The sequence below is a fragment of the Acomys russatus genome, chromosome 2, assembly GCF_903995435.1.
Source record: "Acomys russatus chromosome 2, mAcoRus1.1, whole genome shotgun sequence".
NCBI classification, from domain to species: Eukaryota; Metazoa; Chordata; class Mammalia; order Rodentia; family Muridae; genus Acomys; species Acomys russatus.
The window spans coordinates 69,580,326-69,724,504 of record NC_067138.1 but is presented as its reverse complement, the minus strand read 5'-3'; the positions used below and the strand labels follow the sequence as shown (position 1 = coordinate 69,724,504).

The 144,179-nt window shown below is 41.2% G+C and overlaps 1 protein-coding gene, 1 non-coding gene and 1 pseudogene across 4 annotated transcripts; 2 read left to right on the top strand and 1 right to left on the bottom strand.

The window, feature by feature from the left end:
* The window catches only part of LOC127203865 (40S ribosomal protein S27-like), a 317-nt pseudogene extending 51 nt beyond the window's left edge, over positions 1-266 (top strand).
* A 32,942-nt stretch (positions 267-33,208) lies between these two features.
* Positions 33,209-116,269, top strand: Ptbp3 (polypyrimidine tract binding protein 3). 3 transcript variants are annotated; one of them, XM_051162647.1, is made up of 15 exons: positions 33,209-33,386; positions 37,173-37,206; positions 64,356-64,440; positions 77,044-77,213; positions 86,522-86,668; positions 94,453-94,617; positions 97,932-98,042; positions 99,414-99,588; positions 103,886-103,963; positions 106,622-106,761; positions 106,961-106,994; positions 111,061-111,153; positions 112,084-112,300; positions 115,738-115,815; positions 115,956-116,269. In XM_051162647.1, the coding sequence occupies exons 1-15, from the start codon at positions 33,379-33,381 to the stop codon at positions 116,086-116,088; spliced, it is 1,668 nt and encodes a 555-aa protein (XP_051018604.1). In that variant the 5' UTR covers positions 33,209-33,378; the 3' UTR covers positions 116,089-116,269. The 3 variants fall into 3 exon arrangements, with proteins under 3 accessions (XP_051018604.1, XP_051018596.1, XP_051018588.1); XM_051162639.1 differs by lacking the exons at positions 37,173-37,206; positions 115,738-115,815; positions 115,956-116,269 and having other exon boundaries at positions 64,356-64,431; positions 112,084-112,395; XM_051162631.1 differs by lacking the exons at positions 37,173-37,206; positions 115,738-115,815; positions 115,956-116,269 and having other exon boundaries at positions 112,084-112,395.
* LOC127207591 (small nucleolar RNA SNORA61) lies at positions 38,478-38,605 on the bottom strand. The gene has a single exon (XR_007832938.1). It is a non-coding gene; the product is annotated as a small nucleolar RNA SNORA61 (small nucleolar RNA).
* Positions 116,270-144,179: the final 27,910 nt, after the last annotated feature.

The following is a 144,179-nucleotide window of genomic DNA, read 5'->3' as shown; positions in this document are numbered from 1 at the left end:
AGAAGAGGAGAAGAGGAAACACAAGAAAAAGCACCTGGTGCAGAGCCCCAACTCCTACTTTATGGATGTCTAGTGCCCAGGCTGCTATAAAATCACCACAGTCTTTAGCCATGCACAAACAGTAGTCTTGTGTGTTGGCTGCTCCACTGTTCTCTGTCAGCCTACAGGAGGAAAAGCAAGGCTGACAGAAGGATGCTCCTTCAGGAGGAAGCAGCACTGAAAGTACCTAATTCAAGATGAGGGGGAAACCACCCCAATAACACATTTTGGATCAAAAAACAAAAACGAACAAACAAAACAAAACAAAAAACAACAACAACAAAACAGTAATAAATGAAAGTGACACAGTTGAAATTAAAAATGAAATGGATCAAAAAATAGAACTAACTTGGGAAATAGAAGAAAAATTAAAACCTAAAGATATATTATCTAACCGGGTGCGTTGGTGCACTCCTTTAATCCTAGCACTTGGGAGGCAGAGGCAGGCAGAGATCCGTGAGTTCGAGGCCAGCCTGGTGTACAGAGCTCTAGTGTCTCCCTCTGTGATGAAGTTGACTGTTTTCCTCCTCCTTGTGCTGGCTTTGCCCCCTACAACCAGCTCCAATTTCCTCCTAAGCCCTGTGCCGCAAGTGCAGTTCCTGATAGCATGGAAACTTGTTCATTGCTTCACTTCCTCTCTTACTGAAGTTGTTAGGGAGGTTTCTCGTCTCCTTCAAGAGAATTAACTCCTTTTAAGTCACAGTACAGGTCCCACAGGCAAGAGACTTTGTATGGAGCCTGAGATAGGAAGAATGTTCTCTTTCACGTGAGTGAAGTGCCCAAGCCTGATAACCACAGGCCAATGAGTTAAAAGCTATATACCCATTTCATTTAACCACTGTTGTTTTTCTTTTTTTTTTTTTTTAAGATTTATTATTATGTATGCAGTGTACTGCCTGCATGTACACCTGTAGGCCAGAAGGCATCAGGTCACATTACAGTTGGTTGTGAGCCACCATGTGGTTCCTGGGAATTGAACTCAGGACTTTTGGAAGAGCAGGTGGCGCTCTTAACCACTGAACCATCTCTCCAGGCCCTGTTGCTGTTTTTCAAAACAAGGTTTCTTCGTATAATCCTGGCTGTCTTGGAAGTAGCTCTGTTGACCAGGCTGTCCTTGAACTCAGAGATCTGCCAGTCTCTGTCTCCTAAGTACTGAGATTAAAGGTGTGCGCCATTTCATTTAAGACTCTCAAGGTTCTTGTTTGTTTGTCTGTTTCTCTGTGTAGCCTTGGCTACAAAGGACTCCCTTTGTAGACCAGGCTGGCCTCAAACTCACAATGATCTGCCTGCCTCTGCCTCCCAAGTGCTGGGATTAAAGGCGTGCGCCACCACTGCCCGGGCCTCATTAAGGTTCTTACGTAGGCTTGTGCTCAGTATAAACCAACTGCTCCTTTTACAGTGTCTCCCCTTGATTCTACTTCTGGGGATGCTTTTGTTCCTTCTGACTGGAGGGTCTTAGCAAAGCTCATCTTACTGAGGGTGAATATTTACTGTGGAAGACTGATCATTCAGGACTATGTCAGGACCAAGCTACTAAAAATCAACAAAATAATGTGCCCATCATTTTTGAAATGTTAGTTGGATGAGGCATGTATAGTGATGCTCAACGACAGATTGCACATCCTCCTGAGGCTTGTGGACACAACTGTTGGCATAAGTTATCAGATTCTAGAAGAAAGACAGAGGAACTTCTCATGATCAGACAGGGGCCTGAGGAGCCATAGGGAGATTGTGTGCCTTGTCTTTGCAGGCGGTCAGTTGCCTGATGGTTGATGGGGAGGCAGGGAAGATGCTTGTTAAACAACTAGCATGTGAGGATGCTAATGGTGCACGGCACACTGCCATCCATCCTGTTTTAAAGAAAGGAGATAGTAATGATTACAGCTGCCCCTGTGCTGTTCCTGGGCTTTCAGATACCCAAGAGTTAACTCTGGCTACAGCCCTCCAAAGGCAGACAGCTCCTCAACTATTGGCAGTCATTCAACAAGAGATAAAAGGAATAAACAGAGGCAAATAGCTCAACTTTATGTCAAATATATGTTATCGCTTTGAAGAGAGCTGGAAAGTTGTTCCTCTTGCTCTCATTACACATTATATGGATGGCATTCTGCTTTCCGATGGAAAGAATAGAATTCTGGAAGATAATATTTGCTGAAATAAAAATTGGATTAGCCCATTATGGATTGGTTATAGCCCCTGAGAAAATTCAAAGTACTACTCCAATCTTATATTTAAGGAAATTGATAGAGTCTTCAGCAATCAGTCCTCCAAGAGTAAAGATTAGAAAAGACACCTTAAGAACTCTTGAGTGGCCAGGCATGGTGGCACACGCCTGCAATCCCAGCACTCAGGAGGCAGAGGCAGGTGGATCGCTGTGAGTTTGAGGCCAGCCTGGTCTACAACTTGAGTAAAGGACAGCCAAGGCTATGCAGAGAAACCTTGTCTCCGAAAAATAAATAAATAAATAAATAAATAAATAAATAAATAAAACATTTTTAAAAAACTCTTGAGTGGGAGTTGAAGAGATGGATCACTGGTTAAGAGCACTGTCTGCTCTTCCAAAGGTCCCAGGTTCAATTCTCAGGACCCACATGGCGGCTCACAACTGTCTGTAACTTCAATTCCAAGGGATCTGACACCACTGTACATAAAATAAAAATTAAATAAATTATATATTAAAAAAAAGAACTCTGAGTGATTTGCAAACACTGCTAAGGGACTTAAATTGAGTCAGACCTATGTTGAAATTTTCCACACTACAACTTCAACCTTTATTTTATGTTTTTTTTTTCCAGACAGGGTTTTCTCTGTGTGGCCTTGGCTGTCCTGGAACTCACTGTGTAGACCAGGCTGGCCTTGAACTCAGAAATCTGCCTGCTTCTGCCTCCCAAGTGCTGAGGTTAATGGCGTGCACCACCACTGCCTGGCTATTTTATGTTCTTAAGGGAAATCCTGGTCCTTCATCTCTTAAGGAACGGGCTGAACCTGCACATGTAGTGTTACAAAAGGTGAGAAGTGCAGGTTGGAATGCTCGGCTTCAGCGCATCTCAAGTCCCTATGCTGTTCCTGCATCGTTAGCTGTCCCTTCTCCCAGCATCCCTACGGGAGTGCTCTAGCATGGGGACCAGTAGAACGGATACATCTTTCAGTCCAAAAGTGGTGATCATGCTGTTGTGACAGCGTGATCTGGAGCTTTGTATTTGATTGTTAATTATTTTGCTCCCCAAGGTCTGGCTGCTGCACATTCTCACATACACCTGTCCTTGTTGTGTAAACCTTAACCTAACTTAGAGTTGATTGGTTAATTAAAAAAAAAAAAAATGCTGAAGTCTGGGCGGGGCAGATGTAAGGGGAGGAGCTAGGGTTCAAGGGCTATGGGGACGGATGGATGGTGGGAGAGCAGAGACAGGTAGAGGAGAGAGAAGGAAGCAGAGTAGCCAGGGGATGGGAAAAGAAACAGGTGGCCATGAGTTATCCCTGAGGCTCAGTGTGGAGAGAAGCAGCCCGGATGGAAAGCACAAGCAAGTATTTATGGAATTAAGGATGGAAGTAGCCCAGATAAAAATTAACAGAGTGATTGACATGAGGTGTGGGGCTGGGAGGTAAAAAGCAGTTTAAGGGTTAGTATCTGCCCAGCCCCAGGTTAAATAAGGCTTATTTAAAATACAACAGGTGTCTGTGTCTTTTATTGATTTGATAGTGGGTTAACTAAAACCGCCATAATAGTTATAGGTTTCTTAATAGTAAACATTAGCCATTTTTATTTACTACGACACTATATTGGTTTATGACTGTTGAAATGATGATTCTAGCTAGACAGATCTCAAAACAATTATTTGAACAAAAGCTAACAAAAATTTGTATTATGATAAAAAAAATCAGAAGTTTTAATAACTACTTCAGATGACTTGTCACTGTCTTTGTTGAATAGCCCTTTCAAATTGATAATCATTTTCTTTCCAGTAAACTTACTATGCTAGGACAGTGGTGACCCACGCCTTTAATCCCAGCATTTGGGAGGCAGAGGCAGGCAGATCTCTGAGACCAACGCCAGCCTGGTCTACAGAGTGAGTTCCAGAATAGTCAGGGCTACACAAAGAACCCCTGTGCTGTAAAAAAAAAAAAAAAAAAAGGCATGCTAGTCTGTGTCTTAAATGTACTAGGTTTCAGAGCCGGGCGTGGTGGTGCACGCCTTTAATCCAGCACTTGGAAGGCAGAGGCCGGTGGATCACTGTGAGTTCGAGGCCAGCTTGGTCTACAAAGTGAGTCTAGTACAGTCAAGGCTACACAGAGAAACCCTGTCGCAAAAAACAAAAACAAAACAAAACAAAAGTACTAGGTTTCATCTGAGACCCTGTGCACAAGTAAAAGGTGGTGAGAGTGCCCTGGCGCCTACAGATGCCTCCCTGATGTGTGCTTACCCAGGTACAACAGATGGAAACACACAGGATTCACATTCCTTCCCCTCCAAATGTGTATTCCGATTCACAGCACACAGTCCTGGCAGTGCCGGTGTGGGTCACCTCATCAGGCACCCCACTCATGATTGATTACAATTAATTCAACAGGAATTGCAGACACGAAAGAATATATTACATCCCATTCTAATCTTTCAGGACCCTGTCTGAGGGAAAGTCAAAGGCAGATTCCCCTTTAACACTATGTCTCTCTTACTAGGAGCTAACCACCTCCAGGGAGCAGGAGAATCTCGTGCACGCTCTTCTCAAAAAAAATGCTTCAGCATTGAAAAAACAAACAAAAACAAAACAAAACGTTTTCCCTGACTAACGAGCAGGCTCCCTTGATAGCTAAGGAATGCCCTTTACGTGGAGGAGGACCATCTGTGTGCCAACTATGATTTGGCAACAATCCTCAGAGTCATGGCATTACCACAGTTGGCACACGGATGGTGGGGGCAGCATGGCTATTCCTCACAATATTTCACGTCCCTAGTTTTGGGAGCTGAAATATGTTCATGTCACTGGGCACTTTTTCATTGCTCATTTTCACTCATTGCTCATTTTCACTGTTCCCCTATCAGGAGAAACAGCTAAGGATGCTATCACCTCTTTACTTAGAGCTTTTGATGTTTTAGGGCCCTGAGAGATATTAAAAACTGACAGTGCCCCTGCATACACTGCCAAGCTTACTCAGGAAGTTTGCAGCCTTGTGCAGTCACCCATATCCCAGGCATCCCATAGAACCCTCAGGGTCAAGCTTTTGTGGAAAGGGCTAATTGGCAATTTAAAGGTTTAAAAACAAAGGAGGAGGGTGGCATGGAGGAGGAGGAGTGCATGGAGGGGGGTCATGGAGGAGGAGGAGGGCATGGAGAAGGAGCGGGGCATGGAGAAGGAGCGGGGCATGGAGGAGGAGGAGGGCATGGAGGAGGAGGGGGGCATGGAGGAGCGAGGGCATGGAGGAGGAGGGGGCATGGAGGAGGAGGGGCATGGAGGAGGAGGGCATGGAGGAAGGAGGGAGGTATGGAGAGGATGGGGGCATGGAGGAGGAGGGGGCATGGAGGAGGAGGGGGGCAGGGAGGAGGAGGGCACAGGGAGGAGGAGGGGGGGCATGGAGGAGGAGGGGGCATGGAGGAGGAGGGGGGCATGGAGAGGAGGGGGGCATGGAGGAGGAGGGGGCAGCATGGCTATTCCTCACAATATTTCATCTTCTAGTTTATATACTTCAAATTTGGGCAAGGATGGCCTTGCTGCTGCAGAATGTTCTGGGACCCCTCCAAAACAACTCAGGGTCACAGTTATGTTCGGCCAATTGAACAGCCCGGGTCCAGCAATTCACTGGAGCCAATGCTGTATTTGTGATGTTTTTTCTTGGCCTGCTGAAGTCGATGTAGGTACCTGAAAGACTGACTCAACTTTTGAAAGCAGTTGGATGGATGAGGAGATTCTAAGGCATCCACAGAGGCTACACCCGAAACAAACAAACAAACAAAACCAAAAAATAAAAAAGAGAAGAGACTGGGGCAGCAGTCAGCAAGCCATGAAGAACAGAGTCTGCCTAGCAACAATGACTCAAGTGAAGAAATTAGTGACTGAGGGAGAAGAAGTGGTGATATCTCAGGGGAAGAGTGTGCGTGCTGGAGTGCTGTTCCTTGCTGTGTTGTCCCTGTTGACGGCATCTGTTACTTCTGGGACATACAGAGCTTATGAACTAAAGTAGTCTCAATGGAGGGGCTAAAGACTTTGAGCAGGTTACAACAGTACCCTGTACAGCTTGCAAACACCATTGTACCCTGGCAAGTACAACTGTATTGATCCTGGCAATTGCCACTATATTCTGTTTCTGCCAAGAGTATGCAACGTCTGTTTGCAATAAGCTTGTCACAGCCTCAGTCTTGCTGTGGCTCCTTTAACCCAAGCCTGGTTTAATGTCTCGCTGGCCATATCAGGTAACGTTGGCTTGGTAAGTAAGCATGGGTGTTCACAACTCTTGGCTGTGTCAATTTTAAACAGCAAGGACACACTAACACATGCTGCAACATGGATGAACCTTGAAAACATTAAGTTAAATAAGTCCCACCATAAAGAACAGAGGCTATGTAACTACACTTATATGAGGCATGTAAAGTAGTTAAATTCAGAAGTAAAGGGCTGGAGAGATGGCTCAGAGGTTAAGAGCAGTGGCTGCTCTTCCTAAAGGTATTGAGTTCAATTCCCAGACACCACAGGATGGCTCTCAACCATCTGTAGTGAGCTCTGGTGCCCTCTTCTGGCTTGTAAGTGTACATGCAAGGACAACGCTGCATAATAAATCTTTTTTAAAATTTCACACATAAAATAGAAGGTGGTGTTTGCCCAGCATTGGTAGGAGAGGATATGAGAAATTATTATTTAAATGGGAACAGAATTTGAGTTTTGGAGTTTTTTGTTTGGTTGGTTTTTGGTTTTTGGCTTTTGGTTTTTTGAAACGGGGTTTCTCTGTGTAGCCTTGGCTGTTCTAGACTAGCTTTGTAGACCAGGCTGGCCTTGCACTCACAGTGATCCACCTGCCTCTGCCTCCTGAGTGCTTGGATTAAAGGCGTGTGCCACCACGACCGGTGTTGGAGTTGGTTTTTTTTTTTTAATACTATAAATAGATAGCTAATGTACTTACTATCATTGAGCTATAGAGTTGATAATGGTCAAGATAGGGCTCTGAGCATAAGCTCAGAGTTAGAGCCCTTCTAGGGTGCCTAACACCATAAACTTAATTCCCAGCACTGGAATAAAAGTTGTTTGTTGTTGTTTTGTTTGGTTTGGTTTTTTTGAGACAGGGTTTCTCTGTGTAATAGGTCTGGCTGCCCGGGAGCTTGGAATTCACAGAGATCAGCCTGCTTCTGCCTCCCAAGTGCTGGTTTTAAAGGCATGCATGACCACCACCTGGCTATTTTTCTTAAATTTAATATGTTTTGTCACTACTGAAAGAATAAAGCAAATTTTAAAATATATATTTATTTTTATGTGTATGAGTACTCTACCTGCATGTACAACTGCATACCAGAAGAGGGCATCAGATCACTTTATAGGTTGTTGTGAGCCACCATGTAGTTGCTGGGATTTGAACTCAGGACCTCTGGAAGAGCAGATAGTGCTTTTAACCACTGCACCATCTCTCCAGCCCCTGAATAAAGCAATTTTTAAATTTTATTTTTACTATATGTGCACCAGTGTTTTGCTTGCTTGTATGTTAGTACATTCCATGCGTGCACTTCCTTGGAGGCCCAAAGAATATGTCAGGTTCCCCCAACTAGAATTAGAGAGAGTTGTGAGCCACTATGTGGTTGCTGGGAATTGAACCCTGGTCCTCCGTAAGAGCAGTCAGTGCTCTTGACCACTGAGCCAGCTCTCCAGCCTCTCCAAAACAACAACAACGCAATCTAGCCATGATGACATATCTATAGTTCCAGCTTCTTGGAAGGCTAAAGGAAGAGTTACAAGACCAAAGCCCACCCAGGCTACCTAGGGAGTTCAAGGGCAACACTGGGCAACTGAGTAGGACTCTATCTAAGAGCTCCATAGAGTGACTCTGTCCCAAAACATACCAAAACCATGATTGTACAGCACAACACATGAACAGGAAGGTAAACGTGGACTTGGCAGAAACATGCCAGTGTTGGTCCATTGACTGTATCAACTCTTAACACACCAGTTTGGGGTGTTAATGATAAAGAGGGGTACATAGGCAAGTGACTAATCTTCATCGTCAACTTGGCTGAATTTACACTCACCATGGAAACACGTCTCTGGATGTGCCCATGGGGTGTTTATAGCACAGTGTAACTGAGGACGGGGTGGGGGTGGGGCTCACACTGGGTGACCTGGTTCCATGGGCTGGACCCTAAGGCTGAATAAAAAGAAGGGCATGATCTGAACACCACCATTCATCTGTCTTCTTCCTGGCATCAGATGCAGTGTAACCAGCTGCTTCCCTGCCAGGATGGACAGTACTCTCGAGCTGTGGGCCAAAATAGACTCTTCTTAAGTTGTTTTTGTCAGGTAGTTGGTCATGGTATAAGGACCAGACAAAAATCTATTTTGAAAACAGAAACTCCATTTTGTGTTAAACCTGCCAAGATCTGAACCAACCCAGATCCCAGGAAAACCACAAAGTAGTCTAAACAGAAAAATATTCCCTAGCAACACAATCAGCTCACTTTGGGAAAGCCCAATTATACTCTCTGCTGGTCAAGCTGACCAGCAGGTGGTCTGGCACATGGAAACAAGCAATTAGGAGAAGCCAGACCAAAGTTCCTAATGCCCCACATGACTCAACAATCTTTTTTTTTTTTTTTTTTTTTTTTGAGACAGGGTTTCTCTGTGTAGCCTTGGCTGTCCTGGACTTGCTTCGTAGACCAGGCTGGCTTCGAACTCACAGCGATCCACCTGCTTCTGCCTCCCCAGTGCTGGGATTAAAGTAGCTGCACTCCTACACCCAGCTAACCAATCTTTTCTATAGGTCAACTTACCCCTACACCTATTACCCAACCATGAAATGCCAAGGCTTCTAACTCCCTGCTTGCAGCTTTTCTGCCCAAATGCCATTCAATCATATACTGTAAAACTTGTTTCTTTGTTTAAAACCTATAAAAACCCCCTCTCAATTGAAACTCTGGGCCACTTCCTTGTATCTGCTGTGTCAGTGCATAGGAGCTGTGGCTCGGGTTTGAATCTGCAATAAAGACTTCCTTGCGATTGCATTTGGACTTGGATCTTGGGTGGTCTGTTTGGAGAGGCTCTCAAAATTTGGGCATAACAATAGCAACAACTAAAGTAGTAATGCAAGTGGAAATAGGAACTTTCGGCTCAGTTTTTTTGTTTTTATTTTTGTTTTGTTTTTTGTTTTTTGAAACATGGTTTCTCTAGAAAAACAATGCACATGAGAAAGAAAAGAAAAACTGAAAGGATGATGTATAGAGTAGCGAACCAGATTTATAAATCTTCTAATAAAGAACAAGTATCAGCCGGGCATGGTGGCGCACGCCTTTGATCCCAGCTCTCAGGAGGCAGAGGCAGGTGGATCGCTGTGAGTTCGAGGCCAGCCTGGTCTACAAAGTGAGTCTAGGACAGCCAAGGCTACACAGAGAGACCCTGTCTCGGAAAAAAAAAAAAAAGAAAAGAAAAGAAAGAAAAAGAATAAGTATTTTGCATATATGAAAAAGTTGCAACATATCAAGAAAGATAAAAAGCCCAAGTTTAAAACGGACAAAGAGGGCCACTGAGATGGCTCTGTGGGTAAAAGTGCTTGCGGCCAAGCCTTACGATCTGAGTTCAAATGCACATGGTGGGAGGAGAGAACCAACTTCTGCAAATTATAGCCACTGTGGCACACGGATACACACATGTAGTTTGAAAAAGTGATCAGAAGCTGGAGACATGGCTCCTTGGTTAAGAGCACTGGTTGCTCTTCCAGAGGACTCAGGTTCAATTCCCAGCAACCACATGCCAGCTCACAACTGTCTATAACGCCCGTTCCAGGGGACCCAGTGTCTTCTGGCTCTGTGGACACTGCATTTGTGCACAGACATACATGCAAGCAAATTACCCTTACCCTTATATATGTGTGTGTGTATATATATATGTATTATACATATTTATATGTATAAAAGCGGGGCATGGTGGTGCACGCCTTTAATCTGAGCACTCAGGAGGCAGAGGCAGGTGGATCCCTGTGAGTTCCAGGCCAGCCTGGTCTACAAAGTGAGTTTTTGACAGCCAGGGACATACACACAGAAACCCTGTCTCAAAAAACCAAAAGAAAAAAATTAATAAACTTCCTTATTTTTTAAAGACAGGTTTCTCTGGGTAGCCCTGGCTGTCCTGACTCCCTTTGTAGACCAGGCTGGTCTCGAACTCACAGAGATTCTCCTGCCTCTGCCTTCCAAGTGCTGGGTGTAAAGGCATGTACCATCACTCCGCGGAAAAACTTAACTTTTAAGTTAGAAAAATACCAGGTGGATGGCTGTGAGTTCGAGGCCAGCTTGGTCTACAAGGGGAGTCCAGGACAGCCAAGGCTACACAGAGAAACACTGTCTCGAAAAAACAAAAAACAACAAACAAACAAACAAACCAACAACAACAACAAACCAAAAAAAGGTTGTTTGAGACCAGAAGTATGCAGACAACACAGGAGCACCCCATCTCCAAAAACAAATGCAAAACCCCCCATAGGATCCTAATAAAAAGCCGTACAAACAGCAAACAAGCGTGGTCAGAGTTGCGGGGGTGGGGTAGAACGGGGGGGGGGGAGGCCCCCCCGCGGGGGGCGGGTGCAGTGTTAGCTACAAGGGAAATGCAGCTAAATACCACGAGATTAGGTCACTTTGCATCCACTAGGATGGCTAAAATCAAAAGGACAGAAAATAACCAGTGCTTCGGGTATGGAGAAACTGGAACCTTCAGACATTGCCGCCCAGTTAGTGCAAGAAGCCTTAGCAGTTTCACAATCTCTCAAACAATGGTTTACCAGCTGCCGCCCATATACACTCACACACAACACACACACCATGCGCGCCCAAAAGAAATACAGGCTAGCAGTCAAAGCTACCATCAGGTGGCGCTGTTACCTTAAAATTCAAATTTTATCATCCAGGAAAATGTTACCATTATAATAGACAACTAGAGTTAAGGAAAACTGTGAGGCTTTGTATAGGACTTCCATCAAAAAGTAAGAATACATATAAGTTTGAAAAAACCTTTAAAGAAAACTTGAGAAAACAAAAAGGTTATATAAAATGTATTAATTTTTTTTGGTTTTTGAGACAGGGTTTCTCTGTGTAGCCTTGACTGTCCTGAACTCTTTTTTTGTTTGTTTGTTTGTTTGTTTTGTTTTTTTGTTTTGTTTTGTTTTGTTTTGTTTTGTTTTGTAGACCAGGCTGGCTTCCAACTCACAGAGATCTGCCTGCCTCTGCTTCCAGGGGTGCTGAGATTACAGGCTTGTGCCGCTGTGCCCAGCTAAAATTTAAATCTCAAAAATTAGAAATGTTCTACTTCTGCCTCTCAAGAACTAAAATTTCAGATACAGAACCCAGAAAAACAGTATTAAACTGTCCTACATCCGGTGGCCAATAACCACCTGTAACTCCAGATCCAGGTGATGTAAAGGCCTCTTTTTCTGGCCTCCATGAGTACCCTCATGTGCACAAACACATACAGATAAGTAAGGGTACACATACACACACACACACACACTTGTGACTTTTCCTTCTTTGTTTTTAATTTTAATTTGTAATAAAGGAGGTATTGAGAGCTGGGAGTCAGAATTCAAGACAATGGGGAAAGAGAAATTAAATCAAATCAACAAGTGGAGGCGTTGGGGAGAGCCCACCTTTAAACACCAAACCAAGCCGGGCATGGTGGCACACGCCTTTAATCTCAGTACTTGGGAGGCAGAGGCAGGTGGATCTCTGTGAGTTCGAGGACAGCCTGGTCTACAAAGGGAGGACAGGACAGCCAAGGCTACATAGAGAAACCCTGTCTCGAAAACCAAAACCAACCAACCAAACAACCCCAACTCCAAACCAAGAAATCTGGGAGAAAGCAAAGGATTGGAGAGAGGAGAGCTGTCCTCCTCCAGGGCAGGGAGTGACTTGTGCTACAGGGCCAGCGGGGCAGAGCCACAGATACTCCCATCTTAAGCAGACTGGTGACTCCTCCCCACACCCTCGTGAAGGAGGCCTGGGCAAACACAGAGGGGTCATGGAAGTGAGGGAGAGGTCCAAAAGCAAAGAAGGGCCAACAGAGACCCCTAGTACTGGTTCTCCTCCAGCTAGAGGTGGGCAGGAAGGAGACACAGCTCAAATACCAAGCAGCCAGAAAAAGAAGAAGATGGCGAGAAACCGGAAGAGGAAAAATTGGCAGCTGGAGACCAAGTGGCCCTGTCCCAGATCCACACCATCAGAAAGGCTCTTGGGCGTTGAATACAGAGGTGAAAAGTCTGTCTGGCTCCCTTGCTCATAAAGAGGGCCACCCTTCTCCCGGTTCTACACACCAAGCACTCTTGCCGGTCTGGCTGTGTTTCCAGCCAGGTGGTCTCAAACGCTCACCACAGCTTCGCAAACCAAGCGGTCTCCAGGCATAAATTATAATCTAGGTTGCGTCCTCCCTGTTCCGCTCCGGGTTTGGCCCTTGTGTGTAGGGGGGGGGGGGGGGGGGGGGGGCGTGGGGGGGGTCCCCTTCCTCCACTGCTGACAAAGCCAGTTCTGCTTCGCAGCTATGTATTCCTCAGTACACCCTGACACATACACATATACACTCGCACACAACACACACGCGCGCGAGCGCACTTATGCCCCAACTTTTTGTGGCTTTTCAAGACAGGGTTTCTCTGTGTAGCCCTGGCTGTCCAGGAACTTACTCTGTAGACCAGGCTGGCCTCAAACTCAAGAGATCTGCCTGCCTCTGCCTCCAGTACCCCCTGACCTAAGATAAATCTTTTTTTGTTTGGTTGGTTTTTGTTTTTTGTTTTTCGAGACAGGGTCTCTCTGTGTAGCCTTGGCTGTCCTGGACTCACTTTGTAGACCAGGCTGTGCTCGAACTCACAGTGATCCACCTGCCTCTGCCTCCCAGTGCTGGGAATAAAGCTGTGTGCCACCACGCCCGGCTCTAAGATAAATAAATCTTTTAAAAGAAAGAAATTAACTGTATGTTATAACCAAGAGCAGCTATTTTCAGTGACTTTAGGAGAGTTTCTTGAAAATGTTCATTTTTTTTTTTTTTTCTCACACGAGACAGGTCACTTTGCCCTAGAGTCGCCTTCTGAGAAACCCCCGGGTTTTCTTAGAGTGTAGCAATTGCTTCTGACACGGCACCAAACCTTCCACATAGAATTCCTGTGTCTCTTCTTGCTTGCTTCATTACTGCCAGCGGTTATACAATAATTGTGGGTTGGCTTCACCATTGTACTTTCATTTGTACTTTTTCTGGTGATGTGTAATTTCAGAGAAGGGGGAGGGGAGAGAGACTTCTAACACTAGCCTCTGTGTTACCATTACATTTCCATCTCTTTTAAGACTGAAATATGTTTATAGTAATTCTGATTGACTTTTAAGGCAGAGGAAAGATTTTTATATCTACTACACTGTCTTATGTTTATTTGTTTGTTTGGTTAGTTTTTTTCAAGACAGGATTTCTCTGTGTAGCCCTGGTTCCCCTAGACTCACTTTGTAGACCAGGCTGGCCTCGAACTCACATTTCTCCATTTCAGCCTTCCAAGTTTTAGGGTTACAGGCATGTAACAGCATGCCCACTTCTGGGTTTGTTTTGGTGAGTGTATCACAGATCTCTTTCCATGGTTATGTCAAAAAAGGACCTCCCCCCTTTCTCTCTCTCTCTCTCTCTCTCTCTCTCTCTCTCTCTCTCTCTCTCTCTTCTCTCTCTCTCTCTCTCTCTCTCTCTCTCTCTCTCTCTCTCTCGCTCTCGCTGTGTGTGGGTCCTCTCTCCTCTCTCTCTTCTTCTCTCTCTCTCTCTTCTCTCTCTCTGTCTCCTCTCTGTGTCCTCTGTTCTCCCTCCCGTCTCCTCTCTCTCCTCGCTCCTCTCCTCTCCAACGCCTCTCTCTCTCTCTCCTCTCCCGCCTCTCTCTCTCTCCAACTCCTCTCTCTCCTCCTCCGCCTCTCCTCTCTCGCTCTCGCCTCTCTCTCTCTCTCTCTCTCTGTTTATATGTGATGTATACTTGATCATGAATGTATATACTGTGGGTGGGCGTGTGAAAGTCAGAGGACAGTCTTGGGGAGTTAGTTCTCTGCTTCAACCTTTAAGGGAGTTCCAAGGTTAGAATTCAGGTTGTCAGGCTTTTGTGACAAGCACCTTTGCCTGCTGAGCCATCTTGCTGCCTCCCTACCTTAACTTTTAAAAAGTGGTTTACAGAGCTGGGTGAGGTGGCACACACCTTTAATCCCAGCACTTGGGAGGCAGAGGCAGGCAGATCTCTGTGAGTTCAGGGCCAGCCTGGTCTACAAAAACAAGTCCAGGACTGTCAAGGCTACATAGAGAAACCCTGTCTTGGGAAAAGAAAAGAAAAAGAAAAAGAATGTACTCCAAATTAAAATAACCCTTTGTATCTGTAGTGAAATGTGAATTTAAGACATTTCAACATTTCAAACCTCTCTATGATAAAGCATTACCATAAAACATTTGGGCATGCATGGATACCTTGCTCAGAACTCACATTTCTCTAGAATATATTTCTGGAAGTAAAGCTGTTTGCTCAAAGGATAGTCACATGTGCACCTTTCAGCACGATGCTGCAATAGCTAACGCTAAGATTTCCCAACCTTGGTATGGTTGGCCTTTGTGCTTAGAGAACCCATTGTTGTAGAAGGCGGTCATGTGCATTATGATAAGATCAATAACCTTCCTGGCCTGTACTCTGTAGATGCCAATAGCACCCCTTGTCAGTGTTTTCAATTACGACAGTAAAATATACCTAACATAAAAATCTATCACTTTAACCATATTTTAGGAGTAAAGCTAACTCAGTGGCATTAGATACATCATACAGAGATGTAACACCGCCCCGTCCATTGCAGGCTCTGAGTTTGGACAACCAAAAACGTCCCTCAAAAATTCCTAAAATTGAGCCAGGCGTGGTGGTGCACGCCTTTAATCCCAGGCAGAGGCAGGCGGATCGCTATGAGTTCGAGGCCAGCCTGGTCTACAAAGTGATGGCCAAGGCTACACAGAGAAACTCTGTCTCAAAAAAACCACAAAAAAAAAAAATTGCTAAAATTCCCCAGAGGGCAAATTGCTGTGATGGTTTGCAATATCACAAAGATGACTGAAGAGTCTAGAATGCAAATGCCATGGACAACAGTATCAACAGAAGACAAAACAAAGGCTGAGGAGGTTAAGGAAGAAAGAAACTAACTATGTGCTATCCAAGACTCAAGTCTCATTCCTGTAGAGAAAAAGGCAAGGCTATAGAGAACACACTGGAAGTGGATTGTGGTGCTCCCTGCCTGTAAGCCACCAGCTGGGAGTCTGGGGCAAGAAGGTAGTGAGTTCCAGGCAAGCCCTGGGCTATGTAGTAAGATTCTGTCTCATAAAACAAGCAAAAAGAAGGTTGGTTCTAAGTTTATGGTGCTTTTTCTTAGGTCTTGTTCTTGAGGACAAGTCTTATTTTGGGGGTCCAGGTCAGCCTCAAGTTGATGGCAATCCTTCAGCTTCTAAACACTGGAACTGCAGATGCGAACCACTTCCTGGCTTGCAATACGTGTGAGTACAGATATATCAAACACATACATTGATCTTAAGTAGTTTGGATTTTAAGTGGATTGCTGAATCATATAGCACTTCAAGTTCTAGCTATCTGAAAAACTTCAATGATGTTACCCATAATACTAGCAATCTTAGTTTATATTCTCACCAACAACGTGTGAGTCTCTCTCCTCATCTTCACCAGTTCTTTGATATATTTCTTTCTTTCTTTCTTTCTTCTTTTTATTTTTCTCAGACAAGGTTTCTCTGTGTAGCCTTGGCTGTCCTGGAACTCACTCTGTAGAACAGGCTAGCCTTGAACTCACAGAGATCTGCATGCTCCTGCCTCTCAAATTCTGGGATTAAAGGTATGTGCCACCTCTGCCCAGCTGTTATTTGATATTTTAAAATATATAAATTATTTGATCTCTCTCTCTCTCTCTCTCTCTCTCTCTCTCTCTCTCTCTCTGTGTGTGTGTGTGTGTGTGTGTGTGTGTGTGTATGCTGTCTCTGTGCCCACAGAGGCTAAAAGAGGGAACCAGATCCCTCGGAGCCAATGTCACAGACAGTTTGTGAGACATTGGTGCTTGACAAGCAAATTCTGAGAGAGCGGCTTCGCTCTTACCCCAAAGGCTTAGACTGAGCCTGCGCCATCTCCTTCCCACCTCACCCCAGTTGGTTTGTGTGTGTTTGAGTGGTGCTCATTCTAACTGGGATGCGATGATACCTAAGTGTGGCTTTGATTTGCATCTCCTTGATGACTAGAGATACTGACGAGGTTTCAGACACTTTTAGGCCATCTGTATACTCTCTTTTGAGAACCGTCTATCCAGGTAATTCGTTTCTTTTATGATTAGATTTTCTTTCTCTGTTGAGATCGGTATATATTCTGGGAATTACTGCTTGCCAGACGAAGTCTGCAGGGCTTTCCTGCAGTTCTGTCTGCAGGTTGCCCTTTGCTCTGCCCATCGCTTCCTTCTTGCATTGATGTAATCCAATTGGCCAATTATTGCTTCTGCTTCCTGTGTGTTGAGGAGCATGCCCAAGATCTTTGTCAATATTGTCATCTCGAGTGTTTCTCCTCTATTTACTCCCAGTGGTCGCACAGTTTGGGGTCTTAAAGTTAAGTCATTCATACCTCTTGGAGCTCACTAGCTAGACTAGTTGGGCTGGCTGGCCAGGCAGCCCCGGGGATCCCAGCTGTCTCTGCCACCCAGCAAGCCACCACTGAGGGAACAAACTTAGGTCCTTATGTTTTCAAGGCAAGCATTTTGCCACCTGGGCAGTCTTCCCAGCCCCAGAAATTGTTTTTCCAGTCCTTTCACATTATGTACTTATTCTTTTTGTAATTTCTTTCTTTATCTGAAGTTCCGGTTTGTTCTTATCTTTCTAGTTCTTGTGATGCATGCGTTGTTTGGTTGGGCGTTGAAATCTTTCCGCTTTGTTGCTACCAGCGTTGTTCTTGCAGACTTCCTCTGTGTGCTGCTTACCCCCACCCCCCGAATCCTGGAAGTTTCAGTATGCCGTGTTTTCATTTTCATTCCTCTCGAGACGGTTTAAACTTCCTTTTTCATTCTTCAGTGGCTCGTTCATCCAAGAGAATGTTGCCTAATTTACACATATTTGTACAATTTCTAAAGCTTCTCTTGCTCACTCTTTTCTCACAGAAGATAATGCCAGGAGTTAAGTTGTATTGACTTTGCTGAGACTCAGATTATAGCCTGGCCTATCGTCTATGCTGGAGGATGGCTCACTGGCTGATGAGAAGAAAGCACACACCCTGCAGCTTACCCTGCATGTAGCCTGCCGGAGGACACGCTGTGTCGTTGGTCTGGTAGACCTGTTTGACTTGTATAGATTTAATGTTCCTTTGTATTTCAGATTGGATAACTACATATTAATAGGAGCAGGGTATTAAATGTGTCTGAATATATTCTATTATAATTTGTCTCTCCTTTTATACATAATGGTGTATATATTCAATAACTGAGTGCCAGCTGGGCGTGGTGGCTCACGCCTTTAATCCCAGCATTAGGGAGGCAGAAGCAGTTTGAGGCCAACCTGGTCTACAAAGGGACTCCAGGACAGCCAAGGCTGTATAGAGAAACCCTGTCTCAAAAAATCAAAACCAAACAACCCCTCCCAAAAAAAAAAAAACCAAAAAACAAACCCAAAAGTAACTGAGTGCCACTGTATTCATTGTGCTTATGAATTTAGAATAGCTATTTCATGCTTTCTTTTATCATTTTATCCATTCATCTATGCAGAGCCAGCTTCATTGACTGTTTTTAAAGATATGGTCTCATGAATCCCAGGTTGGCTTTAAACTCAATATGTAGCTAGGGATGACACTGAAAGGCTTTGTTGTTATTGTTGTTGTTGTTGTTGTTTTCCCCCTAGATAGGGTTTCTCTGTGTAGCCCTGGCTGTCCTGGAACTGGTTCTGTAGACCAGGCTGGCCTCGAATTCACAGAGATCCATCTGCCTCTGCCTCCTGAGTGCTGGGATTAAAGGTTCTGCCAACACCACCCCACCTCACTGAACTTCTGACCTTTGGCCTCTACCTCCTTCATGCTAAGATTACAGACACATGTAGTTTATTCAACTTTTTTTTTCTTAAGATAAGGGTCTCACTATGTACCTCTGACTGCCTTAGAACTCGATAGGTAGACTAAGCTGGCCTCAAAATCATAGAGATCCACCTGCCTCAGCGGTTGCCTCTGCTGGGATTAAAGGTGTTTACCACCACTCCCAGCTCGTTAACATTTGGAGTCTAATTTTTAATTTAACACAAAGTATTAATTAAATTTGGTACAATTATAGTGGCTCCTGTTCCCTTCTGATTGTTTGTGAGGCGATTTTTTCTGCCCCTTCCTTTTTTATCTATGTGTGTCTTTTTTTAGTGAAGACAGCTCCCTGTAGACCCATATAATTGTGTCTGCATTTTTAGAAAATCCATCCAGTAAGTCTATGTCTTTCATTGAGTAAATAATCTATTTTATTCAAGATTATTGTTGACAAGTAAAGACAAACTGTACTAATTTCCCCCCCCCCCGCCCCCGCCCCGGGGTTCTATATATACTTGTTTCTTTCTTGTTCATCCCCACGGTTTGGTGGTTTTCTGAATGCTGAGCTTTGATGTTCTTTCTCCCAGTGATGTGCCCTACTGTGAGCCTTCACACTTGCTCACACGCTGCCGCTGCCGGAGTGGGTAGCACCCTCTCACTGCTGGAGTAGGACACCTTTGACTGTTTCTACGGGGTCAGTCTGGCGGCAAACAAGCCCCTTTGTTTCTGCCTGTTTGAGAATTTGGGATGTCCTGATTTCTACTTCATTTCTAAAGGATAGCATTCCGGAGCACACCCCTCCCCAGTGTGTCCTGCCTCCGCCCCCCCACCCCATCTGACCGAGGAGTTTCAAGACAATAGACTTTAAACTCAGAAGCTGCTCGCTTTTCTTTTCCCTCCTGGTTAATGCTGCTTTCTCTCCCTCCATGACAGATGGGGTCTCATTGTGTAGCTCTAGCTGTCCAGGAATTTACGATGTAGACCAGGCTGGCCTCGACCGCACAAGAGGCCTCTGCCTCCTGAGTGCTGGGATTAAAGGCATGCACCACGGCAATGCCTGACCTACTAGGTAGTTCTGAACCTTGGTTGCAGATTGAAATAACTTGGGAGAACTACAAACATTCAAAGTCTGGGCCTTATATAAAGAGCGTCTCATGAGATCAGTAGAGGGGTGGACTGGTTCATCCAACCAATAAATACCTAAAGCAGTTATCGAGAGCTTTGGCGCTTCAGGTCCATGATCCGTTAGCAGAAATGCTTTAGTCCTGTGTGAAAAAGCACATCAGGAGAGAACCATGTGGCAGAGCGTCATGCTTCCTGAGTAAGCTTACCCATGGCCAGGAAGCAAATCCACAGAGGAAGGGGTGGGTCTCACAGTCCCCTGGGAAGAAAAGCTCCCAGCACCCAATGCCATCCCCTGCTAGACCCATCATTTTCTACCACTTCCCAATAGTGTCAAACTGGGGGCAAAGCCTCTAGGGGGCTTTTCCAAACCCAAATTATAGCGCAGATTCACACAGGAAACTGTACACTATAAAAGCCTTCGGCTAGTTTTAATGTGCAGCCAAGGCTGAGAGTCACTGATCCTGGCTCATATAATTTTTATCCCTTTGTCGATGTCTTTTTTTTTTTTTTTTTTTTGGTTTTTCGAGACAGGGTTTCTCTGTTTCTCTGTGTAGCCTTGGCCATCCTGGACTCACTCTGTAGACCAGTCTGGCCTCGAACTCACAGCGATCCGCCTGCCTCTGCCTCCCGAGTGCTGGGATTAAAGGCGTGCGCCACCACGCCTGGCTCTCTTTGTCGATGTGTCGTTTAGAAGTTTATGATGGGGTTTGAGCCAATCTGGGCAGACCTCCTGGGGAAAGCATCCTGACTTTAGGAAAGCAATCGCGGGATAGATAGTATTCCTAGGAAGATGTCGCTCCAGGGTCTTCATGGATTGTATGTAGAAGAATGGCAGGCCAGAGAGCCCTTTTTGCAGCCAACAGTTCCTCAGATGACATCAGCTTGAAGCAGTTGGTATATTAACCCCGCCTAGTTTGGGGTAGTGTGCCCTGACTTCCTTCACGTGGATGGAGATAATGCTCTCCTTTCCATCTTGTGTTTTGCTGCTTTGCTCAGGGTACCACTGACACAGCTGCGTCATCAGGTTACCATCTCTTCCTCTCTCCAAGAATGGAGGCACCAGACAACTAAAGAACAATTGAGAAGGACTTGTATTTGCAATGCAGGATTAACAATTTAAACAGGAAAACCGTGACTAAGAACCCAAACAGGAAGAGAAGGCAACGGCTCAGTAGTAGGGTACCACCCCACAGGTTGCAGGCTCTTAACTGGCCTGTGGGAGCAACTGAGAGCAGTCCTCTGAAGAACAAGTGTGTGGAGAGCAGGCTGCTGAAGTGGCAGGCCTCAGACGGACGAGTCTGTCTCTGGAAGTTCTCCAAAGCAGGAGTGGTCTTCCTTCTCCAAAGTGAACCTGACTTTGAAGCCTGTAGTCTTTCCCTGAAGACTGGGAGCTGACCTCATCCTCGCCGCAAAATAGGCTGACAAAACTCCTCCATTTATAGGGCCTCAGGCAGGCCTTGATTGGCTTGGGGTGTCTGTGTGTGTGTGTGTGTGTGTGTGTGTGTGTGTGTGTGTGCGCGCGCGCGCGCGCGCCTGTTTCCTCTGTCAGATAAAGAATTAACGACAGGAAAGAGTTCAGAGTGACACAAAAGAAAATGTATTTGTAGGTGCCACAGACTCTCTGAATAGAGAGGAGTCCCCGGAATGGATGCCTCTCAGGACAAGGGGGTTTGGCTTTTCGTTTGAATTCACAGTGTTTTGCCTGGTGATTTCCCTCCCTTACTTCGTATATTTGTCTAAAGGTGTTGAGGGAGGGGAGTTCACCAGGCAGAACATTGTAAATTCAGTGATTGGTTCCCTGTCTTTGTCCCCAAACCCAGAAATAGGAGCCCCTGTCCTGGTATAGATTAGTTACTTCTCTCTTGCTGTGATTTAAAAAAAAAGAAAAGAAAAGAAAGGGCTGGAGAGATGGCTCAGAGGTTAAGAGCACTGGCTGGTCTTCTGAAGGTCCTGAGTTCAATTCCCAGGACCCACATGGTGGCTCACAGCCATTTATAATGAAATCTGGTGCTGTCTTCTGGTGGGCAGGCCCACATGCAGGCAGAGCATTGTATACATAATAAATAAATAAAAATGTTTAAAAAATCATCAAAAGCAAATCTTAGAAGAAAGAGTTTATTTAGACTTACGGTTCCCAAGGGAGAGTACACAGTAGTAAGGAAGGCATGGCAGCAGGCAGCAGGAACAGGAAGTTGGCTGGTCACAGTCCCTCACATAGGAAGGCATGAGAGCAATCTGGAAATGGAGTGAGGCTATACACTCAAGCCTGCCCTCAAAGATGTAGTTCCTCTAAGGAGGATCCTGGTCCTTAAAGGTCCATCACCTCCCAAACCTCCCAGCAAAAGAGGAGCAAGTGTTCAAGCACATGAGCCCATGGGGGACATTTCTCATTCAAACCACCCACTGCAGGAGCATGGGAACAGCAGCAAAGGTGCCCGTGCCTTGGTGCACGAGTACACTAACAGTATTGGTAGCTGGGGCTGGCAGCTGGCCCCCAACCCTCTCTTTCCTTTGTGGTGTGACATGGACAGAGAGAGTCATTGCAGGTAAGGGGAAGTGACCTACTTTTTGGGGAAATGGAAACTTATTGCTGGGAACAAAAGCCACATAAGAAAAGCTCATTACGTTAACTCAAAAATGTAGTTATTATATTGCCATGTTCTCGTCATAGAAAGCTACGGCCTTGTGTGAATATCAGATTAGGACCAATCCAGGTTGGCGAGATGGCTCAGTGGGTAAACGTGGGTATTGCTCTAACTCACTTCCCAGCGTCCATGCTGGAGGTAGGGAGGCTCATAACTCCAGCTCCAGGGGATTTGACACCCTCTGGGCCTTCTGAGGTCACCCGCACTCATGTGTACATGTCACACACATCCACATAATTAAAACTTACACAATTTTTGTTTTTTTTTCTTTCTTTTCTTTTTCTTTTGGTTTTTTTGAAACAAGGTTTCTCTGTGTAGCCCTGGCTGTCCTGGAACTCACTCTATAGACCAGGCTGGCCTCGAACTCACAGAGATTCGCCTGTCTCTGCCTCCTGAGTGCTGGAATTACAGGCATGTGACCTCCAAAGGGATTCCCAAACAAATGTGGTGGCTCCAGTTTCTCTTTCTGTCTCCAGAGGTTGTAAGGAGGAACCCGAGTTGTAAGAAGAGCGTAACTGGACAGCCTGCACCCAGGAGCTTGAGCTTGTTTCTGGCTGCCAGCAATCTTTGCAGAGCCCACGACTCATCAGTTGCTAACTGGGGGCCATCAAAGGCAGCCCTTTCAGTCTCTGTGCTCCTGAGGTTTGTGAGATGGGGTTTCTCTGTGTAACTTTGGCTGTCCTGGACTCGCTTTGTACACCAGGCTGGCATTGAATTCATAGAGATCTACCTGTCTCTGCCTCCCCAGTGCTGGGATTAAAGGCGTGCACCACTACACCCAGCCGAATCTCCAAATCTTGCTGAGTCTCCTTCCTGTCTGATACCTCATCACTACATAAGGATAAGAAAAACAGTTTCGCTTTATATGACAGCAACTTTATCAGAGATTGCTAGTGACCTACCTATTTTTCTTGTCCATTTCTTACCAACAATCTTTATTATTAGCACTAGAAATATGTTCAGCAAAAACACTGTTTCCAGTCTCTTTTGCAACTAAGCATAGCCATGTGACCAAATTATGGCTGAGATATAAATTGAAAATATTTGGGAAGAGTCTAGGAAAGCTTTGTTTTTCATGTCTTTTTAAAATGTGTTGAGAGAGAGAGAGAGAGAGAGAGAGAGAGAGAGAGAGAGAGAGAGAGAGAGGTATGAGCATGTGTGTAGGCTCCTGTGTAGGGAGGCCTGAGGCTGACACTAGGGCTCTTCCCCCATCTTTCTCCACTGTTTTCTTTGAGGCAGGGTCAGTAGAACCCAGAGGATGCTGCTGTGGGTAGTCCAGCTAAGGACCTTGCTCTGGGGATCCTGTCTTTGTCTCCCTATTGCAAGCTTATGGTTGGGCTGCCACACCTACCTTGCACTTACCTGGGTGCTGGGGATCTGAACTCAGGATCTCATGCTTGTGCAGGAAGCACCCTACCCACTGAGCCATCTCTCCAGTCTCATGACAAGCTTTTTAGAAGACCTTTCAGCCGTTGACCATACCAAAGGCGAGAGTCATATATATGCTCACATGATGAAACAAGCCAAAAGGAGACAGGGTTTGTAATGAACTCCAAATACCAAGCCAGCCCCGAACCCATAACTTTGAACGTCTTTTGGTTGAGTACAAGTTTTAAAAATAAAATAAAAACATTTTCCAGTTACTTTGAGCTTTCTGTTAAATTTGGGGGGACCTACTTCTTAATGGATATCTTATTTCAAGACAAAAGGATCAGAAGGATAGATCTATTACAAGGCTCTTAGGTACACTCACATGCTTAATGTTTTCCCTCTCTGAGAACATCTTTGTTCGAATGTCCTTTACAATTTCCTTTCCAAGCTGGGTGTGGTGGCGCATGCCTTTAATCCCTGCACCTGGGAGGCAGAGGTAGGAGGACCTCTGTGAGTTCGAGGCCAGCCTGGTCTACAAAGCGAGTCCAGGACAGCGAAGGATACACAGAGAAACCCTGTCTTGAAAAACAAAAACAAACAAACAAACAATTTCCTTTCCTGGGAAGGGAGCATGAAGGAGGGACTAGGAGGTGGGGGCTGGCTCCAAGCTGTAAAGTGAAATAAATAAATAAAATTTTCTTTTCCTATCTTCATCTCCTGCTGCTCTCACACCAGGACCCAGCCTCCTTTCCCAAGTCAAACATTTTCTTGTCTGAATTATTCATTTTGTTTAGAAAATAACTTTAGCAAGAAAGTACAGGGTGAGTGTGTGTATTCCAATTTCCACTGGAGGTATTTCCACCTAACTCTTCCTGGTGTCCTGTAGGTAAATATTATGTCAAATGTATCTGCATTTCCTAAAGATAGACAGGAATTTTAAGAGGCAGAATTACTGCATTTACGTGTTGAGAAAGAGAAACATCTGACATTCCCTTGATCGACATAAGCTCCTCCCTCCTTATGACAAAGGTAGGATTGTTGTTAGTTACGGCTGGCTTTCGAATTGCTCCTGGTATTTGAGATTAGTTTAGGAATCCTGCCCCTTAGCTCTTTGTGTATCTCTTAACGGCCTGTGGTTTGCTGCGCAAAGGTCAAACCCTGTGTTTCTACTCCTCCCCAAACTACATTCCTCATAGGTGCCGTCCTCCTGTCTCCACAAAATTAAATTTTTGATTAAGGTCTCATCCTCCCTGTGCTTTGGAAGACAGGCGACATGAAGACCTAAGGCCCTAGTGCAAGTAACCCTCTACCGCAGGCATGGGAGTGAGGCAGGGAGGTTCGATTTTCCAGTTACATAAATAATACATTCACAGGGAGAAACTTTCCAGTCAGGGTCTCCCACCTCTCCCCGCATCCGTGTGTGTGTGTGTGTGTGTGTGTGTGTGTGTGTGTGTGTGTGTGTGTGTTTGTATTCTTTGTTAGACTGACCTTTTGCTTATTTCACACACTTAGGGGTTCTGTTTTCATGTGTGTACGTTTCTTCTTTTTTAGACCGACCTTTCGCTTATTTGCTCCTCAGGGTTGAACATTTGCCTGGTGTCCTGCGGCATCAGCAGCAGTTAAATGTTCTTCAGAGCAGTACAGGGAAGGGAGAACAGCTCCCTCCAGTTCTCTGACATTCCAGGAACTTTTCCACTGACCATAGACCATGGCCTGCTTTTTGCATAAGGCTATTATTTCAACAAAAGGTAAGTCTGGGAAAAAAAAAAAAAGCTATATGCTAACCAGCCCACTTGGCTCTTTGTTAAAGACTTCTGTCAAAGAATACTGTGGACAAGTTTGAATTAGTGACCAGAGTGAAGACTTTGTTCTAGTTGTAAAATAACATTTATATTTCCTGCTGGGTGTGGTGGCCCAAGACATTAATCCCAGCAGTTAGGAGGTAGAAGCAGGCAGATCTCTGGAAGTTTGAGGTCAGCCTGGTCTACTCCATGTAGCAAGTTCCAAGCCAGTCAGGGCTACATAGTGATCTGTGCCCCACCCCCACCCTCACCCCCAAAAGACTTATATTTCCTGCTCATTATGTGATCTCAGATACCCAAAAGGAAACATATCTTTTCCCCCATAGAACAGTAATAACAGTAACACTATTATGGACATCTATAATATTTATCAACTTCATATTTCATCAGACAAAAGGAATGTGGAGTCAGATATATGTACACACACACACACACACACACACACACACACACACACACACACACACGCCCCACACAGGCTGAAGGGAAAGCAATTTTCTACTACCTTAGAGCAGTTTTTTCTACCTTCTATAAAAAATTAGGACCAGGCAATAGTTTCTTTTTTCTTTTTGTTTTTTCAAGACAGGGTTTCTCTGTGTAGCCTTGGCTGTCCTGGACTCACTTTGTAGACCAGGCTGGCCTTGAACTCACAGGGATCCACCTGCCTTTGCCTCTGAGTGCCGGGACTAAAGGCGTGTGCCCTGGGCATAGCTTAGGCAGCAGTTTCTTAGTTAGATCTACATGCTGAGGGCTGGTGGGTCGCTGGATGAGAAGAGTCAAAATACTTTCATGAAAGTCATTGAGTGCTAGAACTTCCAAGAGTGATGGTGTCCTGGAGACAGAGTGAAAATAACCAGAAAAGAAATGTCAACAGTAATGACACTTGGGCACTGATGGAACCTATGCCACTGGTTATGAAGGATACTTTGCATTGTGTTCCCAAATCAGGGAAAACTGGAGTCTGACAGGAATCCTCTCCAAATGGTAGCTCAGTGCCATCTTTAGCAAGTGAGATATTCTTGAAGGTTCCATAGCATCCTGTAACTCAAAAGAGTAAAGACTAAGGCTAAAGTATTCCGTCTATAAATTTAGAACAGCCCTGGGGGCCATCCCCACAAGAGAGGGAGACTTGTCTGAGCGGTGGTGGCACACGCCTTTAATCTCAGCGCTCTGGAGTAGAGGCAGAGGCAGAAGCCAGCCTGGTCTACAAAATGAGTCCAGGACAGCCAGGACTATCAAATACAAGGACCTGAGTTTGATCCCTAAACTCTGGGCCGGCACACCTTCAATCCCAGTACTTGGGAAGCAGAGGCAGGTGAATCGCTCTGAGTTCAAGGCCAGCCTGGTCTATGAAGTCAGTCCAGGACAGCCAGTGCTATCACACAAAGAAACCCTGTCTCAAAAACAAACAAACAAACAACAAGACAAAAAAAAAAAGGAAGAAAAAAAAAAAAAAAAAAAAAAAAAGAATAAAAGCTGGGTGTGATGATGCATGCTTGTAATTCCAGAGCTCCTAGGGAGGCAGAAACTCCAGGTGGATCCTCCAGGCTTACTAGCCAGCCAGTCTACCTAACTCAGTGAATTCTAGGCCAGCAGGAAAACCCGTCTTTAAGAAGAAAAGTGGATAATGCCTAGGGTTATCTTCTGGTCTACACACACATGCCCACTCATGCACATATACCTGCACACACACACACACACACACACACACACACACACACACACACACACATTACAGGCTAGATCTTTGGAAATTCTCATGTTAAAAAAACTTTAGAAGCAATGAGCACACTTAGTACCTAGATCTTGTTTTTCCTTTTTTTTTTTTTCTTTAACAAATGACTGATTCTCGCACAGGGTCAGAAAATAAACAAGATGACTCTGGAACATCTTGTAATACCATAAAAGTCAAGACGTGTTCAATAAAAAATAGTTGGGTACAGTGGTTTGTGCCCATGGCCCCAGGACTCAGGAGGCCAAGACAGAGGATCCCTTGTATCCAGGAGTTTGAAACCAACCTTGGAAATATGGAGAGACCGAGCAAAAGCATATAAACACTCCCCAGCACCCATGGGAACACGTTATGAAGAGCAAAGGCTAGAACAATGTGGATATTAAGATAAAATGACACTGGCTTATAATCAGAGTATAAAATAAATATCCAGGAGTCTGTAATAAAAAAATGAAATGATTATATGTACAAATTCATGGGGGAATGACAAAGCAAATCTCAAATAATTGGATGAATGCTGTTCCTTCAAGGAAGTAGAGGGTGACAGTCTATTCCTTAAGCATGAACTGCATAAGATAACGTCTTCAGCCGGGTGTGGTGGCGCACACCTTTAATCCCAGCACTTGGGAGGCAGAGGCAGGTGGATCACTGTGAGTTCCAGGCCAGCCTGGTCCACAAAGTTAGTCCAGGACAGCCAGGGCTACACAGAGAAACCCTGTCTCAAAAAAACTGGAAAAAAAAAGTTTTGTTGTAAGCTGGGCAGTGGTGGCACACACCTTTAATCCTAGCACTTGGAGACAGAGGCAGGTGGATCTCTGTGAGTCTGAGGCCAGCCTGGTCTACAAAGTTAGTCCAGGACAGCCGGGGCTACACAGAAAGACTTTGTTTTGAAAAACAAAAGCAAACAAGCAAGCAAACAAAGAGTTTTGTTGTAGTTGGTTTTTTGAGTGCTGGAGATGTAGGTATAATTCCTTCCTTCCCTTCCTCCTCCTCCTGCTTCTCCTCTTTCTCTTCCTTCCTCCTCCTCATTATTATTATTTTGGTTTGGTTTTTTGAGACAGAGTTTCTCTGCGTAACAAAGCCCTGGCTGTCCTGGAACTTTTTGTAGACTAGGATGGCCTCGAACTCACAGAGATCTACCTGCGGAGACTAAAGGTGTACACCACTCTACCCAGCTAGGGGGACCAGTTTGAAGGACAGGAGGTCTTTGTTTAAGGAGAATTATTTTTAAAACATTAGTGTTTATCACTTGGACAATCCTCTGGTCTAAACCCTAAAGATTTTCCTCTGAATAAAAATAGAAAGGTCAATTACATTTAAACCCTGGGGCAAAACCGGGAGCCTTGTGGCACAGGGTGACCAAAAGAGTGAGAATCTCTAACCTCTTTGCAAAGTGCTTCATGGAGAGGCTAGGACTGTCCAGAGCAAGTCTGGCAAGGCCGGGACACTTAACTATAGGGACAGGAGACAACAGTGCCTTCAGTGTAGACAAAAGAGGCCTCTGCACCAGGTACTGTCCACGTGCAGGTGATTGCACTGGGGCAGTCACAAGATGAGGAAAGCAGGCATCATTCATGGCAGTTTCAGGGGGAGGAATTTCTTAAGCAAGCCAGAATAAAAACAGAATGAAAATAAAATTATAAACTATGTAGAACCGTCTTTCAGAGTATACACAGTAAGCTGCAGTGAGCACATAGGAAACAATTCGGTGCCACCTCCTCTGGTGGTGGGGAAAGTCTGAAGAAGGGTTAACCCAGCACAATAGGCAGAGTCTGTCTGATTCTGTGGATGTCAGTGATCACAACCTCATTGGACACTCACAGTAAGATCAACTGAAAATGAATACACTAAAATGTTTTTTGCTTAAACCTTTGAAGGTGGTACTATATCAGTACTGAATAACAAATACTAAAGGAACAATCAGATAGCATTGATCTCTTAAAACTATTGTTTTATTTTGAAATAATTAAAAAAATTTTTTTTTCGAGACAGGGTTTCTCTGTGTAGCCTTGGCTGTCCTGAACTCACTTTGTAGACCAGGCTGGCCTAGAACTCACAGCAATTCACCTGCCTCTGCCTCCCGAGTGCTGGGATTAAAAGCATGCACCACCATGCCCGGTCTTTTTTTTTTTAAACAAGTACTTTTTAAAAAAAGATTTATTTATTTATTATTATATATACAGTGCTCTGCTTGCATATCCACCCGCAGGCCAGAAGAGGGCATCAGATCACATTACAGATGGTTGTGAACCACTATGAGGTCACTGGGAATTGAATTCACAACCTCTGGAAGAGCAGTCGATTCTCTTAACCACTGGGTCATCTCTCCAGTGCCTATTTTGAAATAATAATTTTAATGCACAGAAATGTAAAAGATACTTCAGGGTATCCCTCACACAGTTGTTACCATCTGTAGTGTTACCATCTAGCCAGAGCATACCATCACCAGGAAATTGATACTGGTGTATCATATACTTGTCACTTTCACATGGGTGGATATCTGAAGTTCTATGCTGCTTCATTGCCACAAATATCCCCTTTGCATGCTACTTCATAATCATGGGGATCTACTCTCTGTACCCTGCTCCTAATCTCTTTCAAATGTCAATCTGTTTTCCTTCCATACAATTTTAAAGGAATAGATGTGGGCTGGGCGTGGTGGCGCACGTCTTTAATCCCAGCACTCGGGTGGCAGAGGCAGGTAGATCTCTGTGAATTCAAGGCCAGCCTGGTCTACAAAATGAGTTCAGGACAGCCAAGGCTACACAGAGAAACCCTGTCTTGAAAAACAAAAACAAAAACAAAACAAAAAAACAAAAAAACCAACCAACCAACCAAAAAACAAACAAACAACAACAACAACAAAAACAAACCAAACAAACAAATCCACCACCACCAACAACAACAACAAAATAAAGGAATAGGTGTTAATGGTTATGATTTTGGAATCGTCATGAGATAAAATGTTCAAGTAATAATCTTCTGAGACTCACTTGATGACTAGTATTATTTTTTGAACTATACTGATATCTTTTCTGATTGCTTTTTGTCTTAAGAAGTCTTACCTGTAAACATGAATCTGGGTTAAATGTTAACTAACCCCTGCATAGTGGAATAGCTGAGGGCAACTGTTCAAAGGTTACTTTTTGTGTAAACATAATAATGAAGGGGTGTGCCTCTTATCAGATAGGCAAGTATCAGGGGGAATTTCTTAAGCAAACCAGAACAAAAACACAGGGCAAAAATTATAAGCTAAATTATTCAGAACTATCTTTTCAAAGTATACAGTACTCTGCAGAGATGATCCTCTTTGGCATTAACAAGACAGGACATTATATACAAAGTACTTACACCAAACTCACGTGCATAAAATAGTTTTCAAAACTCAGGACCTTCTGTTGAAGCTACGAAAGACCAAGTCTTCTCCATGTTATATAGACTATGGGGATACCTAAAATCCTGAACATAGGCTTTAAGAAGCAAACTCCATTCTACCCTCTGGTATTTGTTGTTGTGTGGGTGAAACACACCTGCAGAGGCCAGAGGCCAGTATTAGTTGTTTCCTCAATAGCCTTCCACCTTAGTTTGTATATAATTTTACTATATATTAAATATTACATGTTATTATATATATTACATATATATTAGGTTTATTTTTTTACTTTTTATTTTTCAAGTCAGAGTTTCTCTGTATAATCCTAGAACTTGCTCTGTGGACCAGGCTGGCTTGGGACTTAAGAGATCTGTCTGTCTCCCGAGTGCTGGGATTAAAGATGTGTGCCGCCTTGCCAGGCTGATAGGTTTATTTATTTTTATGAATGCTTTATTTGAACGTCTGTCTGTATACCATGTGTGTGCCTGGTGCCCTTGAAGGTCAGAAGAGGGCACTGAGTTCCCTAGACTTGGAATTATTCATGGTTGTGAACCACTGTGTGGGTGCTGGGCATTGTCCTCAGGAGTGGCATGTGCTCTTAACCTCTGGGCCATCCCTCTAGCCCTCCTCCTCTTTGTTTTTGAGACAAGGTGTCAGACTGAGCCTGGAGCATTCTGATTTGGTTTGACCAGGCCACCATGACTGCACAACAACCATCTGAGTCATCCCCCCAGGCCCTGTCTGTCTTTTGAATCTATGTGACACTCAGGCTCCTAGAGCTCAGACTGCAAGTTCTTTGAATTTAGGACAAAGGTGCATAGAAAAGAATAGTTTCACCTTGTTTTCTGTTATAAACTGTTTCCACTTATCTAGGCCTCTGTTATAAAGCTAGACTCGTTTAGAGAATAAGGTACAGTTTTGTTAATTTGATTAAGGGATACAGCCTTTAAATTATAGACTTTTAAAAATGACTTTAGTTGATATAGAGTCTCAGGTATATTTCATTTGTTTTAAATAGTGACAACTGGGGCTAGAGAGATAGCCTAGTGCTTAAAAACACATACTAGCTAGGCCTGGTGGCACACGCCTTTAAACCCAGCGCTCAGAAGACTGTCATGCAAATCTCTGAGTCTGATGCCAGCCTGGAATAGAGAAAGTTCCAGGACTATACAGAGAAACCACGACTTGAAAAAACAAGCAAAAAACAAAGACAAAACCCCATCACCATTATATGCACATGTGTAACTAAAGGCATGTCTGAAAAACCAACCAACCAACCAAGCAAATGAAACCAAAAAACAAAGAAACAAAAACCTTATCACAAAATATACTCCAAATACAGCCCCAGAAATAGTCTGCTGCTTCTCTGTCTCTTTTTTTTATTTGTTTGTTTTGATACAGAATTTTTCTCTGTAGCCTTGGCTGTCCTGGAACTAACTCACTTTGTACATCAGGCTGGTTCCAACTCAAGGAAATCCACCAGCCTGAGTGCTAGGATTAAAGGCAAGTGCCCTAATGGCTGCTTCTCTTATTATTTTTCTTTTTTCCTCCTGATCTAGGCTGGCTCGGAATTTCCCACGCAGCTCAAGGTGGCCTCAAACTCAGGTAGGATCAACACATGCAGCCATCTAGCGGACTCTACACCAACTTTGCTATTTTAAAATCTCATGTAGCAATGTAGAGTGGAAATGTTTCCAAACATAATGTTTAGATTTAACATACAAAACATTTTTGACATCTTCAAAAGCAGAACTGAAATTACTTTAAACATGACTTTCCTGAATTACAAATCGGTTATACTTTTTTTTTTTCTTTCCTTTTAGAAGTGTCTGCTCATTTTAAAGTAGGAAATCAGGAAGGCTAGATTGAAGTCGTTACTGCCTTTGAAATGGATGTAGGCAGCCCTATCTTTCGGTTCGGATTTTGAAGACACGGCTTAAATGGCTCAAATTTCAATGATCTGTGAATTGAAAAAGCAGTTTCCAAACTAGGTATGCTATAAAAGGAAGAAAAGTCGTGTTCTCATTAGTTATACACACTCTACACTAAATATTTACGTTTTTACGTTTTACCTATCAGCTGGTTTTGCTCAAACTAGAGGAAAGGGCTTTGGTGAAAAAAAAATTTTTTTTTCTGGCTGTGAATTTTCGGAGATCTCTTGTACATTTTGATACGGAAAAACATCGATCCTTTCCCCCCTCAACCCAGCCCCACGGAGTCATGAATGAGTATAAACTTAGAAAACACTGGCACTATGATGGCCATCCACAGCTGTGCAATAAAAGTTTCATGTATATTTAGTATTAGGCTGCTGGGTAGAAAATTATTTTTACACAGATTAAAACTGTAAAAATGAACATGCACTTGAGTCTCCCGTACTCAATTCCTTTCCCAACCACACCTATCCGGCTAGCGCAGGTCTCCGAGGCTGGCCAGGGCCTGGCGGTCGGACAGGTCCCGGAAGACCAGTGCCTACGCCTGCCGTCGCGAGGGTCCCCTGCCGTGCCGCCCGCCTGCTCGCCCTCAGTAATTCTGCCCCGCTTCAAAAGTCCCGTGGGGGCCCGAGGCTTTTCTCCCCAGTAGCGGGAAGCGTTCAGGCCCCGGAGCCTGAGTCCGAGAAGCCGGAAGGCCCACGGGCTCGCAGGAGGGCGAGCCGCGAAGCGGGAAGCACAAGGCGCGCGTTCCCGCGAACGCAGGCGCGACGCGGGGGGCGCGCGCACGCGGGCGGGGGGGGAGGGGCGGAGGGGCGAAGGCGGGAAGAGGGCGCCCTGGAGTCCGGCCGAGCTCAGGGAGGGCGTCGACGCCGAGGGGGCGGGGCCAGGCGAGGCGGGGACGCGCTCGCGGGCTGGGAAGGCGGGGGCGCGGCGCCGGCGAGAGCGTGCCCGGTCCCCGCCCCTGTTTCCCACTCTTCCTTCCACCTCTGACCGGCCGGAGCTGCGGAGCGGCTCGGCTCGCAGGTCCTCGGAGCCGCCGCCCGCTTCCTCCGCCCGCGGCGAGCCCGTCAATCCCCCCAGCACTACGCGCTCCTCCATCTGGGCCATGGATGGGTAAGTGCCGGGTGGCAGCTCGGGGGCTGCGCTGGCCTCGTTTCCTCTCGGCGATGCGTCCCGCCGAGGCCGGGGAGCAGGGCGCGGCGCCGGCTAGCGGAGGAGCGGCCCCGGGCCAAGCCCGACGGCAGGGATCTGGGGAGCGCGGGGGTCTGTCCGCCGCGGTCTCCGCTTCCTGCGCGCGGCGCCCCCGTCACGTCCGCCCCCTCGCAGCCTCGGGGCGCGTTCGGGAAGAGGAGACGAACCGGGGCCGGGGTGCCGGGCAGGACTCCCCACACTTCCTCTCAGAAAATGGTGCGCGGCGCTGGCGGGGGCGGAGGCTGAGGCGGCCGCGGCGCTCGGGGAGTTGCTGTTTACCGGCGGGGTGGGGCGCGCGGCGGAGCTTTCCCCGGCGGCGGGCCCCGGCGAGCGGCGACAGCCGTCTGGGGCGGCGACGGGGTCTCGAACCGGGGCCTCGAACCGCGGTCTCGCGCGGGTCTCGGCACCGGCGAGGTCTCCTGACTAACGCTGTGAGATACGTTAAACATTTCTAAATACCGAGCGTTTGCACTTTGTCACCAGGGACGCTTCCTCCTCGTCCCCCCCCACCCCCGCCCAAGAAACTTCGTGAATTCGCCTCGGGCGATGTCAGATATTGTGTAAGTGAGTTTTCCGGGTGCTTTCAACTGCTCAGTTTAAATGGGGTTCGTCACTAAAAGAGAGAGAGAGAAAAAAAGATTTACAGTCACCTTTTCCGAGTTGATGGGGCAGGACCTGTTGTATATTATTAAAAGCGTTAATTGAAGGATTTTAATAAGTTAGGGTCATTTAATAGTATCGTTCATCAAGGAAAAAAAAAAACCACACAAAACCCTCCAAGTTTATTAGAGATTCCACCTTAACCCTTTGGCGTTTGAGTTACTCCTTTACCTCTTCCCTTCGCCAACTTTAGTTGGCAAGATTTCCATAAACTGTTGGGTGGTGGAGCATATAACTTATTTGAAAAGAAAAGCCATTTAACAAGTTGCCGCGTAGTTGATTGTTGCTTGCTACGTACTTAGTTAGGGGAGGACACTAGAATCTTAGAACAATTTTTGCCCTCGTTAGGTTTCGTTTATCTTAGTTTCACCACGTCGTGGCAGGAGTTATCTCATTTGAATGCAGATTGCACACTGCTGCAGATACCAAAGTGCAACTTTAGATTTGATTTACGGTTGTGATGGTCTTTAAAGTATTTTTCTCCAATGGAAGTTTTGTGAAAGTGTCTCCTTGAGCATTGACTTCCCTTTACCTGACTCTGGTGCATTTTACTTGTGAAATCATTTTCAGTGATTTCAGTGATTAGGCCACACATGCCATTATGCACTCTTCAGGGAGGGCCGTGAAATTATTTTCAGAAGGTTCGACTTCGGGTTTGGGGAAAGGAGTTGTTAGCTTTTTGCGTCTTGAGACTTAAGTAAAGGGCTTGACTTTTGCTTCTTCACTGTGAAGTGCAAACTCCTCCCCAGCTGCGTGCAGGTGGCGCGGTGGGTGGGGTGGGGTGGGATAGTCGGTGGGGTGGGGTAGCGGGTGGGGCGGGGTAGGCGGTGGGGTGGGGTGGGGTAGGGGGGTGGGGTGAGGTAGGGGGTGGGGCGGAGGGCATAGGAATAGTCACCCTTATTCAGCATCGTTCTTATCTGATCCAAAACATTCATTGCATAGGCTTTTAGTGATCATTTGCTATTTACTATGTCTTGTTAAAAATTACCTTTTTAATTGGCATACAAAGTAATAGATTTCCCTGTATTTCACATGCACACACAGCACCGCAGTTCGCTCATATTTACTCCTATGCTCTTGCCTTCTCAAACTTAACTTTGTTGATAGAACTTTGCCTCATTTGTGGCATTAAAGCTAAGAAGGCAGTGATGCAGATAGAGGAGGAGGTCAAATAGGAAAGATGCTTGTTTTCCCATCAGGACCAATAAAGATAGCATTACACACTTTGTCTGTCTTTCTTTCTGTCTGTCTTTCTTTCTTTCTTTCTTTCTTTCTTTCTTTCTCTTTCAAGACAGTGTTTCTCTGTGTAGTCCTGGCTGTCCTGGACTCTAGTATAGAGTCAAAGCTGGCCTTAAACTCACAGAGGTCTGCCTGCCTCTGCCACCACATGTCCACTGTATTACACACTTTTAAAAAAAGTATAGTTTATCTGTTATTTTTCATGTTTACATTTCAGAAAAATGAATACAAATTTCAGAACTCTATAAGGGGAAATGTATGGTTATTATTTAAAACAGTGAAATTAGCTGGGCGTGGTAGTGCATGCCTTTAATCCCAGCATTCAGGAGACAGAGGCAGGCAGATTGCTGTGAGTTGGAGGCCAGCCTGGTCTACAAAGCTACTCCAGGATAGCCAAGGCTAACACAGACCCTGTCTCGAAAACCAAAACAAAACAAAAAAATCAATGAAATTTATACCGCTTGCTGCATAGACATATTGCATACCTTTAGGAATTTATGTTGACCTTATTGATTAGTAACATAATACAGAACTTATTTGTAGCTTTCTTTTAGGAAATACAGAGATAAACTGTTAACTGAAGATATAAAAGAGATCAATTTTTGTATAGAATAACTGTACTCCTTGTCCTAGAGAGTGTGGTTTTTAATATAGTGAACTATGCTGTAGGCAAGCTTATTGAATTTCAGTTTCCCACAGCTTGCAAAAAGCCCATTTCCTTTATTCTGAGTAGTTAAAGAAAAGCAAACAACAACAAAAAAATCCCACTAGCCAACATATTTTAGTTCCTCCTAGAATCCCAGCGCGCACCCCCTCTCTCGTGCTAGCGCGTGTACGCGCGCTCTCTCTCTCTCTCCCCCTCCCTCTCTCTCGTGTGTGTGTGTGTGTGTGTGTGTGTGTGTGTGTGTGTATGTGTGTGTGTTCATTTCTACCTAGGAGGAGTACTTTGTACTTAAAACATAGTATTGTTTTATACAAAGTATAACTTTTTTTTTCCCCTTTGAGACAAGGTTTCTTTGTATAGCCTTGGCTGTCCTGGACTTTGTAGACCAGACTGGCCTCAAACTCACAGCAATTCTCCTGCCTCTGCTTCCCAGAATGCTGGGATTACAGGCCTGCGTCACCTCGCCTGGCTGTATAACAGTTTTTAAAAGCAAATTTTACAATATAATCTGGCATGTGAAAATTTTTTTTCTTTTCTTTTCTATTTTTTTCTTTTTTTCCTGAGACAGGGTTTCTCTGTGTAGCCTTGACTGTCCTGGACTTGCTTTGTCGACCAGGCTGGCCTTGAACTCACAGTGATCCACCTGCCTCTCTGGCGTGTGAAATTTGATGCTTGTATTTATTCTAGCTCTGGGAGACAGTCATAACAGTATTTTGGTAATTTTTGGGGGGTGATAAAATGCAGATTTACAAGAAGCTTTTCATGAATCCAAGCCAGGGTTTTGTTTCATCTGAAGCTTTAGGGTGTGATCACTCCTATCAGTGACTTAAAAGAAGGAGCTTTGGTGGTTTTAGTTTTGGTTTGGATTTGTCAAAGTGAGATGAGCACATGTTTATTGTATTGAAGCACAGCTGTACTTTCCTACACACTGGAGAGTCATTTGTTTCTTGCATTGATGTTGAGGCTTTGCCTTTGAACTCTGCTGTTGCTACACTGTCCATTGTTTTTTCTTTATTAACATTTCACAGTTCATTTTTTTATTATTTGTTATTGCGGTGCTTTTTCTTTTTCTTTAATCTTATCTGTCTTTTAAACTTGTTCTCTAACTTTGTTTTCCATTTTCTCTTTTTACTTTTTCCATACAGTGTTGTTACAGATCTTATAGCAGTCGGTTTAAAGGTAGGAATCTTTTACTATCCTTTCATAATCATCTTTATATTTTAATTTTGACATTTTCCTCCAGTGATGAAATCATTTCACCTGTTCACAAAATTGTTTTTTTCCGTGTGATGATAATTTTGTACTTTAAACGTTCAAATAAGTAGGCCTGTAGCTGACTTTGGATTTTATATACCTTTCAGGAGTATTATATATGCTAAAAAAAAAAACACCCAATGTTTTACTTAACCATCAGGATTTGGGGTGGGGGGTGGTTTTGTTTTGTAGTGAAAATAATCCTAGGCTCTAATTTATTTTCCTGATGAGTCCTTTTCTTCTTTAAATCATTTTTTTGTGGTGCACTTGTAAGTAATAAAATAACAATAGCTGATTTTTAAAAATGCCAGTTATGTGCTATGTGCTCTGCATGTATTCTCACTAATCATTATAACATTCCGTCAAGATAGGTAATTACTATTCTTATTTTAGAGATGAAAAAGCAGGTTGAGGAAGTTTGTCCAAGGTGTTCAAATGCTTGTATTCCTTTCCTGTTTTCAAAGTCTTACCTTTTTTCCATTATACCTTGTTGCTAGCAGTGAAGTCTCTATCTAAAAGGTGAACATCTATCAAACTCAATATTTTGTAGTAATGATTTTTCTAAGTTTCCAGTCTTTAGTTACACTATAGTCTTCTCAGTATTGGATTAAAAAATACAAATCAAGTAAGCAGTGCTCCTCAATATGAGGCTTTTAAAAATATAATTAAATGTCTTGGGGCTGGAGAGATGGCTCAGCTGTTGGTAGTACTTACTGCTCTTGAAGATGACCTGAGTTCTGTTCCCAGCATATTACATACATGGTGACTCACAGCTACTACATGTACCTTCAGTTTCAGGAGGCTTGGATGCATTTTTCTGACCTCTGAGTGCACATACTTTCCCAGGCCCATGCACATACACACAAAGTGTAATGATAAATAAATAAAATAATAAAAGATAATTGTCATAAAGTTTTCTTTGGTATTTTGATATTTAATATTGAGTTGAGAATCTAGTTCAGTAGGCCATACAGTTAAGATTACTTTAGGAAGTAGAACAGAATATTTTATATTTGCACATATACACACACACACACACACACACACACACACATATATACACATACACACATATATGTATACACATACACACATATATACATATACACACATATACATATATGTATATTTGCAGTTCTACAACTGCCCAGAGGCATCTTTAATTATCAAATTATCCCATTTTAGAAAGAGCCCAGGCAAGCTTGAATCTGGCTGATGCTCATTACCAGAGTACAGTGCTGTGAGGCCAGCTTCAGTGTACTCTTCCTCTTTTACGACCACCAAGACCTGGGCTAAGATCTGATGGGAAGGGGAACCAGAGGGCATATTTACATATATTTTATTTTATTTTTAAGATTTATTTATTTATTATGTACACAATGTTCTGTCTGCCAGAAGAGGGCACCAAATCTCATTATAGATGGTTGTGAGCCTCCATGTGGTTGCTGGTAATTCAACTCAGGACCTTTGGAAGAACAGCACCAGTGCTCTTAACCTCTGAGCCATCTCTCCAACCCCCTTTACATATATTTTAAATAAGCTAGGTTCATTTCTAGTCTGTCAGAGTTAGCACACATCCCACCACATCTCCCTATTTCTATACGTTTTGCTAGCCAGTTCCATGTTTTTGTTTCTTTACACTTACTGGATCTGATGGGGTTACTTAGAGTCTCTTTTTCTTTCCTTCCTTCCTTCCTTCCTTCTTTTCCTTTCCTTCCTTCTTTCCTTTCTATCTTGTGTTTTGAGATAAGGTGTCTCTGGGTAGCCCTGGCTGTCCTGGAACTTGCTCTGTAGACCAGGCCTCTAACTGAACTCACAGAGATCTGTCTGCCTCTGCCTCCCAAGTGCTAGGAATAAAGGCGTATGCCACTATTGCCCAGCCCCTTCCTTCCTTCCTCCCTTCTTTTTTTTGTTCTTGTTTTTTTGAGACAAGATTTCTCTGTGTAACAGCTTTGGCAGTCCTGGAACTATATATTGAAATATTGGAATCATGCTAGAAAATCATTCATTATATGTACTTTCTGGCAAAATTGTTCTTTCTTTCATCTCACTAAGGAAGTTTAGTTATTACCAAATAATGAGCCATTAAGACTTGCATTTCATCTAGAATATATGAAAGATAAACCAACATTTGTTTTCTCTATTTGCTGTCTAACTCCAACAACACGATTAATGGCTTCATTTAGTAACAAGAATGGAATTCAGATTGTGTTCTTTACATTTACTTTCCTGGATTAAAAAAGTTATTTAAACTTTGTTTTATGCATATGAGTGTTTCCCCTGCATATATGTTATACGCATGTCACCTGTGTGTCTTGTCATGTCATGTGTGGCCGTGGAGGTCAGAAGAGAGCGATCTGGAACTGGAGTTAGGGATGGCTGTGAACTACTGTGTGGGCACTGGGATCCCAACCTGAGTCATTTGCAAGAACAGTAAGTGCTTTCTCCAGCCCCCAAAAGGTTATTTAGATTTTAGAGAAGGGCCAGGCTGTGGTGGCCCACACCTTTAATCCCAGCACTCAGGAGGCAGAGGCAGGTGAGTTCAAGGCCAGCCTGGTCTACAAAGTGAGTCCAAGACAGCCAAAGCTTAACACAGAGAGACCCTATCTCGAAAAACAAACAAACAAACAAACAAAGAGTATGTCCTGAAGGAAAACATTCCTCATGTGTTTGTTACTATTGTTTCCAGTGTCTGGTGTATTATAATCTCAAAAAATGTTTGATGATGAATGAATGAATGAATGCCAAATTGTAACATTCTTAGTCATGTGACACACATAGTAAAACCCAAGCTTTCTGATTCTGCTAGTATTTCTTCTAATTGGCGTGCACTTAGTGAGAAGGAATTCCTTATTCTTTAAATTGGAACTGTATTGGAGACATGCATACATTTTCAGGTGTGTTAGGATTCATATCATGATCTGTACCTTCAATGTTTTTTGTGGGTTATTAATTTTTTAACCTTGCCCAAATTAAAAGGCTAGCTTTTGGAATTCATCATGAAACATTTTTCATGTTTGCCTTGTTGAGACAGTCTTGCTAGGTTAACAAAGCTGGATTTGAACCTGCTTTGGTCTCCAGGTGTCTGTGGTCACGGGCATGCACTGCCATGACTGGCTATTGTATATGTATATTCCCCCTACACACACACACACACACACACACACACACACACACACACAATATATATATATATATATGCATATATTATAATATATACATTATTCTATGTGTACATTATTATATATTATATACAGTATATGTCATATAATATACATTATATAATATATAATTGACTCATTGCTTCTCAATATGTGTTAATATATAAATACTAATATATTACACATTATACACACATACTATTATTTTTATATGTGGTATATTACTATAAATATATCATTGTATATTGATATAATAAATATATACCTAATGTATGATATATATGTGTGTGTGTGTATATATCTTTGACTCATTGAGAAACAATGAGCAGTGCGTTCTCTTAAATGAAGGCACAATCTGGTGATGAAGAGTGATATGGCACACATTTTAAGGATTTTATTATCCTACATAAATCAGTGTCAGTATTGTAGGGAATGGGCTTTTCTGCATGCCAAGTATATTTTAAACTTCCAGCTTACCCTTTCATTAGTATTAGCTGGCAAGTACTCAAAATGACCAAAACCACATTTTCCATATTCCTGGTTATTTGGTTTTCTGTATTAACTGTTGCCGTCTTTTCTAGGTACTCACCTACTTTTAGTGGGTAGTTGAGTATAGAAAGACGCATGTGTAGAGTGGAATGTAATTGCCTTCCAGTAACTGTCACGCCTGCCATGTAGAAAAGAACAATACAGCATACTGACATGCACCCTGAGGGCCCATTTTCTCCGTGTAGCAGCCATGGCACATCTGCTTGCCACCTGTTTCTGTAAGCACAGTTTTATTGGAGCACAGCATGCTCATTTGCTTCCATATTGTCTGTGGGTGCTTTCACAGTATAGCAGCAGCGCTGAGTAGTGGTTGCAGTCTGTAAAGCACATCACAGTCACCTCTGGCCCTTACAGAAAAAGTTGGCTTGCTGTTGTGCTTCACTATTGGAAGTATGGAAGGCTTTGGCTTCAAATTCTTTTAAAATGAGATGCCCTTTATCTAGAGTACAATCCAATAAAGCTTGATACATTCTAACACTCTAATCAAAACGGTAGAATGATACTCTAAAGATCCCTACTATCTCTTGCCAGACACATAGATTGGTTTTACTTGTTTTTGCACTATGAATGGAATCATAGAGCATAGGCTATCTGGTGTATGGCAGTTTCTATTTAGCAAAATGATGTTTAGACTTTTCCTATGTTGTTTTGTAGTAGGAGTTCCTCCTCTCTTATCTCAGTATTTTATTGTGTCTTAAAATCTATTATCATATTGATGGCATTTGAGTTCTTTCCAGTTTGGGACTATTACAAATAAAGATTCTGGGAGGGAGGGAGGGAGAGAGAGAGAAGAAGAAGGAGGAGGAAGAGGAGGAGAGGAGGAGGAGGGGAGGGGAGAAGAGAGAAAAGAGAGTGAGTCAGTCTGTCTGTAGTATTTCATTGTATATCTATCCTCTAAGCTCAGGAGTTGAAGTGCAGGGTGATAGGCCATGTGTATTTATTTATTGTCGGGATCTTGGATATCCCCCAAAGGTCTATATATTAAAGGCTCACTCTGCAAGGGAATTTTGGGGAGTTAATAGAACCTTTTAGGAGGTTTAGTCTTTAGGGAAGGTTTTAGGTTTACATGAGATTGTGGGGTGTTGGCACTTCCTCCTTTTCTCTTTGCCTTCTGGACTTGAGGTGAACTACATGCCTGTCATTCACACACTGCCGTTTCTGCCTGGCCTTCTTAAAGTGCTACATCTGCTTGATCTTAGACTGGAGCCTCTAGAACCATGAGCCGAACAAACTTTTCTCTTATAAGTTGGTTATCCCAAGTAATTTCATTATAGTGATGGAAGAGCCCATTCATTGGGCCATTTTCTAAACTGTATGAACTTGACACAGCTTGCTCTATGTGAGAGGTCACGTCTATAGCCAGCCATGTTACCTTGAATGTGCCCGAGCCTCAGGCTCATCTAGATCAGAGCTCTGCTTGTCTTTCATCCTTAGCAACTCTTGGTACTGCAAGTTTTTACTTTTAGGTGCTCCTGAGGGTATAGTCTAATGCTAGTATCAGTGATATTTTATTTTAGTTGCAATTTTCTGTTTTTTTTTTTTTTGGGGGGGGGGTGCCTGTGTAGTCTGTCTTTCTTCTTATTTATTTATTTAGGTATTTCAAGACAGGGTTTCTCTGTAGCCTTGGCTGTCCTGAACTTGCTTTGTAGACCAGGCTGGCCTTGAATTCACAGAGATCTGCCTGCCTCTGCCTCCTGAGTGCTGGGATTAAAGGCATGTGCCACCAGTTTTTGTTGTTTGTTTGTTTTTTGAGACAGGGTTTCTCTTAACAGCTTTTGCTGTCCTAGACTTGCTTTGTAGACCAGGCTGGCCATGAACTCATAAGAGATCCTCCTGCCTCTGCCTCCCAAGTGCTGGGATTAAAGGCATGTGTCACCATGCCTGGCTAATTCTGTGACCCTTTAATACACTTCTACATGTTGCAGTGACCTTCAACCATAAAATTATTTTCCTTGCTTTGACATTAACTGTAATTTGGCTGTTGTGTGGATGGTAAAGTAAATATGTTTTTTTTTTCCCCCGATGGCCTTAGCCAACCCCTGTGAAGGGTAATTTGACCTCCAAAGGGGTTATGGCTCACAGGTTGAGAACCACTGCCCTAGAACTAGAGTTGCAGACAGTTGTGAGCCACCATGTAGGTATTGGGAATTGAACCTAGAGCAACAACTGGATGGCTCAACCCCTGAGCCATCTTTCCAGGCCATCTGTTAAATCTTTAAGTGTTTTTTCTCCCCCGTCTTTCCTTCCTTCCTTCCTTCCTTCCTTCCTTCCTTCCTTCCTTTCTTCCTTGAGACAGGGTTTCCCTGTGTAGCCCTAGTTGTTTTGGAATTAGCTCTGTGGACTAGGTTGGCTTCCACTTGCCTCTGCCTCCTGAGTGTTGTGATTAAAGGTATGTGCCACCAACATCCAGCTCTTCAGTGTTTCTTTAAAGCAAAATATAGCTTAAAATCACATTTATTTATGCACTTATGTAATTGTGCATATGCCACAGCATATGAGTAGGGGTATGAAGCATCTTGCTGGAATTGATCTTACGTTCTACTCTGTGATTCCAGAAGACCAAGCTCAGATGGTCCAGCTTGGTGACAAGAACCTTTCCCACTGAGCCATTTTATCAGTCTCCAAATACAGCTGGTTTTTGTTTTTGTTTTTTCCTATTTTGTTAGGTTTTTTTTGTTGTTTGTTTTGTTTTGTTTTGTTTTTTGTTTTTGGACAGGGACTCATTTTATCACTGTATAGTCCTGGCATCCTGGAACTCTGTCTAGATCTAGACCAAGCTGCCCTCAAATTTAGAGGTCTGCTTGCTTCTGTTTCTAGAGTGTTGGAGTTAATGATACGACCTTCACACCCCACAGATTCTGATCATCTTTTAATTAATGTAAGTAGACAAATTCTTCACATTAGTGTAGTCGAATAAATATATTAAAGTTCTTACTTTTCTTGTTACTGTGACCAACTCACTTAAGGAAGAGGGAAAACTTCCTTTTGGTCCATGGTTTGAGGGTACAGCCCAACATGGTGCTAAAAGGCATGGGGGGCAGGAGCTTGAGGGCAGGTCACAGAGTCAGGAAGTAGAAGCTGGCGCCCAGTTTCTTTTTCTTTTTCCTTCAGTCTGGGATTCCAGTACCTGGGATGGTTCTGTTCATAATGAGAGTATTTTTTCACCTCAGTTAAACTTCTGGACACACCCTCCTACACATGCTAAAAATGTGTATTCTAGGTGATTTCAAACTGTCAGTGAACATTAACTATCATGTCAAAACTTTGTGCTCATGCATTTAATCTTTGTTTCTTCTGATTTTAGTTTCTTTTTTTGCTATGCTTTGGAATGAAGTCTTATCAGCTGTTCAGGCAGGCCTCCAACTTTGAATCTTCCCACATTAGCCTTCAGCGCAGCTGGAGTTACAGACATTCATCGCTACGTTTAGACCCTTCTCCTGTGTTAATTGAACATATATTTGATTCAGTTTCTCTTACTCAGCATATTAATTATACATTATATAAACATTCTTTGTAGCTGCCTTGTAGTTAGTACATTTATAACTCCCATAAGTACAGCATCCAAAATCACTGTATTGCTTTATGGTACTGTAGGTACAATAAAACAACATTATCATCCTATACACTGCTGCTGTCATTACATTATGTAGATAAATTATAGCACAATTATATTTTGAGAATATTTTACATGTGTATGTCTGAGTATGAGTTTGTGCACCGTGTATGAGCAAGAGCTTGTGGAGATCAGAAGATGGAACTGGGATTATAGGCAGTTGTGAGTTCCCATGTGTGTACTGGGAACAGAACCCAGGTTCTCTGCAAGAGTAGTAAATATTCCTAGTCACCGAGCCATCTTTCCACCACTGATAGCTCAATTAAATTTAAAGATTTTGTTTTACTTTCATTTATTGATTTCCCTTATGTAGATCCAAATTTCTGTTTAGTAATCAGAATGAACTTCTGCTTTCCCAGATAACGTCTGTTAACTTTTCAGCCCACAGGGCAGCGTACTAATGGTGGAGTCTCTTAGTTTTGGTGCATCAAATCATACTGGGTTGTGTGGAGGCAGTGGGGGTAGTGTTGGGGACTGACCTTAGAGGGCATTAGACATTCTATAGATGGGCTACGGACACCTCCAGCCCCTGACATCTTTAGTTCCTTTACTATGAAGGGTACTTTTTTTTAAACTAATAATTTGGCATTGGGGGGGCTGGAGAGATGGCTCAGTGCTTAAGGGCACTGACCGTTTTTCCAAAGGACCCTGGTTCAAATCCCAGCACCCACATGGCAGCTCACAACTGTCTGTAACTCTAAAGATCTGACACTCACACAGATATATACATGCAGGCAAAAAAAAACCAGTGCACATAAAATAAAGGTAATTCAATAATAAAAAAAGAATTTGGCATTCGATCTTTCCTTTCTTTAACACTTTATTTCAATCTTTTTATTACAGTTTCTGATGAAAGCTTGTAATTGTTTTTCTTAATCCTCTGTATACATAGAACTCTTACTCTTATTTCCCCTTCCTCAAAGGTTCTCTTTGTCTAGTTTTCTATAGTTTGAACAATATGTTTAATTTTGGTATTTATCTACCTTGGTAATTTTTGAGCTTCCTGGAGCTGTAATTTATACTTTCATATATATCACATTGTGGAAAATTGCAAGTCTTTGTGCATCTTTTCCTTTCCATTGTGTGTGTGTGTGTGTGTGTGTGTTCTCCAGTTTTGTTATGTTATATAGGATGGTCTCAAAATGACTCTCCTTCTACTTTAGTTTTCCAAGTAGCTGGGTGTACAGACCCCTGTTACCTTCTCTCTCTCTCTCTCTCTCTCTCTCTCTTTTCTTTCTTTCTTTCTTTTTTTTTTTTTTTCTTTTTTTTTTTTTTTTTTTTTTTTTGAGACAGGGTTTCTCTGTGTAGCCTGGCTGTCCTGGACTACTTTGTAGACCAGGCTGGCCTCGAACTCACAGCAGTCTGCCCGTCTCTGCTTCCCGAGTGCTGGGATTAAAGGCATGTGCCACCACGCCCGGCTGCTTAGTGATTTCTTTGTTCAGTAATATCTAGTCTATTTATGAGCCCATCACCGATCCCATTTTTTGCTACTTTTGTGTCTGTGCATATACACTGTGGCACACATACGTGGGAGTCAGGACAGTTTGTGAGAGTCCATTTTTTTCCTCCACCATGTGAGACCCAGGGATGCACTCAAGTGTTTTTATTCCTGAGCCATCTTACTAGCCCAAGATTCATTTTTAATACTGTGTCCATCCGTCTTTACTTTCTTCTGGTAGGGACTTAGAATATAGCCCTGGAATTCTGTGTATACCAGGCTAGCCTTGATCTCACATAAATTCATTTAATTCTGTCTGCTAAGTGTTGGAATTGAAGGCATGAACCACTACACCTGGCCAGTATTTACTTCTAATATTTTATTTTTCCTTTAGAGTTTATATCTCTCTGCTTAAATTGTCTTTATTATATGTTTCTACTTATTTTTAGTAGAGACCTTATATATAACATATTGGTTATAGCTATTTGAAACCTTGTCATGTAGTTTTTAAATGATTTTTGTTTGAGCTGGACATAGGGGTGTGTGTCTTCAATCCCAGCACTGAAGAGGCAAGAGGCTGGTAAGAAACCATGTCTCTAAAGAACAAAACAGGTGGGCCGTGGTGGCGCACACCTTTAATCCCAGCACTCGGGAGGCAGAGGCAGGCAGATTGCTGTGAGTTTGAGGCCAGCCTGGTCTACAAAGTGAGTCTAGGACAGCCAAGGCTACACAGAGAAACCCTGTCTTGGAGGGGGAAAGGTAACAAACAAACAAAATCAAAAGACTTTGTTTGGCTTGCTTCTATTCTATAGCTTAATGCCTGTCGGCACCATTGTTTAAAATCAATTTACCACCTGTAAGTCTCTTACATAATTATCACATATGCTCCTAATAATAGCAAATATGTAATATATCCTGAAATTGTGAGGTGTAATTCCTCTAAATGGTTATTTATCAAAACTGCTTCAGCTGTTCTAGGGCATTTAAATCTTATTTTCACGTTTATGTTGAGCTTATTTTCTACAGATGGTATCAGATGAGCTGGGTAACCATATGGAAACAGATGCATCTGAACTACTTCCAGGAAAATTTGAGGCTCATGTTAGCTATAAAACTAATGTATGATACATACATATGTGTATACACACATGCGTGTGCACACGCACACCAGACAAACATATACTCACCAAACATAGGCATGTACTAATATTAATTTCATTTATTTATTTTTTATTATAAATTTAAGGGAAAATCTCAAGAAATAGTACCAATAGTACCATTTACCCATTTTGTTAACTTAAAATAATTTATTACTGTTTATAGGGTGTGTATGTAGAGGTCAGAGGAGAGCTTTGGTGAGTCAGTTCTCCTGCCTTTATGAGGGCTCCTGGGTTAACTCAGTTGTCAGGCTTGCATCGTTGGGTGTACTCGTCTTTACTTGTTGAGCCCTCCCACCAATCCCCTTTTAGTGAACTTTTTTTCCTGTTTGTTTTTTCATTCCCCTATTCTGTGAACATGAAACATGTCTGTTTCTCTCTTAAGGAGATTGCTAGTCTTTTGAACAGTAAAGCCACGTAATTTTTCTTTTATAGTCAGTAGTTTTTACAGAGATTCTTTATAGTTTATTCTCCCCAGCTTTCCTAACTAGGCGCTGAGCCAGGGTTTCCCAAGTGCTACTTACTACAAATCTAAGCCCTGAGTGCTCTTTCTTTCTCTCTTTTTTTATAATTTATTTTGAGACAAGCTCTCTAAATTTCTGACAGTGGTTTTCAGTTTCACATTTTTTACTTTTTTATTTTATTTTGGTTTTTTGAGACAAGGTTTCTCTGTGTAGCCATGGCTATCCTGAACTTGCTTTATAGACCAGGCTGGCCTCAGCCTCTGCCTCCGGCTGCTGGGATTAAAGGCGTGTGCCGCTATGCCCTGCTTTTTATCAATATTTTCTAAGTGACTTACAGTTTCCTTTTTTTCCCTAACTTTCTTTTGAATCCATGGATGATTTAATACTTAAAAATTTTTAATTTCTAAATGCAATCTATTCTTTTGTTACTATTTCTAGTTTATTTCTTCCCTTTCTCTTTTTCCCTTTTTTCCCTTCTTCTCTTGTCTTTCTTTCTTTCCAGTAGCCCCAGTACCCTGGATACAATCCTCTTGTCTCATCTTCCTGAGTTCAGGCCCTGTAGCACTGTGGCCTACTTATTATTTGGTCACCGAAAAATAAGTCTCAGTAGATTCCTTTGGGCAAAATTGAGACTTCAATAGTGAACAGATACAGGAATTGGTGAGCCAGGGCTAAAGAGCTAAATACAGCTCACCATCATCTGTTTTGTATATCTTGCAAGCTCAAATAGTTTTTATACATGCAAGTGTTGAAAAAATAAGGTTAATATTTCCTGACAGGTGAAAAGCGGATGTGAAAAATCTTAGTAAGTGTTGCTGGCCTAACAGCTGGGTGTGGTGGTGCATGCCTTTAATCCCAGCACTTGGGAGGCAGAGCAGGCGGATCACTATGAGTCTGAGGCCGTCTACAAAGTGAGTCCAGGACAGCCAAAGCTACACAGAGAGACCCTGTCTCGGAAGAAAAAGAAAAAAGAAAAGTGCTGCTCGTCTGGAGTGGCTCCTCTGTGCTGTGCGTGGTTACCTTTTGTTCACACAGCAGTGGCGCTGAATAGTCAGGACTCTTTCCTGGCCCTGACAGATAAGCTTACCAGCCGGATACTGTATCTGTGCTATGATGCCCTCTTGGTACATGTGAGATAAGTGCGCCACCACTTTGTTATAACTGAAGCCCTAACTATCCACTCCTGTTAATGTTTATTCCTAGCTGGTTCTACATGCAGTATATCTGGTAGCAAAGTTGTTGACCGTATCACTTGTTTCCTCTTGTCATATTTTGTATGTTCAGTTTGTTAACTAAGTCTCCAGAAAGGATTTACTAGGATGAAATTGTACTATTGATTTTTCACCTTCTTTTTTTCATTGACATTGTTTTCTTTGGGTTGTAACTTTATTTTTTTGATGGTAAGTGACTCACGAAGATACCTGTAGATTTTTGTGTGGGGGTGAATATGAATATGTATGTGCTTATGTATGAGAGCTTCTGTCTTCATCAATTCCTTGATCTTGTATGTATGTGATATGTATGTGTGTATACCTACGTGCATGAATTTGTGTTGAGGTTAGAGATTAATATCTGGCTTTCCCCCAACTTCTTTTTTTTTAATTTATTATTATTATTATATTTTTGGTGTTTCGAGACAGGGTTTCTCTCTGTTATCTTGGCTGTCCTGGACTCACTTTGTAGACCAGGCTGGCTTCAAACTCACAGCAATCCACCTGCCTCTGCCTCCTGAGTGCTGGGATTAAAGGCATGTGCCACCACTGTCCAGCTTCCCCTAACTTCTTTCTGCCTTATTTTTAAATTTCTATTTATTGTGTGTCATGTGTTGTGCATGTGTGCCCATGCACTCACACATGTAGAGGTTAAAGGATAACTTCATGGAATTGTTTTTCATTTCTTACCTTTATGTGGGTCCTGGGGCTAGAATGCCAAGTTGCCAAGCTTGTGAGGCTCACACCTTTACCAGCCAAACCACTTGCCTCCACCTTGGCAGGGTCTTTCATTGAACCTCGGATTCACTGGCTGTGCTGTTGTGCTAGACTGTCTAGCCAGGAAGCCCCAGGGATCCTTCTGGTTTTTTGTTGTTGTTGTTTTGTTTTTGAGTTTTTCGAGACAGGGTTTCTCTTGTAGACCAGGCTGGCCTCGAACTCACAGCGATGCGGCTTCCTCTGCCTTTCTCTGCCTCCCGAGTGCTGGCATTAAAGGCGTGTGGCACTCTGCTTGGCTGGATCCTTCTGTTTATACCTCCTCAGCAGTGGTGTTACAAGTACTCTACCAGGCCTTTTCTATTCATACTGGGGATTCAAACTCAGATTTTTATGACTGTACCATACACACCTTACCAATTGAACTATCTCCCTACTGCCTCATTTTTCTTTTTAAAGAAGTTATTATTTTACATGTGTGTTTTGATTACATGTGTCTATGTGCAGTATTTGGATGCTCATGGAGGCTAGACCCTCTAGAACTGGAGTTACACAGGGTTATGAACTACTGTGTGGGTGCTGGGACTCAAACCCAGGTCCTTTGAAAGAGCAGCCAGGGTTCTCAACTGTGGAGCCATGTCTTCAGCCCCTATTTCTGTCTTTGATGAGTCACCTATTGGCTTTGTTTTTCTTTTTTGACTTGAATGACTTTTCCCAAAAAGTTAGTGTGTGCTTGTATGGCAGGTTTTCTAAGGCTTTGTATATTTGAGGGCATTTTTAAGCAAGAATAATTTATTTTTTCCTTCAAATATCTTTTTGCTGAGACTTTCGGCTCTTTAACTCAGTCTGTAGCCATTTGTCTATGTCACCTTCACACACACATGCACACACATGCACACACGCGCGCGCGCGCGCGCACACACACACACACACACACACACACACACACACTGCTTCCTTAGGGTGTTCTCTTTCAATATCTTTTTGTTTTGGTTTTTGAGATAGGGCTTCTCTGTTTTAGTTCTGCCTGTCCTGGAACTCACACTGTGGACTAGGCTGGTCTCAAACTCATAGAGATCCGGCTGCCTTTGCCTCCCAAGTGCTAGGTGTGTGCCAACCCTGCCCAGCTCTCTTTAAGTATCTTAATTTCTGGAACATTCATTCCTCTAGCTTTTGTAAATATCTGTGTGTTAAATTTGGATATGAGAGTGAGCCATTCACATTAATTTCATGCTACAGAGCAAAGTTCTGTTGGTTAGCTAGTACTATGACTATGAAAGACCTAGGTAAGTTACTATTCTATCATGAAACTTCCGGACTCCATAGATGAAGACGCGTTCCAGGGACAGAGAAGTTAGTTTTAAATAAGTGAAGGTCTGATTAGACTGAAGGTCAGGCTGGCAACTTAGGCACACTACATAATGAAAACAGAACAGTGTATAATTTTCTTGAGAAAATAATTTTAATCCAGTACTGTAGTCAAGTGATCTAGTGGGGTTTTGTTTTTGCTTTTTTTGTTTTGTTTTGCTTTTGCTTTTGCTTTTGTTTTTCAAGACAGGGTTTCTCTGTGTAACAGCCAAGGCTGTCCTAGATTCAATTTGTAGACCAGGCTGGCCCGAACTCACAGATATCCATCTGCCTCTGCCTCTGCCTCTGCCTCTGCCTCTAAAGTGCTGGCATTAAAGGTGTGTGCTACCAGGCCGTCCAGCCAAATGATCCTTTTTGTTTTGTTTTTTTCCCCCAAATGATCCTTTTTATAGGTAGAATTCTCACATATGCATGGGCCTAGAAACCTTACCTTGTTGACTTACATACAGTCATTTAGGGATGTACTTTAGCAAAACGAAAAAGGAAACTAAGAATAAGGAAAAGGGTTTAAAAAAACATTGAGCCATCCTGGAAGAGCAGTGAGAAGACTTTGTTAGACTGTTGTCTAGAGTGCTTAGAAAGCAGTCATTCTGATTTGAGCAAGGAGACCCCGGTGGAGTGAATACTGTCATGGAAAGCTTGAAGCAAATGTTGATATGATAAAGGACAAGAATATAAGCAAAACCAAAACTAAGGTCATTTAAAGATGTCATGGGAAGCTAAACAAACAGGGTAAGAAAAATTATGATTGTTAACCAGTCCAAATTAGCCTGTGTTATGTATGCAGTTAATAGGCCTGTAAAAATGTGTTTGACCTTAAATCTAGGAACGATTTTTGTCTTTATGTGTGGCATTGGACCATAGAATAGAAAATGAACTGTATCAGGACTATGATTTCTTAATAATAATTACATAGTTATAAAAGTGCCATTTCTTGATTTTCAACTTTGAGTCAGCCTTTAGTCACCACAGGAGTGGACAGAGCCTGTAATTGCAGGGCAGAATATGACAATTACAATAATAAAAGGAGTAAACCGGGCCGGGCGTGGTGGCGCATGCCTTTAATCCCAGCACTCGGGAGGCAGAGGCAGGCGGATCGCTGTGAGTTCGAGGCCAGCCTGTTCTACAAAGTGAGTCCAGGATGGCCAAGGCAACACAGAGAAACCCTGTCTTGAAAAACCAAAAAAAAAAAAAAAAAAAAAAAAAAAAAAAAAAAGGAGTAAACCGGTGGAAGGGGGCAGGGAGATTACTACCTCTGTCATCTTTGTTTTTCACAATGAGGATCTAGAGTTAATGTTGAATTCACAAATAAGCAATAAAGATAATATTGTTAAAGTTCAAAAGTGGCGAGGCGTGGTAGTGCACACTTGTTATTTCAGAATTTGGGAGGCAGAGGCAGGAGCATTGCCAATTTGAGAATTAATATCCTGTAGGAAGTTCCACAGCATGGCCTCATCTCAAAAGTTTATTCCTTGAAATACTTGAAGACTTTCCAAATGGATGTCCAGACTTAATAGGATCAAAGGGTTCTGTAGATTTGACCTAAAAAAACAAAACAAAACAAAAACAAAAAACCCACAAACTTCTCTAAGGCTTATAGTGAATCTATCAGACATACTAGATAAAGAGAATTCTAGAAATAGGAAGAAAAAGGATGTCAAGTTAGCCTGTGTGTGTAGCTTAGTGGTAGAGCACTTGCCTGGCATGCATGAAGTCCTGAGTGTGATACCAGTACCACAGCAGGAGGAGGTATATTAATGTAAAGCAGGGCTCTCTGGAGAAACCATATAGGATAGAATCAAATGGATGATAGGATAGATTCAAAGTCCTAGGGAGGGACGGGAGGGGCAACAAAGATTATTTTACCCCCTTGAGTTACTCTTTTCTTTCTTTCTTTTCAGAGACAAGGTTTCTCTGTGGAACCTTGGATGTCCTGGAACTTACTTTGTAGACCAGGCTAACCTTGAACTCACAGCTATCCCTCTGCCTCCCTGGGTGCTAGGATTACAGGCATGCGCCACCATGCCCAGCTTTAGAGTTACTCTTTAGAATTGAAGAAGACATACTTTCCAAGACAGCAAAGCCAAGGGAATTTGCTATCACTAGATTAGCTGTAATAAATGAAAATGTAGGAAAGTATGAAGCTCCAAAAAAAAAAAAAAAAAAGGTCAAACCTTTAGAGAAAAGCATAAAACAAAGAGAAGTATTTAACAGAATAGCAAGACCATGTTTTTTATTAGTAATACCCTTGAATGTACCGTATTTTTTGGACCACAAGACACACTCCCCCCCACCCCCAAAAGTGAGGGGGAAATTAGGGTGTGCCTTATTGTCCAGTTGCTGATTTTACTGTTTTTTTGTTTTTGTTTACTGCTCTAAAAACTAGGTGTGTCTATGGCAAATGAATTAATTTATTTAGCTACAAGATGTACACTGAAATAGATTGGCTGAATAAAGAAACCATGTGGGACCAGCTTATATGCTGCCTGTGAAGACACACAAAAACTGAAAGTGAAGGGATCAAAAAAGATACTCTCTACAAGCAGAAACCAAAAGTGAGTAGAGAAAATACACATTAAATAAAAAATGGAGAAGAGATGGGACACTCTATAAAGATGAAGGGGGATAGTTTAGCAAGCTAGAATTATAGTTAAAAATATGTATTTATGCAATTTTGGGGCCACTCTTTTATATAAGGCAGACAGTACCAGTTATAAAAGGAGAGTAGACTGTAACGACAGTATTTTTTTTGGTTCCATCCCATATTTATTAATGAACAGATCACGTAGAAAGAAATCACCAGGGAAGCATCAGAGATACGGTATACTGCAGAACAAGTGGATCTGACAGACACAAAATATTCCACCCAACAGCTGCAGGATGCATATTCTTCTGTGCAGAGTATTCTAAATAGATAGGTTACAAGACAACTCTTAAAAAAGAAAGAAAGAAAGGAAGGAAGGAAGAAATAGTAGAAATAAGCCAGACAGTGGTGGTACACACTTGTAATCCCAGAATTTAGGAAGCAGAAGTAGGCAAATCGCTGAGTTCTAGGACAGCCTGGTCTACAAAGCGAATTCTGGGACAGCCAGGGCTACACAGAGAAACCCTGTCTCAAACAAACAAACAAACAAACAAAACAAAACAAAATAACGAAGAGAAATGCATGTATACCAAGTAACATTCCTTTGAATAACCAGTGGGTCAAAGGAAAAAGTACAACCAATCTCTTGAAGCAGAATGCCAAAGCCAGTGGGGTATGGCTGTAGCAGCACTAAGATGGAAACTTTAATAATTGACTATCATAGCATATGGGGTACATAGTTAGAACCCTAGTCCTCAGGAGGTAGCAATAGGAGGCTCATGAGTTTGAGACCAATCTAGGCCATATGGCAAATACGATCTTGTGCCCCCAAAAAGAAAACCAAACCAAACAGATTTCAAATTCATTAATGATAGGGAATAGAATGTCAAGAGGAAGTGAACCCAACCCCAAATCAGTAGATGGAAAGAAATGCCAGTAATCAGAGCAGATATAGTCTTGGAGGAGGAGCTCTAAAACACTCAAGCAATGTCTAATGAAGAGCGAGCTGGTTTATTGTAGTTGTAATCATAATTGTAAAACCTTTAGCTAGACTAACCAAAGAAAAAGACAGACAATACAAATAAATGTATAAGAAGTAAACAGACATTACAGTTAATAATGCCACTGAAATGCAAAGATTAATAGAGATTATTTTATAGGACTTCACATTAGCAAACTGGAGATCCAAGACAAAGTTGTTTCTGGGTATGTGTTACCTACCTGCAAAACAATGTTTTTTGTTTTTTTGTTTTCTATTCTCATTCTACCTCCCAAATAATGACACAAAGACCTATTACATTTATTAATAAGCTTTAAAGCACCAAGTGGGGCAGGTATTGATCTATTCTAATCCGATTAAACTAGCCAGGCTACTTCCTAGCCACATGCCCCATGCTGTTTGCCATCATAGACTCTCCCTTAGATGCTTCTGCTCCATCAGTCTGTCCTCATCGCTCCTCCTTCTCCTTGACCTTTTCTCCTTTTTTCCCCTCCTCTCCCACTTGGGACCCCCGGCCCTGGGATTGGAAGTCTAGCCCTAACTCTGCTGCCTAGCTATTGGCCTGTCAGCTCTTTATTAACCAGAGAAGATGGAGAACAGTTTTTATACAACACGAGACAGGAAATGACAGTGCCCAATTTAGACTGCAACCAGATCTTTGGGCACATAAATCATCTGAATACACAAAACCATCCCCCAAACCTACCAGAATCAAATCATGAGAACAGAGGAAACACAGAAAGACAAATATCAAATACCAAGATTGAGTCAGTGTTAAAATTCTAACAAAAGCCCAGGATCTTGTGACTTCTTTACTGAGGGAGATAACACCCAGAGTGTGTGAGAGAGAATGTGAGTGCATGTGCTTATACATTCAAATCAAGGTGTTCCTCAGCTGTTTCTGGAAACTTGCCCGTCTGGCTAGGTTGGCTGGCCAGCAAGCCCCAGGGATCCTCCTGTCTCCACCATCCAAGCCCTAGGACTAGTGTGTGCTGGACTTTATGTGCTGGGAATCCAGAGTTGGGTAGGATCACATGCTTGTGTGGCAGACACTTTACTGCCAAACACTTTGTAGACTGAGCTACCTTCAAAGTAAGTTTACCAAACAGTTAACACCAATTCTGAAAGTGTTCATAGGATCATAATAGTGGGAACCATCCTCTGAGGCTAGCATTGCTTAGATACCAAAGATGGACAAAGACCTATCAAAAATGGGAATTATAAGCCAATATATGTGATAAAAAGATGCAAAAAATGCCAGTAAAACATTAACAAATCTATGTTGTAGAGAAACGAATTATTCTTTCTTTATTAATGCAGTAAATTATTACGGCAACAGTTTTCTTTATCCAGCTAGTTCTCCAATGACTGACACAGAGAGACTAGTATTTATTTTTAAGCTGCAAGCACTATGCTGGGTAGATTCTGAGCTACTCTAATCCTAGTAACTTTAAAACCCACATAAAAAGCCAGGTATCACACGCCTTTAATCCCAGCACTCGGGAGGCAGAAGCAGGTGGATCACTGTGAGTTCGAGGTCAGCCTGGTCTACAAAGCGAGTTCAGGATAGCCAAGGCATCGCAGAGAAACCCTGTCTCAAAAAACAAACAAACAAACATAAAACCCACATAAGAACCAACCACTTGCTAATCTGATGGCTCCTGGGGCAGCTTCAGTTCTTCCAGGCTGTTCCTACACCTATGTGCTCAGCGCCATCTTCTTTCTCCTCCTCTCCTCTTCTATTTTCTCTTCCCTTTAACCCAAGCCCAGACACCTAAAACTTTACCTCCTTCTCTTCTACCTAATCATAGGCTTCAGCATTTTTATTTAGCCATTTAGGGATAATTGGGCAAAGTTCCTTATCATTACATGGTTATAGGAGACAGTTTTAACATTCATAACAATGCTCATAGCAGGGTGGTAGCCAGATCTCAAGGCACGAAATCAGCAACTGAAAACACAGTTGGACCTTCCTCCAACAATCTAGCTCAGTCATGCATTAATATTTATACCTACGATTAAAATGGGCTTTAATGCAGGGGTGATTAAAATGGCCTTTATTCCAGGGGTGTAAGGCTGTCTCGGTGTGCACAAAGTGGTCAGTGTGGTACATGGCATCCGCTGAGTGACGAAAAAAAAAAAAAAAAAACAACAGCAACAAAAGAAATTAGTAAAGTTTAACATTAGTTCATGATAAAATAGTCTTTCAGAGATTAGGTGGAAAAGGAATGCAACTCACCACACTAAGGATGGTGTGTGAAAGTCCCACATAGCTAGTCATAGAATGGAGAAAAGCATCAATTGCTGCTTTCAAGATTAGGAATAAGGAAGGATGTCAGCTGTCCTACACCATTCAGTATAGTATTGGGAATCATATGCAGGGCAATAAGATGAAGGAAACAAATACAGGGTATCCACATAGAAGGAAGGAAGCCAAATTATCAATATTTCCAGATGGATTATTTTATATGGAAGAAAATCTAAAGATTCCAAAAATAGTTTGAATTGACGAAAAGCTTAGTAAGGTTGGAGGGTTCAATATCTAAAAATCAGACTTTTATACAGCAGCAACAAAGTTACTGAAGAAATCAAGAGGTTTTAGAAGACAAAAACTTACAAATAAATTAACTAAGGTTGAGCTGGGCATGATGGTGGCACATGCCTTTAATCACAACACTTAGAAGACAGGCTTTGCCATGTAGTGGTGGTGGCGGTGGTGGAGCATACCTTTAATCCCAGCACTTGGGAGGCAGAGGCAGGCAGATCTTTTGAGTTCAAGGCCAGCCTGGTTCACAGAGGGAGTTCCAGAACAACCAGGACTGAACAGAGAAATCCTGTCTTGAAAAACAAACAAAAAATAGGTTATTAATGATATACAGTGATACTACAAAATAACTTTTGAGACAAAAAAATGAAAAGATATCCCTTATTTATAGATGATAAGAATTAATTTTACTGGCCAAGCCTAGTGGTGCACTCCTTTAATCCTAGCACTCAGGAGGCAGAGGCAGGAGGATCTCTATGAGTTCGAGGCCAGCCTGGTCTACAAAGCGAGTCCAGGACAGCCAGGGCTACACAGAGAAGCCCTGTCTCAAAAAAGAAAAAAAAAACAAAACAAAACTTTTACTAAAATGGCAATGCTACTCAAAGTATTCTAAAGATTTCGTGTAATTCCTGCTTAAGTTTTAATGATAATTTTAAAAAGAAATTTAAATGTTCAAGGAAGAAATGTCAGGTAATAGATATGTCAGTTATCGTGATCATTATTGTGTATATAAATTGAAAGATACATCATACTGTGTTCTGTTAATACACATAATTACCCCACATGCACACATGATTACTATGTGCCAGTTAAAAGTAAATATTTAATCTTACTAAAAGTCCTCCCGTGTTCTTACTTTACTTTTTTCAAGACAAAGTTTTACTGTATAGCGTTGGCTGTTCTGGACTCGCTCTGCCTCTGCCTCTGCCTCCTGAGTGCTTGGATTAAAGACGTGCACCACCCTGCTCGGCTATTTCAATATTTTAGGATCATGTGTATTTTAAAAAATTAGAGAAAAAAGGAAAAGAAAAGTTAGACTTCTAGAGAATTAATTTTTTGGAATAGTTTCCCTTTATGGTCTTGATAGGTAAAACAAATGATACCGTATCCTTGAATTCATGAGTGTATTAGGTCTGATCTGAAATTAGATTTTTGGTTTGGTTTCAAAATCTTCCTTACCTTTTATTTTAGTGGCTTTCCTCAGTTGTACTGATTGTCTAAAAGACACATTAATATTCACACTTGAGTTGCAAATAAAACCAATTCCCATCAAATTTGGTAATGAAACATTTCATTTGTACTGCTTAATTACACTATTCCTTTGCTTTGTCTGCCCCGTGTATTAAATTGTTTTTCAGTAGGAGGGAGCTTCAGTAATTGATGCTTGAGGCAAGAGAAGCTGATTTATATGTTGACATAGTCAGAGAGCTAACAAGTCCACAGGAAATTGCTGGACTTGTGTAAACTGACCATGTGTTTCTAAGGAGACTGTTGATGCAATGCTAACCTCCCTTCTACACCTGCCACATGATGTCTCATTTTTTTAGTCTGTTAAGACCTCCTTGGTAATACCGTCAATTGTTTACCTATGATGCAGTCTTTTTCTTCCTGCTAAACATTTTTGTTGTCTTTGAGGAGAGAACTGACTTCTTCACACACATAATATATGTCACATAAAGTAGTAATAATAAACCTAACACAAGTTTATTCTATGTGGTTGACTTCTTAATGTTTGAGATTACCTTATTCTGTGAGACAGAAGTTCATGTTTCTTTATAACCAATTGCACATTTATAAAGACTTATTCTGTAATTGATGACACTTGGTCGTTTCCAGCTGTTAAAGTATAAATAATGTTCTGAGAATATCCTTATGTCTAAGTCTGCAGTAAGCATGTCTTAGCTGTGTGCATAGGGGTAGGTCACGGGATTCTTTAGCTAGTCATATGTTTGGCTTTCCTAGGCTGAATAGTGTTACAAGCTGTACCAATGTGTATTCTCACTAAGCCACACCGAGTTAATCCCATTTAATTTTAAGAGTTTTGTTGCTCAGCCTTACCAGTGCTCCATTTTGCCACCTTTCTAAACATGGTGATGTTCTGTTATGGTCTTAACTTACGTGTCCCTGAGTAACCTGTAAGGTTAAATTTGTTTTCCTGTGTTGACTGCATATACTGTTCTTGTTCATTTACAATATCGGTGGCTCTGCTTAATTCCCGTGTTGGAAAGTGTCCTGCTGAGTAATGTTATAGAGTGAAAGCAAAGAAAATAAAACAACAAATAAAAGGCTGCCCCCTCCCCTCGCAGATTAACTTATGCTTCGCTTAAATGTTGTAGTGTTCACACTCCAGAGGCCAAAGAATATCACAAAACTATGCTCAACACCAGTGAGGCAGGAAGTTGTTCTCCCACTCCAGGCACTGCAAGTCGTGGTCTGTGAATGGAGGCTTGGTGATCCTTTCACAAGAAAGGACCAAGTACAGGTGCTCTACAGTGGTCATACAGTCTACTGCTGCTTAGTGAAATGCTGCTTATTTTCTGTCATTAAAATCTTAACTCTCATTCTCATTTCTTGTGTTTTGTTCTTTTCTTTTTTTTTTTTTTAAAGATGTATTTATTATGTACACAGTACTCTGCCTGCATGTACACCTGCAGTCCATAAGAGGGTGCCAGATCTCATTTATAGGCAGTTATGAGTCGCCATGTGGTTGCTGGGAATTGAACACTGGACCTTTGGAAGAGCCGCCAGTGATCTTTTTTTTTTCTTTTTAATTTTTTTGGGGGAGGGTTTCGAGGCAAGGCTTCTCTGTGTAATCTTGGCTGTCCTGGACTCACTTTGTAGACCAGGCTGGCCTTGAACTCACTGTGATCCGCCTGCCTCTGCCTTCCAAGTGCTGGAATTAAAGGCATGCACCACCACGCCTGGCTCTAGCCAGTGCTCTTAATCTCTTTTAAAAAGACTTTTTAAGGTTATAAATCCTTTGTTGATTATACTCATGCATATGTGTGTGCCATTGTTATATTTTCTTTCTTTTACCCTAAAAATCTTAATTTTAAAGTATGTATCTATTTTTTCTTTACATTTATGCTTTTTGTTGTTGTTGGTTGTTTGAAACAATTTCACTGTGTACCTTGGGCTGCTCTGGAACATCTGGTTCTCCTGTCTCAACCTCTTGAGTGCTGGAGTTAACAGCCATATTCCTACATATCTTTTTGTTTCTTGTAGAAGAAAAAGTGTTGTATTCCTTAATCACAAAGTTATTCCATTATCTTCTGGAGTTTCCATCATTTTTCTCTTTACATTTTAGTCTTTAGTCCATATAGAAGGTTTTCGTGAGTTTTTTGTTTATTTGGTATTTTTTGTTTTGACATTTAAACATAATCATTTTAGAGTATTTTATGAAAGGGTTGCTTAGATGACAAGGAGGATTTTAAGAGCAAGCTCAGCAGGCTGGGCACAGCCACTTGTCCCAACTGTGTGAGTGAAAGAGATGAGCAATTGTGAAAAGCAGAGTGTTTAATGATTATTAATATTTAATATTGATTTATTATTTTAATAAATCAGCAGCTACTCCTTAACCAGCTTTATACCCAAATAACCACACAGAGAGACTAGGATCTATTTAATTAGCCCAGAGGACAGCACTATGCAATAGTTACTCCTATTCAGATTTCCCACATTATACTTGCTTTTTACTCATATCCTACCTAGGTCTGACATGTTCCTCCTGGTACATCCTAGACCTCTCCACGTGCTTCCTTCCTGTTTTTCTCCTCTCCTTAATGGACCAGGATGCCCTACCCTGTTCTGTGTTATTGTTCAGCATTGGCTAGTTGACTTTTATTGGCAATACAGAGAACAAATGGTGACATGTTTACACAAACTTGAGACACACTTAAAATAAACATCACAATGTAATGTCCAGATTAAAACCAGATAGTTGGTAGAGAAATCAGCGTTTGAATGAACAAGGATAAACTGTACACAGTCCACAAGAACAGCATGCCAACAGCAGAGAAAGGAGATTTAATCACATGCGTTGGAAAGAGAAACAGGAAGAGGGATCCCCGTTCATGTTCATCTTTGTGGTATTAATACAAGTTTAGAGGAAGCGTGGTGGTAGGTGGGACAAGCGGCATATATAGCTAAGCACTGATCATGGTGTGGTGTGTTTGCTGTCTCTTTTCTGGTTCTGCACCATAGTCAGAAGGTCCCTACTATTCTAGGGGGCAAGCTGCTTCTTGGATAATTAGTTATGCTTCAGAACCCTGCCTTGCCATCGTGGACAATTAACCTCTATTTGGGTCATGGTCTATTGTGAGGTTCTATTGTTTCTGGAATCCATGGTGACTTCAGGTTTAGGACACTGACTGAAGACCTCTTGACACTTGGGGAGAGGGGGCATCCGGGATAGGACATTAATAGCTGCCAATAAGGTGGCTCAGGTACATCTTTGTTCCTTGCACCTTAAAGGGAAATAAAGAGGCTAGTTAGGTATTGTCTCTTCCCCAGGTAGTGATTGACATGTCCACGTGCAGAATTAAGGACTATAGTTGCAAAATGAAGGGAGAGATACCAGGGTCTCATCCTTACTTTAGTTGCCTTGTGGGCCTAAGGCAGGAGTCAGTGTTTTGTTTTTGTTTGTTTGTTTGTTTTTAAAACAAAGGCAGGTTTGAGCCTTTTACCAAATCAGCTATATTTTGACATGAAACATATTGATACTGAGCACACATGTATGTAGAAGATATATCTATTAACAAAATGCATTTTACTAAATTCCTTATTTTAAAAATAATCAGTTTTATTTTATGTGTAGTGGTGTGAGAGTGTTAGGTTCTTTGGAATTGGAGTTCCAGACAGTTGTGAGCTACTCTGTGGTGCTAAGAGTTAAACTGGGTTCTCTGGAAAGCAGCCAGTGCTCTTAGCTGCAGGAGCCATCTCTCCAGCTCCTAATTCCTCCTTTTACACTAGTGTTGGGAACATTGGGTTGCTACTTTTTGTTTACTTGTTTTTTGTTTTTTCCAGACAGGGTGGCCTTGAACTCACAGTGATCTGCCTGCCTCTGCCTCTGCCTCCCAAGTGCTGGGTTTAAAGGCCTTTTTTTTTTTTTTAAAGACAAGGTTTCTCTGTGTTGTCCTAGATGATTTGGAACTCTGTAGACCAAGCTGGCCTTGAACTCAGAGATCTGCCTGCCTTCGCCTCCCAAGTCCTGGGATTAAAGGCATGTGCCACCACCACCTGGCAGATTATTACTGTATTTAAAACTCAAATCCTTAACCTTATCTGCAGGTAAGAGGCAAACTACAAAGTTTGTCCATTAATTATCAGATTAAAACGCATAGTAACACCTTTATTTCAGAAATTGGGAATTTCTGTGCTTTAAGGCACTATCCTGGTCTTTTATTTGAAAATTTTCTTTCATCCAGATTGTTTATTTAATTTTTTTGTTTTTTTCAAGGTGTCTTTGTTAAACTTTAGTTAAAAGAGCTTTCTGTATGCCTTTAAAAAAATAACTCTATTTATAGTAATGCAGACACATTTGGAGGTTAGTCCTTCATCAGAAAGCAAAATGTTTGTTATTAGGAGCTGGAGAGATACCTTAGTGTCTTTTAAGAGTTGTTTTGTAGAAAACCAAAGTTTGTTTCCTAGCACCCAGGCTGGACAGCTCACAATCCCCCGTAATATTGTCTCCAGGGGTCTGACTCCTTCAGGCCACCCTGGGCGCTCGCTACCCCACAACATATAGTCAACAAGCACACGCATAAATTAAAAATGAAAGTAAGTATTTGTGGTAGTATTATTATAAAATATATAGTTAAAATACTTTTTTGTTGTTGTTGTTTGTTTTGTTTTGCTTTCTGACACAGGGTTTCTCTGTGTAGCCTTGACTGTCCTGAACTCACTTTGTAGACCAGGCTGACTTCGAACTCACCTGCCTCTGCCTCCCAAGTGCTGGGATTAAAAGTGTGCTCCACCATACCCGGCTCCAAAGTACTTATTTTTAAAAATTTTGCCAAGATGGACAAATTTGAACCATTTGAAATAAATTGGTTTTGATTTTTTTCACTCCATATTTATTATCCTTTTATAACCTTGTTGTTCTATATTAGGATTATAATGAAAATGCTATATTGATACATATTAGCAATGAGTGTTCAGATAGGCATATAGGACAAAATTCTTGCTTGAATGGATATGGTGGCTCATACTGCAGTCCTGCACAAAGAAGGCTGAGGCAAGAGGATAGAGAAATCACCATTTAGCGTTGGCCCTGTTCCTGAGATAACAAGACTCCTACAAAGGAAGGTCTAGGGCTATACCTCAGACATAGGGTGCTTGCCTAGCACAGGCACATCTCTGAGTTTGAAGCTACCCTGGTCTACAGAGCCAGGGTGACACAGAGAAACCCTGTCCCAAAAAACCAAAGAAACAAAAAGAAAGAAAAAGAAAAACAAATAGTGTACACCAAAGATAGATTTTAGGATTAATGGTATAGAAATCAGTACTTGTTTTAAAAAAAATTGACCAGTACAGATATAAACTATGTCCTTATAGATTTATTTTTAGAAATGAGTATTGAAAGGCAAGGTTCTTAGAATGTATAAATAAATTATTTTTAATTTAATTCATTTATTTTGGTTTTTCAGGACAAGGTTTCTCTGTGTAGCTGTGGCTGTCCTGGGCTCACTTTGTAGACTAGGCTGGCCTTGAACTCACAGAGATCCACCTTCCTCTGACTCCCTGAGTGCTGGGATTACAGGTGTAAATCACCATGCCCAGCCAAATAAATTATTTTCATGTAAATATATTTTATTTAAAAACTGGCAGAATATAGTCTTTCAAATCAGTTAAGTACTTTAAACAGCTTGGATGATAGGAATTGTCAAGAGCAAACTATGTCTCTACTGGTTTGCTTTTTTTTTTTTTGGTTGGAGACAGGGTCTCTCTGTGTAGCCTTGGCTGTCCTGGAGTTGCTTTGTAGACCAGGCTGGCCTCCAATTCACATCGATCTGCCTGCCTCTGCTTCCTGAGTGCGAGGATCAAAGGTGTGCGGCACCACGGCCAGCCGCTTTTTTTTTTTTTTTTTTTTTTAAGTAACTACATTGGTAGGCATCTGCTGTAATTTTCCCTTAACCACACAGTTTGCATCTAACCTTCCTCTTAAATATTTTTACTTAAATAAAATAATACTAACTTTTAGTAAATTTAATAGTAAATATAAACCAGTATTTTAAAACTTGTTTTATTGAGTACTAATTTTGCTTTTCAGCGGGGATCTGATGAGCTTCTTTCTTCTGGTGTCATTAACGGACCTTCTACCATGAACAATTCTACTCCTTCTACAGGTGTGTATGGTAAGTTTTAACTCCCCCTCCCAAGTTTTCTTTCTGTGAGCTTTTTTTGTTTTCATTATTTTTATATATTGCTGTTTACTGTAAAAATCTATGATTTTTTATTCAGAAAGAGAAGTGGAAAGAGTCAGCTAAGGAAAAAAAAAAAAGAAATTTAGGAATGGTTCCAATATGTTATACATCTACCAAAAAAATAATTGGAAAGATTTTATAGGCAGAGAATTTGTTAATGTAAACATGTGAACAGAGTGATATGGGAGTTGAGACTAAAGCAAACTTTGTAAAGTTGAGCTCACGTTAGAATCACAGAGAAGAAGCTGGGCAGATGCGTGTAGTTCAGTCGGTAAGTGCTTGCTGTGCAGGCATGATTTTGAACACCAGTACCCATGTAAAGCTGGCTACTGCCCGTGTCTGTAACCCCAGTGTTGGGCTGTGAGAGGTAGAGAACAGAGAGTCCTTGGAGCTTGCTGACCACCCAGTCTAGTCAGAACAAGGAGCCTCTAGGTTTAGTGAGATACTCTGTCTCAACAATTACGGGGAAGAGTGATAGAGGAAGACACCCCAAGTTAACCTCTGGCCGCTGTAAGGATGCAGCGCAGGGTTGAGTTGCCTATGCACAAACGTGCCAGGAAGCAAAGAAAGATGAGTGCTGGTACTCACTGCCCTTCCCTTTTTATTCAGCCAAGAAGCCTCAACTCATGGAAGGATACCACCTGCATTCTGGGTGGCTCATCCCGCATCAGTAAGGCCTCTTTGGAAAGCCTTCCTACACTATACCCGAAGATTTATCTCCCAGATGAATCTATTATAGTGTCCAAAAGTTGACAATCAAGATTAACCAGTACGCTCAGAGTAACTTGAAAGCAAGGAAAATATGCAAACAGCCTGACTTACCCCTGAGGTTTCTGTGTGGGAGAGATGCTTGCCTTTGTCTTTAGAGTTCTTAGCGGATATGTCAGAGGTACAGGTAGGCTTGAGCGCTGTTACTGAAATTTTCATTATCCTTAGGAGCGATCCAACTCCTGAATTGTCTCCTCCTGAGATTCCAGTTAAACCTGTAGGACCAGCACACCTGTCTTGCCTGGTTTTAGCTTCTCTTACTCTTTTCCCCCAGGACAGGGTTTTTCTGTATAACTGAGCCCAGGCTGTCCTGGAATCACTCTGTAGACCAGGCTGGCCCTGAACTCACAGAGATCTGTCTGCCTCTGTCTTCTGCCTCCTGAGTGCTGCAATTAAAGGTATACACCACCATCACCTGGCATCTTCCCTTACATATTTTGTTATTTTTTTTCTCTTTAAAAAATTTGAGCTGGGCGTGGTGGCATGCACCTTTAATCCCAGCACTTGGGAGGCAGAGGCAGGCAGATCGCTGTGAGTTCGAGGCCAGCCTGGTCTACAAAGTGAGCCCAGGACAGCCAAAGGCTACACAGAAACCCTGTCTCGAAAAACAAACCAAACAACAACACAACCACAAAAACAAATGTTGTTTTGGATAATTAGAATCACTTTGTGATTTAGTCATTTTGTTTTCTCCAATTTGCTGTACAGCACGAGGGCCTGATTTTGATCACCAGTACCCATATAGAGGCTAGATAGTGCCCATGTGTGCAACCCCCAGGGTTATGGTGTTTTGTTTTGTTTTTTGAGACAGGGTTTCTCTGTGTAGGTTTTGGCTGTCCTGCACTTACTTTGTAGACCAGACTACCTCCAACTCAGAGATTTGCCTGCCTCAGCCTCCTGAGTGCCAGGGTTATAGGCGTGTGTGCCACTGCGTCTGGCTGTTAGGGTTATTTTTTGTAAAATTGTGTATGTTTCTCAGTTTCTTAACCTGGCTATCACTCAAATAATTGAGACTTTTTTTTTTTTTTTTAAATCAAGCTTTTCAGCACAAGAACTGAGCAGTTATTACTCTATTCTAACTATGTAAGCTAATTTGGCTTCCTCTCCGTTTACATCCCAGAGATCCTTGTACTTTGTAGCACTTTGTAGCTTTCCTGCTCCAGCTCTTCTCTTGTGATGTCCCCTGGGCCTCTGCCCTCCCCCAAGTCCCAGGCCTCTCTTCTAACTTCCCCTCTCCTATCTGGCAGGAAGTCAGCCCTATTCTCTCCCCTTCTTAATGAGTGTCTGTAAGGTACTTTATTGGCATATCGGGACAATTGGGGAGCAGTGTTTACACAGCATTGAGACAGGAGATTTTCTCAGAACAAGGATTACAATCAGATATGGGTTGTATAGAAATCAGCATTTGAATTTTGTTTTGAGTCAGAGTTTCTCTGTGTAGCCTTGACTGCCCTGAACTCACTTTGTAGACCAGGCTGGCCTTGAACTCACATCTGTCCACCTGTTTCTGCTTCCCGCGTGCTGGGATTAAAGGTGCAGCATTTGAATTATACAGTAGCCTTTATGCCTACACGCCAGTGTTGGATGTGAGGGGTGGAGAACGGAGAACCCTTGGGCTTCATAGGTATTCTATTTTGGAGTTTATAGTTTCTTTCTTTCTTTTTTTTTTATTGTGTTTGTTTTTTTAAACATATACATTTATATTATTACACATGAATAAACTACATACAGCAGGAAGAACCATGAGACAATCAGGAATTATATAAATGTTACATTCCTATCTTCATCTAAAAACATCTTAACCCCTAACCAACTAAGCTTAATTGTAAGACTAAACTATCTCATCTTCAACTCCATCAGCGATTTGAGTAGGAATAAAACTTAATTACCTGAGTGAACTGGAAGTGCAGGTTAGCAGCTTCCAAAATGAAGAAATGACTGAGACAGTTTGCTGTCTGAACAGTCACCCAAAATTCTCTATAACGTTGGAACACCATCTTCAGCCTTCTAGCCCAGTATGTCTGACATACATATTTGTAAGGCAGGAACTATTCCGGACTTGCTTACCCTGTCTTGGCAGAGTTTATAGTTTTCATTTCTCTGTATCCGTTTGAGTTTTCTTTTTTGTTTGTTTGTTTCTTTTTTGCCAAGATGTGAGAGGATATTGTTAGGGATCTAGTCCTTGCAAATGCTAGACAGGCCCTACTCATCTAGACTTGTTTGATTTACACATCTTTTAATGTTCCTCCTAGATTGTTCTAGATTCCCAGAGCACTGAGCGTGAATGAGTGTGTGTGTGTGTGCGCGCGCGCGCATGCGTGCGTGTGTTAAATTAATCGTACTTTGATTTTTCCATTTGGAAATAATACAGAACAAACTTTTTTCTTTTAATCATGGTGGGCATTGGGCCCAAGACCTTGCATATGTTACATGACATTGTTTCTCTAGTACCAAAGAAACCTTTAAAAAATAACTTCCTTCATTCTTTGTAATTGCTCAAACCCAGGTTTGTCTGAACTTGTGGTTTTTCTACGTCTGCTTCCAGAGCACTTGTGGTGTTACCATGACAATGTGAGTGTGGCTCACAACTGCCTGTAACTTTAGCTCTAGGAATCTGAACATTCTTTTGGCCTCCATGAGCATCTGCATACATGTGGCACCCATGCTCTGCCTGCGTCTGCCTCCCAAGTGCTTAAAGGTGTGTGCCACCACAGCCGGCTGCTCTTTAGTTTTTGTAGGACACAACATTTTAATAAAGTCATACTGTGTGTCAAAGTGAGAGCTGTGTATACTGACTTGTTGAGTGGCCTTTTTTCCCCCCCTTCTTCAGTAGAATCAGAAATACTTTTGTAGTTAATCTGAATATCAACTTTAAAATATTTTAAGAGTCTGGGAAACTACTTTCTGTTGGTAGAAAATTTCTTGTTTGAAAACAGAAATTTGGTTTGTACCAAATCTCTTGGAAGTACATGGCTACCTCATAAAATCTTTACCATTTTTGTACAGCAGTGATAGGCTAATGATGCATGGCTGTAAATTTACCAAAAAGATGCAAGAAAGCTGAAGTGGAGAGACCATTACACACGGTGGTGTAACTGTAGCAGGCAGGCTGCTGAAGGCTTTGCGTACTGAGGGAGGGAAGCCTTTTGCATCAGTAGAAGGGCAAGTTATTTAGTTAACTTTTATGGACCATTTGTGTGGGGTCCAGAGCTGAGGCAAAAGTTATATATGAAAGGACAGACTAACTTCTGTCGTCTTGTTAAATATTAAGCTTTACAGCACTAGTTGTCTCTCTAGAGTCTGATCTTTTGGGGTCAGGTGCCATAGATCACTGGGACTTTGTCTTGGAATGTTGGTGTAAGACAGTGCTAGTTGCTAGATAAGGCTCCAGCAATTGAGTCTTGATTGTTAAAAGTGTGCACTTTAATATTTATTTTGGGCCTTTTGGTCTCTGTGTTTTTCAGTAAGAGCAGTATTTCTACTTTGAGTATGTGGAACCAATAGTTAATAGTTTTATATTATCTCAAAATGTTTTATTTCTTAGCCAGGACTCAGGAAGCCTAGGCAGGAGTATTTTGAATTTAAGTTCTAGGTAAGCCTTCACTATAACATTCTGTCTTACCTCAAAATAATGATAATTTTTACCTTTAATATTGAACTTTTAAAACGGAATTTAAACGTAGTGGATAGAATTGCTCCTGTAATGTTAAGTTGGGATCCACCGAAGGGATTCAGAAATATGCCAGTGTCAGGTAATAACTGATTTTCTAAAGTTAGCAAATAATGACAGAACTCAACTGTTATAGTCTGCTGATGGTGTCACTGTATCTTTATGTATGTACAGGAAAAACGGCAAGTGAAAATAATTAAGGAAATTGTGAGTTGATTTATTGCAAGATTTTAAACTGAATAATGATAAAGTTAGAATTCATGTGTACCTTGCCCATGATGCCCACATTTTCTGCTGTTGGTCTGGCCACCAAATAGTCCAACATGGTGGTGCATTTCTTTAGTCCCAGCATTTGGGAAGGAACAGAAAACCTTCAAGATCATCCTTGGCTCCATTTAAAAAAAAAAAAGCGAGAGAAAAAGGGTGTGTGTGGTGGTGGAGAGTATAGTCAATAGGTAACAAGATTGAAAGCTGCTAGAAAAAGCTATCTATTCATATAATAACGTACTGTTTTCAAATCAAAAGCTCTGTATGTTGTCCACACGAGATTTATAAAGAATGTCAGTCTTGCCATTAATTAATTTTCAGATTTAACTGCTCTGTCTAAATGATAAGATGAGACTATAGCAGAAACCCAATGCTAAGGAATTAAATCTACCAAAGCCCAAATTTGCCTTATTTTGGTACAACTAATTTAAAATGAAGATTTTATGCTGCATAAGGATACTGGAACACTGGTGCCAGATTGTGACTCTACCATGCAACCTGGAACCTATGGTTATTTTCTTCAGATGTTGTTAATGTCCTTTTTTTGTTTGTTTCTTTTGGGGGTTTTGTTTGTTTGTTTCTTTGGGACAGGGTTTTGCTGTGTAGCCTTAGCTGTCCTGGACTCACTTTATAGCTCAGGCTGGCCTTGAAGTCACAGAGACCCCCCTGCCTCTGCCTCCCAAGTGCTGGGATTACAGGTGCATGCCCGATTGCTAATGCTCTTTTAAGATCTCATGTACTATGAGCTGCTTGAGGTGTTCAGGAGGTAGTACTTGCTGCCAAGCCTAGTGATCTGAGTTTGATCCCCAGGCAGTTCCTACATGGTGGAAGGAGAGAACTGACTTTCATATGTCTGTTGTGACACACTCATGCCTGCACATATGCACTTGTGCACACAGAAAATCAATCAATAAAATATAGTTAAAAATCCTTTCTTTCATCTGGGTGTGGTGGCGCGTACCTTTAATCCCAGCACTCTGGAGACAGAGGCAGGCAAATCACTGTGAGTTCAAGGCCAGCCTGGTCTACAGAGCAAGTCAAGGACAGCCAAGGCGACACAGAGAAACCCTGTCTAGAACTGCCCCCCCAATCCTTTCTTTCTTGTAGGTATATGTTCTGTAAGAGCTTTAAATTATGAAGCTTATTTCCAAAGCAAAGAATATCTCTTCCTATGAGCTTTACCTGTAAAATAAACTTAAAGAGATTTTGATTCCACTTACATTAAATTTGTTATTTGTAATAAGGTTTTGTGTGTGTGTGTGTGTGTGTGTGTGTGTGTGTGTGTGTGTGTGTGTATGTATGTACACCTGTGCACACATGGGAGTGTTTTTATATTTGGGAACTTGAACTTCTAAGTTGTTTGTTTTTTTTTTTAATGTCCTCTGATAACTATGAAAAAAATTAACACTTCAAAAATCATATTGTCCTTTTAAATTTAGTTGTACAAATTATTGGCAGAAACTGTGATACTGCTTTTTTGTTTGTTCGTTTACTAAAAAACTCTGATTTTTATTTCAGTCCATTGTTTCCCTGGTTCAACAGCTGCTTTTAAAGTCTTTCTTTTGGTTAGAGGTGGCCTTGGTAATTAAGTATTCTATGGGACCTTTGCAGGCATCTCTGTATACTACTGATTTTCTTCTCTCCTGCTGCTTGGAAAAGTTCTTTCATTTAAGATTGTAAGGACGAGGGTTACCTCAGCAGGAGACATAACCTAGAGCCTGAGTCACTCATAGTTTTGTATGTTGCTATTACAAACAAATAATATACAATGTGATTAACTTTACAAGCATAATGCTAAATAAAAGTCAGTATATGTTATAGAAAAATTCTAATCTATGCTGTCAAAAATAAAGCTAACAATATGCTTGAAAGATAAATGTAAATGGAGGGGGAAAGACTCTCATGTGTATGAAACGTGTATTTCTGTGTGAATGGATGCATTGTGTGTGGGTGTCTCAGGATACAAGTAAGGGGGGGGTTGGACCCCTTAGAACTGAGGTTATAGGGTCATCAGCCCCCTGGTGTGGGTGCTGGGAACTGAATTCAGGTCCTCTGAGAATAGTAGCTCCAAGAGGCCTTAACTGCTAAGCAATCTCTCAAGCCCAGCATTCTGCTTCTTGATTTGTCTGCTGATTATGCAGTCTGTTTATTTGTGAAGCTGTGATAATGTAATACTAAACTCTGTTGTATGACTGCAGTACACAAAGAAATCTATAGAGAGATACTTCGATACAGTTACAAGAGTTCTAACATCTGCACAGGACGAACACATTATACACAGTTGAATGTGTATATGTGGTCAAGCCAAGTGTAGGCTGTACATCTGTAATCCCAGCAGAGGCAGGAGGATTCCTGTGAGTTCCAGGCCAGCCTGGTCTACAAAGAAAGTCCAGGACAGCGAAGGCTACACAGAGAAACCCTGTCTTGAAACAAACAAACAAACAAACAAACAAACCAAACCAAACAAAAGAGACTCTTAGTGGTCACTCTGATGTCTATTTTCCTTTACTTTGAAAACAGAATTCCCAAAATATTACTAGACTGGCACACAAGAATAAAACCAATTTCCTTCTCCCATTTGAATCTGGGAGGTCAGTGGGAAGAGAAGATTGACAGGGATGAAGTCCTGCTTTAAGCTCCCTCACCCTCTTCTCTAAGGAGGGCAGTGGTGATGATAGTCATGATTTGAATGCTTAGTCATGCAGGAGTGGAGCACCAGTGCTCGAGAAGAGTTTGGAGGTGTGCCCTTGTTGGAGGACGTATGTCACTGGGAAGGGTGGGGCTGAGGGAGGTGTTCAAAAGCCCAAGCCAGGCCCAGTCTCAGTCTCTCTTGGGCAATGGATCCAAGATGTAGCTCTCAATACTTACCCAGCACCATGGGTGTGTCATGTTCCTAAACCTCTGAAACTGTAAGCAAGCCCTCAATTAAATGCTTTCTTTTTAAGAGTTGTCTTAATCATAGTGTCTGTTCACAGCAATAGAACAGTGACTAAGTGATAAAATGCAGTTTTACAATTGAGAAAGTAGTCACAAGTTAGGAGTAGAAGATCATATTAGAAAACATTGTTCCTAAACAAGAAATCAACCCCCTTATCACCTACCCACATTTCAGAAGATCTAAAAATATACCCAAGTCTGTAGTTTGTCATTTGAATTACAGCATTCTTACCTCTCTGAATTAATATATCATACTGAAATAATACTCCTGTGATCAACCTGGCTTAATCCACGAATATAAGAACAAGTGAAAACCAGGAAATTATAAAATATGTCACTGCATCAATGAGTAGAGACAAAACCTTATGACAAATAAATAAAAAGCACAATTATAGCTGTTGGTAACAAATAAAACAGAAAAAGAAACTTAACAAAGTATGATAAAGAATTATTACCAAAACCTAATAATCACGATTATATTGAAAGATCAAACAATAGATGACACTTGAGTATAGCTTATATTTTCATGCTCTGGGTATGTCTTACTTTCCTCTGAGCAACCTTGTGTGTAAAAGTAACTTATTTTCCTTGCTCAATTGTTGTCTGGCAAGCTTACTGCCTTCTTCGGCTAACCTAGGCCTAGTCCTGGAAGCTTCTAGCCTTCATACAATCTAACCAAGGCCTAGAATGTTTTCAGCCTCTGGGACTGACTTACTACTTAATAAGATCACCCTTATTTGCTCTTTGTGAGCTCTGGGCTGGCTGGTTCAACTTAGCTGTTCTGGTTCAACCTCCTCTCCCAGATGACTTCTTCAATCTGGCTTGTCTCTCAGCCCTGGAATTGCTCTGCTTGGCTTCAAACTAACTCAACAATCTGCTCTAATCTTATGGCTCCTTCTCACTTTCTGACTCATTCTGTCCTCACCTGAGTTCTTTCTCTGCAACCATCTCTCTATTACTGTCCTGGTAAAGTACTGCCTCCTCTCTGAAAAACTGCCTCTTAAGTAGCTTCCCTTTCCTCTCTCTTCTTATGAGAGTTGGGTGTATCCTATTCTGTCAAATCTTCTCTGATTCATCACCTTTTCTGCCACTCAATTAGACATCATTTTCGAACATGGGTGCTTCCTTCTACAAACTAACGTTACTTTCATTTGGGATTAAAGGTATGTACCACCATGCCTGGACCTAAGCTTTTCTTTCCCTCATACTTCCTGTATACCAGGCTGGCCTTGAACTCAGATCTGCATGCCTCTCTCTCCTGGATTAAAGACGTGTTTGTATTCCAGTTGGATCACACAGACCTAGAAGGTCTTTGGATGTGATCTCTTGCCATAATAGCCAATATCTTAATTAGCATTTTTCTATAACTGGGTTTATCCATATATTGAAATATATTAAATCCCAACTCTGCTTCATAAAAAAGATTTAAAAAGCTATTTGTATTAGAGCTTAAAATAAGACAACCAAATTATCACTACCATCTAACTTACTTGAGGGGGTTACCAGTGAATAACTAACACATGTGTGAGATAATCTTGGTATTCATATGCTTGAAATTACCTTCATTTGAATCACTACAAAGCTGAAAGACTAATGACATAGCATGTATGAGGTCCTGGGTGCAATACCCAGAAATACAAAAACAGCAGTGTACTAACAGTACATATCCAGTTACAAATACAAGTGGAAAAATAGCAACACAATCTAACTCAAGCTAGAATGGTCACACATATCTATAGTCATATAGCTAAGGAGGCTGAGGGAGGGAGATCATGAGTTCAAAGCAATCTTGCCACACCAAGTGTGTCCAGGCCAAACAGGTCAATAAAGTGAGATTCTGTCTCCGTGACTGCTCCCAGAAAATTAGTTTATGTGCATATGGTAATATTAGAATAACAGTTCCTTGAAAGTTTGTCATTCACATAAGAAACTCTGGCAGTTAGAGAAGGAGGGTAGTTGTAAAGTGCTTGTCTCATAAACCAATTGCTCAGATACAATGCAACTGGGAAACTGGAGTTTGCTGGCCAGCTGCTCTAGCCTGAGGGGCTTTAAATCAGCGAGCTCCTCTCTTCTCAAAAGAGGCACACAGCATTCCTGAGGATGAAGCCCAAGGTTACCCACATTCACAAATTCATATACACAAACATGAAGGAAAAGTCATACTAACTGTAAAAGAGAAATGCTAGGTTGATGTCAGTATTACATGTCTCAACTTTTGTGATTGTCATATAGGTACATAGATCTGTCAGAGATCATCAAAATCTCTTGCTCGACATTTATTTAGTTTTGTGGTGGAAATGCAAGATTGGTTTTTGAGACACTTCCTTGAGTAGCCCAGGCTGTCCTTGAACTCTCTTTAGTCCTCCTACCTCAGTTTCTACAGTACTAGGCTACAGAACATCCGAGCATCAGGGCTGGAGAGATGGCTTAGCAGTTAAGAGTGTTTGCTGCTTTTTCAGATGACCTGAATTCAGTTGCCAGTACCTACATCAGGAGACTCCCAACTGCCAGTAACTCCACCTGTAGAGGTTCCGATGCTGTTCCCTCAGGCCTCCACAGGCTCCTGCACACACTTGTGCTATACAGAAAACAAAACAACCCTACACAGTGGCTCTCGTCTGTAATTCCCTTACTTGTGAGGTGAGGATGTAAAGATGGGTGAGTCTCAGGCTTGCTTGAGCATCATGAAGTAACCCTGTCTCAAATCCAAGGGGTGGGGAATATAACGTCATAATATAGTACTGGCCTGGTGTTTGCAAAGACCTGGGTTTAATTTCTACCACTGATAAGTAAACAAACAGGTCACTAAACAATGTAAAACCACTTCTTCCACACACCTCTCAAAACATGGTATTTGATAATTTTTAGTGTTCCTTGGTGAAATACAACATTTATGAAAACTACTAATATTTTCATATTGTTATTTTAGTTATGACAATAGTCTTATTGTTCTGTTTGTTTATTCTACCTTGTTGTTTCTGGGAATCATACTTAGGTCATCCGTTTTGGCAACAGGCACCTAGTGAGCTATCTGGCAGGGGCCCTGCTTTGGCTTTTCATGTTCACATGATTGGTTAGGAACATTTCTGCAACTTCAGATTTTTAAAAATAATTTACTCATTTTTATTTTATGTGCATTGGTGTTGTGTTTGCATGAATGTCTATGTAAGGGCGTCAGATCTCATGGAACTGGAGTTAAAAGACAATTGTGAACTTCCATGTGGCAGCTGGAATTGAACCTGGGTCCTCTGGAAGAGCAGACAGTGCTCTTAACCCTTGAGCCATCTCTCTAGCCCCCTGCAGCTTCAAACTTTCTGTCAAGTCTTTTAAATACAGTTCTTTCCTGGTTATCTAAATAAATCAGATTTTTAGATTTCATAGATAACATTTTCAGTTAGTGTGAAGCAGTGTCCTGAATTACTAAGAACAGCAAAAGGAAAAAAATTCACTTAGATTCATTTAATACCAAATAGTAGAAACAATGTGATTTCCAGGTTGAAAAGTTTTGTTTGCTTTTTAAAGAATATACAATTGATTACTTTGTCTTAGACACTGTGCCAAGATGTTGGCCAGGCACTGGAAAAGCTAGCTGTATCTGTTTTTGTCCAGTCTTTTGGGATCGATCCTTTGGGCTAGCCCTTTTAAAGTTGATATGCATGCAGTTTCTTGAGGAAACAGTAGTTGAGGCACCCTGTTCCCTGTGCCAGAGGCAGTCTTCGAGGTTGAATCATCCAGGCTGCCTGCCTTGTCTTCATTATCATTCTGGTTTTTGTTATGAAAATAAGCAAACTTTTGAAATTATTAGTAGAGGTATGTTTGTACATATATACATAGAACATGCAAAGTGTATAAATTATACAGTGCATAAACTTTAGTAATCATTATAGGTAGGTCAGTTCTAGGTAGTATGATTTAAATAAAATCTTGTTATGTGGGGCTGGAGAGATGACTCAGAGGTTAAGAGCACTGTCTGTTCTTTCAAAGGTCCTCAGTTCAATTCCCAGCAAACACATGGTGGCTCACAACCATCTATAATGAGATCTGGTGCCCTCTTCTGGCCTGCAGGCACACATGGGGGCAGAATACTGTATAAATAATAAGTAAATAAGATCTTTTAAAAAAAATCTTGTTATGTGCTAGGATAATGAGTTTATTTTTGCAGTGGCTGGTCTGAAATGTTAGTGCAGAACGGCATCGTGGGGGGCACTCTGCTGTAGAGTGGTGGGTGGCATGCCCGTAGTATGAAGTTTTTAGGGGATATTTTAAAAATGAATATTTCAGCCAGGGTCTGCTTTTACTACTGAATAGGATTCTCATAAGAACAGAAAATTTAACTAATAAAATACAAAGTTTATATCGTAATCTTTCCTAAAATTTGTTTTAAGTCTTGGCTGTCCTGGAATTCTCAGACTGGCCTTAAACTCAGACATGCTGCCACTGCCTCCTGAGTTCTGGATTAAGAGTGTGTGCACCACTGTGTGGCTTAAATTTTATTGTTTTAATTATCTTTATTTAGCAGTAAAACAATTAGAAAAGAGTTTAAAAATATATTAGTGGCTGGAGAGATTGCTGAATGGTTAATAGCACTATTGATGCTCTTGCTCTATGAAGCTATATAATTTATTTACCCTAATACTTTTCCTCAAAACAAATCAAACAGAAAAATCACAGACAACAATTTAAAACAGCTTTTTGATGGTTAGAGTGAAAAACCAAAAGTGGGTTCATCAAGAGGCGGTTGTTTTCATTTCTCACTCATATGATTCTCATCGACCCCATACCTCCATGAATTTCAAATCTGATACGCTAGGTCAAGTGTGACAATTTAGTTAATACAGTATGTCAACCCAAATTAGTTTCAGTAATTAAAAAGAAAATCTTATGTTTTTTAGCTAATGGGAATGACCACAAGAAATTTAAAGGAGATAGACCTCCCTGTTCGCCTTCCCGTGTTCTCCATCTTCGCAAAATTCCATGTGATGTCACCGAAGCAGAGGTCATATCATTAGGTCTACCATTTGGCAAAGTCACTAACCTTTTGATGTTGAAAGGAAAAAGTCAGGTATGTAACATTTAAAGATTGCCACTGAGTGTTTATCTTCTGGGTGTTAATATTTTATATACTTTCTATTTTCTTGAACTTAAGAATTAACTAGGTGAATTGAGACAGGGTCTCTGTTGCTCTGGCTGATATAAAATTCATAAACTCAGGTGACCTTTTAAGTTGAGCCCTCCAAAGATGGAGAACCACAGGGTGTTTGCCTCCTTGACGGCCTCTCAGCTTGTCTTACTATTTGACCACAAAGCAGTTTTTGTTTGTTTTTCTTTTTTGGGGGGGTGGGGGCTTGTTTTTCGAGACAGAGTCTCTCTGTGTAGCCGTGGCTGTCCTGGACTCGCTTTGTAGACCAGGCTGGCCTCGAACTCACAGCGATCCGCCTGCCCTGCCTCCCGAGTGCTGGGGTTACAGGTGTGCCATCATGCTCTACTCACAAATTAAGTTTTAAGTAGATTTTTTTTCCTTATATGACAATAAACAGGAGAATTTCTTACCTATTGACTCAGGGTCATTTTCTTTGTTTGTTTGTTTGTTTGCTTTTTAGAGATTTATTTATTTATTGTATATGACTGCTGTATCTGCAGAAGAGGGCATCCCATCACATTATAGATGGCTGTGAGCCACCATGTGGTTGCTGGGAATTGAACTCAGGACCTCTGGAAGAGCAGGCGGTGCTCTTTACCACTGAGCCATCTCTCCAGCCTGTCATTTTCTTTCTGAAAACATATTTTGTATTTTACTTACTTTCTGTTTTCTACTACAGGATGGTTCTGAAAGACATCTTGTAATTACTAGGTGCCCTTGATAGAGAAATTATATTTGTCCAAATAAAAAATTAGTTAAAATATCCAAACTATGCAGTTATTACTATAAGCTAAAACCTAGTCAGCCTTTAGATGGGATTCATGAGTTGGAACAACTGGGCATAATGGCACACGCCTGTAAGCCCAGCGCTAGAGAAGCAGAGGCAAGTGAATCTCTGTAAGTTCAAGGCTAGCCTGGTGAATTCCATACATAGTAAGTTCCAGCACAGCAGGGTTATGTTTAAACAAAACAAACAAACAAACAAACAAAACCTTTCTCAAAGCCAAATTAACCAAACAACAACAAGAAGACTTGAGAGCTATCTCATTCTGTAAAATAAAATTGAATGTGTAGCTAAACAATTGTTAGTGTTTTAAAAATAGAAAAGAAGAAACAATTTTTAAAGGCTAGAGATTTTTGAGTGGTCAGCAGTTATGAGCACTTGTTGCTATGAAGAGAACTTAGCTCAGTTTCTGGTCCTACATAGTGTCTGAGAGCTGGCTGGAACCCCAGTTCCAGGAACTCTGACTGACACCCTCTCTGGAGTTCCATGGGCACCAGTCGTAAACTTGGTACACATAGATACAGGCAGGCAAATATATGCATAAAGCAGAAAATAAATCTTACATATATTTTAATGGGTTGGCTTATAGTAGGCCACTTTGTGAGAGCTAATTTCTTTTTGCATTTTTTTTTTTTTAACTGCTGTGAATCTTCTCTTTTGCTTTGGTCTGTTGTAATCTGTCGGTTATCACAAAACAATGTCATGTCTCTTCCTTCAATAAAAATCATTGAATACAGTGTATATTCTAGTTGTAGAATTATCATGTTACTTTTTTAGTAATTTGAGAGACATAAAAGAAACTTCATTGTACAAATGAGTTTTTCCATTAAATTGTTTTTTTGTTTTGCTTTTGGTTTTTCAAGATAGGGTTTCTCTGTGTAGCCTTGACTGTCCTGGACTCACTTTGTAGACCAGGCTGGCCTCAAACTCACAGCAATCCACCTGCTTTTCCTCCCTAGTTCTGGGATTAAAGGCGTGTGCCACTACTGCCCGGCTTAAATTGTTTTTTAAAAAGTATTTTTATTACTTACTTTTGTGAGTTTCTACCTACCGAGCTGGTTTTTTTTTTTTTTTATCTTTCAGGATAAATTTTAATTAATACATTCAAATATACAATTTCTATGTATAAATAGGATATTCATGTGGGGTTCGTTTGGTGGTGGTGGTTGTTTTAAAGACAAGGTTTCTCTGTAGTTTTGGTTGTCCTGGAACTTGTTCTATAGTAGTAAGTTCTGCCTTGAATTGGAATTCTTCATCTATTCAGGATAATAGCGTCTGACTAGATACATAGTTTGTAAATGTTTTATCCCATTAGTGTATTTCTTCACTCTAGAGTTGTTGGTTTTTTTTTTTTTTTTAAGTTAAAAAAAAAAACTTGTTATTCAGAAGCTTTTTTAGCCTCAATTTTATTTTTGTCTTTGTGTCCTCCCCCACCATACCATCAAAAACAAAACAAACAAAACTTGCTTTTTCAGTATTTCTGAAACTGAGGGTTTTTGTTTTGTTGTTTTAAGATATTGTTTATTTTATATATAAGTGCTCTATCTGCATGTATACTTGCATCCAGAAGAGGGCATCAGATTCCAGTATTGATGGTTGTGAGCCGCCATGTGATTGCCGGGAATTGAACTCAGGACCTCTGGAAGAGTAGACAGTGCTTTTATCCACTGAGCCATCTCTCCAGCTCAAAACTTGAGTTTTCTTGAGGTGAATAAGGGAGCTTCATTTTCTGGTATCTGACAAAATGTAGTAAGTGCCATGCTCATAGGAAGAACTGTGGGCCTCCTTGTTTCAACTAAGACCCCACTAAAATAAAATTCTAACTGTTAGCACACTTTTGGTTGTCCTGAAAATCTTGTATACTCAACACTGTAATGAAGAAGACAACAAATCCAGACCTCAGAGATTTCGTAACACACTGTAATGTGTTACCTATTCCTTGTACTTTTCTTGAGTAGTTTTGTTTATAAAGAAGGTGGCATGAACCTGGGTAATGTGTGATTCTGTTCGTTTTGTTTAATAAACAGCATCCCTGTAATAATTAAGGTGAGATTGATAAGATTTAGAGAAGTTAAGTAACATTCTGTAATACTCAGTCTGTGTGCTTACTCATTTCTTGGAGTCGGTACATGTCTGTCACTTAAATTGTAGTTCCTTCTACTAAAAAGTCTATGGGTTGCATGTTCATAACTAAAATTAATTGTCTGTGAAAGGCAATGTACATGTAAGGCACAGCTTTATCATAGCATAGATGTTTGTAAGTCATCATGTGGTTGCTGGGAATTAAACTCAGGACCCCTGGAAGAGCAGGCAGTGTTCTTAACCTCTGACCCCCTCTCCAGCCCCCTACTTTAATGGTTGTTAAGGACACATCCATCTTTGGAACTTTTTTACTGTTTTGAACTGAAATTCCCTGTCTTAGTAACAACTTTCGAATTCTTCCTTGTCTTGGCCTCTATCAACTATGATTCTATTTTCAGATTATGACTTTGTGTCTAGGTAATTTAAAAGTATTTTTGTACATTTGTTAATTTCCATTAAGATTGTCATTTCTTGCAGCTGGACGTGGTGGCACACGCCTTTAATACCAGAAGGCAGGCAGGGATTATAAAGCCAGGCTAGGACATCTAGGGCTACAGACATAGAAACTCCTGTCTCAAAAAACAAACAAACAAACCACTGTCATGTCTCCTCATCATAATATGTTAAGATTTTTTTAAAAACAAAATTTCTTGCAATATTTTTAAAATGTATTTGCTTGTTTTTGTCTGTCCTTGAATTCACTATATAGACCAGGCTAGCCCTGAACTCAAAAACTCCATGCCTTGGCCTCCTGAGTGCTAGGATCAAAGATATGTGTTACTACATGTAGCTTGCAATAGAACTTTGTTAAAATTTTTATTAGTTTATTCAGATTACAACTAAATTGTTATGCCATCACTTGTATCCTCCCATTCCTCCCTCCTGCTTTCACCCTATTCCCCTCCCATAGGTCTTGGACCGAGGGGGACTTCCTCCCCCACTATATGGTCATAAGCTATCAAGTCTCATCTTGGTAGCCTGCTTATTCTTTCTTTGAATGCCACCAGGCCTCCCAACCAAGGGGAAGTGGTCAAATATGGGGCACCAGAGTTCATGTCAGACTCAGTCCCCACTCTCCACATAATTGTGGAGAATGTCCTGTACATTGGGTAGATCAGAGGAGGGGTTCAATGTTTATTATTGTACTGTCCTTGGTTAGTGCAATTGTTTGAGCAGACACCCCTGGGCCCCAATCCACCTTGTCTAGATGTGGCAATAGAACTTTTAATGAAGCAAGGTTTGCCTCATTTTTTAATGGCTGATAAAAAAGAGAATGTAAACATACCAGGCACACTGAGCACTAAAATTTATGCAACAATAACCTGGCCAAAATGAACAAACTTTTCTTATATAATCCTTTTTCTCATTATAAAATAGTATTTAATAAGCAGCCATAATCATAAACCATTTTTTTTAAGGATTTATTTATTATGCATACAGTCCTCTGTCTGCATGTACATCTGCAGGCCAGAATAGGGCATCAGATCATATTGTAGGTGGTTGTGAGTCACAATGTGGTTGCTGGGAATTGAACTCAGGACCTTTGGAAGAGCAGTCAGTGCTCTTAACCTCTGAGCCATCTCTCCAGCCCTCATAAACCATTTTAAACTCACCTATAATATACTAATAATATAATTTATTAAACACAAAAATGGGAGTATAAGACAGGCATGGGGGGTGCATACCTTTAACCCCAGATTTCGAGAGGCAAAGGCATGAAAAGCTAGCATGGTTAAAAACACTGGCTGTGGCCAGGCATGGTAGCAGTCGACATTAATCCCACTATTTGGAAGGCAGAAGCAGGTGGATCTCTTTGAGTTTCATGCCAACCTAGTCTACATAATAGAGAGCCTCTGTCTCAAAATAAACTAAAGCATACTGGCTGATTTGATTCCCAGTGCCACTAGGCAGCTCACAATCCTAACTCTACTCCCAGGTAATCCAACATTCCCTCTAACCTCCATGAGAACTAAGCACGACCATAGTGCAGGTAAGTGCATGCAGGTGGAACACACATACATATAAAGATTTTTAAAATAAACCTTTAAAAAAAGAATCCAGGGGAAGGGTGATAGAAAGATGGCTCAGAGATTAAGAGATCATAAATTCAATTTCCAGCAACTATATGATGGCTCACAACCATCTGTAATGAGATCTAGCGCCTTCTTCTGGCCTGCAGCTGTACATGCAGGCAAAACACTACACATAGTATCTAGATAGATAGACCTTTAAAAAAAAAGCCTGACATGGTGGCACATGCCTTTAATCCCAGCCCTATAGGAGGCAGAGGCAGGCAGATCTCTGTGAGTTCGAGGCCAGCCTGATCTACAAATTGAGTCCAGGACATCCAAAGCTACACAGAGAAACTCTGTCTTGAAAAAAAGCAAAACAAAACAAATCTTGAAAAAAAGAAAAATAAATTTTCCACATGGAATCTAGACAAGGCATTATTGATGTTCTTCCAGAACAACTAGTAAAAGAGTTCTACTTTCATAATCTGAAAGTTATAACCCAAAGCCACTACCCAGGGAGAAAGCTGATGAAACTATTCCCACCTCTCTCCCTAATATTCCACCTTTACAAGTGGTTTCAGCGACATCAGAATCTCTTGGTGAAGTATATTACTAAAGAGCTCTATGACCAAAATAAACCAACACAACAGCGAATGATGACTTACAAACATCTATGCTATGATCTTATGCCCTCTTCTGGCTTGCAGGTGTACATGTCGGCAGAGCACTATATATAATAAATAAATCTTTTTTAAAAATTGCAACCATTAAAGTGTACACTTACAAATGACTTAAAGAGGAATTTATTCTGTGTATTTTACAGTTTGGGAAGTGAGGAGAGGGTTGGAGAGAGGGTTGCTTTTTTACTTCTAAATCTTATCAACCTCACCTTAATTCTTACAGGGATGCTGTTTATTAAACAAAACGAACAGAATCACACATTACCCAGGTTCATGCCACCTTCTTTATAAACAAAACTACTCAAGAAAAGTACAAGGAACAGGCAACACATTACAGTGTGTCATGAAATCTCTGAGGTCTGGATTTGTTGTCTTCTTCATTACAGTGTTGAGTATACAAGATTTTCAGGACAACCAAAAGTGTGCTAACAGTTAGAATTTTATTTTAGTGGGGTCTTAGTTGAAACAAGGAGGCCCACAGTTCTTCCTATGAGCATGGCACTTACTACATTTTGTCAGGTACCAGAAAATGAAGCTTCCTTATTCACCTCAAGAAACTCAGTTTCGAGCCAGGCGGTGGTGGTGCACGCCTTTAATCCCAGCACTCAGGAGGTAGAGGCAGGTGGATCCCTGTGAGTTCGAGGCCAGCCAGGTATATAATGTGAGTCCAGGACAGCCAAGGCTACACAGAGAAATCCTGTCTTGGGGGAGGGGGGAAAGAACAACAACAACAAAAGAAAACTCAGTTTCAGAAACACTGAAAAAAAATGCAATAACAGTAACAAAAAAAGCTGTATTGCCATTTTCATCCCATCACAGAAGCTACAGCCGCCTGTATAGGGTAAGACATGAAATGCTGAGAAGCTCTTGCATCTCTGCTTTCCCCATGCTCTTTCTCCATCTTATGTTATATAGTGATCATAAGTGCCACTTGAATGATTCAAATCAGTACTGACTTAATGCAAAAAGTTCCTATATTTCCCTAATTTTCATAATTGATCCTCTGTATCTCACAGTATTTTTAAAATAATTTTTATTTGAAGGTTTGAAGCTAGTTTATTCTTTAGTATCTCTGGATCTTATGTGAAATGTGGATATGTGGGATCTGTGTTTTTGTTTTTGTTTGGTTGGTTTTCTTTGTTGAGACATAATTTTTCTGTGTAGCTTTGGCTGTCCTGGAGCTCATTCTGTAGTCCAGGCTGGCCTCCAACTCAGAGATCCACCTGCTTCTGCCTCTTACATGCTGAAATTAAAGGTGTGTGTCACCACCTGGCCACATCTGTGTTGGTTTTGTTTGTTTGTTGGGTTTTTGAGACAGAGTTTTTCAGGGTAACCTAGGCTGCCCTGGACTTGCTTTGTAGACCAGGCTGGCCTCGAACTCACAGTGATCCACCTACCTCTGCCTCCCTGAGCACTGAGATTAAAGGCGAGCTCCACCAGGCTCGGTTCATATCTGTGTTTTTACGAAAAGCTTCACACTTATTTCTAAGCCTTAGGAGCATTCGCTAAAATCGTGGCTGACTATAGGGTGGTAGATAAGATAATAAAGGTTGTAAATATATGTTCAAAAAGATTTTTTTCTTCACAGGATTTGGAGCAAAGATGGTTAGGTAAATATGGTATATAGCAAATTCTTGGTATATTAAATTAATACTATCTGATGACAACGCACACTTGGATTCTCATTGTGGGTTGGAGTTTTAAGTCTTAAAGAAATTCTTATCACAATCTTAAATTGGGAACCTTGAAGTAATTAAAAGTATCTCACCTGTGGGCAAATGATTATGCCCACATCTTTAGTCCCAGCACTGGGGAGGCACAGGCAGGTACCTCTCTGGGTTCCAGGACAGCCTGGTCTACAAAGAGAGTTCCGGGATATCCAGGGCTATATGGAGAAATCCTCAAAACAAGCAAACAAACTACCACCAACAAAACCAACAAAGTATCTCACATGTATAATGAAAAAATTACAAGTAGAGAGGTATTTTGGTTTTGTTTTTTGTTATGTGATATTACCCAGTCCTAATCTTTGCTAGTTGATAATAGTTCAAGTGCTGTGTGCAGGGCTATGTGTACATATATAATATGCAAATGTGTGAACACAATGTTTATGTGAATATAGTATGTAAACACAACCTTCACATATATAAAACAGAAAAAATACTTGACACAGATTTGTATATAGTGTTTACTTTAAAGTATACAGGATGAATGTTGGTTAGAAGCATAATTTAAAAGTGAGAAAAACTGAATGTGGATGCTGGAGAGCTGGCTCAGTGGTTAAGAGCACTGACTACTCTTCCGGAAGTTCTGGGTTGGATTCCTGTTACCCACATGTTAACTGTCTGTACCTTGAGATTCAGGGATTCCCTCTCCCTTTTCTGGTGTCTCTGAGCATGCATATATAGGGCTCATAGACATATGTGAGACAAAAACAAACAAACCTCATACGTAAAAAATGAAATAAAGAATTAAAAAAAGAAAACTGATTGTGTATGCTACTAATTTGAATAGATGCGAAAGCATCTATTCACTGGTATTGAATAGCTCTTTTCTACAGAATATCAGACAGACCATCTAACTAGCACTGTAACCTGACAGCCATTTCATGCTGTAGTTGTAAGTGTTACAGATTGCTTATATAGCTGAATATTTTAACAGAGGAAACTGAGGCTTGGAGTTATCTGTGACCAGGTTACTGTTGATAGGTAGAGATTTAAATCAGGTTTTACTCAGGCAATGAGCATTTCTCATTCCCTCCTGTAAGATCAGGTATGTTGTCTCCTTCCCAATGTTTGTGATATGAACTCTGAAACAAAAGAATGTTCCATTTAATTTGAAGATGGCTGGTTTATAAAAACAAAGAAAAACAAATAATTATGGCCCGATCCTATTTAAAAGTCTAGGTAAATAGCCAGGCGTGATGGTGCACGCCTTTAATCCCTGCACTTGGAGGCAGAAGCAGGCAGATCTCTGAGTTTGGGGCCAGCCTGGTCTACAAATCGGGTCCAGGACTGGCAGGGCTGTTACACAGAGAAACCCTGCTTGGAACACTCCCTCCCCCCAAAAGGCATTTAGATAGAGTAGTACTTTTCAATCAACCTTCCCCCTTTTCCCGTCCTCTAACAGGCTTTTTGGCTTTTTCTCATTTATTTTAAGCATGGTCTCACTATGGTCTGTACCAGGCTGTCTTGCAACTCAGAGATTCTCCCACTTCTGCCTCCAGTTCTGGGATTAAATGTGTGCACCACTACACTCACACCTGGACTTTTGTTTTTAACTCCTTTACTTGTCTCTATTGAATGAAATTCTAGCCTCTCTTTTGTGTACTCTAGCAATTTAGCCCCAAGATTTAAACAAAGAAACAAACAAACAACTCAAAAACCCAAAAAATTAAATCATAGCTCCTCCTGAAAGTATTCATTTGTAATGGTGATGCAAAAATATATTTTTGCCTTTATAACTTTTTAAACATTTAAAGAAACAGAAATAGATATATAACTCAAGAGAAAATATTTAATCAACTAGCAGTTTCCTTAAGTTGAAAGCTTTTATTGGACCCAATTTTCCAAATTAGTTTTATTCGCCTGTGGACAGTGTCACGTATGCCAAAAAAGCAGAAGTTTAAACTAGTATAGAATGACTGTTAACTATCTTTTGTTTTTATTGCAGGCCTTTTTAGAAATGGCTTCTGAAGAAGCTGCTGTTACTATGATAAATTATTACACTCCTGTTACTCCTCATCTTCGAAGTCAGCCTGTTTATATCCAGTATTCCAATCACCGAGAACTTAAGACTGACAATCTGCCTAATCAGGCTGTAAGTATTATAGGCATCTGCAAGAATAATTATAAAAAATGTGGTATCATTACTTAAATATTTCTATACTTTAAGAGAAGAACCACCATATTTTTTTTTATTTTATTATTAGGATTGCATATATAATTGTTCTTAAAGTCTTAATAATAAGAGCCAGGCATGGTGGCGCACGCCATTAATCCCAGCAGTTGGGAAGCAGAGGTAGGTGGATCTCTGTGAGTTTGAGGCCAGCCTGGTCTACAAAGCCAGTCCAGGACCGTCAAGGCAACACAGAGAAACCATGTCTGGAAAAACCTTTTAAATAAAAACAGTTTCATTTGAAAACATTGAAAGTTGGGCTGGAGAGCTGGCTCAGAGGATTAGGGCATCGTATGCTCTTCCTAAGGTCCTGAGTTCAATTCCCAGCAACCACATGGTGGCTCACAACCATCTATAAGAGATTTGGTGTGCAGACATACATGCAAGCAAAACACTGTATATCTAATAAATCTTTAAAAAAAGAAAAAACATTGAAAGTTGTGGCAGTAGAAATGACATTTATTGGGTTGTACATGGAGTCACATTCTTATAGTCTTAGCAGTGGGAAGCTGGAAACACAGGGAGAGTCTCAAAAAAGCGAGAAATAACATTTCCCCCTTCAAAACTATTTTCACAATTAAGATAAAATTCTGTACCTCCTAAAATCGCAAATGTGAACGAAGTGCAAGAAATCGTGAGATTTTAGCCCTTGCTTTGACAGAAATGAAGTCTTGAGTTTGCCTTCCATGGTCCTTTGTGTATCTGATCTACATTCCTGGCCTGGAGTGGTGTGGAGACAGTTTAAGATCTAGAGACTTGTTCTGAAATTTTCCTTAAATGAGTTCGGACGTGAGTGAATGGGAAAAGTGTCTAACAAACATAATGCTTTTATTTCTGCTTTTTATTTTGAGTTTTTTGTGTCTTTCTGTGTTCATTTTAACTGGTTAAATAAAAATTTGCTTTAACATGGAAAAAACTTGTACAAAGCAAGTACATTTTAAGAAAATATATTCACTTGTTTTGTTTTGTTTTTTTAAGACTTACTTTTTTGTTTTACATGCATTTTGGTGTTTTATCTGTATGTATGACTGTGGAGGTGCCAGATCCCCTGGAACTGGAGTTACAGACAGCTCTGAGATGTCATGTGGGTGCTGGGGATTGAACCGAGGTCCTCTAGATGAGCAGGCAGTGCTCTTAACGACTGAGTCATCTTTCTAGTCCATTTTGTTTCTTAAATATCTTTTAATTTTTAATATATCACTTTCCCCTTTTCTGCTCTTTTCTTTAGCCCTTCCCATTCCCAGCATTACTTTTCAAATTCACAACTGCTTTTTCTTTAATTATTATTGTTAACACATGAGCTTTTATTACATACCCCCCTCCCCCAACACATGCACAGATTCTTTATGTAGCTCTGGCTGTTCTGGAATTTGCTGTATAGATCAGTCTGGTCTCAAATTCAGAGATCTGCCTACCTCTGCTTTGCAAGTACTGTTCGTGGGTGTGCATACACACCTTGCTGATTCTGTTTAGTGTTGCTTCTGAGTATGTGATTTCAGGGCTGACCACTTGGTATTGGATAATCAAGTAGAGTACTCATCTTCTTTGCTCAGCTGCTGTTAATTTTGTGTGGTTCTTTGTCAAGGAGCAGGGACCTGTGAGATTTCCCTATTCCAGTTGAGCATGTTTGTTGGTGTTGTCCTTAGGCAGCCACATGTTGAGGTAGGTTCGTGGATGTGGCTTGCCTGTCAAGTCTGGCACGGCAGACTTCTGTTTTCTGGCTTTTACATTCTTTCCCCCTCTCTTAATGATGTTCCTTGAGCCTTGGATGCAGGAGGTGTGTTGTAGATGTGTCCATTGGGGCTGGACACCTGGTAATCAGTTGCTGTCTTCATTTTGGCCAGTGGTAATGCTCTCCATCTGCTGTAAAGTGATCTTTCTTTGATGAAAGATGATCTGTTGGTATAAGGAGAAGTAGTTAGAATGCAAGTTTTTTTTTTTTTTTTTAAATGTTAAGAGAATCTTGCATGTATTCTTGTTCTAGGCCAGGAATTCTCCCAGGTTTGTTTTGTTCAGCTGAAAGATTATTAATGGAACTACTTTTATAAATTTATTTATTTTTTGGTTTTTCAAGACAAGGTTTCTCTGGGTAGCCTTGGCTGTCCTAGACATGCTTTGTAGACCAGGCTGGCCTTGAACTCACAGTGATCTGCCTTCCTCTGCCTCCCGAGTGCTGGGATTAAAGGCGTGTGCCACCACGCCTGGCTTATAAATTTATTAAATTGGAATTTTCCACATTAATCAGGAACATTTCCTGCACATAATTTTTGTTTTAGGACATACTGACATACTTCATTTTTCTTCTTGGCCATCAAATTTGGAGCCTTAAGCATACTAAGCTATAGCTCAACCTATTAAGTGTTCTTCATTGAAAATTGGTTTTATAGATCACAAATAAGAAACCTGTTCATAGTTAAACATTCAAGCAATCTAGAAAAATATGAAGAAAAAGCATCTCCTTGACCAGAGATAACTGATAATTGATGCTAATAGTCTACGTATTTTTCTGTTGTGCTATCTGTGTATGTAACTGTATACAGATGAAATCCTGGTGTGTGAAGAGTGTTTTGTTTTTGTTTGTTACTGTGTAATACATTACAGGCATTGTTCTAATGCAAGAGATTAGGAACAACATTTGGCTTTTGGCTTTATAATGACTGCTGTTATTCACTTGATAGAAGACCTATAATTAGGCCAGGGTTTGTTTTTATGTTTTTATTTTTTGTTTTCTTTTCTTTCTTTCTTTCTTTCTTTCTTTTTGTTTTTGTTTTTGTTTTGTTTGTTTGTTTGTTTGTTTGTTTGTTTTGGTTTTGGTTTTTCGAGACAGGGTTTTTCTGTATAGACTTAGCTATCCTAGACTCACTTTGTAGACCAGGCTGGCCTTGAACTCACAATCCACTTGCCTTTGCCTTGAGTGCTGGGATTAAAGGCCTGTGCCACCACACCTGGCCTGGGTTTTTGATAAGCATTGAATTTTTTTCTTTTTTCTTTTTTCTTTTTTATGGTTTTACAAATAGTAGTGCAACAATACATTTTGGTGCACATGGAACCTTAATCTTACTAGGTCTTGTTTCTAACACTGAAACCCCTAGGTTTCAAACAGGCATATGCATGTTTTAGTATCTAGTTCATGATTGCTTTCTATGTTTAATGTTATTAAATAACTATTTTATTGTTAAACCTAATTCAATTATTTATAACAATTATTTGCAGTAATTTTTTCCTAGAGCTGTCTCTTTTAACTTTAAAAAAAATCTTCTGTGTGCATACATGTGCACAATATATTTATGTTTGTGTGTCTCTTTTTTTGTTTGTTTGTTTTTCAAGACAAGGTTTTGCTGTGTAACAGCCCTGGCTGTCCTAGACTTGCTTTGTGGACCAGGCTGTCCTTGAACTCAAAAAGAGGCACCATGCCTCTGCCTCCTGAGTGCTGGGTTAAAGGTGTGTACCACCATACCCGGCTGTTTGTATGCCTTAGTGTGGGCATAAATATATGACTCTTACTTGTAGAGGTCAGAGGACAACTTGGGGTGTCATTCCTTGCTCTCCACCTTGTTTGAGACAATGTTGTTTGACACTGTGAACTCCAGGCTAGCTGGCCTTTGAGTTTCTGAGTATTCTGTTTCACTTTTAATCCCAGCACTCAGGAGGAGGCAGAGGTAGGCGGATCTCTGAGTTGGAAGCCAGTCTGATCATCACAGTTCCAGGATAGCCAGGGCCCTGGTGCATGAGGAAACCCTTGTCTCACAGAAAAAAGCAAAACAAAACAAACCATATTAAGTGTTTGAAATAGAAAAAGAGCATATACATAGCTGGGTTATAGTGGTGTGAACCTTTTTCAGCACTTGGGTTCCAGAGACGAGGGCACCTGAATTCCAGGCCAGCCTGCTCTACATGATGAGTTTTATGATAGCTGGAGCTACAGAGTGAGACCCTGTCTCTAAACAATAGAAGTAAAATGAACAAATGCAAGTATAAAAACAGAAAATAAAAGGCTCCCAAGGTTTTTGAAAGGCACTTATTTTAATAAAATTTACTGTAGCAAAATGCTAAGAACTCAAGCATTCCACATTGTGAAATTGTAAACAAATTAAAAACCACAAGCAGTTATTTAAAATAACAATTATATGATTAAAATTTTGTAATTGACTATGAAAATGAAAGCCATGTTACATTTGTAGAATTTTTCCTTTTGGTACACATTTTTCAGATTATTATCACTTTTAAGAAATGCTAAGAGTGGCTTTAAGAAATTAAGAAATGGCTAAGCATGGAGGGACATGCTGTAATTTCAGCACTTAGGAGGCTAGTTTGAGGCCAGCTTTGGCTACATAATAAAAATCATGTTGGGTAGAGGTGGGGGCCACAAGCCCTCAAACCTGCATAAGAGCTACAGGCAGCTGAGGAATGCTGAGAACTCGAGGAAATAGTTCTCCCTGGGGAAGAGTAAACTAGTTTTTTTTTTTTATACCTACCACCTACCTCTACACACACACACACACACACACACACACACACACACACACACAGAGTTAATGTTAGGCAAATCAAGGAAGTTGTGCTAATTTTCCTTTCACTTTTTTTTTCACTTTTTAAAAAAGAAATAAATATTGTGAAAACTTACAGTACAAATGTAACAAAAATATGCAGGTAGAGTATAAAGTTTCAATTTTTAAGCCTTTTGAAAGTGTCTGAACAACCTCATCCTTCATTATTGACTGGATATTGTGTATGCTTCCTACAAGTGAGGACATTTCTTCTACAGACTAGAATTAGGTGGTCAACACTGGCTTGGGTTGGTGGCACAGGCCTGTAATTCCATTTACTCAGGAGGATCATGTGTTCAAGGTCTGTTGAGGCCTCACAGTGCATTTTAAGGCCAGCATAAGTAACTTAATGTGACTTTGTCTTGAAGTGAAAAAGTACCCCAAGTAGGCCCCAGTAGGTTTGCAGGTATCCATGAGGCCTTGAGTTTAATCTGTACTACTGGCCCCTCAAAAGAAAAAGTAAGAAATTGGTATTGGTACATTACTTCTCTGCCATCTGTAGGTCCCACTCATGTTTTGTTCTAATAACACCTGAATGTAGCAAAATGATGCAGTTAGATTCATGTATGTGTTCTGTTTTGTTATGTCTTTTTAATCATTTTAGACAAATTCTGCTTTTCTTTTAATCTGATGTTCTTAACATTATTGAAAATTAAAGGCAGTTTGTTTCCCAAAATGTCTCTCAACTTGTGTTTGTCTTACATTTCCTTGTAATTCAATTCAGGATGTGTGTCTTTGACAAATACATCTAGAAGTGACACAGCCATGTTTAAACGAGGCTTCTGTAGTATGGAAGAAGTACACTTCTTACTCATCCATTGGGAGGCTGGTAGTTTGGTTGGTTGTTTCATTGCTACTTCTACAAAATGGTAAAATATCTGTATATACCACAATACCACAAGCACACATTGTTGTGTATATTTTAAATCCTTTCTAGAGTAGGCATTACTTATAATGCCTAATGCAACGTAAATGCTGTGTAAATAGCTGTTTTACTACCAGACATGGTGACATATCCTAGTAATCCCCAGCACTCAGGAAGAAGGATGACAAGTTCCAGGCCAACCATAGCTATATAATAGTGAGACCTGGTCTCAACAAAACCCCCAGAGTTGTTAAATTATTTTCGTTAAGGAATAAGGACAAGGAAAAGAGGTATTTACATGATCAGTGGCTCTCAACCTTCCTAATGTTGCAGCCTCTTAGTACAGTTCCTCATGTTATGATGACCCCCAACCATAAAATTATTTTCATCATTATTTTATAACTATAATTCTGCTACTGTTGTGAATTGTAATGCAAATATCTGACATGCATGTGGTCTTAGTTTCCTGTAAAAGGGTCATTCTGCTCCCAAAGGGGCACAACCCAAAAATCGAGAATCGGGAGCATGCATAGATGGAAGGTTTTTTGGTTTTGGTTTTCAAATTATTTATTTATTTCTTTTTATGTGCTCCCTAAATGTATGTCTGTATGAAGATGTCAGATCTTGGAGTTACAGATAGTTGTGAGCTGCTTTGTGGATGTTGGGAATTGAACACCAGTCCTCTGGAAGAGCAATCAGTGCTCTTAACCGCTGAGTTTAGATGTTGAACCTGCACATATGGAGGGCCCATCTTTACTTAAGAGGGGGAAGAAGTAATATCTCATGCACAGATTTTGCATTTACCGTAAGTGCTACTCTTTACGAGCTGCCGGTTGTTAGCATTATGGACTTAGAGATTGCTATTTATTTCATGGAATTACCTTTGATGTTCATATTTCTCTAATTGGGCCAGTGAGGGCCCCTCAAATTGTCTTCTGTATGCTTTGACATAGAGCCTTTATTGTTTTGGTAAATTCTGCATTGTGAAAAATATAACAAAAATACCACAAAACCAAAATTATCTCACACTTACCTTCTGCTTTTCTTGCCACCGCTCTGAACCAGATGCTTTTTAGAACATCTTGTTTTATTTCAGTGGAAATGTGTTAGAAGCTTGCTTATACACTAAAACTAAAACAGTTGCCAGGCTAACTGAATGACAAGTTAGCCTGGTCACATTCTAGACTCTTTATGCTGGTTCATTCTTTGCCCGCCCCGTGGGCCTCTTCACTCCTCTCAGGCTGTCTTCATCACAGTGGCTATCCATCTCATTGGGGGTGCCCTTCTAACTCCTTGGGCTCAGGCATTCTCAGCCAGCTGCCCTGCACTTCTCTTCACTTTTCTCATGCTGTTCGGGTAATAGTTAACATTGAAGGCCCCCCCGCCCCCACACACATACCTCATAAATGCCTTCTTTTCCTTGTTTGGGTCCCAGATTTCCCATTGCGAGGCATCCCCTGTGGATGTACTCCTCAGTTTGTGATGTTCCATAGCAGGGAGGCCTGCTTATACTGATGGCATGCTTTCCCCACTGACACACCAGTCACATTTACACTTACACCATCTGCAAGCGTTAGAACTGAATTGTTAGTAATGCTGAAGCTGGGAGGTGGTGGTGTATACCTTTAGTCCCAATAGTCAGAGGCAGAGGCAGGTGAACCTCTGAGTCTGAAGCTGGCCTGGTCTATAGAGTGAGTTCCATGACAGCCAGTATTACACAGAGAAACCTTGTCTCAACCCCCACCACAAATAGTAATAATGCTGGGACTTATTAAAAAAGCATGCACCACTGCTCCTAGATTTTTCATGTAGGTTTTGAGGACTGAACTCAGCTCCTCATGCTTACACAACAAGTACTTTACTGATTGAACCATCTCCTGACTCTCATCTTTAAAAAAGAAGAAGAAAAAATAAAGAAGAAATGAAGCAAACAGAAAACTTTGCTCTTAAACTCTATATACTGGCCGGGCGTGGTGGCACACACCTTTAATCCCAGCACTTGGGAGGCAGAGGCAGGTGGATCACTGTGAGTTCAAGGCTAGCCTGGTCTACAAAGTGAGTCCAGCCCAGCCAAGGCCACACTGAGAAACCCTGCCTCAAAAAACCTAAATAAATAAATAAATAAATAAATAAATAAAAAACTATACACTTGAGATGTGCATCCAGATAAAAAGTATGCAGGAGTTTGTATTATGTCATATAAGCTTTGAGGTCCATTCATTGCATTCGTGATCAAAAGTGCTCATTTTTCTTTTCCTCTTCCTCTTTCTTTTTTCTTTTCCCTTGTTTTCTAGCGAGCCCAAGCTGCACTGCAGGCTGTCAGTGCAATCCAGTCAGGAAACCTCTCCCTTCCTGGAGCTACTTCTAATGAAGGCACAGTGCTACCTGGGCAGAGCCCTGTACTCCGGATAATTATTGAAAACCTATTTTACCCTGTCACTCTGGAGGTTCTTCATCAGGTAAGGAACAAGCTCTCCTGACAGCAGACTCAAACATGCTTTCCTTGACACACAACTTTAATCACAGCACTCAGGAGGCAAAGACAGGTGGACCTTCATAAATTCAAGGCTAGCCTGATCTACACAGTGAGCGCCAGGATAGCCAGAGCTACATAGAGCTGCCCTGTCTTAAAAAAAAAAAGAAAAAAAAAAAAGAATCTGTTGGTTGATGTTGATGTTTTCTTTTCATTATTTTCATCTTCTTAAATAATAAGAAAGATTTACCATCCTGTTTCATAGAAGAAATTATATCAGGTATTTTTTTTGACAGCCCCCCCCCCCCATTTCTAAATTTTGTTTGTTTGTATATTTATTTTTGAGACCTATGTAGCCTGGTCCTGGAACTCTCTCTGTAGACCAAGCTGGCCACAAACTCACAGAGATCTGCCTCCAAATTCTGGGCTTAAAAGTATGTCACTACACTTGGCCTAAGTAGCTGTCTCAATTTTAAAAGCTGCCTAAGGTGGCAAGGCTTACCCTGTAGATGGATGGTCGAGTGTGTAATGCGAGTCCTCATGTTCAGTCCCTAGTACTGTAATTATGATAATGATACCAAACACTAGAGGGAAAGTGGTGGGTAAAATTCTAATTTTAACCAGATTTAGTAGCACACGCTTACAGTCAGCATTTGAGAAGCTGAAACAGGAGGATTGCTACACGTTCAAGTCTAGTCATAGCAAAACCCCATGCCAAAAACCAAAAATTATTTTCATATTTTATTCATTGTCCTATTGCTGTGAAGAGACATTGACTAAAGGAACTTTTAAAAAGGAATGCATTTAATTGGGGCTTGCTTACAGTTTCAGGGGCTCAGTCCAGGGAACAGGGCAGGAGGCGGGAGTGGTGCTGGAGAAGTAGCTGGTAGCTGCATCCTGATCCTCAGGCAGAGAGATTGGGGTAGCATAGGCTTTTGAAACCTAGGAGCTCACCCCCAGTTGACAGCCACACCTCCTAATCTCTCTAATCTTATTGAAAAATTTCACTCCCTGGTAACGTAAGCATTCAAATCTGTGAGCCTATTGGGGCCATCTCCTGAGTGTAGCATTGAACAGTCAAAGCACTGGACACAAGTTATAATTGGCCTTTTATTATGTTTATTTCACAAACATAATGAATGACCTCTGTGGCCTATCAGCAGAGTGTTTCTATTTGCTTCTGCAATGCTGTGGTAATTTATATTCTTATAAAAGATACTTTTAAACCTGTGGCTCAGCACTGGCACCACCAAGCAAGTGCACTTAGTGTCACGGGGTCATGCCTAGCAGTCTAGTTATCATTTCCCCAAAACGCTAACAGGCTTTCTTTCTCATAGAGAGGTTCCTGGAGACCTGGGTGAGCAAGACTCAGTACTATCAGTTGGATTATCACTTTTAGTCTTTAGTTATAGAAGTCATTGTTTAGTTCTTCTTTCCAGTACAATTGGGGAAAAATCCTTACCAACAAACAACAAACAAGTGTTTCCTCCATTTTCTTTGGTTTGTTTGTCTGTCTGTCTTTTGGAGATACGGTTTCCCTGTGTAGCTCTGGCTGTCCTGGAACTAGCTCTTGAACTCAGAGATCTACCTGCCTCTGCCTCCTTTGAGTGCTGGGATTAAAGATGTGCGCTGTGCAGCTCTCCCCCACCCCCCACCGTTTTCTTCTCCTAAGTACCTAACATTGCACTTTAACACCTTGACCTTTCTGGCACCCTGTCTATTTCTATGTACTCTGTCCTCCAGCTTAACCCTATCTTTACTTCCCTTTCTCCTTCTGGGCTTGGGCTACTCCTTAACCTACAAAGTCAGGCTGATGCCCATCTCAAATGTGTCCTCCTCAAGAAGTCTTTCTTTACTGTCAGTCCTCTCCCTCAACACTCCCATTCACACTCCATCTTAGTCATTATTCTGTTGCTGTAAAGAGATACCAATACCAAGGCAATTTACAGAAGAAAAAGCAGTTAATTGGAGGCTTGCTTACATTTTCAGAAGTTCAGCCCAATATTATTACGGCATTAGGTGGAGGGGGATGGCAGCATACCAGCAGGTGGTAGAGCGGTAGCTGAGACTCTGGGCTTGGCTTGGGCTTTTGAAACCTCCAAGCCCACCCACAGTGACCCTTCTCCTAACAAAGTCACACATCTTTGTTTTGTTTTGTTTTTTATTTTGTTATTCACATTACATCCCGATTGTTATCCCCTCATTTGCATCTTTCCGTTCTCCCTCCTCATTCTATTCCCCTCCCTTAGACCTGTGACAGAAGGGGACCTCTTCCCCCACCATATGGTCACAGCCTATCAGTTTTCATTGGATAGCCTGCTTCCCCTTCCTCTGAGTGCCACCAGGACTCCTCACCAAGGGGAAGTGGTCAAATAGAGGTCACCCGAATTCATGTCAGGGTCAGTCATTCCCCCATACCCCCCTCCACACAACTGTGGAGAATGCACTGTCCACTGGCTAGATCTGAATGGAGGGCGGGGTCTAGGTTTGCTGCATGCATTGTCCTTGGTTGGTACAGTAGTTTGTGCAGGCCCCCCTGGTTCCAGATCTGCCAGGCTTGATGGTCCCCTTGTAGGGTTCCTGGACCCTCTGGGTCCTACTGTCTCCCCATTCTCCCATACTGTTCCCACCTGAAGTCCCAATAGCAAGTCTCAGCATCTGTCCCCTGTCCCAATCCCTTGCTCAGTGAAGACTCTCAGAGGACATCCATGTTGGGCTAGTATCCAATTATAAGTAAGTATATACCATGTGTATCTTTTCTGGGTCTGGGTTACCTCACTTAGGATGATCTTTTCTAGTTCCATTCATTTACCTGCAAATTTCAAGATTTCCTTGTTTTTAAAGCTGAGTAGTATTCCATAGTGTAAATGTACCACAGTTTCTTTATCCAGGATTCAACTCAGCTGGTCATACTGTGTCCACTATCAGGAAGCAGAATAATCTAGGTGTTAAGCTGTCTTACTCCTTTGTTTCTTTTTTTATTTGGTCCAAGACTCCATTCCATGGGATAGTGCCATCCACATTCAGGGTGGATCTTCTTCCTTCCTCAGTTAAACTTCTGAAAATAGCCTTCAAACATAGCTAGAGGGGCGTGTAATGTAGCACTGGAAAGGTAGATGAAGGACAGTGAGGAATTTAAGGCCAGCCTCGCTTACATGGGGACCTGCATATTTAAAAAAAAAAAAAAAATCAAACCCAGCAAAACAAACTATAGGATTCATAAACCAAGATATATTTATACAAGTACAGTAGTTTAACACTTTCCCTTAGATTTAATATGAACTCTTTTTTTTTTTGCAGATATTTTCTAAATTTGGCACAGTCTTGAAGATTATCACCTTTACAAAGAATAATCAGTTTCAAGCTTTGCTTCAGTATGCTGACCCACTGAATGCACATTATGCCAAAATGGTAATTATACTTTTTGTTTTCCATTATAAGTCATTGCTTTGGAGACATCTGAAGGAGCCATCATATTTCACTTGCCCCAGTTTATCTTGTGATTAATTAATTAAATGTGGCTTCTGATCACTGTAAACTGTTGTTTCATGTGTTCTTTCTTTTAAGCTGAAGCTTACTGCTATCCCATTGGAAGTACCTTCAGTCTACCACTTCAGATCTCTGAGGGTCGTTGCTGTTTGTCATGTTTAAAATCTATATTTATGCTTAGCATTCCTGGTGCAGTCTGACTGATAAGTAGATGTTTGACCTTGTGGTTTCATTTACTTGTTTTCAGTCAGCCAGAGATTGATTTCACTTCTTTTGTATCCACATCTGCTCTCATTCTTATTTATCTCTGAATTGATAAAGGTATTAAACCTTAAGAAATATGTTGCTATCGAAATTTTTTTTTTATTTTGTTTTTCTTGTTTTGGTTTTTGTTTGGTTGGGTTTTTTGTTTTTTGTTTTTTTTTTTGGTTTTTCAAGACAGGGTTTCTCTTGTAGTCCTGGCTGTCCTGGACTCGGTTTGTAGACCAGGCCTGCTTCTACCTCCCACATGCTGGAATTAAAGGTGTGCGCCACCGTGCCTATTTATGTTTTCTTTTTTTAAGTGCATGAATCTTTGGTTTTGTTTTAATGAGACAAACTGACACACTTGGTCATTGGATACATTAGCTCTCCAAGAGAGCTGTCATTAATCTTAATTCTGCCTTGTATCGGTTTAGAGAGAGACTAAAGTTTAACGTACTTTTGTTTTTCATACAGTTTGAGGAATATAGCCTTTGCATTTCCTGTCCCCCTCTAGGTGCATGTTTGTTTTATATTTGTGTATCAAAAGGTTGTGATTTTTGTGTCTGTTTTTATAAATTTGATCATTTGTAAAAGTAGGCAGTGGCCATAAGTAGCCCACCAGTATATTTTATTTTTAGGAAGGAAAGGATTACTGATCTTTGGTCACAAGTGATTCCTTTTGTTCATTATTCAAAAAAGCAAGTACAAAAGAAAAAAATATGGTAGATAATATTTTATGTATGATGACTAATGTACTATTTACAGTGATGTTTTATCAATATATTATATTCAGCATAAAATCAAAATATGAAATTAACATCTTAAAACATTTACTGTGGGCAAGATAACCATAATAATAGTGTTTCTATAATATTCTACAAAATATTTTTTTCCTCTCATTTGATCTGAGAGATAATAAAAATAAGCCTAGCTCTTTTTTCCTTTTGATTTTGCTTTCTGCCTAATGCTGGATTGCTACTGTCTCAGCTAAGGGCCCACTCTGTCAGTGTGGTCTTGACAAAACCCCAGTCCCTTTCTCATTTGCTTTAGGCTCTGGATGGCCAGAATATCTATAATGCATGCTGCACTCTGCGCATTGACTTCTCCAAGCTCACCAGCCTTAATGTGAAATATAACAATGACAAAAGCAGAGACTTCACTCGCTTAGACCTTCCTACTGGTGATGGCCAGCCATCTCTTGAACCTCCTATGGCTGCTGCTTTTGGTGAGTAGTTCCTTTTTCAGTCACAAAGCAACTTTTCTGAAGTTACAAATTTCACTTACTTACATCAGTCTTTTTCTTTTTGGGCTCTGTTGGGATTTCTAAAGGAAAGCAAGAATTGTGGAACAAATATGCCTATAAATTAAACTTTAATATAGGGTAGTTTTGATAGAAGTCTGAATTGTGTTCCAAATCCTTTTTCTAACATTAATTCATTAATATTACTCCAAAGCTACATGTTTGCTTTAAATTAATTACTTTAATGGAAACTTTGATTTTAAACATTCAGATTTCTAAACAATTTTGGCATTAAGTGCTCTTGAGAAAACTTACTTTTTCTTTTAAAGTAATGATAACTTCTAAATTAATGTCCTATATTAGATGTTTGTCTTTCCTTTATTTAGAGAGAACTTATTTTATTCAGCTTTACTTCTTTAGCAATAAAACTATCTCTGTCTTAGGCTATGTGAATATTAATGTTTTAGACTAAATAAATGCTTTGAAAATATTCGCCTTCCAAATTATCTCTGTAAGAGTAGGTTTGAAAAACTTCCTTCTTTTATTTAAAGTAACCTTTAGGATGTCTTAGTTGGAGGCCAACTTGTTCTACATAGTGTGTTCTAAGACAGGATTACATTAGATACCCGGCCTCAAGCAATAAAAACAAATAAGAAGAGGGCACCAGATCTCATTGTAGATGGTTGTGAGTCACCATGTGGTTGCTGAGAATTGAACTCAGGACCTCTGGAAGAGCAGCCAGTGCTCTTAACCCTCTGAACCATCTCTCCAGGCCCTATTCATTCATTTTCTTAAGACAGGGTTTCTACTTAGTCCTGCCTATCCTGGAACTCACTCACAGAGCTCCACCTGCCTCTGCCTCCAGATTGCTGGGGTTAAAGGCATGCACCATCATTCTTGGCTGCAACTTTTATAAGTGAGAAAATTAAAACCTTAAAACAACTAATTAGTCATCCAAACTTTTCCTAGAAAATGGTTTGTACTTCTATTTTAAAGTAAAATATTTTTGTCTTTGTCATTATCATCTCAATAATGAATTACAGAAATTAGGGCAAATTCAGGCTTGACAGAACTTGGCTATCCAATGCAGAACAAGTTTTATTATAATAAGTGAATATAAATATATTGATGTAACCAATATTCTGTTATAAGAGGAAAAGGGCCTTTGAAAAATACAGTTAAGAGTTGTTTCTGAGGCTGGATGTGGTGGCGCATGCCACCCAGCATTCTGGAGACAGTTCAAAGGCATCATCGTGTACAAAGCAAGTCTAGGACAGTCAGGGTTCTGTTACACAGAGAAGCTCTGGGTTGAGGATGTTTCTGAATATAAGATAATTATGGCAAAATAATGGCCACATTCTAAATGTAATTATTTTATGTCTTACATGAAAGTTCTATTTCTGCTATTTGGCCCAGATTGCACCCTTGCTTCTTTTGCTTTGAAGACCATGCACTCTCTTTTCTTCTTATATCACTTTAAAGATTGTATGTGCACACATGGGTGCTCATACCTGGGTGGCCAGAGTTTGACATCACTTGTCATCCTCTGTCACTCTCCACCTTGTTTTTTCTCTTCAACTTTTCCATTTTAATGTGTAGTTCATGTGTAGTTTCTTTTCGTGTGTGTGTGTGTGTGTGTGTGTGTGTGTGTTGAGACAGGGTTTCTCTGTGTAGCCCTGGGTGTCCTGGAACTAGCTTCATAGACCATGCTGGACTTGAACTCATAGAGATCTTACCTGCCTCTGCCTCCAGAGTGCTGGGATTAAAGCACCATGGTCTGGCTCTCTTCTTTCTTTTGATATGACTTTATTATGCATTCCATAATGTTAGTCCTTTCTGGCTGCTTATATTAGAGTTTTTCCCAATTTGGGCTTGTTGAGAGTCAAGTTCATTATTTCCTTTATATGCTGTATATATTTCCTATATATGTTGTGTGTGAGGAGTCTTGTTTAAAAAATACTTGTTATCCTGAAGTTGTAGACATGATAGACATTACTTCTAAATAATCACTGAGTGTTTTCTGAAAAATAAGATGTTTTTTGTGTATATACTTTGTGTTTTTCAGGTAGGGTAGCCCAGGGTGGCCTTGAGCCTTCCTCGGCCTCCTAAACTAGGTGAGCCAAAATCAGTATTCTTATTTAAATAAAATTTAGTTTTCAAAATTAGAAAATTATCTATACTACAATATCTAAGCCAATAGAACTTTTGAAATTTTAGTTACAAAAATAACATGTAGCCATTTTTTAAAAAATAAAAACTTGTTTCATCAGGCTTGTCCACTAAGTCTTCAGTTCAACAATAAAAACTTTTAATGGCACTTGGCGTATTTGTATGTGGTCTGTGTGTTTCTGTATGAGTGTCTATGTGTTCATGTGCACTTGCTTACCTGTGGAGGCCGTAGAGCAAACTTACGTGTCATTCTATAGGTGCCATCTACACTCTCTTCAAGGAGTGCTCCAGTTAGGCTAGGCTGACTGGCCAGCGCGCCTAAGTGTCTGCTTGTAGGTGCATGTGGAGGGCTGGGATTCTAAGCATGTGGCACCAGGCCTGGCTTCTTAATGTGAGTTCTTATCAAATGCTGGTCCTCATGCTTACAAGGTGAGCACTTTACTGTTTCAGCTTTCTTACCTGCCATTAATGCTGCTTTAAAGAGATAGCATTTTAAATATGCAATCACTGTACATAGTTGTGGGGAATAATGTAATAATTAAGTACATGATACAATACAGAATAAGCACACAGATTTGATTTGGAAAAAACTTTTCATAGTGCATGAAAAATTAATAATGGTTTTGTCTTAACATGTATTGCCTTACTTTCTGTCATGGAACAGTTTTTAGGTGCATGCAAAGTGTTGCCTTGTTTTTTGTCTTTGTTATTGTTGTTTTGATTTGTTTGTTTGTAGAGACAGAGTTTCTTTGTGTAATAGCCTTAGCTGTCCTGGAATGCACTTTGTAGACCAGGTTGGCCTCCAACTCAGAGATCGTCCTGCCTCTGCCTCCCTAGTGCTGGTATTAAAGGCAAGTGTCATCACACCTGGCTAAAGTACCTGTTCTTAATTATTAAATCTCCAAACATTTTTCTTAAAACTTTGTGTAATCTCTTAATAAAATGAAAATATATGTAGGCTTCTTTCTAACAGACTACTTCCAACTGGAAGTGCAGCTCAACCTTTATTTGCACTTTTACAGTCTGGTTTCTTACTGTTTCTGGAACACTCTCCTTTCTCTTCTTGTGTTGAAAGGCCTGTGCTTGTTTTGGAAGTATTCCAGAGGATCCCAGGGATCACTGCTCTTTTCATTTCTAAGGCTGTTGTCTTCTTTTCCCACTGTAGGATGCCGTTCCTCCCTTTCCCTTTAGCCCTGATCATCTTACTGTTTTGTGTCCAAAAGGCACAGTAAAAACTGGAGCTTTCATCTATCTGTAGGCACTCATTGGCTAATTCAACATAATTACAAGCCTGTATGTTGCTTATAAGTTTGCCTTGGTATCTCCATTTGTGTTTCCTGTTTTGTATCTTACAGTCACCTCAACACTTGATTCCTTCATTGGAACTGACTTCTGCTATATTGACACTGTTGTCAGCAGGCTTCGTGTAGAGAGTGCTGGCGCTGCTTGTCTAGAGTACACAAAGCAGTGTGCTTTGCAGTTACATACTATCTAACTCAGGCTTTCCCTTAGTTCCCAGACGTGTCTTCTTTAATCCCGTCATAGTAAAACCTCCAGCACTCCTCCTCAGCCCACTTGCTTGATTATATGACTGGAGGACCCTCAGCATGTGAATCTGTAATTTATACTTGGATCTCATAAACTTCTCAGTGACAAGTATTTTATCTCATATTTGTTTGTTTAAACAGAATCACACTATGTAGCCCAGGCTGGCCTTAAATTCCATGAGCCTCCTGTTTCAATAATGGAATTAAAATCGTGTGCCACAGTGTTCAGCTTCATTATTTCTTTCCATCAGCCCAATATCCCTTCATTACAGTATAGTTTAACAAGCATTTGATGGCTTTTCATATAAGAAAAGAATGTTCTAAATAAATGCCAGAATCTTAGCCTAGTCCAGACTTAATGAACAGCTAAACTATGCTTTTCTTCCTTGAGCCCAGTTGAAAGGGCTCAGCCTTTGGAGGTAGCTTTAGAGATTACCTACTGAAAAACTGTAAGTTTCCATAATGGGTCAGTTCCACTTATAATATATTTTCATATAGGCATTTCATATTGTGTTGATGTGCATGTTTGTAGTAGGCAGTACATTTATTGTAGCCTCTCTTCATAGGTGCACCAGGTATAATCTCCTCTCCATATGCAGGGGCTGCTGGATTTGCCCCAGCCATTGGATTTCCTCAAGCTGCAGGTGAATCTCTTTCAGATTGAATTTGAAGGTTCTTTAAATGAAATTCTTTGTTTTCTGGGAGCTCACCAAATTTTGAACAATTTAAAGTAAAGGCATTGGGTATAATAACCATGGAGTAATATGTATGCGCAACATCTGTATATTTATAGTCTCTCTATTTCCCTGTGCAATGCAGTAATTCCACTGTATCTTTTGAGTTTCTTAGTTAACTATATGTAAACTACATTAAACTAGCCTGTGACAGGTTGTTAAAGGAAGTGTATGGCCTGTTTACTGCTTTTTTTTGGGAGCGGGTCAATAAACTTATTATATATTGAACAGACCTGTTCAATACTTACCTTCTGCACCTTTGAAGGCAACATAGCCAGTAAAAACATAGACATTGAACACCTTTGGAAAATGTTTTACCATTTGTGAGCTTCTAAGAGTACAGTGAAGGACATGTATGCCATTTATTTCATAGGATTCACATTTTGTTTTCCTATAATGGGAATAACTAAGAAATGGGAACTCAGCTGGGTGCAGTCGTGCCTGTCTGTAATCCCAGCACTTGGGAGGCAGAGGCAGGTGGATCTCTTTGAGTTTGTGGCCAGCCTGGTCTACAAAGTGAGTCCAGGACAGGGCTTGTTATATAGAGAAACTCTGCCTTGAAAAACTGAAAACAAAACAAAACAAAGGCTTGTGATTAAGAAGTGATATGCTGGGGCTGGAGAAATAAATGGCTCAGGTGTTCATAACACGGGGTGCTCTTTCAGAGGACCCGGCTCCAGTTACCACACAGCAGTTCACAGCTGTCTGTAACTCCAGTCCCAGTGGATCTGATTCCCTCACACAGACACATGCAGGCAAAACACCATTCCACATAAAATAAAAATAAACTACATATAAAAAATAAGTGGTATTATATGAGTTCCATTTATATGTTACATTTCTGATTTTCAACTTAATTTGTAAAAATAATAGCTATACTTTAAATTTCAGTATAGCTTCTTTCTGGTGATAATTTTCTTATTTTTATATTTAATTCTGGAAATTTTTATTTACTGTCCCTCTGTTGGAGATAATAGAATTAATTCAAAAGAAGCTGACTTTGAGGTTAAACTTTTTAAAGTCCTAGTTATTTGGGTTTTTCCCCCTCTTTTTTAGTTAGTTATTTGGTTTTAAAACACTGAAACACATCTTTCTTTATATGACTGTTCTAGTTAATCTTAAGAACCAAAACAGAAAACCCCATAAAGTTTGCTTGTTTGAATCTCCCAAAGTTTAATTCTTGTGCATGTGGAAGTAACAGGTTTGTTTTCCTTTGTTTTAGATATTTTGTTTAGACACACTGTAGTTTAAGACACTAGACATTAAGGGGGATGAAAAAAAAAATCAGTGAATGCTTACTTTGATAAGCTGTGTAAGGCTAAATAGAGCATACACTGTAGCTCTGCTTTTAGCTGATATATAACTGACCTATAGACAGTAGCAAAAATTGCAAGATTGGATTAGAAGATCATGGGAAGAGATTCGTGTGAAGGAAAAAAGAATTCAAGCTAGTTGTGCTGGTGCACACGTTCAGTTGAGGCACTCAGGAGGGAGACAGCAGGGACTTAGATAGAGGCCAGAGGGAAACCCTACTCCCCCTCTTTAAATATAAAGGCAGTCAATTAGAGAATGCCATCTGCATGGTCTTAAAATTCTTAGATTGTCAAGCAAAATAGGATAAATTTCAGTCTGTTGCAATTTTATTACATGATGTATAGTAGAATAGTCATAATGAATATGGAAAAAAATGTTAAGCTAAAGGAGTCAAATTGAAACAAGGGTGGTAGCTTAGTGATAAGAGTATTTGCCTGGTACTCAAGGCCCTGGCTTCCTTCTCAGTATAGTAAGATAAAGAAAGAAAGAATTGGCTCCTTTTATAGAAACAGAGGTTTTTATGCCCTTAAATACTTTTAAAACAAAAGTATAAGTAGTGGGACCAACGAGAAAGTGGTGTTAAGTATAATGTCAATGTCAACCTTTTCAATAATTCAAGACTATCTAGGATATTTTTCATGTAAGCTATCACGTAGTAAGTACTACCTAGCATACATGTTTGAGACTTGTGTTGAAGGGCATGTGTATACCACCTTGATAGATTTGAATATAAACAAATATGATATAAGTTTGTGGTCAACATGAAAATTACATCCACTTTGCATAAAAGTGCTAGATAGAAAAGTGGTTGTATGTGATACATCCTTTGAGAAGCCTGACATTTTGGGGTAGGTGTTGAGGCAGACTTTTCACTGTGTAGCCCAGGGTGTCCTGGAACTCACTCTGTAGACTAGGCTGGCCCCAAACTCACAGAGATCCACTTGCCTCTGCCTTTGGAGTGCTGGCATTAAAGGCGTGCTCCACCACCGCCTGGCTTCCTAACTGGTTTTTTAAGGCTACTGAGTCCAGTTTCTCTGCAGAGCACAGATGAATGGTATTAGTTAAGGGTAATGTCAGCAAATAAACTATCTTTCAGAGAGACTCTATGATAAGAAGAAGCTGGCCTTGAGTAGCCTTAATGGTAATCTGGGCACATTTTTTTTAGTGTTCACTTAATTGGCTTAAGTTCTATTCTATCAAATGTTACTCTCCAGATAATTAGAATATAAGAAATAATTTTCGTGTCTTTAAAAGGTCTGTCTGTCCCAGCTGTTCCCGGAGCCCTTGGTCCCCTCGCACTCACCTCCTCTGCTGTCAGTGGAAGGATGGCCATTCCTGGGGCAAGTGGCATACCAGGGAATTCTGTTCTGCTTGTCACCAACCTCAATCCTGACGTGAGTTGAAAAACGGTCTGTCAGGAAGTGAGACAGTGCGTTCTTGTTATAATGATTAAGTTTTATCATTATAAATTACCAGCAGGATATGTAGAAGCATAAACAGTGCTTTAATAGAATAAGCTGTCTTTATTACATTCTAAATAAACTTGTTTTATAATTGTACTATATTTAGTTCATTTTGTGTTATCCCTTTCAGTTTATCACACCACATGGGCTTTTCATCCTGTTTGGTAAGTTTTTTAAAGTTGTTTTAAATATTATTTGTAGATGTGAAATGAGCACATCTGATTCATTTAGTAATATTTGTTGGTTACTTTTATGTGCTTTGTAGTGTGTTTGACACTGAAGCTAGAGCAAAGATGATAGTCAGGGAAATAAGTATTGTAAGTGGTAGGATAAAGCAGCAAATGCTGACTAGTTGATTCACTAGAAATGGTTGTTAAACAGGCGTGTGAAAGTGAGGAAGAATCAGCTAAGGAGACAAAGCAGTACTTGTTGTCACGAAGAGCAGTGAGATTTTCTAGACTATGGAAGGTAAAGGAAGCCAAATCGAATGTATAATACAGACATGCTGAACTGGTGGGTTGGGGAACAGTCATGAATTACTTATAAAGTATATGAAAAAATTTGGTTCCCTACTAAAAATGGAAAACCATATCATTTTAAGTCAGATAAAGGCTAATAATTTTTTAGAGTACTGGGAATCAAATCCAGGACCTCTCCCATGCTATGCAAGGACTGTGCTACCAAATTACAGCCTTAGTCTTTCTCAGACTAGTGAGCCCCTTCCCATAAAAAAGAAAAAAGTTGGAAACTTTTTAACAATCTTCCCGTCTCAGTTACAAGCATAATAATTAAGCCTGTATTTCAATTTCATAGGATTAATTATTTATATATATATCTTTTATTATGCTCATATGAGGTATAAGTACACAAACAGAATAGGAACAATAAAATAAGCAGTACTATAAAATTTAAAGAACCTTGGCGCACGCCTTTAATCCCAGCACTCAGGAGGTAGAGGCCGATGGATCTCTGTGAGTTCGAGGCCAGCCTGGTCAACAAAGTGAGTCCAGGACAGGCTACACAGAGAAATCCTGTCTTGAAACCCCTCCCCCCAAAATAACTTAATACAAAGCCTTTCTTATTAAAAATATGTGAAATATATACTTTATTTTAAATAAATTGGTTTCATTTTAATTCAGTATTCCAAGGATTAAATAAAAGGTTCAAATGTAAGTGTTTCACTTTGATACACTTCATTAATTATTGCACTAATATTTTCAGTTGGACCCGGTCCTTCTTCATATGCTTTATCTAGAGAAGTCCTATGTCCCTGTTAGCACACTGTGAAAACGCTTGTGTCTGCGTGTTTAACACATGGGGCAGGTGCTTGTTTCCAAACCTTTTATGTGGTAATAGGTTGCTGTTTTTTCAGACCTGGAGATTGAACCTGGGACCTTATGCTTGTTAGACAAGGCACCTACCACTGAAATGGAGTCTCTTTTTGTTTTAGCCTAGAATATCTTTCTGCCATAGCCTGCAAATTAGCTAGGATTGTGGCATGCTGCACTGTACTTCACTGTGTGAAGTTGTGGAGTTCTGTTGTTTGAAGTTGGACATACAATGCAGAGTTAAGAGTGGGTACTATACGTACTTACCTACTGAATTCACATACTTATTTCATTTATTAAAATTTTTATATTATATATATATAGTATATATATATAGTGTGTATGTGTGTGTATGTGCCACAGCATACATATGCATATGAATGTTACAACACTAGAGTCAGTTCTTTGTCCTTCCACCCCTTTTTGTTTGTTTGTTTGTTTTCCGAGACAGGGTTTCTGTGTAGCCTTGGCTGTCCTGGAACTCACTCTGTAGACCAAGCTGGTCTCAAACTCAAGAGGTCGGCCTGCTTTTGCCTCCAGAGTGCTGTATGAAAGGCATGTGCTACCACCAATGGGCTTTATCTTTTTTTTTTTTAATTGGTTTTTCGAGACAGTGTTTCTCTGTGTAGCCTTGGCTGTCCTGGACTCGCTTTGCAGACCAGGCTGGCCTTTAAGTCACAGGGATCCTCCTGCCTCTGCCTCCTAAGTGCTGGGATTAAAGGTGTCCCCCGCCACATCTGGCTTTTTTTTTTTCCTTAGTCGTCTTCTTCCACTTTTATGTGAGTTCCAGTGATATATCTCACTAGCTTCAAGATCTTAAAAATGTTTAACATTTATTTATTTACTTTATGGGTTGAGGCCATGTCTTAGTTAATGCTATATTGCTATGAAGAGACACCCTGGACCATGGCAACTCTTATGAAGAAAAACATTTAATTGGGGCGAGTTTACAATTGCGGAGGTTTTAGCCCATTTCATCATGCCAGGGAGCATAGAGGTATGTGTTAGACAGTGCTGGAAAAGTGGCTGAGGGATTCATATCCAGAGCCACAGGTAGCAGGAAGAGGGGATACTCTGGGCTTGGAATGGGCCCTGTGAAGCCTCAAAGCCTACTCCCAGGGACACACTTCCTCCAACAAGGCCAGCCCTCCTAGTGGTGACCAAGTATTCAAGTCTGTAATCCTGTGGGGACCATTCTCACTCAAAAGTACCACAAAGCATGTGCATGCTGTGGTGTGCCTGTGACGGTCAGAAGCTAACTTGCTTGAGTAGGTTCTCCACCTTGTGGGTCCTGGAGATCAAACTCAGGTCTCCAGGTTTGACACACTACCTTTATTAACTGCTGAGCCAGCTCACCATCCCCAGACCAAGGTTTTGAGTAAGCGTTCTCAGTTGCTCAGCAGTACCACAGTCCAGTTGTAGGATTATTCCACCGTCCAAAAGAAACCACTTGCACTCTTCTTTGACACGTGTAATTAATGTTGTATAATATTGAATTAATGTTGTATCTTTATATGACCTTTTGTCTGAAATGAGTCTTTTTTTTTTTTAAGAGTAAAATACCTCTTCGTTAAAAAAAGGAAACCTCACTGGATGTGGTGGTACACACCTTTAATCTTAGCATTCAGCAGGCAGAGTTAGGTTGATCTCTTGAGTCTGAGCCCAGACTGGCTTGCAGAGAGTTTCTATAAACCCAGGACTATACAGAGAAACCCTGTCTTGAAAACCCCCTGCTCCCCCCCCACCCCATCCAAAAAAAAGGGCAAGAGCAATCTTCCACGCCTTATGGAACAAAGTATATGTATGGTGAGTTTGTTTTTTGAGACCAGGTCTCACTGTGTATATATGATAGTCTTGGCTGGTCTGGAATTCTCTATGTAAACCTGGCTGCCCTTGAACTCAGAGAGTTCAAAAACCTGCCTCTGCCTCCCAAATACTGGGATTAAAGTCATGTGCCACCAGCTCTATTTAGTTTTTTTTTTTTTTTTAATGTCAACTTTTTGAGAAGGGCAGTAAATTCATAACACTTGATTTTTTGTTTTAAATTTAAAAATTCATCTTTAGGCTGAATGTTGTCTTTAGGTGCTAGAAAACATCTCCTTTATTTGCCTTGAAGATTTTTGTAGCCGTTCTCTTATTGAATTACAACTAGAGTGATGATGCTTCTCTGCAGAGGGCTGCTTTTCTAACACCAGTGAGACTCACTGTTTAAACTGCAGAATATTATAGTGCATTGGACAGGGGAAAAGCAAAAAAATGCTTTTTTATATCTAGGCCCTCCTGCCTTTAATTTTTATAGAGTAAAAGTTCATAAATGTAGTTTTTCATGTTGGTCTTTATTTTCTTCCTATACTGAAGTTAATTATCTTGCCTGTCTTGTGATAAAGGACCCACTCTAGTAGGACCCAATGATGATGATGATGATGAGATGAGCTAGAAGATATTAGGGTAGTCCTTTAGTGAAATAGTAAGGATAGCTATTCCCAGTTGTGAGAATGAAAGTGGACAATTGTGAGAGATGCTTAGGCCATAAATTCCAAAGGTGCTGGTGATTGGATAGAAGATTTTAAGAAAGATGTCAAAAATTGGTATCTGACAGGAGTGATTGTGTGCATAGTGCTCCATTTATCTTTAGCCAAAGCTGCTCAACACTAGAAGTAGGAAGAAGTGAGAGGGATTGAGTCCCTTGTGGACATACTGAATTTGATGTGTTTATGAGACATCGGTGAGAGATTGAAAGATGAAAAGCCGTGAAACTTATTAAGACAGTATGTATGAAATTGCCACGAGATGGTGTGTGTCCAGAAAAAGAAGCCTGGAAGCACAGGGGTAAAGCTAAGTAGTCTACAGCACGACATCTAAGCTCAATGTTTTGTATTGTGGTTTATTTTGTTTTCATTAGGAGTGTATGGTGATGTACATCGGGTGAAGATCATGTTTAACAAGAAAGAAAATGCCTTGGTACAGATGGCCGATGCAAGTCAGGCTCAGCTAGGTACTGACAATGGTGGTGCCAGTTTTGCATATTCCTTCTGAATGAGCAATGTAGAACTGCGGGGGATGTAATTTAGCAGCGGCACTTTCTTATGGTGGTAGTGTTTTCAGTATTATTTGCACTTGTTCTGTTTGAGGTTCTGGAGTTCATTATCTAAAATGCACAACACCTTCAGTGCTTAGCAGCTTGGACCCTGGGACTTTCCCATTCACGTTAAACTAATAAACATGATTTTGTTTGTTTCATGTTTCTGTCTTCATTTTTCTTTTAAAGGTTGAAAAATTTATATGATTAGAGGAGAAATGAGAATATTCTTTTCCTTCTAAATTAAAATTTCTAGAACTGTTGAGTAATGTTTAAAGTTTTGGCGAATTTTCTAATAATGGTACAAGAATGAGTTCTTCGCAGGCACTGAAATATAGGTACTCACATATCTTACAAAAATGCTTTGCTTACAAGGGTTGGTATGCTCCATGTCTGGAGCTTCCTAGCACTCTACTCAGAAGTTATTTTGTTTGCTTAGGTTAATTTTTTATTGGGTTTATTATGAAATTAAATTATTTAATTTTCCTATGAGCGTTTATATTTTTTTAATTTGTAAACTCTTATGTGTATGGATATTTTTTCTGTGCATTTGTGTACCACATGTGTGCTGGCAGGAGCCAGAGAAAGCACTGGATCCCTTGAACTGGAGCTAGACAGTCTGAAGTGGACCTGTGCATGCTGAGCACTGAACATGATTCTCTGGGAAAGCAGCAAGTGTTCCAAACCTATGAGCCATCTCTCTGGCCCCTGAGCTCTTGAATTTTAAACTTTCAAACTAATTACAATTTTAAATAACAAAATGAAAAAAAAAACACAAAACAAAAAACAGTAACATATTGAAAATCTTTATATTCAAAGTTTTCTTATTTTCTTTCTATACAACAGCAATGAACCATCTAAGTGGTCAGAGACTTTATGGAAAAGTACTTCGTGCTACACTGTCCAAACACCAAGCAGTTCAGCTGCCTCGAGAGGGACAAGAAGACCAGGGTTTGACTAAGGACTTCAGCAATAGTCCCCTGCATCGCTTTAAAAAGCCAGGATCAAAGAACTTCCAGAACATCTTTCCACCGTCAGCCACTCTGCATCTTTCCAACATTCCGTATGTATCTAATAACATTTCACTGTTGAATCTACACTGTGTGGACTGTAAGAAGCAAAAGCCATAAAACTGTTCTAAACTTAGCAGTAATCTTGGTTGCTAACGTCTTTTATGTACCATCATGCTGTGAAGAGCCTGCATTTCCAATCATACCCTTAAAAGTGAAATTATCAGCATTTGAGCTTTTTCAAATTAGCATTTTAAATAGTTGCTTCTGTGTTTAAAAAGGGCATAAAAATAAGTATATGCTGGTAATGCCTTGATAGACATTTGCTCATTCCTTTGTAGAAGTACAGCTCTCAGGTAATATAACAGCAAACAATTTATCTAAAAATTTGGCTGAAGTATTCTGTGACATGAGAAAGTAAGATCAGATGTGAAGCCACTGTGCTCACTCACTTACACAATACTTTGATGCTTTGGAGCTACACAGAAAATTGAGTGCGTCCCACAGAAATTGATTAGTTCACAGGGCATGAGCTCTTTAGTCTCTGATCCTTCAAAGAAAATATTTATTGTAATTCTTTTTTAAAATATATTTTATTGATTTATTCATATTACATCTCAATTGTTATCCCATCCCTTGTATCCTCCCATTCCTCCCTCCCTCCCATTTTCCCCTTATTCCTCTCCCCTATGACTGTGACTGAGGGGGACTTCCTCCCCCTGTATATGAAAAAACAGCAATTTGGGCTTGGGGATTTAGCTCAGTGGTAGAGCGCTTGCAAGGCCCTGGGTTCCGTCCTCAGCTCTGGAAAACAAAGCAAAACAAAACAAAAAGCCCAGCAATATTTGTCTACTTGATAGTGCTAAAAGTTGTGGGAGTGTGTATTTGTGTATTTTTGTGTGTACTGTTTAAAAACCAAGGGAATGGATGGGTAAAGTTTTGGGACATAATTATAAGAACATGAACTAACTAGTAAAGAAAATAATTACTTAAAATAGTGTTAACTGAACCAGACGTGGTGGTGCATGCCTTTAATTCCAGCACTCCGGAGGCAGAGGCAGGCAGATCTCTGTGAGTTTGAGGCCAGGCTGGTCTTCAAAGAGAGTCTAGGACAGCCAGGGCTCTGTATAACAGAGAAACCCTGCCTCGAAAACCAAAAAACAAACAAACGAAAAGTAGTGTTGACTGGTTTGTTTCTTTGCTGGCAAACAGTCAGGCTTGATGAGAATCTTTCATCTGAGTTAGGCAGTAAAATCAAGCCTCATGCTAACTAGGCAAATTCAGGAGTCACTTTAAGAAACATTACTAATGTATATGGATTTGCTAGGTGATGATGGCACACCCATTTAATCTCAACACTGGGGAGGCAGAAGCAGATCCCTGAGTTCAGGACAGCCAGGGCCACACAGGGAAACCCTGTCTCAAACCAAAAGGTTTTGGCTCATCACTATGGACAATCTAAATGGGCCTGTTATTTTTATTTTTATATGTGTGTCTGGGTAGTTGATTGGCGGCTTTTTTGTTTTGTCTGCACCCTGTCTTCATATATGGTCAGCAAGTTCTCTACCAATGAGCTAGACATCCGACACCCAGCCTTTTTTTTTTTTTTAAATCTTGACTGTTGAGTAATGTTTAAAGTTTTGGCGAATTTTCTAATAATGGTACAAGAATGAGTCCTTCGCAGGCACTGAAATATAGGTACTCACATGTCTTACAAAAATGCTTTGCTTACAAGGGTTTGGTATGCTCCATGTCTGGAGCTCAATCAGACATGAGACCTTCATCTTCTTGACTAACTGAGGTTGTTGGCTTTTACCACTATGCCTAGCTTATTTGTTCTCTAAGTATATGACAGTCTGCAGGAGCTGGTCACCAGTTATAATCTACACAGGACTTTATAGGTGAGGAAGGAAAGGATATCACAGTATTTCTGAACTGTTTCCCAAGTTCTAAGTTCTGTGCTGCTGCTTTACAATGTCACTTCATTTTTATCTCTATAACAACCTTTTATTTTAATGATTTACTAATTTTTATTTTATGTGCATTGATGTTTTGCCTGCATGTTTGTGTGAGGGTGTTGGATCCTTTGGAACCTGAGTTACAGACAGTTGTGGACTGCCATGTGGGTGCTGGGAATTGAACCTGGGTTCTCTGGAAGAGCAGCCAGTGCTCTTAGCCACTGAGCCATCTCTCTGGTCCCCCATAACAACCTTTTTGTTTCTTTGTCTCTTTTTGTCTAGATCTATATATAAAGGTGACTGTTTTGCCTGGTCTAAGCATATAATGCAGTGCGCATTCACATTAAGCACATTCGTGTTTCTGTGAGACTTCCCACCCCAGCTACGTCACTTTTTCATCATCCAAATTGAAACCATCCCAATAAGCAATAACACTCCCATTTTCCTGTGACCTCTAGTCTGGCAACTAACTGTTCTGCTTCTTAGCAGTTTATCAATAATAGCCTTTGAAATTAAGTCATTAGTTCAATCTGTTGATGGTACTTAGACTCAGGAGGGTAGTTTATTCAAATGGATGTATAAGTAAGTAAGAAATATACAGTGTAAGCACAGGTGTTTCCCTAAAGAATTGTTCTGTGTTGTGTTTGTACTTTCATTGTGTGACTATGGGATAGGCCATACTATATTGTTTGTTGTTATATTTTTATGTATGTCATTTGTTCCTATATAACACTACCCCCAAACTTAGCATAGTGGTAAATATTTATTATATACTTTGTGCTGTCTCCAGACATGTATGTATCAATTTTGACTTTTGTTCTCCAATTTGGAAAACATTGGGGATATAAAATACTGTAGAGATTTGATGATAATCAGAGCTCACGCTAGATTCTCTTGCAAGGGAGCTAATGTGTTGCAGCAACCTAGGTGATCTTCTCTGGGTATGACTCATAAGGTCTGCTCAAAATGCCAGACAAAGGAGTATCAGAAAATACAGCTCAGTGGTAACACTTGTATTTAGCATGTAGAAAACCTTGGTTTCAGTTCTCGGCACATACTGTCATTTCTGTGATATCCTAAGGGTTACAAAGGACATGTCTTTGTGATATGAGAGAAGAGCCAGGATGTAAACATTCAAAGGCAGACATAATTAAGAACTGTCTCAGAGAGTGGCTACTCCATACATGTTCTGAATTACATTGAAAGCTGAAGAAAGCTTTTAGCTCTAGGCTTCAGCAGATAGACGGGAACAGGGGAGTAGCTGGGTATCATTGGTAACTCGTGTTAATGAGTACTGCCAGTAGTGTCAGATTAATAGCCATTTAGAAGACACACATACAGTTGTTATTTTTTGTCTTGCCTTTATATACTTTTTGCTGTCTCCAGACATGTATGTATCAATTTTGACTTTTGTTCTCCAATTTGGAAAACATTGGGGATATAAAGTGCTGTAGAGATTTGATGATAATCAGAGCTCACACTCAGTTCTCTTGCAGAGGGGCTAATGTGCTGTCACTCTGGTTTTCTCACAGTCCTTCGGTGACAATGGATGATCTGAAGAACCTGTTCACAGAGGCTGGGTGTGCAGTGAAGGCGTTTAAGTTCTTCCAGTAAGTCCCTGCTTTCAAAAAGTAATGAACGGTATTTAACACGGCTTGCAATTTTTTTAAGTAGTTCAGCAAAGTCCTCTGGTAGGAGGAGAAGGTTTAAAACAAAACTAATTCTAAGTACTTGTGTGTTATTACCTTAGGAAGGACCGTAAGATGGCGCTCATTCAGCTGGGGTCTGTGGAGGAAGCCATGCAGGCGCTTATAGAGCTTCACAACCACGACCTCGGAGAAAACCACCACCTCAGAGTCTCCTTCTCAAAGTCCACCATCTGATCTTTCTGGAAATTTTTCTCCTTAAACTGGACCATAATTTCTGTAAAAATCTTCAGGCACAGACTGAAGCAGCTCAAGACCAATTCTGCCTCTTTCAAAAAAGTAACTCTTTGGGAGTTTGGTTGATACTCAAGTACATTCAAAACAAGAGCTCCTCCTTTTTTCTTTTCATCTCCCCGCCAGTGTACCATCAAAGGTTGGCTGTTTCTTTGTATTGCCATTTCCATGAAAATAACCTTCAGGAGAAAAAATATCAGGAAAATATTTTTTAAATAATTTAATTCCCTGAATTAAATTTCAAAAGGACAGACTTCTTAAAGTTTTGGTCCAGCTCAGCCTTACATGACATTTCTAAACTCCTTTGTACTTTAAACATACAGACTTTTACAATTTCTTGATGTAATTTAAAGCATATACAACCAGGTTTTTAACTTTATGATTCAGAAGTTTCCCTGTAGAAAATGATGTTCACTTATAAATTATATCAGATATTTGCATCTATTGATAGTTATTATACATAGCCACATGGAGTTATATTGGAAACAGATTCATAAACATGCATGCTTTCTTTCAATGATTTTACTTTTTTTCCACTGTATGACACTCCTTTGAATAATGCATATCTTCTCTTTTTAAGACTATTTGGAAAAGCAAAGTGTTGCACTTGTCCCCAGGGAAATAGAAGTGGAACTCAGCCTGGATCTATTACAATATCAGATTAGTCATTTTAGGAAAAAAAAAATCATGTTTTAAATTTCAAAATGACATTTGTCAAGTAATGTAATGTGATCTTGGAAAAATTTTAAAGAAAAAAATAATCGTACTTTTTTATAATTGTTTTCAGAAAAAAAGTTTACAGTCTTAAGGAAAAATATTCAGGTCTATCATATGGTTTGACAGATTTTTTAAAAGTTATTTTTGGTAAGGTCTTCTTTTAGAAAAAAATCTCAAGGGTTTTTTGTACCACTATAATCTCTAATACTCAGAATTACTGTGTATTTACTTAATTTCTTATTATGTGCCTTATTATGTGCTTAAGATATAATAGATTAGAGTTTTATCTAAATATCTAGAAAGATAAATTATGGGCTTGGTGAGCATTCTGTTATTTCTTTGCCTGTCTTGGATTTTAAGGGGTTTGGGTGTTTTGTTTCTTCTTCTTTCATTGCAACTTTAAGTGGTTTTCAATAAGTAATAGTTTCTATTCAGATTTTGGTGCTTGGGTGTAGTGACGGATAGAGAAGAGTGAGTGGTTAGGAGTGACTCCATGTGCACCTGTAGGCCTCTGTGCTGTGACTGCTGGTTGCTGCCAGCTGTCCAGTAAAATCGGAGCTGTAGAACTGCAGCCCCGGTTCTGTATCTGTCCAACCTTTACTGCCCAATAGAATTTGTCTCAGGATTACTTGATTCTTTCTCAGCACTCAAATGAGAACTTGATTTTCTTTGTTAATGGAACTTCATTACTGAATGCCCACATATTTGGAGTATGAGAAAGTGGGTTATTTTTTATACTCTGACCCTCTTACTTTTTTGGTTGAATGTAAAAGTACATGTTAATGTTGCTTCAGTGATTGTATCTTGTAAAATTGTTTCTTTTTAACATGAAACTTCTTCAATGCTTGATTGGTTTTTAAAATACAGAATTTGTCAAAGGGGGATCAATTTTGTCCACTCCTTTTCACTTTCAATGTCCTCAGAGTAGATCGGCTCATCTTTAAAAAGCATCTCAGTTTTTACTTTCAGCCATTAATTCGAACGTTTTTTTTCTTTTTTCTTTTTTTTTTTTAAAGGAAGAAAAATTTTATGGAGACATAAAGCTGAAAGAGATAATTACAGGTTGTTTAATATCAAGTCAGACTTCTCTCAATGTGAAGCAACTGTTGATTGAATAGCAGGGTGATGCTAGGTTGGGACATTTCACATGGATCATCCTTAGTGTTGATTGTATAGATAGGTGAGGTAATTGTCAGTGGGTGTTTCCCAATATTTGAGGTCTATTTTCACCTGAATAAGGGAGGAAAGAAATTAGGATGATCTCCCCAAATTTGCTTTTTTTCTTTTCACACAGACACTATATTAATTTTCAGTGGCATTTTAAATTGGATTGCTTCTTCTTTTCAGTTGGGAACTACTATGTGATTTATTAATTCATGGCACGCATAACATCCAGCATAAGTGTAGCAGAAGTTCTTGATAACAGAAGGGAAATCCTAGTGGTGTTGAGTGTAATTCTGAAGTAGGGATGGCCTTGAAATCTGAGAGAGAACATTAAATCCTTTTCAGGGATCAGTGTAGATATGTGTGCGTGTGTGTGTATAAATAAGTGTATATACATACATATACTCTTTTAATGTTATATATACATATGCACATTACATACATTTTAATTTATTGACAAAATTAACAAGGATTTGGGAACATAGGATATACTTATTTTAAAAGAGCATGTTTGAGGCCATCAGATTGTGTCTAAAATTAGCTGTAGCATATGGATGCTGCCACATTGAGCTCTCTACTGTTTGAATTATAGAGGTCTACAGTGTTTGTGTTGGCACAGTTTTAAGTATCAGGGTGGTAGAAAATTTTGATCTATGAATTTTTATTTGGCATGCGCTTATTTGGTATCTTTTAAGCAGTGGTTTATTTTTGCTGTTGATCTGTGATAATGCCTTGCTAAGTTAATTTACTTTATTTTGAGGAATGTTGTCATATCATTTTTCAAGGTATCCTAACTTTTACAAAGCATATATATTCAGGACTTAAGAAAATAGCAGTACACATTTAATAATAGTGCTGTATATCAAAATGATTTAGATAATTCACATACTGGTAAAATGTGTTTTGTGGCAGATGAGAATAGACAAATCATGTATTCTAGAGTTTAAAGATTACCTGCTATCCCGTAGAATGTCATGAGACTTTTGGGACTAAATACTAGAAGCAGTTCTTTGTAGCAGCGTTTGAACTGAATGTTTCAGAGTTAAAATTGTTGTCTTTTTAATTCCTCTTTATCCTTCCCTGCTGTGGTGATTAAGGGTCCTGCTGCAGTTTAGGAATTAGCCCTTATGAGCCAGGCATGGTAGCTCACAGCTGCACTAGAGCACTGGAGGAGGCTGGTGGCTGTGATCTTAAACCCAGCCTGGACTGCACAAGTCCCATGCTAGCCTTACCACTGCAGAAGACCTTGTGCCCCTCCCAGTTAAAACAAAACAAACCCAAGAACTCTTCGGCCTCTGCTGTCAGCTTTTAAAGTCTTCATGTCATCAGGCAGAGCATTTATTTCAGTATATTGTCGTGCAGTTTCTTGTCTAGTCCCAGAAAAAAAAAAAAACTTTTTAAACAAAAAATGGCAAACTCAGAAATAATGATCTTTTGTGCCTCAGTGAATCCACTTATACACCCCAACTTTATCTCCTAGAACACCCAGTGTGTACTGCTATTTTAAAACCAAAACGCATGACTATGATCAGAGCATTTTCTCAACCTTCCCTTTGTCTTGATCTAATGTCAATGCAAATAAAACTGCCAGACTTAAAATAGTCACTGTTGTGCTAAAACAAACACAATTTAGATTGTACATAACTTTACAGTGTAACTCAGCTATCTCTTTAAGGACTGTGTTAGGTATATATAAGACTGTTTGCAGTCTTTTTTCAGAGCAAATCCTAACAGGTACTTGTGAATTGTAAAAAAAAAACAAAAAGTTACAGAAATGTTAATTTGGGGCAGGGCTTAAAGGGAGAAAAACAAAACAGGACCAAAGTTTATGTGCCTTCTTCAGTAGTCTGAATTGACCTTCTCTTCCTATGTGAGACTAAGGTAGCATTAGTATTTTGATTTTCAGGAAATATCTACTATATAATTTAAGAGATTGTTGTCCCACAAACTAGTCATACAGGCAAATAGTTATAGCTGAATAAACAAAGTGTCAGCTACACTTTGCCTTCAGCACGTAATGCAGAGGGACCGTTGTAACTGTTCTCAGGCAGTCCTTAGCTTTGGCAGCCTGAGGACATGTTCCAGAGATCAGGGACCCTGGTGATGATAGCCCTCAGGACTTGACAGCTGCTTATGGCAACGCCACTTAACACTGTCAACAGTTATGTTGTTATGTTCTTTGTAGGAGTTGTAAGAGATATTTTAAGTAGGTTTGGGGGCCTTTTTCTTTTTTGTGTCATTAAGAATATCATACTCTAGTCTGTTTTTTTGTTTTTGCTTTGTTTTGTTTTTCCTTACCACTCATTGTTACCCAGATCTTTAAAAATGCATCCCATATCCAGGAAGTACTAATTACAAAGATTGCTGACCACACCAAGTTTTACACTGAAATTTCACCTCATTGCTCTGACCAAAGACTGCTTGTTCTGTGAAGCATTTTCCCTGAGCTCTTTTCTGAAAGATCCCATGCAGAGCGGCCTTGACTTTTTATTTCCTAATGGTGAATAGATTGCTTAGAGAAAATGGGAGTTTTACTGTGAACAGAGCGAGACAACGAAGATAGATGGTCATTTTCAGTACTGTACTTGAGGAGGGAAATCTAGTGTTTTATGTGGTCTGTTCATAAAATTCCCCTTTTCTGTTTGTAAGAATGTTCATCTAACAAAAGAAAATGCTGTAAATATTTGTAACAACATTTTTAAAAACCAGGCCAAAAGAAAAAAAAAAAAAAAGGTTTTCGGGAACAAGTTAACATATAAAGTGGTTTTATATAAAACAGCGGTTGTCTTGTATATTTTGATAAGCAGCAGTACCAGATTTCATTTGTAATACAGTTTGTGGTATTGGAAGAAAAGGATTCTGTGATTGTCTAAGTGAATTATGTTATAAATGCAAAGAGGAGAAAATATTAAAAACCATATTTTCTAACTGTGTAGTGCATGGTTAATTCAAGCCTCTGTACACTACAATATTGACTCCGTTCAGGTTGTACATTTGATAACTGTTACTTGGATTCTCAGTCTCTTTTCCTAACAAGTATAGCATTGTAGCATGCCTTTTAATAAATGCCGTGGCATCTGTGCTCTCTTAAGGTTTTTCTGTGTTCTTGTCTGTACTTTGGGTTCCCCCTTGTCTTACTTGTAATCCTAACAATGTCGTATTTCCTTTTTATTCCCACAGCCATCAGTCTCAAGTTGTCATACTAGATAGCAAATACACAACTTTTAAAAACGGGATTTAAGGAAGAAAGCCAAAGTCATCTGTTCTTTAGGTGTAATTATCATTTTAAGGAGCAAAGCACTTCTCTGATCTTAAAATACACCACTTTGTCATGACAGCCTCCAGTGCATACGCTCACCAATCAGTGTGCGCGAAGTCCCTCTCCCCATAGGCAGGGAGGCATGGATTATGACCGGCAGTGAGTTTGAGTTAATGGTTACGCTGCCAGCTTGCAGTATATTGCTTCCCTGCAGGCCAAACCTTTGCTCATTGATTCTATAAGGCAGTGTTGGAGTTCAGGAGTCTTGAGTCGTCATGTGTCTTCTAATCTTTTTTCAAAATTCTCTAGGAGGTAGGGCTTTGTCATTAACAAATAGGAAATTGTTTAGTACTGCTATCATGCCGGCTTATCCATAGGGTCCATTATTGCCTCAAATGTTACTAAAGCATTTAAAGCATTTCAGCCAAAGGGTGCATGGTTATTTTAAAAAGATAACCCTATAACCAAATGAAGCGTTGACCAGTTTGGTTGACTGTGTAATGTGTGCACAGCAGAGGGCTTGGGGCTATTGCCAAGAGCCATGCCAGTTCTAAGCGTGAGGGGATTAACAGCTCATGCTTCAGTGTTTTTAGGTGAGTGCAGTTCTTTTGCCATTATTCAGCACTGTATTCTGCGCATATGTGCTACAGTTTGTGTTCTCAAGTACAGCCAGCAACATGATCGTGAAGGTCTACAGTCCTGGGGGACTTGTGCTTTCAGACAACTACCAAGACCAATTTAAAAGATACTGAACAGGGTGCAGGAAGCATTTTGCTGAAGGCTAAAAAATTTAAACTGACATTATAGTTTGGGAAACACAGCTCTTTAAAAAGTTCATCCCTTAACAGTTGTAGGGCCTAAAAATTCAAGTTGTGTTTCAACTTCTAATGGGCATTGGGCACGGTTTCTTTTCGTGTGCAGTTTTTCTTTCCTCTGGCACTACTTTTCTTGCTGTGTATATCTTGTGGTCTTTATGTGCCTGCCTGTGGTCCTCCCTCCATTTGTGTCTGTGTCCTAATCTCGGAAGGCCAGCAAGCTGGGTGTAACAACGCGTGCCTGTATCCCAGCACTGTAGAAGTAGAGGTGGGAGTATCACTTGGGTTCCATATGGAGATGCTGTGTAAGACAGCAGGCCAGCCATAATGAAGACCTACCCACGCAGTCTCACCTTGCTCATTCACACAAAGGCCCTGTCTCTAAAGACAGCCATAATCTGAGATTTGGAGTTCGTTAGACTTCACCAGGTTAGTCGGAATGAGGTGTATGTACACAATTCAGCCCACAGTGCTGTTTAATGGGAGGCACTCAGGCCCACCATAAACTGCTTATGCCAACAGTTGAGAGCTGGGGACATTAGGCATTGAAGACATCACTTTTGGGAGAGTACAGTATAATGGCCGTATGGCCCAGCTGACTAAATCATTTCTCCCTTTAAAGTTCTAGCTGTATGATGTGGTCATTGTTCTGCCAAAATACATGTGGCTGAAGCTGCCATTCAGCCAGTAGTGTCACGTAACAATACGTACTATGTGATAATAATGTGCTTCTACTCTAAAATGAGCCATTTGGTAGCATTGATTGGTGCTCAGAGAGGCATTATATGAAGAACAAATTAATGGAGTAAGAGGACATAGTCAAGCTGGGTCTTTGGGGGGCGGGGGGTTGTTGTTGTTTGGTTGGGTTTTTTGGTTTTGGTGGGGGACTTGGTTTCTCTGTATAGCACTGGCTGTCCTGGAACTCTGTAACCCAAGCTGGCCTCTAAACTCAAGAGGTCCTCCTGCCTCTACCTACTGAGTGCTGGGATTATGTGCCACCACCGCCCAGCCTGACCAGGTTTTTATGTGGCCCAGGCTGGTTTCCAACTCTCTATGTAGTGCTGGGAGTAAAAGCCTGTGCCACCACTGCCTGCCTTCTGGCTCTAGTTTCTAATCCTCAGTGTGTTGATAGTTGGGTGGGTCTATTGAGTTAGATAGATAGTTAAAAGAATTAAAGCTTTTTTGTGTTTGTTTTAGGGTTTTTTGGTTAAGACATTCCTATATTGTGCCTCTTTTTTGCTACTGTCTTACAATCAATGGAAATTTGTCTTTTTGAGTTTCTATCAAATGATTAGATTAAAGTGATAAAATCAGTGGTTTCAGAAAAAGCATTTCTGAACCATTGGGTTTCAGCATAGAATTCACAACTCTACTGTCTAAAGAAATAATTAGCCAGGACAAGAATGACTAAAATTCTGTGATGACGTGTTAATAGTTCTTTTGGAAGAAATTGCCTTCTGCTAGAGTAAGTCAGCACCTGTATCTTTGCTCTTTGCCTAAGATTGTGAAACTTGCAGAATTCTTGATCTTGGGAGAGTGCAAATGTCTAGTTCTAATCTGTTTATAGAGATTGTCTTTAACCAAAAGAATGGTGATGTTGAGTATCTAAATGTTAGCAAAAGTACGCTTTAGAGTAAAATGGAGATAAAGGGATAATAGAATATTTTTAAATGGAAATGAATGTTATATACTATGTGGAAGAGTCACAGATGGGAACCATACACAAATGACAGAACGTAAAGTACATGTTTGCAACAATTTAAAAGTTAGAACCTTGGAGTTACCTTGGCTAAGGAGGTAGTTGAGAAAGTGTGTGAAGTAGGGTTCCTGGTGTCTGCTTAATGGTTTGTATCTTCACCTCTGTTCCAGTTGCCCAGGAGTGTTTACTTTCTGATAGTATATCTTTGAACAGTGTACAGTGCACACTAGGATTTGCGTTTCTGTGTTACATTTTAATGAGGTTTTAAGAAATTTTTATGTCAAGCTAAAGGCTATAATCCAATTTCGGTGTTGCTTAAATCAGAAGGTACCCTATCCAGTATGACTGTCTTAAGAAGAACTCAAAATACCATGGACTAAGTTTACTGTGATATTCCCGTAAGTTTGTATGTTGAGTTTCACTAACAAAAGAACCTTGTTTCAAGGAAAATGTATCTTCTGAATAGTTTTATACCCAGCTAGATTCAGAAGTGGTGCATTTCAGTACATAGTAGCTTTGTATTTGCAACTATAAGCCTGATTGCAAACCAAATGTATGTCTATCTAAAGAAGCCAGGGAGACTACCTCACTAGCATCCCAAGAGACTATAGTAAGAAGCTTGTCATTAAGATAATTTTTTTTTCCTTTTTAGAGACAGGATTTCTTCGTGTAGCCTTGGCTATCCTGGACATATATTGTAGACCAGGCTGGCCTCAAACTTAGAGATCCACCAGCCTCTGCCTCTCTGAGTGCTGGGATTAAAGGCGTGGTGGTGTCACTAAGATCCTTAAACACACATATAATACAATAAAACCCCATGGACACAGTGTCTAACTCGTTCCTTAGTGCTGGTAGCCATACGTAGGGCCTTATGCATCCTAAGTAAGCATTCTACTGCTGAAATACCTCCTCTTTTGTTTGTTTGTTTATTTTGGGTTGCTGAGGTTTGAACCAAGGTCAACACGTCTGCTAGGCAAGCTCTTGCTGAGATACACACCCACTTCTCTGGTCACCAACAGGATGCCCGCCAGGATCCCTTCATTTCTCTCCCTTTTGCCCATCCCCCAGTATTATTGTTAAGCAGCTAAGTCCACATTAAAGAGCAGTTGTCAATACCACAGCTTTTCTTTCCGTTATTTTCTTCTCATTTTATATGTTGAACTGGGCTCTTACAAAAAGCTTTCACTGTCTAGATTTTGCTGACTGGATTTCCAGTCTCTTCTGATAATTAGTCACTCACTCAGACTAGTTTCTTTCCTTCCCTACCTCTCTCTCCCTTTTTTGTGAGGCAAAAATTCTTCATAGATGACAGTGTGTCCTGTCTTGTGATAGCAGTAACCATTGATAATAATTTCCTAGCCTCATTAATTTTTAGGGACTACAAAATGGTAAAGCTGGTTTGAGGATTAAACACATGGGTGACCTTTACATGCCAGTTGAGTGCTCTTCCACTGATTTACACCCCCAGCCTACAGAGCTCCAATCCTGTTGCTTGCTTGTGTGTGTTAATTGGAGTGATTCTGCCTGAGAGAATTTTCTCAGTACCGTGTGTTTGGTATTCTGAGATAACAGTTCTAGTAGCAAAGAAAGAAGTTCCTGGAGGCTTTTCACTCCTTCTTTGTAAATTATTTTGGTTCTTCCAAATGCCCTTTAAAACCCAAACTTGTAAGCCAGGCGTGGCGCACACCTTTAATCCTAGCAACTGGGAGGCAGAGGCAGGCGGATCTCTGTGAGTTCGAGGCCAGCCTGGTCTACAAAGCGAGTCCAAGACAGCCAAGGCTACCCAGAGAAACCGTGTCTCAAAAAACTAAGGAAAACAAACTCGTGTTCCTTTGAACATTTTTAATATTTGTAAGGGCAAAGAGTTGTATAAAAGCTTTGTGTCTGTCACTGTCACTCAGCTAAGGCAGTTCCTACTCATGGTTGTATATACCCCACACTCCTTTCCCTTAGGAGGAGGAGGAGGAGCAGGGCCTCGCTGCATGTAGTGCATGCTGTTGATTAGATACATACAATTGTTTGCCATGTGCTTTGAGCGTGTACAAGCTCCTGGCTGCATCCCTTCTTTCTCTTGGCAGCCAGCAGCCCCTGCCGGCTTTTCTGAACAGTAAGCCTAGTAAATTCGGCTGAATAGAAGCTGAATAGACACTCAGAAGGAAACAGAGGCTGCATCTCAGCCTACCATAATACCTAGTCTTAACTTTGGGGCGTTCGGTAAACAACAAAAAACCACAAGTGCTTTGTTACAGTATGCAGTCCTCAGATCCACGTCCTCACTAGAACTGCTGGCTCTGGCCTCTATATTTTTCTTAAATGCTGTTTCCCAGATACATAGATTTTTCAGACCTGGATAATCTTAATGTGGTCAGAATATGCTGTATATAATTTGCTAGGGCTGTCATAACAGAGTGTCAGAAATTAGAGGTGGTTCACATAATAGACAGTTAGCTTGGGTTAATAGTCAAGGCCTTGGGTTCTGTCTTCAGCAAAATCAAGATGTCCTGCGTTCTTGAGACTGAAAGCTGAGATCAAAATGTCAATGGGTTTAGTTTCTTCTGAGATCTCTCCTGTTTCCTGAAGCGGCTGTTTAGGGATGCCCTGTATCCTTAAACGGTTGTCTCTGCATGTGTTCTAGTGTCTGCTTCTAATGACACTGAGTTGAAGCTGTGCCTATATAGCCTTACTCGGATTGCCTTCTTAAAGGCACTCTGCGGTTACAGTTGCAGCTTTAGGTGTTATGAACTACCACTCTAACAACTGAATGAAGAGATGGATGATGAAGTGAGGATTTGAGGAAACTGGTTCCTACACAGTTATGGATGTCTGCGCTCAGGCCTGTCGAAGCCTGAAGGCCTCAAAACCAAACACAAACAAAATCCCCAAAACTTCTGGAAATAGTCTTAAGGGCAATCAGCAAACCTATACTTCTCCCAGAATCTCTACCAAATGGTAAGAAAGGCCATTTCTCTCCCACCACAGCCAGTGTGTCAGCTCAGAGATTATGTTTTGGGAAAAACCACAAAAGCTAAACACAACAAAAGCCAGGCCATAAAACCATGCCAAATTTGCCTTCTGGCCTGCAGTCATCACTGCAAAGAGTACTTGTCTACTGTTCATTGGACAAAAGTTAAACCATAGCTTTAAGAGTCTATTCAATTGAAGATGCCAGGACTGGATTGGACAAGTGGTGGTGCAATTTATGCCCCCAGAGCATAGTTAAGAACTGCAACACACCCTATTCCCCTCTCCTAGGTCTAAGACCTCCTGCACTATATGGTCATAGGAATAGGTAACAAGCGGGAGGGAGGGAGGGAGGACTGGGAGGATACAAGTGATGGGATAACAATTGAGTTGTAATCTGAATAAATTAATAAAATTAAAATTAAAAAAATAAAAAAGAACTGCAACACAGTCATCTGACAACAGTGTGATTTAGCAGCTGTGTGTTGCTAGGGAAGAGAGGAAGTAAGCCCTACCAAGGCCACTTTTTTTTCTCCCCAAGACAGGGTTTCTCTGTATAGCCTTGTCTGTCCTGGATAAGCTTTATAGACCAGGCTGGCCTCAAACTCACAGAGATCCACCTGTTTTTGCCTTCTTGAGTGCTAGGATTACAGGCATGTGCCACTGCACCCAGCAACCCACTGATAAGACTCTGTCTAAAGACTATTACAGGCTGAACTTGCTGCCCAGAAAATGGGTTCCATTTATTAAATGCATAATTGGGAAACAAGTTCCAGGGAATGGGACCAGTGACCAAAATCACTGGAGTGTTTTCTAGGATGCACAGTTTTTAACCAGAGTGGCTGGCCATGTACAGAAACAGGAAAGTGTTACCCATAAAGGAAACAAAGTAAGGCAATAGAAGCTGTGTTGGGAGGCTAGAGAGAGGTCTTAGCATTTAAGAGCACCCAAGTTCAGTTCCCAGCACTCACAGCCATCCACAACTTCCTGTACTCCAGGTCACGGAGATCCAGTGCCTTCTTCCCACCCCTACAGGCACTACTCATGTCCGAACCTACACACATATGCAATGACTACCACTAATTAAAAACCCTTTGTAAAGATTGTGAACCAGGCGTGGTAGTGCACACCTTTAATCCCAGCAATTTAGAAGTCAGAAGCAGATGGATCTCTGTGAGTTGAGGCTATCGTGGTCTACAAAGTAAGTTCCAGGGCAGCCAGGGCTACACACACAGAAATCCTGTCTAAAAAAAAAAAAAAAAAAATTGTAATTAGAGACAATCGGTATCAGATTGATTGGAAAAATATTTTACAATAGCCAATGTGCATGTTCAAAGAATGAAATGTTGCATGGTTAAAGAAGTAATTAAATATCTGAAGTTACATAAAATACACTATCAGAAAATTGTTGCAGGGAGCCATGGAACTTAAAGAATTAAAAAACAATGGAAACAGCTCAGTACAGGTATTTGGACTGGCAAAACAAAAAACAAAAAAAAAAAAAAAAACAAACAAACAAACAAAAAAAACCAATAGAGATTAGATAAATTGAAGAACAAAGACAGAGAACCTTGCATATAGGAGGCTTCCATACCTTAGGGGAACATGTTGAAAATTAAAGGAGAACATCTTGAAGCAGCATGGAGGAAAACATTACTTATAAAGGAATCATAATATAGTTAACTGACAGAGTGAAAGCAGCAGAGGCAGGAAAGCAGCGGGAGGGATAACGCTGAAAGTGTTAAGAGAAGCCAGGGGTTGGGCTGGAGAGATGGCTCCAAGGTTAAATGCACTGAATTAAATGCAGGTGGATTGCTGTGAGTTCAAGGCCAGCCTTGTCTACAAAGTGAGTCCAGGACAGCCAAGGCTACACAGAGAAACCCTGTCAAGAAGAGGAGGAGAAAGGGAAGAAGAAGAAGAAGAAGAAGAAGAAGAAGAAGAAGAAGAAGAAGAAGAAGAAGAAGAAGAAGAAGAAGAAGAAGAAGAAATAAAGTAAGTTCTTCAAGCTAAAGGCAAGAGACTTCTCATTCTTGCATGTAAGAACACTAGCCAGCCAGCACATGACACTGTCTGGAGAAGAACATTTGTTAATGCCAGATCGAAAATGATGCCAGGCCAGTCACCCTATCTCACATCATCTAGGAATGTATATGTTAGGTAGATCAAATTGTTTCGGTTTTGTTTCGGTTTTGGGTTTTTTGTTTTGTTTTGCTTTGCTTTTTCGAGGCAGGGTTTCTCTGTGTAGCCTTGGCTGTCCTGGACTCATTTTGTAGACCGGGCTGACCTTGAACTCAGATCCACCTGCCTCTTGCCTCAAGTGCTGGCATTAAAGGTGTGCACAACCATGCTCAGCTGTTTTGACTTTTTTTTGTTTTGTTTTCTTTGTTTTATTACTGTGCCTGCCATGGTATTAGCAGAACCATATGTGGTTCAGCAGTTTCACAAGACATAATGTAAATAAATGTCTTTATTGCTTAAGAGCCTGATAGAGTGTATTGATGAATGCCCTAGAGGCTCTGTAGCCACCACTTCAGGTAGTAGAGATGGGAAAACTATCTGTAGTGTTGTGACTTTTTTCACTATTCTGACAAAATATTGAACAAAACTTAACCAGCCAGGCATGGTGGTGCACGCCTGTAATCCCAGCACTCTGTGGGGCGGGGGGTGGGGCCGCGCAGAGGCAGGCAGATCTCTGAGTTGGAGGCCAGCCTGATCTACAAAGTGAGTCTCAGGACACCCAGAGCTACCCAGAGAGAAGCCCTCTCTTGCAAAAACAAAAATAAACAACCCCACAAGACAAACAAACAAAAAACCATACCCCCCCCCCAAACAAAACAAAATCTTAAAGTGTTTGCTTTGGCTCACAGTTTGGGCAATCAACAATGCTATACAGACCCCCTCTTCAACTAGTGCAGAAGTTATTATTGGTGTGTAGTCAGGTCTTCGTCAGTCACACCTGGCTAAGATTGCAAATGGCTGCCCCAGTTCTTGCACATTCAAGGAGAGGAGGCAGTGATGCTGACAGTGTTCATGTCCACGGCAAAGGAGAGGATCTTTGTGGGCCTATTAGCCAGCGTTCTGTTACTGTAACCGATACCTCAGATAAATCACCTTAAATAGAGGAAAAGTTTATTTATATCGATAGTTTTGGAGGTTTTGATAGTGATAGTTTTGATCATGGGCAGATCCCATGATCAAGTGATGCCTTTGCTTTAGGGTCTATGCTGTGACAGCATATGGTAGCAGGAAACCAGACAGTAGTACTCAGGTAGCTGGGAAGGAAAGCGAGAGGAAGTGTGGCTCTCAATGACCTAAGACCTCCTACTGGGCTCCAACACGTAAAAGTTTCTACCACTTTATATTATTGCCAAATTGGGGTCCAGTCCTCTATCCCATAGGCCTTTTGAGGACAGTACAAATCCAAGTTTTAGCAAATATATTCACTAAAATTACATTACATGGCCATCTAGCTGCAAGAGAAGCCAGGAACATACATGGGGCTCCACTTTCCATGTTAAAAATAAAGAGAAAAGAAGACTCTCAAGGGCCACCAGGAAGACCCCTCCAAAGTCACTTCCACTGAAGGATAAGTGACAAAGAGAATGGCATAATTGTCTCAAAGCCGAATACTGAAACTATCTACTTTAACAGTCAGCATGGATACAGACACCAAACTACATCTTGTAGGCTCAGTTTTCTTAACAAATATATTTTATTACAACTTATTCACTGAACATATGTCACTTATAACCCGACTAACCAAAGCAATAGGAAAAGAAGATTAAAGAACACAATAACAAAACCGTAAAGATATCAGATATCAGTTCCGAGGAACGGCTCTCCTGGCGTAATCAGCAGGTTTTCTTCTGCTGGAACCTGAAGTAACCAGAACTCGGAACCTCAACAGGAACCGGAGCCCCGAAGCCTTCCCTCAAGCGGTTCTCTCTAGGAGCCTCTTAAAGTGGAGCGATGATCAGCCAAAACTATCCAAAGTCTCCAAAGGCCCCTCCCCGCCTCCAGTTCTGGGCTTACTTACATATCTCCTCCCAGAGTCTGTTCATGGGACCTTTCCCCTGGCTCCCGCACGAGGTGGTTGGGCTTCTAGTGGATTAACCTTACCTGTCCTCTAACAAGACCGTTCTGATCCCACGCTTGGGATCGTAACGAAAACAGGCTTGTTTCTCCTTCCACGTCTTAACTGCATGCATCAAATCATCTTTGTATTATTTTTTGGTATTCATCATCAGCAAGACCTTATGTTTGCAAAAGGAGATAATCTGCAGGAGCTAGAAAGTAACAAAGAATTGGAAGAGGAAGACATGAGAAAACCTGCCTCAGACTCAAAGCCTGAGCTCTAAGAACCCTTAACCCCAAAGTATCGCTCATCCTAAAGTCACCCTCAGGCTTGGGGTAAGTCACATGAGACCCTGTGTTTTATTCCCAGTGTCTAAAACAAAAATAGTGGGCCAGGGATATAGCTCACTTGGAAGAGTGCTTGTTTGAAGTACATCAGGCCCTGGGTTCAATCCCCCAGCATCTCATAAACTGGGTGGAATGGTGCATGGACTATCCTGGTGATGCCAGCTCTTAGGAGGTTGAAGTAGGTAGGAGAATCAGAAGTTCAAGGTCATCCTTAGCTACAGTGCAGTTCAAGGTCAGTCTGGGCTACAGAGATACTATCCTCCTACCCCCCCCCCCAATACTCCCCCCAAAAGCTGAATTCTCCATCCTGAAGAGACCATATATGTCTTCCCACTGAGGGCAGGGGTTTAAATTAGGTAGTGATGAAGCACAGAGCAGGTCTGCACACACTTTCCATATGGTTCTGTCATGTCTGTATTTTCCATTTAAAACAGGTGTTTTGTTTTTTTAATTTTAAAAATTTTTTTATTTTTTTATTTTTTATTTTTTTTATTTTTTTATTTTTGAGACAGCCTTGGCTGTCCTGGACTCACTTTGTAGATCAGGCTGGCCTCAAACTCACAGGGATCCACCTGCCTCTGCCTCCCAAGTGCTGAGATTAAAGACATGCACCACCACCACCTGGCTTGTTTTGTTAATTTTAACTTTAATCCTCCTATAATAAACATACAAATCCCATGCCTCCCTAGAGGGGCATTTCCAGGTTAAAAAGTAATATAGACATCATGGCTAGACACAAGACAACAGTAATTTTCTAAGAACATCTGTCTTTAGGCCTTAGGTGCAAAGCCAGGCCTGCACCTTGGTTTACACAGAGATGCAGGGAGACTATTCCAGTAGCGAGCAGTCAGCGCTGGAAATGACAGGATGACATCCAATTGTGTGAGCGCTTCACCACCGATGCGATTTCCCAAATATTTTCTTCCACAGCTTCCTCGAGCTGTTTCAAGCAAGCTTTTCTTGGGGCGTTGTTCTGGCAAAGGCTGAGTATGTGGAAGAAAGAATCCTCCCCCTGGAGTTTCACAAGAGAAATTTGGGTTGACTTCTGACACAAGGAAAAAGTATAACTGATTTCACCTTGAAGCTAGGCTGGAAAAAGTTAGAATTTCCTTCTTTTGGTCTCAATTCTTCTCCTTTAAAGTGTCATTACAAGATGAGGAAGAGCCAGGAGCGGTGTTGCACACCTGTAATCCCAGCACTCTGGAGGCAGAGGCAGTCAGATTGCTGTGAGTTCGAGGAGGAGGCCAGCCTGGTTTACAAAGTGAGTCCAGGAGAGCCAAGGCTACACAGAGAAACCCTGTCTTGAAAAACAAACAAGCAAACAAAACAACAAAAAACCCAACCCAAACCAAACCAACAAACAAAAGATGTGAAAACAGCAGGACATTTTCTGTCAACTTGAAGATCCAGATCTTTGTTAAAGACACTGAAAAAAACATCAGACTGAATGCCTTCAGCTCTTCAACTGTATTTCGATCCAATCAAACTCAATTGCTAATTGGCTTCTTCTCACTTTGTAACACTAGCTTTGCTCAAAAGTAGGGCTATAGTTTCTAAATTTAGCAAAAACAATATTTTTTGGCCTCCTACAGATTTAGTATAGAGTTGAGATTTTATGTGTGTGTGTGTGTGTGTGTGTGTGTGTGTGTGTGTGTGTATTTGGCATTGATGTTCGGATATTCACAAAGGCAGGCAAATAGTTGAATCTGGTGGCACACACCTTTAATCCTTGCACCCAGGGGCTGAGTCACGAAAAACCCAGCTTGGGTTGTAGAATGGAACCCTGCTTTAAAACAATTGAAAAAGAACAACAAGAAAAAAATTAAAATTAAGTAGTATAGAGGGCTGGAGAGATGGCTCAGAGGTTAAGAGCACTGGCTGCTCTTCCAAAGGTCCTGAGTTTGATTCCTAGCAACCACGTGGAGGCTCACAACCATCTATAGTGAGATCTGGTGCCCTCTTCTGGCATGCATGTAATCATGAAGGCAGAATGCTGTATACATAAACCTCTTTTTAAAAATTAAGGAGTACAGAAAGACAGGGAAAATTAAGGGGACACAGGAAGCAAAGTAGCCCTGCATCCTCGTCTGGTTAAAGTCTCTTCCTAGATAAGAGTCAAGGATTCCAGCTAAAGAGCAGTGTTTGCTGCAGAAGTTGCCTACATGAAACAATTTTTCTTCAATACAGAAGTGTTTCAAAAAAGGACAGAAAGGGTTGGTGTGATGGGTCAGCCAAGAGAGCTCTTGCTGTACGAACCTGAGGACCCTTCCTAGTTACTTTTTTATTGCTGTGACAAAACACCATAGCCAAGTGAACGTAGAGAAGAAAGCGTTTACTCTGGGTTTACAGCTCCATGAGGTTAGAGTGCATGGGCATTATTGGGGGGTGGGGGTGGGAATCATGTCAGCAGGCAGCCATGGAACAGTGGCCAAGAGCTTACATCTTGATCCACAAGCAGGAGACAGGCAGAGCAGCTGGCAATGTGTGGCCTTTGGAAACCTAAGCCTGGCCCCAGGGGCACACCTGTCCCAGCAAGGCCACACCTCCTATTCTTTCCCAAACTGTTCCACTTACTGTTTGACTAAGCTTTCAAATATAGGAGTTTATGGAGCCATGCTCATTCAAACCCCCACATAAGCTGAAACTGGTCCACTCCCAAAGATGGATCCACCCCCCACATGCATACATCGTACACACAATAACACATACAAATAATTGTAAGGTTTTATTATTTTACACCTATGGGTATATGTCTGTGCAGTGCCTATGGAAGTCAGAAGAGGACATTACATACTCTGGAAATAGAGTTCCAGGCTGTAGTGAGCCGCCTTGTGGGTGCTGAGAATTGAACCCAAGTTCTCTGGAAAAGTAGTCCATGCTCTTAACTACTGACTCATCTCTCCAACCTCATTATCTTCTTAAATGATTTTATGTTTTTCCTTTCCTTTTTTTTTTTTTTAATGTGCTGATTGTAGGCCCCTCCTTTGTCGCCTCCTGTTCCCACTGTCCCTCCCTCAAACATCCCCCCTCCCCTAGTCCTCAGAAAGGGGAGCCCTCCTCCCTATCAAGTCTCATCTGGACCGCCTGCATCCTCCTCTTCCGTGGCTCCACCCTGAAGTTCCACTGTGACTCTCAGCATCTGCTTGGATGCCCTGCTGAGTGGAGGCTTACAGACACCTCTAAGGCAGGCTCCCTTTCTGTTCCTTCTCTTCAACCTTCTGAAGAGATTTAAGCATCCTCCCTACGGTCCTCCTTCTTATTTAGCTTCTTTAGGTCTTAAAGAGATTTTAAAAGGAGCCTGGGGTGGGTGTATGTTGGGTGGGGGGAGAGCATGGTAGACACTTTTAATCCCATCACTCAAGAGGCAGATCTCTGAGTTCGAAGCCAGACTAGTCTATAGAGTGAGTTCCAGGGCAGCCAAAGCTCTCTTGAAAAACCAGCACCTTCATCTTGGACTTCCTACTTTCCAGGACTGTGAGAAAATGAAAGGACTGCATTGCCCAGGGCAGATAGCCCATCCCTCTTTGTGCTACCCATCGCCTTATGCACTGTGCATCCCTTTATGTACTGTGCATCCCTTTATGCACTGTCCATCCCCCTATACACTGTCCTTCCCCCTATACACTGTCCTTCCCTCTATACACTGTTCATCCTTCTATACACTGTCCATCCCTCTCTGCACTGTCCATCCCTCTCTGCACTGTCCTTCCCTCTCTGCACTGTCCTTCCCTCTATACACTGTCCATCCCTCTCTGCACTGTCCATCCCTCTCTGCACTGTCCTTCCCTCTCTGCACTGTCCTTCCCTCTCTGCACTGTCCTTCCCTCTATACACTGTCCATCCCTCTCTGCACTGTCCATCCCTCTCTGCACTGTCCTTCCCTCTCTGCACTGTCCTTCCCTCTCTGCACTGTCCTTCCCTCTATACACTGTCCATCCCTCTCTGCACTGTCCATCCCTCTCTGCACTGTCCTTCCCTCTCTGCACTGTCCTTCCCTCTATACACTGTCCACCCCTCTATACACTGTCCATCCCTCTATACACTGTCCTTCCCTCTATACACTGTCCTTCCCTCTATACACTGTCCTTCCCTCTATACACTGTCCATCCCTCTATACACTGTCCTTCCCTCTATACACTGTCCATCCCTCTCTGCACTGTCCTTCCCTCTATACACTGTCCTTCCCTCTATACACTGTCCATCCCTCTATACACTGTCCATCCCTCTATACACTGTCCTTCCCTCTATACACTGTCCATCCCTCTATACACTGTCCTTCCCTCTATACACTGTCCATCCCTCTATACACTGTCCTTCCCTCTATACACTGTCCTTCCCTCTATACACTGTCCACTGTCCCATCCCTCTTACACTGTCATCCCTCATACACTGTCCATCCCTCTATACATGTCCATCTCTATACACTGTGCCTGCCCTCTATACACTGGTCCATCCCTCGATACACGGTCCTCCTCTTACCACTGTCCTCCCTCTTACACTGTTTCATCCCTCTATAACTGTCCTTCCTCTATCCACGTCAATCCCTCTACTAAACTGTCCATCCCCTCTATTGACACTGTCCTTTACCCTCTATACACGTCCATCCTCTCTACACTGTCCTTTCCCTCTATACACAGTTCCATTCCCTCTCTACCCTGTCCATCCCTTGTATACACTGTCCATCCCTCTCTGCACTGTCCATCCCTCTATACACTGTCCATCCCTCTATACACTGTCCATCCCTCTATACACTGTCCTTCCCTCTCTGCACTGTCCATCCCTCTATACACTGTCCATCCCTCTATACACTGTCCATCCCTCTATACACTGTCCTTCCCTCTATACACTGTCCATCCCTCTATACACTGTCCTTCCCTCTCTGCACTGTCCTTCCCTCTATACACTGTCCATCCCTCTCTGCACTGTCCTTCCCTCTATACACTGTCCTTCCCTCTATACACTGTCCTTCCCTCTATACACTGTCCTTCCCTCTATACACTGTCCATCCCTCTATACACTGTCCATCCTCTATACACTGTCCATCCCTCTATACACTGTCCATCCCTGTATACACTGTCCTTCCCTCTATACACTGTCCTTCCCTCTATACACTGTCCTTCCCTCTATACACTGTCCATCCTCTATACACTGTCCTTCCCTCTATACACTGTCCTTCCCTCTATACACTGTCCTTCCCTCTATACACTGTCCATCCCTCTATACACTGTCCATCCCTGTATACACTGTCCTTCCCTCTATACACTGTCCTTCCCTCTATACACTGTCCTTCCCTCTATACACTGTCCTTCCCTCTATACACTGTCCTTCCCTCTATACACTGTCCATCCCTGTATACACTGTCCTTCCCTCTATACACTGTCCTTCCCTCTATACACTGTCCATCCCTGTATACACTGTCCTTCCCTCTATACACTGTCCTTCCCTCTATACACTGTCCATCCCTCTATACACTGTCCTTCCCTCTATACACTGTCCTTCCCTCTATACACTGTCCATCCCTCTATACACTGTCCATCCCTCTATACACTGTCCATCCCTCTATACACTGTCCATCCCTCTCTGCACTGTCCATCCCTCTATACACTGTCCTTCCCTCTATACACTGTCCATCCCTCTATACACTGTCCTTCCCTCTATACACTGTCCATCCCTCTATACACTGTCCATCCCTCTATACACTGTCCTTCCCTCTATACACTGTCCTTCCCTCTATACACTGTCCATCCCTCTATACACTGTCCTTCCCTCTATACACTGTCCATCCCTCTATACACTGTCCTTCCCTCTATACACTGTCCATCCTCTATACACTGTCCTTCCCTCTATACACTGTCCATCCCTCTATACACTGTCCATCCCTGTATATACTGTCCTTCCCTCTATACACTGTCCATCCCTCTATACACTGTCCATCCCTGCAGCTCCTCTAGGTTGGCCTACCAGTCTTTAAAATATGCTCAGGCCCCTCCCACCTTAAAGCAAAAACCTCCAGCTCCCTTGCTGACTCTCTTTTTTTTTTTTTTTAATTTTATTTTAGATACATAGGTGTGAGGGTGTCAGAGCCCCTGGAACTGGAGTTACAGACAGTCATGAGCTGCCATGTGGGTGCTAGGAATTGAACCTGCATCCTCTGGAAGAGGAGCCAGTGCTCTTAACCACTGAGCCATCTCTCCAGCATCTCCCCCAACTCCCCCGACGCGCTGACTCTCTTATTCCCCATCCCTCTCCTTCCCCTTCATATGCCCAAGCTTCTGAAAATAATTGACTTTGTTTTTTATCTTTTTAATTGAATCGTCCCACGTTGTGTATGCATGCGTGTGCATATGGCAGCCAGAAGACAATGTCAGCCGTCTTACTCAATCACCTTCTACCCTCGATGTGTGTGTGAGAGCACATGTGTGTATTAGCATGTGTGTGACTCTGTGTGAATGAACATGTGTGTGTGTATAGTGTATGCATGTGCACCCATGTGTACACACACAGAAACCAGAGGAATATATCAGTCTCCTTTATCACTCTTCACCTTTTATTTATTTGTTTGTTTGTTTATTATTTGGAGCCTGGGCTTTTTTCCGAATCCGAAGCTCCCTGCTTTCACCAGGCTGGCAGCCAGTGAGCTCTTGGGAGCCACTGGTGTCTACATACCAACGCTGGGGTTACAGTCGCACATAGGTGCTGGGGAACTGAAGTCAGCAAGCACTCTTACTCAGGGAGCCATGTCCTTCCCCTCTTTTAAAAATGTGCTGCGGTAACAGCGATTCAAAAATTAAAGTTCACTTTAAAGTTAAAATCTTCAGTTACCTTAAAACAGACGTTAACTCGCCTTTGCAGTGGAAGCCATATGGTACCAAGTTTGTCACAGGCCAGCAGGCCCTGCCTGTCAGCTACCTGCCCATTGGGTCGTCAGTTCTGCAGCCCCTCCCCCGCCCTTCGCCATCTCCTGCCTGCCAGCCTTGGCCTTACATGCAAATCTCTGTATCATGTGTTAGAAAAAAGCTTTTTTTCAAAATACAGTCAAACTGTTTTCATGGTGGCCCTCAATCTGAGATTTCAATCTGCATCCTGCTGGCCCTCAGCTTGAGAGTCCCTGAGCCCAATAATAAACAGTCAGAGAACACAGCATTAGATAAGACATTCGCCCAGCCAGCCTTTCGATGTTGACACTACTAACAGCCTGGAACTATGGACAATGAGAACATAAACACAGCCTTGCAATTATGGCATCAGAATGGCAAGTGACCTTTTAAAAATTTCCATCTGTGGAAACATCACTGTTAATGTTTCCCTCTTAATTTGTGACTAAGAAGGAATGTCATCAGTCACAGACTCCTTGTCTCTTGATTTACAAACTACTGTATAAATAACAGATCTGAGTATTTGAACTTACAGAGACTGTGGACCTATGTCAAAGGAGGTGATCTTTTATTTAAGATACAGTGGAGATGACACCCAGGGAAGTAATAGCCTTGGTGTGACCAAGACAGTTACACCCCAGATACTAGTAGGTTGAAAAGCATCTAGGATGGATCCTGATTGTCAACTTAAAAGGATTGGCTATCGATCCCTTCATTCAGCCAAAGTGCTGGGGAAATTCTTGGGATGGAAAACTCAAATAGGTCAAGGCATCCAGGTCCTGGCTACTGGGAACAAGATGAGTAAGCAGGTTCTCACAAAGTGCTAGAAGCTTGGGGCTTGTGAAACACCACGAAAGGGAAGGAGCCCCCGTTCGCGTGTGGACGGGGTCTTAAACAGTGTCTGAGACACTAATGGATGCTGTTACAGCAGATAACTGTGGCTTACAACCAATGAAAGCTCATTTCTGCAGGTGGGGCCCCCACCTTCCACGTTGTGCCCACCGATGGGCTTCAGATCCAGGACCAGCAGCTGAGGGGCCTTTTGAACCCCGACCTCCAGGTTCTCCCAGCATCCCTGGGACCCTACCCGCTGCAGGGTATGGTTGGCAATACCTGCCCTATACCCTCAACTCTCCAGCCCAGAGACAGGCTTCCCCTCTCCCAGCAGCTCTTCATTATAAAATCCAATCTGCCCCACCCCCACCCTGTCTCCCCCTTTCTCCTCTCTGTTTCTTCTGCCGCCCCCCTTTCTCTCTGGGCTTGCACTTTTCTGTCTCCCCATGCATGGCAACTTCTCTGGCCCCCTTTTTGGAACCAGTGAACCCGCTGAGAGCTGCTCCCAATAAACCTGCGTTTATATACTTTAACTTGTCTTTAATTAGCTCATTTCAGTATTGCAAGTGCCTCTTACACATTTCAAAGTCCACGCTAGCATCCTAGCCCCTCTCACCTCCTCCTCTCCCCTGAACTCCCACCAGTTCACACTCTCTCCTCCCTAGCCGCTCATTCCTTATAACCCTGTATTCTTGCTATTTTCTCTATACTCTGCTCCTGTGCTCCCTCCCCTCTCCGTGTGTGTGTGTGTGTGTGTGTGTGTGTGTGTGTGTGTGTGTGTGTGTGTTAGCATGGTGGTTGGAAACATCTGGCCTTGTGTCTTTCAAGCTCTCCCGTGAGCCTTTGGAAAAGGTATTTTCCTTCCCTGTCGGTTTTCTCATCTGGAAATTAGGACTGTGGCACGCACCATGAAGTTGCTCCAGCGGTGTGTGTTAAATCACACAGAAGGTTCTTAGAAAAATATGTGGCACAGAGAAGGTGTTGGGCAGTTTCGATGGTTATTATTTCCTCATCTGTCAGCCTTCTTGGGCTCAGCCCCCAAGATCAAAGGTGCAACTGAAAGCAACATTAGAAGCCCTGTCTTGTTAAGAACATTCTGGACCGGAATGTCAGCTGCTGGGGGATGTCTTTGGAATCAACTGGCCTCAGTTCTCAGTGGTGCTCCAAGGAGGAGCCTTGCCCTGCTGCGTGGGTGTGGCCGATCCCCTTGGACTGACCCACCTTCCTTCAGCTCCGGGTCTGTGGGAAGTGGCTTCACCCAGAGAGCACAGACTGATAAACACAGGGCAGAGGTATCTAGAACGGTGGGAGTGGGGGCCGGGAGGTCGCCTGATCGAGTTTCCAACTGTAGCATAGATAGCTATGTAATGCTCATTTTGACAGGACCAGTTAATCTGGAATCAATGTTTGCAGACAAAACACAGGACACCTACTTGCACTTGCACTTCAGATTAAACAGTACTTCATTCAAACAAAATAAATAGCTTAGACCACAGCTGTTGGAGGACTCCCAGGCTGCCTGTGCGATCAGGACTGCTGCTATGGCTGAAAGGCCTCATCTGGAGCCAGAGCCTCCCAAACTCCCTAGGAGCTCCGGGCTGGCCGGAGGGCCAGGAGACCTGAAAGGCTTGTTACCTGTTGGAATGTGCTGGTGGCCAGCAAATCTGGACCAGACTGAGGTGTGTCACTGCTCTGGTACAGAGTTCTCCTCAACAATCTACCATCCAAGGCGCAGGGAGCCATCTCCCTGTGCAGCAGCAGCAGCAGCAGCAGCAGCAGCCATGCGTGGCCCTGTCGGCAGAACCCGGTGTACTTCTGAGCACACCCTGGCAGGTCCTCTCTGTATTTGCAGTGTGTGTCAAAAGCAAACAAAACCTGCTGCAAATCGGAGAACGTTTTTCCCCAAATACAAAATAGAAGGATATGTGGAAATTCTGACTTGTAGAAAACTGGAAGTTGGCAGACTCTTAAAGATGATGAAATTTAATTATCACTGCACATGTCTGGGTGTTCTGCTGAGAAGTCAGCGATGTCTGGATGGGCAAAAACTTAAATTATACAATGTTATGCACATGGCCCATAAAATCTGTTTTCCTTGTATTCCTTCCAACAAAATTATGTTGTTACACTAAACATATTTACATAATTTGTGTCCTATTGGCAGTAACCACCTAAAAAGTGTATGTTGGCCAGTCTTTTCTGAAAATTACCAGATAATAAACGTTTTTGTGAGCCATTTGCGTTCTTTGAAAGTTATTCAGCTCTATCCTCACGTAAGACTCCCACAGACAGCACAGAAATGCATGAGCTATAGATGACTACACACACACACACATATACACACACACACACATACAGACACAGACATACACACACACAGACACAGATGGCCAGATTTTGGCGATAGGATTAAAAATAAAATGTGATTGGGGCCAGGGAGATGCTTTGGTGGGTCAAGGCACTTGTATCCAGCTTGATGATCTGAGTTCAGTTCCCGGGACCCACACGGTGCAAGGAGAGAGCCAACTCCCCAACACTGCACTCTGAATGACCATATATAAACAGATCATGCGTACACTAAAAGTAATACCAATTTTAAATGAAACGTGATTGTAGTTAAAGGGTATAAATTTTAAATATACTATTTTAAAATGTAAATTAAAAAAAAAAACCAAAAAAAAAAAAAAAAAAAAAAAAAAAAAAAAAAAAACAAAAAAACCCACAAAAAAACAAAGAACAAAAACGAGGACCAGAAATGTAGCTTAGAATTTGTATAGAATTCAATGGGTTAAATCTCCATCTCTGTAAATTGATTGACTAAATTAAAATTCACAAATCAAAATTATTTGCATAGATTTGTCCATAATTGTTTTCTAAAATGTTCAAGTCTATTAAAATAAAACATAAAATATAAACTTTATTACTGAATATCACCCTTTTAATGCCAAATTATGTAAATAAAACTGGCTTAGTTAATTAATTTTGTAAATATTTGATTAAATTTTATTAAAAACTTTTCTAAAAATAGAACTGTTCACAGCTATCACCGTGATAGTCATTTATTTGTTCATGTAGGGCAGTATCACTGGGATCTGAGAGTGAAATCTAGACCCACCTTGTCTCAATTTAAGAGTAATAAGAGCTGTTTAAATGTTCAGTGTTGCCAACTGTTCCTTACCAGGCTCATGAGCAGTATTTGCAAATACTATGCAAATTTGTGCGTACTTCTGGAACCACAGATTGGAACATGAAAAACAAGAAAATGGATAACACTTCTACCACGGCAAAGCCTGTTCCATCCGTGCTGAGTCAGCGGAGGACTGGGGTGGCGGGGTTGGGGGGCAGGAGGGTAGTGGGGAGGTAACTGCCTGTTCTCTTCCCTGGACCGCTGCCTCTCCATCCCTTTCTGGCTTGAAGCTCCGCCCTCCGACACTGGCACTGGTCCAGGAAGGAACTTTCCACCTGCACTCCACCCCCACTCCCTGTTTGTTTCAAGAACAGGACTCTGGAAATAAGGAGAAACATTTCCGGGCGCAAAGCTTGTGTCTGAGGGTGAATGTTTGTAGTTACACTGTTAAGAATAAGAGCTGACCCCTACCCCCAGCCAGGCGTGATGGTGTGCGCCTTTAATCCACCACTCAGGGAGGCAGAGGCAGGTGGATCTCTGTGAGTTCGAAGCCAGCCTGGTCTACAAAGTAATTCCAGGACAGTCAAGGCTACACAGAGAAACCCTGTCTCAATAAAACAAAACAAACAAAAAGAATAAGACCCCAAGTGACAGGACTGGTGTCGTTAAGATGGATGCCTTACTGCAGGCTGACCTGCAGCTCCTAGTCTTCTTGTCTCGGTGTCCTGAGTGCTGGGGTTATGTGTGTGCACTGTCAGACCCACACATGCGTGTGGAACGTTTTTTGCAATGTGGAGGCCAGCGACTGACTCGCCATCTCCTTCTGTCATCTCCACCTATTTCTCGAGACAGAGTCTCTCCCTGGTCTCAGAGCTCACATATCTGACTAGTTTAGAGCCACTGCGCATGCGTGGAGGTCAGAGACCACCCACCGAGAGGGAGTCTCTCCTCCCACCATGCAGTCCTAATCCCAAGCAGACAGGACCCACAGGCTACTGAGCCATCCCACTGGCCAGTTGTTCTTGGTACGTTTCTCTATAGTTAAGTGTTCCATGACTAGCTAACAGTAGTGCCCACGCCTTTAATCCCAGCACTCTGGAGGCAGAGGCAGACACATCTCCGAGTTTGAGGCCAGGCTGGTCTCCAGAGCTAGTTCCAGGCTAAACCTTGTCTCAAAAGACCAAAACCAAAACAAACAAACAAACAAACAAAAGAAGTGTTCTGTGACTGACCTGCCTTTTAGAAAATAAAATGAAGGGGCCTAGGGTGATGGCTCAATGTGTGAGAGCATTTGCTGCTTTTGCCCAGAGCAAGCTGAATTCAGTACTCAGAAACCCTGCCTCGATATATAAGCTGAAGAGTGATTGAAGGGGACACCTGGCATTAGCATGTGTGCACGTGCACCCATGTGCACATGCACCCCAACATGAGTGAATACAAATGCACAGAGTCACGTACCCATCCCCCCTGGCATGTGGCCTTTCCTACCTCTTTGCAGAAGCTCTGGTGTGGAATGTGGGTTCACTAAAGGCATGCACTTTCTTGCTCAGTACCTCACCTGTTACCCCACTTGCCAGCTTGTGGTGACACGAAGACATCATTCCTGGGCTGGAGAGATAGCGTAGTAATTAAGAGCCCTGGCTGCTCTCCCAAAGAGCTTGGGTTCAATTTCGAGTCCTCAAAACAGCTCACAACTGTCTGTAACTTCAGTTCCAGGAGGTCCAACACCTGCACACAGACACGCATTCAGGAAAAACACACCAATGCACATAAAATAAAAATAAGTCATTAAAAAAAAAAAAAAGACAGCTTTTTTTTTTTTTTTTTGAGCCAGGGCTTCTCTGTGTTCGAGATATAAAAATAAGCGAGTAGCCAGGTGTGGTGGCTCATGTCTGTGAGCTCAGTACAGGTGGCAAAGGCAAGAGGATTGTTGCAATTTTGAAGCTCTCCTGGTCTATGTAGAGAGTTTTAGGGATACTTAGTGAGACATTGTCTCAAAAAATAAACCAAAAGAAAAAAATGTTTTGCTGGGGTTTAAGTGTCAGTATTTTTGGGAAAAGATCAACCTGGTTCTACTCTGGTCAGTAGTCAACCCCTAGTATTTTCAGTTTTAGCATAAAATGATTTTCTATATACCTGGTTACAGGGGCCCACCAGAGAT

Bases quoted from the DNA above. Each gene is read 5' to 3' on its own strand.
- Ptbp3 (XM_051162647.1), top strand. The intron at 77,214-86,521 runs GTATGTAACATT...TTTTTATTGCAG, and splicing joins TGTTGAAAGGAAAAAGTCAG to GCCTTTTTAGAAATGGCTTC. The intron at 106,995-111,060 runs GTAAGTTTTTTA...TGTTTTCATTAG, and splicing joins TGGGCTTTTCATCCTGTTTG to GAGTGTATGGTGATGTACAT.